At 38.5% G+C, this 144179-nt stretch overlaps 1 protein-coding gene across 5 annotated transcripts; it reads left to right on the top strand.

The window, feature by feature from the left end:
- The first annotated feature begins 44350 nt into the window (after positions 1-44350).
- On the top strand, positions 44351-107364 carry LOC145978034 (uncharacterized). 5 transcript variants are annotated; one of them, XM_083110427.1, is made up of 4 exons: positions 44351-44482; positions 97870-97953; positions 101971-102132; positions 106993-107364. In XM_083110427.1, exons 2-4 carry the CDS (start codon positions 97891-97893, stop codon positions 107173-107175), a joined length of 408 nt encoding a protein of 135 aa, XP_082966553.1. In that variant the 5' UTR covers positions 44351-44482; positions 97870-97890; the 3' UTR covers positions 107176-107364. The 5 variants fall into 5 exon arrangements, with proteins under 5 accessions (XP_082966553.1, XP_082966554.1, XP_082966549.1 ...); XM_083110428.1 differs by lacking the exon at positions 44351-44482 and adding an exon at positions 44502-44643; XM_083110423.1 differs by lacking the exon at positions 44351-44482 and adding an exon at positions 58365-58474.
- The last annotated feature ends 36815 nt before the right edge of the window (positions 107365-144179 follow it).

The following is a 144179-nucleotide window of genomic DNA, read 5'->3' as shown; positions in this document are numbered from 1 at the left end:
AAATCATCTTTAGTATTATCATCTTTATCTTCCGTTGGTGCATGTATGTTTATGAAAATAATTTTACACCACCTACCCTGTAAAATTGCATATGATATCCTATCATTAATAAATTCTACTGTTTTAAGAGCAGAGATAATTCTATTATTTATGAAAAAGCCTGTTCCAAAATTATGATTTTCAGTACCCCCATAGAAAAAAGTATAATTTTTAGTTTTACAATTCCCTTCTCCTGGCCACCTAACTTCCTGGACAGCTACTACATCTAATTTATACTTAATTATGACATACACAATTATATAATTATAGGTATACGTCATGTTCAGATTTTATTGGAACATTAAACTATAAATTGTACAAGAAAAAATATTAACATTATTTTCTAAAATCAATCAATTAGTTTTCAAATGTTTAATTCAATAATATATTTTCTGATGTTTAGGAAACCTCTCTGTTCTAGGTAGCATTATCTGTTAGTTGACTGAGTTGCACTTTTCACTAGACATGACTTTTTTTCAGAAATGGTTTGTATGTTTTAATAACATCATAAAATTCACAACATGAAACTTCTGAATTAATTTTAACATTCAGCAGATGTTTAACAGTGGATACTAGAAGTCTACCTCTTTCTGCAGACCAAATATTCCCCATAATTGAAAAAACTCTCTCAACTGGAGCAGATATTCCAGGCAAAGACATAGCAAACTCAACCATTTTAGAAATGTTGGTACATGAAATATCAGTCTTTTGAAACACCTTAAATATTGGTCGTGAATATTCAATACCGGTATACGTCATGTTCAGATTCTTAAAACCCCGGACATCACTAAAAAACCAGGACTGTCCGGGCTAATCCCGGACGTATGGTAAGCCTACTTATAGTGATCTGGTAATCCTAACCTCAATACCCGGTGGAGGCACACAGTAGTTAGGATCCCACTTTAAACTGTAGGTTCAGTCCTGATCAGCCTAACTGTGCATAAAGTGGACTTAAAACCATAGGCATAGCTAGAACTTTATATTTGGGTGTACACAAAGGAAAAAATGAGGTCTTGTATCTTTCTAATAGCATATTTTGCAACACAATCACTTGGCTCTTTAACTGCACTGATGTTTGTAAAGGAATATAAATTCACAAAATGACAGCGTTGAAAATTTCTGAATATATGTAGTAGAAAAAAAATCAAATTGCATAGAAATTACACACACACAAAATGTTCATAAATGTTACAAACAAATACATCAAAATACACGTCATCTATAGCAAGAGACGTCTGTCAAAAGGTACAATGTTCTTAAACTCATCAATAACTTCATTTACATCAATAGACTAAGCTTTTTCCTGTTCCACAAATAGCAAGAGCAGGACTTCCAATCTATCCTGTTTCTGAGTTGCTCTTAATTTAATTTTAACTTGGGTAAGCTTGGCGCTCTCTCACACGTGCAGCTTGTGACAGGTATAGAAGAAAAGCGCTGCAGTATAGAGTAGAATGCAGTAAATACGAGGACTCGTATCTTCTTTCTCCAATGACATCGAAAATCTATAGACACTAGTTTCATCAGCGATAATGCACACGTTTGTGCCAAGTAATGACATTTTCAACTTCTTACAAACTGTCGCTTATTTTCTCTCTTATTGAAATATCTGTCTTTAATTCTCTTTGATAAAGCAGCCCATTAGGGTGTGCCTAGGCACACCCAGCACACCCCGTAGCTACACCTATGCTTAAAACTCCAACTCAAACCAAAATTAGCATGAACAAGGCCTTTATAGAAAATTTTAAGGAGAGTGTTGGATCATTGGCCTCAAGGTGCTTGGTTTCTCAGTAAATGGGGAATCCATAGACAATTCTCAGAAAATGGGCACAACAGCAACAAGAAGAAGCACAATAGAGGTAGTCAAAGCAGTTTGAAGGGCAGGGGCAAGCTGAAAATTCCTGTCCCCCTATCATCACCAGTGCCCAAAGTGTTGGGGGGATTCTATCCCATCCCAGTTACTAAAATTTTTCAAAGCACCCTTCAGTTAATTCATTGTCACCGTGTTAGCGCATAGAAGCATCTTCAAGACAACATTTTCCACTTCATGCAGACTATCATAGGTATTTTCTTATTAGTCATCAATTATTTTCAGTAATCGAAAAAATGTCTGAATGTTAGTGACAACGAGGGTGGGGACTGAACCTACGGCAGACCAACCTGTGGAGTACTTAGACAGCACACACAGGACAGTTAAATCACAGGTATGTAGCAGGTTCAATCCTCACCACCGGCAAAAATAAATTTGCACAGTCACATAACAGTGTCATCAGGCTAAGATCTTTACAGAGGGATTGGAGGAATACGACAATGATTTCTCCATATTGCCTTGGCCTCCAAACTCACCTGACTGTAACCCCACTGGAAATGGCTGGGAAGGACTGCTCCCACTCCCCTGCAAAATAAGTGCCAACTAACGGAGCAGCTGCATTGGGCATGTTTCGAGTTGAATACGGAGGATGGTTGCCACCTTGTGAAATCTATTTCCCAACATCTGCAAGCCGTTATTATCCCAAATGATGGACCAACATGTTATTAGGTAGGTGTTCCTAATGCAGTGACCGTTCTTTGTATGTTTAAAGGAATCAAAAGAGGAAAAAAATACAATTTCCAGCTTATTCATGTATTTTTCTAAGAATGTGACTATATTTAAAGCAATAAAATATGAAAATAATCCAGAGTATTTGATAATATTAGTAAAAATTGTATGAAGAATGAAAATAGTACATGATAAAGTTAACAGAGTTATTAACACAAACAAGACTTGACAAAACACATGTATTACATCACATAATACAAACTAAAAATACATGAATGCAAACAATATAAATTTTACAAATTACAATGAAGTAAGGAATCAGTGGAGGGGACACATTCTCCAATCTCTAACTTTTGACCATTTGGAGGAAAGATAATACACATATAATTTATACTAGTATGCCTAGGAACAGTTTAGTACAAAATCTATATTTCATGTAAAAATCCTTGAAGATAACATGTACTGTACAGAAATATTGTTACATTGTAACACACACCTTTTAGCTGAACAGTACCAGGAACGGCAGAGCAGCCCTTGGCTGAACCTCGCCCGCTGAATAAAGAAAAATTATTATTATTATTATCCCACCCACCCCCCAAAAGACCTATGATGCACTCCCTCAAAAGGTATATTATTTCCTAGCCCCCTTTATGCCAAATTATTGACTCAAATTATTCTCATCAGACAAAATTTGTGGAACAATATAATGCAAACATATTTAAACAATATAAAACATACAAAACTGTTCAGGCTCACTGCCATTGTTAGTGTACTGAACCTTATTCTTAACAGTTTGTCTGCTTGACTAACCTTGTATTAATGCGAACAGCACATCCCCCCCCCCTTTCCAAACCGATTCTAAAGGCTTAAGAGGTGGTGTTTCATTTCAAACCCATCGCTGCGATCACCCACAGGTAGGTAGAGAAACTGTACATAATAACCATAACTAAAAATATTAATAACAAATCAACGATCCCCCCATTTTTGTGTCAAGAAATATGGAATTCGTATAAACTTTTGCACCCCCCCCCAAAAAAAAAAATCCAGAACATCACCTTTAGGACTCAAGAGAATCAGAATGCCCTACAAAAATATTATCAAAATAAAAAGCGAAACATATATAATAAAAAAAATAATTATTATGGATGAGGTGCAAAGCTAAGCAGGTTTGTTTGTATATTTATGTGGGTAATAGGAACATGTATACACTTAAGGGTAGGCTAGATCCTTGGCAGACGCCAGTGAGGCCGCTTCTTGAAATTTCCTCTCCTTTTGAAAAACCGCTATGATATTCCAAAACTTGAAAATTACATCTGCTTGGAATTCCTTCCAGAGTATTCACATGAATCTTCGTGTGGTTTGTTTTCACTGTTGCCTAGATATTTGCAATAGTTTTGTGGCTACATAAGCCTATATAACTATTGTGAATATCTAGTAAGTAAAGTTCCCCGTGCATAGAGCACTGTACCATGAAGCCACATTTAGGGAATGTGGGGGTAGGATCCCACATATTCTCGATTTCTGCCATTTTGGAAGTGATGTGATCAGCACCACACTCTGGCACGTCACCTTTACCCTCCCAGGGTTGCCCCCAAGATACACATTGATTTGAGGTCGGGTAGGCCAGGGAGCCACTTTATGATGGGACAGGGGTATAAAAATCCCAACCTGGGTCTCCCAGGTGGCAGTCATACATCCTACCAACTAGATCCACTGTGGTTCTTTTGAAAATATCTAAAAATAACAAAAGCAAACCCATGAAGATTCACGTGAATCCTCTAGAAGGAATTCCAAGCAGATATAATTTTTCAAGTTCTGAAATGTCATGGTAGTTATTCAAAAGAAGAGAAAATTATAAAAATTGATTTGCTGCCATTGGCCAAATGTCCACCCAAACCATAAGTAAAGCAAATCAATTGCACTAGATTAGAGGGACAGTTAGGGTTGTCAGGCATCCCGTATATACGGGATTGTCCCTTTTTTAAAGAAATGTCCAGGTATCCCGGAAAATGTTCTCGGGATGCCCATTTGTCCCGTATTTAGCTAAAGAAATAACGAATTCAAATTATATTCTATGTTAAATAAAACCATGTTTATACATTTTAAAATGAAGAATAAAACTCCAATATAAGGAAAATAAACAAAATAATGTTCAAGAATCATCATTTTGTTTTCATGATGTAGAGGTTGTGTTCCTCTACATCATGAAAAACAGTTGTGTTCCTATTAAATTAGGCCTGGGGCATTTCATTGTACAGTTAATGAGATAGTTAAGTATAAATTAGATGTAGTAGCTGTCCAGGAAGTTAGGTGACCAGGAGAAGGGAATTGTAAAACTAAAAATTATACTTTTTTCTATGGGGATACTGAAAATCATAATTTTGGAACAGGCTTTTTATAAATAATAGAATTATCTCGGCTCTTAAAACAGTAGAATTTATTAATGATATGATTTGATATGCAGTTTTACAGGGTAGGTGGTGTAAAATTATTTTCATAAACATACATGCACCAACGGAAGATAAAGATGATAATACTAAAGATGATTTTTATGCAGAGTTAGAACAAGTCTTTGATAAATTTTCTCAGTATGATATGAAAATTCTGTTAGGTGACTGTAATGCACAGATTGGCAAAGAAGAGGCATTTAAACCCACGATTGGTAAAGAAAGTCTTCATGAATTAAGTAATGATAATGGTATAAGATTGATTACTTTTGCAACCTCAAAGAATTTAATTGTGAAAAGTACCACTTTTAAACATAAAGATATCCATAAATATACCTGGTCTTCTCTAGATGGTAAAACTCATAATCAGATAGATCATATTCTCATTGATAAGAGAAGGCATACTAGTATAATTGACGTTCGTACACATAGAGGTGCTGACTGTGCCAGTGACCATTATTTAGTAATTGCTAAATTAAGAGAAAGACTCTCAGTGATAAATCATAAGCAACAAAATCTAAAAGTTATAAAATTTGATACAGGAAAGTTTACTGATGAAAGAATTAAGAAAGATTACCAAATTAAACTGTCAAATAGATTTGATGTTTTGCAGGATTTAAATGATGATGAAAATAGAAATGAAACAGACGTAAATAAGAATTGGGAGCACATACGTAATGCAATAGAATCAGCAGCTAAAGAAAGTATAGGATACCATAAACCGAGAAAAAGTAAGCCATGGTTTGATAATGAATGTCATATTCTAATAGAAATAAGAAATCAGGCCAGACTTAGGTGGTTAAATAACTCTGATGATACAAATCTAAGCAATTATAATAGAATAAAGCGAGAAGTTAACCGCACGTTTAGAAGTAAAAAAAGAGATTACTTGAAAAGCAAAATTAACGAAATTGAAACAAACAGCAAAAACAAAAATATCAGAGATTTATATAAAGGTGTAAATGAATTTAGAAAGGGGTGGCAATCTAAAGTAAACTTGATAAAAGATAAAGATGGTGATTTTCTAGCTGACCCAAGCGATATTCTAAATAGATGGAAGAACTACTTTAATGACCTTTTAAATGTTCATGTATGAGATAAATCAGAAGTAAATGAAGTACACACAGCAGAACCTTTAGTTCCAGAACCTAACTTGACTGAAGTTAAAGATGCTATTAAAAGGCTAAAGAATAACAAAGCACCTGGCATTGATTTAATACCAGCTGAGTTAATTAAATATGGTGGAAATTCGTTAATATGTCAAATTCATAAATTAATTTGTTTAATATGGAATAAAGAAGAAATCCCTCAACAGTGGAAAGAATCCATAATTGTTCCTGTGTTTAAAAAAGGTGATAAAATGAACTGCAATAATTACCGTGGAATTTCTCTACTCTCAACAACATATAAAATATTATCTAACATTCTTTTAACAAGACTAACCCCATATGCTAATGAAATTATAGGTGATTATCAATGTGGATTTAAACGTAACAGATCAATTACAGATCAAATTTTTCACATCAGACAGACACTTGAAAAAAAGTGGGAATATAATCAAAATGTCCATCAGCTATTCATTGATTTCAAAAAAGCATATGATTCGGTCAAAAGAGATAAATTATATAATATATTAGTAGAGTTTGGAATACCTAAGAAGCTTGTTAGTATGATAAAAGTATGCACCAGTGAAACAGAAATTAAAAGTCGTGTGGGTATTAATGTGTCTGACAAATTTACAATTCATGATGGGTTAAAACAAGGAGATGCATTATCTCCATTGCTCTTTAATTTTGCCTTAGAATATGCTGTTAGGAAGGTAAAAGAAACTAACGAAGGACTAAAATTAAATGGTGTGACTCAGTTGTTAGCATATGCAGATGATGTAGACTTATTAGGGGATGATATAAATGCAATTAAGAATAATGCTAAAATATTTTTCAAAACTGCTAAAGAGATAGGTTTGGAAGTTAACAAAGAGAAAACTAAATATATGCTTACAGGCCGAAACCAAGTGTTAGGTAATAATCAAAATATAATTATTGATAACAACTCGTTTGAACCAGTTTCCAAATTCAAATACTTAGGAGTAATATTAACAAACGAAAATGATATTAAAGAGGAAATAAAAAGTAGGCTTAATTCAGGAAATGCATGTTACTTCTCTCTTCAAAAACTTTTGTCTTCTCGTTTAATATCTAAGAAACTAAAAGTTAAAATATACAAAACAGTAATTTTGTCTGTAGTATTATATGGGTGTGAAACTTGGTCCCTTACATTGAAAGAGGAACATAAATTGAGAGTATTTGAAAATAAGATCCTTAGGAAAATCTTTGGACCTAAAAGGGATGAGGAGACAGGTGAGTGGAGAAGGTTACATAATTTGTATTCATGTCCAGATATTATTAGAATGATTAAATCAAGAAGACTTAGGTAGGCAGGCCATGTGGCACGAATGGGAGAGGAAAGAGGAGTTCACAGGATTCTTGTTGGGAAACCTGATGGTAAGAGACCTGTAGGAAGGCCAAGACGAAGATGGAGGGACAACGTTGAGATGGACCTAAAGGAAATCGGTAGAGATGGAAAAGAGTATATAGATCTTGCTCAGGATAGGGACAGATGGAAGGCCTGTGTTACTGCAGCCATGAACCTTCGGGTTTAAGAAGGCTAGAGAGTTAGGTAGTTATATCCATGCTTATATACCGGTAATCTGTGTGTCCCATTTTTTTATTTTAGAAATCTGGCAACCGTAGGCACAGTCCTTACTGGGATAAGGACCCACAAAATGTTCCACATCGAATTTATACTTGGACCACTGACAATATTTGTAACATATTTCGTGCACTCTAGAAACAGTCTTGATGACAAGTATTTTTTCAGTCAATACTAAATGTCAAATTTGATTCAAGGCTACCTAAAAAATTCAGAACAGAAACACATTGAGCACACTATGAAGTAGAGGCTAAAGCTGATTAAGCGTTAAGTAATTTCATCCTCGTGATGATTGTTGTTTACTTAAATGGTGAACCTTTCTGTGCAGAGAACGTGCACTAGCCTGCCTAAACAGCATGCCACAGAAGTCACAAGGCAGGGGTTTCTCATTCGTGTGAACTCTGATGTGGTTTTTTAAACGCTCCATAACAAGAAAAAGTTGTCCACATATGTGGCAAAGAAGTTGTTTATCATCCAAGTGCATTTGCATGTGACGGGTTAACTGGTTTCTACCATGAAAGTTTTTGCCACATGTTTCACAGTTATATAATTTGGCTGCGCCGGTGTGCGTTTGCCTATGATTAAAATATATATTCTTTGAGGAAAATGCTTTGCCACAGTCGCATACCCAGGGTTGTTTCTGATGTGCGACTGACAAGTGGGAGAAGAATTCATCTCTTGAACCACTCATGTTGCCACACATTTCACAACAATACCACAAGAAAGATATATTGTGTTGCAATCTCATATGGTTTCTGTACTGTAACCTTGAATAAAGATGACCTCCGCATTCTCTACACTTAAAATGTTTCTTCTTGACTGTTTTTTTTTCCTTGCTTTCGTCTGGCATTTTCCTATCTTCCACATGGGACCGTAAATGTCGTTTAAAACTGACATATAACTGCCAATTCAAATCGCAATCTTTACATTTATATAATATCTTTCCTTTTCCCAGTTTGGCTCTTAATTTCTCATTGATGAACTGACTCACAGTTTGCATGTGACTAACTTTTCCCCCATCGCTTATCTCAATTGGAAGGCTCATGGAGCTATCATACTGAATTGTCCAGACAATGCTCACCCTTGTACTGATATCCTGTTGTCCAGGATTTAATGCCATTTTTATCTGCTTGTTACTTTTACGTTGCTTTCCAGAAGTAAATTGGCATTTCCTCCTCCGTTTCTTCCGACATCGAGTAGAAAAACCAGCCATCTTTAAACGATCAGTCTGGGAACACTGAGTCATATCAGGTATGATGTCTTTCGTGTTTGGGTTTGGAACAACTCTTTCGATGTCAGTTACATCACTTGAAGCACTTGCAAAGTGCTCAGCACAACCATTCTGCACAACAGTGCATTCTATTTCTGGAATTTCGTCTCCTTCAGTGTGGTTTCTTTCTCTAAGATTACAAACAGACTGGAATTTATCTTTTATCTTTTTCTGCCAATTACAAATTGAACTTGACATCTCTAAATCACCTCCATTATTACAATCCTCTTGCGTTCCGCGTGCATTTTGACAAACACTCGTCTTTGAATCAACGTCTTTCCCTTCTACATCCACTGGAAGATCAACAGGGTCGTCATACTGTATTTCCCTGATATCAATACTCCTGTTCAGATTTATACCCTGTGGTGCATTGTTTTTTCTAACTTGTGCACGTGTCTTAACATCTGTCTGACTACAGAGAAATGAAGTGGCATCCTCAAAATCATTACCATCGCAAACCTTTTTGATCCCAGGATTCGTGCCATTAACTTGCCTTGCTGTTCCACTGTGTTTATGTTTGTATGTTTTAACTTGTCCACTGCTGTGTAAGGCTGACAATGGTAATTCATTAGAGTGCGATTCCTGTAAATCATGTTGAAATTCATCCACACATGTCCGTTCTTGAGATTTTTTCAATGATGATCTGAAAGGAATAAAAGAAATATGTAACCACTACTAATGAAACACGCAATTTAAACACTACTACAATTATATAATCTGCTCTTACGCCTACAAACAGTTAATTATTTCAATATTGCAATGTAAAGAGTCACTGCTATTTTTAATTAATTGCTACTGTGTTTTAAACTATTACACTAATATTCAAATACAAACTAATTCTAGTTGTCAGGCTTATATTTTGCCATCTTTCCCTGAATTTGATGTTCTTTTTGAGGGGCGGATGCAGGGCCAAAGAAGGGGGATTATGATCTCAATTATCTCCTCTCCCCTGGGCATGCTGCTGCATGAGAACTAATGTTACCAGTAAGCCACTGATTACCAAAAGTCAAACTCATCCAGTCAATCATAAACTTCCTTCAAAAGACTTGATTATAATAATAATAATACCCATGGCTCGACAATCCTCGAAGGGCCTTGGCCTATCTCCCGACTGCCAGTCTCCCTCCCACAATCCTACCTAGAGGCGTGGAGTTCTTCAACCAGTAATGGAATGACATGGGGTCAACACGTTGAACCTCCAGTCATTATAAGAAATTTCCGATACTGGGTTACGCTACTCACTCATAGCTCCCCAATTTCCTCAGGATGGTGGGTTGCCACCAGTACTATACACAGGCCGAGAACCCAGGCAGACTCGAACCCTGCCGTCTTGCAGTCGGAGCCAAAAGCACAGCACCTTAGACTGCACGGTGACGGAGGAGGACGAAAGACCTGATTATTAGCAGGGTTCGAAAAATCCCGGTCGCCAAGTCGCCATGACGACTAAAAATTTCAGCCTGGCGACTGTGATCTTTTGCTGTAATATGCACGAAATTTTGATGATTCTAAGTTCAAATTGCAGTACAGCGTAAGTAAGTAAATGATTTATTTTATCAACGTTGTGAACATTCCAGAGAGTCCGTAACAATTTCTTACACTTTGTCCCCCAACACACCATTTCCTGCTTTCTCAAATAATTTAGCGATGTTTCAAATACCGTGATGCTCAGCATCTTATACAGAGTGTTTCAAAGTTGCACAACCCAAACTTTGGAAATGTATATCATAAAAACCGTAAGAGATATTTACACCGTGTTTTCTGCATTATAAAACCTCATACATTGAGATATTTTTCAATGTTTAAAATTGTCAGTTCACTCCGTACAGAAAATTATATAAATTAATAACTGACGGAAAGCAGCATTCAAATTTTTCCAGAAATGAACTTCCGAGTAAGAAAAGTATGTAAGAAATTAACGAAGGGTCATAATTAGACATTTGATGACTGATGCCATGTCAGTCTGTCATTTGCGACAATCTATCCAATCTTGTTATTGTTTTTATCTTTTGTTATCTTTGTTTCTACTTTGTTGTTTTAGTGTAAAATGGCCAAATAAGACTATCTGAAACTCTGAGTAAATAAATAAATATTGGTCATGTGCAACATTTGATGAATTTTTGACTGGCGATTTTATGGGTTAAGTGAAAAGTGCCATTTTTGGGACATATCTTTGTATATGGCAACACTAGCAGGTCGAAATATTGCCAACAGTCGCATGCAAGATGTGTCTAAGTATTGGCTGTACATTTACGTGAAAAATCGTAAATCAAGATTTTGTGCTGAAATTGGACTCTTGAGAGAATCCTAGGCTGCCCCTGGTTACATTAAATTCTCTCCGCTCACTTTTGCCGTTACTGTGCCTGTTTTTTAATTGATTCAGCATGGCGTATTCATTGGAGCAATGTGTGTGCATTGCTGAAGAGTATTTTACTACTCATTCTTACACTCATGTGGAAGAGGTTTTCCAATAAAAATTCCCTGCTTCTGCTGTACCTCACAAAGCAACTGTTTTACAACCAGTCAAAACACCAACAAATGATCCCACAAATTGTTTTAAGAGTTAGTATTTATTGTTGAAAATCAGTTTTCAGATGTTTTCAGCAAATTAACAATGTTTTTTTTTTAAATAATGTAATTGCTTTTATTTAGATAAATACTAACATAAATTTATGAACCCAATGATAGCCTAAAGGATTAGTTTAGTGCAAAAAACCTGGTGAAAATATCTCTTATGATTTTCAATATATACATTTTCAAAGTTTGGATTGCGCGACTTTTGAAATATACTGTAGTATGCACAATTGCTAGTAGGTGGTTTCCTGGTGTCCAGCTTTGAAGACAATTTTTCGAGCACTGATTTATTAGTTTAAATTAATCTTAAAGAGAAAAGAAAACAGTAAACCTATGCATTCCTAAAAAGTGTGCAAAATATCTCCTTACCTGTCAATGACCTAAAAAAATATTTATGTGCAGGCAATAAGCAATATGAAAAGTTTCTCAAATGCTTCTGTTCATTTGAACTCCATGGATCTCGTTTGTTTGAAATACAGCCTATTCATTTACATACGTATTTGTCATTTATAAAAGTTAAGAATTATGCAATAATTCACATTTCAAATTAGTTCCTATTTTCTCAAAATATCCATGCCTTATCAATGCACAGTCATTTGACTACTGAAGAAACCCTCATCTATCAAATACTAAATGGAAAATAAATCTATGTCTATATTATTTCACTGCAGTTATGCAGAATAGTCCCGCACAGTGGCCATGCAGTCTAAGGTGTCATGCTTTGGACTCCGGCTACAGGACACATGCAGGTTTGAGTCTCCTGGGGGGAAGCATAACAATTTTTCTTCTGAGATCTCGCCCTGTGTGTGGGACCAGTGACCATTCACCATCGTGAGGAAATTGTGGAGCTACGGATGAGTAGCGTAATTTGGTTATGGAAACCTACAACAATGATTTGGGGTTCGTGATGTTGACCACACCTCACCCTGTAACTGGTTGGGTGATCTCCCACCTCAAAGTAGGATCAGGTATGAGTGAGGTCGGCAGTCAGCAGATAGATAGTCCCAGGTCCTCATTGTGCTGTTGCACCATGGGTTATGTTATGCATAATATAAAAATATTCCACGGAAGACTTGATGGACAAGGTAGTAAGGTGTCTGACTGGCATGTGGATAATCCAGGTTCAATTTCCAGGGCTTGTGATCTCAGGTAGAAAGCTTTCTAGTATTTTCCCTGTGTCGATAGGCTCCAGGGTTCACCTAGCCTCCACAATGAATATGTATGGGTGATAAATGCAGCTGGACCATAGCGATGATCACAACACCTCCAAAAAATAGCCAAATTCGTGAATGTGTGGGGCCCAACCTTCACATTCCAGTGTGCTTTATGGCACCATGCACTTTACCTCTCACTATGACATACAGAAGCCACATTGTGCTCAAGAAAAGAAACTTAGCATTGACAATTCCATTATGTGAATAGAATTATTACATTCTGATGGAAAAGCATTGAAGGAAAGTTGATGAAGAATCTAGATGCATTTGTAATTTGATCCAACAAATTACCTCTATGTTCAGAAAGGCACACCACTTAATTCTTAAGAGAAGCACCAAACACAGATCTTGGAATATGACACATCTCACAGATAATGAAAATTCCCACCAGTCAGTGGAGAATGGAAACCCAGTCTGTTAATGTATATACAAATTTTTAAGTAATGTCAGAAGACTGTTTACGATATAAACATTCATATACTTCATGAAAGTAAGAAAAGTTGATACACTCACCTAGAAGAAAGGCTTAGTTTGGTTCAAAGAACATCTGTTTGAAACATCTTCTGCAGAAGTATAAATGCATACAAAACAGAAAATTACAAGCTGATGTAAAACAAATGAACTGGAACTTAAAATGTAGACAAGAGGGGACGTGAGCACAAAATTGTCAGTTCAGACATTTCAGGGTTATTAGTTCAATAGATTATAATTCACTTTCAGATTTCATTTCTTTTCAAATTCGCATGTACAGTGTGTTAAAAGGAATTTTAGTGCTTCACATAACATCAATTCACACACACACATGCTCACAATTTAAAACAACTAAACTGATCGCAGGCCCAACTGGTGGCTGGCATACTAACTATCCATCCACCGCAGTGTGTGCCTCGATGAGTGTCAACAACCTGTAACATCACTCTCCCATTACAATGTTGCCAAGCATACATCTTTTTTCAGTTGTTTTTACAGTGTTTGGGTGTTTTGTGTACTAATTCTCTGTTCTTTGTGTACTATTCTAGAATTTTCATTCACTAACAGTGCTGATCAAATAACTCCCCCCCCCTCAGTTTTACAGTACATTTGGCAACATGCTGTGTATATAACATTCATTTGTTTTGTTCTGCCAGCAACTTTCAGTGCCTTTTGACTTGAAAATGCCCAATGTCAGTTTAAGAGAATTCAACTGATCGCTGATTCATTGTTTTCCAGCCGTAAGCTGAAAATGCAAGCAGTGTACCAAAATATTCCCTTCAATGACAGCAATCATCCACCCCTTACCCCAATCCATCAACACCCCAGTATGAAAAAGATGGGGAGAGGGCCTGCATATAAGCCACGAGTGCCACCACACCCCTTGACCTGATCAAGGCCACACAGTAACCTTCCCAATTCCCACCACTCTCATCCAACACATTCTACTCCCTCCCACATCATAACATAGTACTCACAGTTTTAGACAAGCCTGGTGAGAGAACCATGTTTCTTCTGCACCATCTATAACTTCAATCTGTACCTGGCAACTATGCAAGTCGCACTCACACTTCTGTCTCTGCCAAATTTATATTGTCTACAGCTGAATATGCAGCTCACAGCTAGGAAAATCTAAAATTTTTCCAGTGTCTAACGAGTTTCCTTATACTGAACAAGCCTCCCAGTAACATTTGATTATGTAATAAAACGTATATGTGCTTATTAACAGTGCTGCAGGAGTGGGGAGGGGGGTAAAGGGTACATTGTACCCCTTAAATTTTTGAAGGGAGTACTGTACTCCTTAAATCCAATTACATTTGACAGGCGCAAGGTGCTAGTTAAAAGAACCTATTTTCAATTTGCTCAATAAAAAAAGTTTCTATTGTTTAGAACGTATAAGTATTATCTTCCTTACGACAGAAATTCAAACCATTGTAAACTTATTCTACTACATTGTGCTTTCTGCTAGTTAGTTCATTGACCTATGTTCTTGGACACCTCTTTAAGGAGATGAAAATTGTTCAAAATGTGTGTGGAACGATGGAATCAGGTAAAGTTTACTCTCAGAAAATCACGGTCCAGACGAATGCTCTTTTATGTAAGGGGGGTTTGCATGACTGGTGCCGCAGATGGGAGAATGAACATTCAGAGGGTTGATTGACCAGAAACGACAGCAGCACAATAAGCAGAAAATTATCGAATTTTCAAAACTTGTGAGAACTGGTCTTTCGTCAAATTCTTGTCTTTTTTGTCGCAAAATTATGTAATTTCTATGGTAAATATTGTGAAAATGCTTGGGTTTATCTATATAAAGTCATGACAGTATAATTCACAATTAATTAAACTCTTCAAACGCCCCATTTAAAGCTGCATTTCACACCCCCTAAATGCTATTATTACTATTGTTTGTATGCCAAATCAGAACCCCAAATTAAATTTTCATAAATTACATCACTTCGTGTATCCTTCTAGAAAAGTCCTGCAGAATATCACAGAAATTGGAAGCATATGTTAGGAGATTTTTTCAATTGAAGGAGGAACTGTTTTCAGCTGTTCAGAGAAAGGTACAGCCAGGCTTAACTCTGCCATTTAAAATGAAGATAAATAATTAAGAGGCCACAGGGGGGGGGGGGCTGGAAGGGGGGAACAGCCCTCATCCCCCTAATCACTGCCACTGTGTAGAAAAGTAAAAGTTACAAGGAGAACCCAAGATGGGTCAATGAAGAAAATATGATAAAAATGGAGGAGACCACTGTGAATAATTGCAGACATATTGTGCATTAAATAACTAACTACAGTAGAAGCAGGTTCTATAGAGACACTAGCATGAAAAACTACATGTGAAAAATCTGGAGTATGGTACTTACCTTGCTTCTTCAGTAGTACAACTCTTACCAGCGGACAATGATGTTGAATCTTGAACACTTTCACTAAACTCACTCACATGTGTATCATCAGCTTCATGCCTTTGTTTGCTTGTTTCACCACCGCACAACAAAACACTATCACTATCATCATATAAATCCCGAACATCGCCACTATCTTCATAATTACCAGCTGACAAACCATTTGTTTTCTCATGATCCTGTCTAGCCGATGGCACAAAAACGTCTGCATTCTGTTCAGCCAGGGTTCCACGGAGTGATGTGCAGCTAACTTGCACATGTGATGCTTCAAAACTGTTGGTCATTTCTCCCGTTTCCACAGAAGTTGTGTTAGATGAGTCGGTGAAAGGAAATCCATGTTTGTTATTAATGCTTTTCTTGGTTCCAGTTTCCATTTGCGCTTCTGAATTTCTTGCAGGATCCATATTAGTGTTTATCTTCCTGCATTGATCAGATTCTACTTCCCTAAAATTAAAAATAAATATTGTGCAATCTCACTCGGAAAATATGAGCTTTAATCAGAGAATAAGTTAGGAATGATGTCCATATATGGAGCAGCAATGTTCGAGTCAGTAGGTTGTCTGACTGTCATGTGAGAGACCAGGTTTGACTCCACATGTAGGCGATCTAAGATTGGAATTCTTCTGGCCTTGTAATACAATTACTCTATGTGATCAGAAGTATCCGGACACCCACCTGAAAATAAAGTACAAGTTTGGGCAACCCTCCATCGACAGTCAATACAGTGTTGGCCCACCCTTAGCCTTGATGACAGTGTTCACTCTCACAGGCATACTTTCAACCAGGTGGCGGAACGTTTCCCCGAGGAATGGCAGCCCATTCCTCGAAGAGTGCCAAAATGAGAAGAGGTATTGATGTGGATCTGTGTGGTCTAGCACGAAGTCGGCATTCCAAAACATCCCAGAGATGTTCTATGGGTTTCAAATCAGGACTATGCTCAGGCCAGTCCATTAGTGGGACGTTGTTGCCGTCAAACCACTCCCCCACAAGCCCTGCAGTATGGACGGGTGCTCAGTCGTGTTGAAAGACACAATGGTCATCCCTGAACTAGTCTTTGATGGTAGGCAGCATGAAAGCTGTTAAAATGTCAACGTACGCTTGTGCCGTGACATTGCCATGTAAAGCAATAAGGGGCCAAACCCCCACCAGGAGAAACATGACCACACTGTAAACCTGCCACCTCCAAATTTCACTGTCGGCACTATACAGGCTGGTAGATGTCGTTCACCAGGCATTTGCCACATCCACACCCTACCATCGGGTCGCCACATTGTGTACTGTGATTCATCACTCCACACAACGGTTTTCCACTCTTCTATGGTCCAGTTTCGATGCTCCTTGCACCACACGAGGCGGCGTTTGGTATTTGTCTGTGTGATGTTTGACTTATGGGCAGCTGCTCGGCCATGGAAACCAAGTTGGTGCACCTTGCACCAAACAGTAATGGTGCTTGGAGTAGATCCTGATGCAGTTCGGAATTCCTGTGTGATGGTGGCGATGGATGATTGACGACAATGCTGTACGACCCTCTTCAACACTCGATGGTCTCTGGAGGTCAACATGGGAGGTTGGCCTGCATGCTTTTTGGGTTGTACACATCCCTTCACCATAACATCAGAAACAGTGGACAGAGGGATGTTTAGGAGGGTGGAAATCTCACACACAGACTTCCTACACAAGTAGCACCCAACCAATTGACCACATTGAAAGTCTGTGAGTTCCTCAGACCATCCCATACTGCTGTCTCACACTGTCTGCAGACTACTGAGTTCACTGACTATGTGTTCCATGCGGTAGATGGCAGTACTGTGTCGCCCTCTATGATAAACACACGTTTTGAGGTGTGTCCGGATACTTTTGATCACATAGAGTATGTCCCGCACCGTAGCCATGCGGTCGAAGGAGTCATGCTTTGGGCTCTGGCTACAAGACACACGCAGGTTCGAGTCTCCTGGAGGAAGCGTAACAAACTTTTCTCCTGAGATTTCAGTCCGTGTATGGCTCCGGTGACCACCCACAATCATGAGTAAATTGAGGAGCTACCAGCGAGTAGTGTAACATGATCATGAAAACCTACAACAATACTGGGAGTTCATCATGCTTACCACATGTCACCCCATAACTGGTTCGATGATCTCTCTCACCTTAGGTGGGGTGTAAGGATGACACTTCCACATAGTACACCCAATTGTCAACCTCACTTCCACATAGTACACCCTGGACTGCATTTTGCAGACTAACTAGGCTCTGGCATCTGGTCCAACAGCCACTATAATCCTCGTAGGGCTGTGTGTGTTTTGTCCTTATGTGTGCTGTGTGCCCCTTTACAGCCTCAGCTTTTAACCCAAGTAAGAATATTTTAGTCTCTTGACATTTCAATTTCAAATAGTTTTTCTTGTATGTACGCATTGCTTGCATTGTAGAATTATTTTCCTGTAGTTTACATTCAACATAGAGTTGAATGTCTGGGAAGCTTCGTTCATTGCAGAAGAACACTGGAATAAATTAAATAATGAAAATGGTAACATAGATCCAGTATGGAGTTTTCTTTTTCACAAATGGAGTAAGCCACCATCTTTAAAATTTAATGTAACAGAAAACATCAAGAGACTTTGTGAAAACAATGATGGCTTTGAATTACCTGATGATATTTGCGATTCATAATTTTAAATAAAAAAATAATGTGATCAATTTCTTTTTTAATCTGAAATAAAAATAAAACAGACTGCTTCTTTTCACAGTTAGTTTGCTATATTACAACAATGTAACATTAACAATATCCATTATATAATGGATTCATTTTGTTTAAAAAATTGCTAACCATTGTTATAACTGTATCTTTAGTCAAAATGAAAATAAATGTCTGACGAAGGGAGCGTGTGTTCTCCTGAAATGTCGCAACGAAAAACTGATTTCTTATGCTTGTAATAACCGTAAACTACGGGAAAATAAAATATTTCAATTTCATTAGTGTTTAATTAGTTATATTTTAGTTATGGCAAGGGACTGGACCCCATATAATGTGACAGGTGCAAAATAGCCTAAGTGCTGATGTACCCAAAAATTTCAAATAGTAGAATCAGGCAAGAGCTAGGCACAGGCCCTCAATGGGGTGTTGCACTATGGATCATTATTATTATTATTTCATGGTGCAAAAGCCTGTAAGGGCCAGTACCTATGTGCCGACTGCCGGCCTCAATCCCACCAGAGATAGGAATCCAACCAGCGACGTGTGTTTTCCACGACGAACCCCAAGTCATCGTTGTAGGTTTACGCAACCAAGTTACGCTACTAATTCGTAGCTTCTCAATTTACCCACGATGGTGGGTAGCCACCGGTCCCATACACAGGGCGAAATCTCAGGAGAAACGTTGTTAGATTCCCCCAGGAGACTCGAACCTGCACGTGTCTCATAGCCATAGCCCAAAGCCTGACACCTTTGACCATACAGCCACGGAGCAGGACTTGGTGGCCTTGTTCTTGCATCTGGGTTTCACCCAGCCTCAAATGAATGAATAACCCTGGCTGTTAAAGGAAGCCGGTGTTGATCACGTTACTTCCAAAAATTGCCAAGATTAAGAATACCTCCACAACCCCCTATACGTGCTTTCATGGCATGGTGCAAAGTGCATGGGGAACTTTACCTTTCATTACCTTAATGCCCATGTAACAACCACAAATTGCTATTTGGCATTAATAAAAATGTTAAGTTTCTTAATATACTTCTACCATCTTTAATCTTCTAGATAAAGAATGCAGAATATAAACATTGTAAATAATAATGCTGCAAGTGTGCAAAAATTTATCTGAACTTCATACACTTCTTTTGCCCTCAGCAGAGCTAAGCTAGAAAACTTTAATTTCTAAATGAACATAGAAAGCCTGAACTTCATAGCATCTAACTACATTTTTCAATCTGGTTCATCTGGGAAAAAAAAATTGTAGCACTTAACTTGACAATCTGTAAATAGATAAACATTTACATTCAACAACTACAATTATTTTTATGTCCATGCCTGCCTACCATGAAGCGAAAAAACAGTATTTCTTTTTTTGTTTAAATGGGAATTTTGTCAATTTTGTGAGGCTATTGATATATTGTGAAGTGAAAGCAAAGCATACAAAAGATTCACATGAATGTTCTAGAATGATTTCTAAGCAAGCATAATACTTCAGATTATGGAATACCAAGGAGTTTTTTTCAAAAAAAGGGAATTTTGAAAACTACTACACTGGCATTGGCGAAAGGTCCAGCCAAGCATTAAGCCCTGTACAGGGGCTTGCAAGAACTTACCTTGCTCCGCCATCTGTGGTACAACTCTTTTCAGCTGATGATGATAGTGATTGCTTTTCACATCCGGTTGTAATTGGTACAAAGTTAACTTCCGATTGCAATAAGGGCGTCATATCAGAATCCTTCTCGACATTTTCTACCATTCTTACACATGTCACAAGTGTGAATGCCCTAAAAAATAAAAATAAGAGAACAATTACACTGGCATAAAAATACTACATGCATACACAGGGTGGCATGCGATTTTTTGGAATAAGTTGCATAAATTGCATTAAGCTTTTTAGTATTAAGCCTTGTACAGAAGCTAGCATGAAGAAAAAACAATTCAGTGTACTTACCTTGCACTTTCTTCTGAGGTGTAGCCCTTGTCTATTGATGGTAGTTCACTACAGTCATGCACATCTGTTTCTTGTAAATCACACTCTTGTTCAAAGTTTTCACCATCACAAACGGAAATGGTACTAGAGCTGTCACTTATATACTCATCCCGATCATCAGTGTCATCGTAACATTTCCCAGATTATAAACAGTTCGTTTCCTGATGACCTTGTACAGCCGGTGATAAAGAATCATCTGATTCTGATAGTGCATCCCCAACATTCACGCGTGACACTTTAGAATTGTTACACATTTCTCTTGTTTCTATGGGAGTAAGTTTAAATGAGTCGCTGTTAATGAACTCACGTTTATCATTAATACTTTTTAGACATTGATCCTCAGGATTAGTTGCCATTTGAGTACCTGAAATTATCTTGGAATGCATTTTCATGGGATGAAATCCTTCTTTCCTGAAATAAAAGACAGTAAATAAAATATATTTTGGAAATTATGAGCTTCGCATGAGCAGAAAATGTAATGACCATTCAATAAAGATTGACATGTTTCTGAACTGGTGCTACCAGTAAAGAGTATTTTCTGTTACCAAGTTCCTTATGGTGGAATGTGAGCCCGGGAATGTGCAAAGTCTTTATGTGCATTGGGCTGGGGAGGGTTTTAAAATGTCAGAGGTGATGTACAAAAACACATGTGCATATCTATTTTTCACCCTTTACGTTGGGCACACTCCTGAGCTGGGCAGATAAAAAATCATGATTTTTTTTATTTAAATCGATATTTTTGTTAATTTTCTTTAAAAACCACGCTTAAAATTGCTTATATGGTTTTTGGCACCATACACAGAGGTATATGTTTTTTATATAAAGGCTTTTTCTAGTAAACGGCCCTGTAAAATATTTGAACAGTATGTAAATACACATTTTTCTGTTTATCGCACTGCATATATGAACCTACTATGGAAATGATTGTTGAATGTTTTAGTGAAACTATAATAATTTCAGAAACTTTTCTTCTAATGAAAATAAAACATTCTGGATGTACTCTATAATTGTAGTTTTTGTAGCTGAACTTTGGGAATGTCTTTAATGATCATTTGCGAAATATCAGCTGCCCTGCTTATTTACACTTTAATGAAAATGACATTATTAACATGATTAATATTTTGTATATTTCTCTACACAAAATGGTTGATATTTTTGCCCATAAAAATTATTGTAATTTATTTCAAGAGAAACTTATGTGTGTTTATAGTTTACATATTACATTTCCTTTCGTATGAGCTTCACACCATCCATACATATATTTGGTATCCTTTATTTTCCTTTCTTACAGCCTAATAAACACCATTAGATGATTACGAGATTAATGTAGTTTCACCAAAAGTGATTCTGATATCTACAGAATGCTTATGTACATTATTCTATAAATTATTTATTTAAAGTGATTTAAATCAATGCACTGGCTCCTGAGTAATAAACAAATTCATCAATATTATTTTCACTTTGCAATATGTGTATTTCTTTCATGTTTTATTTTTTCAGTTTTAATTTTGGCAGTATTTCTAATACTTTTCAAGTAATATATTTGACCATCTTCTGATGTAAATCCTTCAGATCCAAATGACAAGTGAAACACTTGAAACATGACATTATAATTCTTTTGTTGTGTACAGTGCTCAAAGTAGAGGGAGATGAAAGGAATTGTTAATTTCCCCAGGCAGGAAAAAATAAGCAAAGTATCCTCCCAGTTGTCCCCATGTAAAAACACAGCAGCATCCCCTCAACTACCTCCAATGCTCAAGCTAATATCCCTCCAGCTAGCAATTTCCATTTAGAACATTGGCTGTGTATATCAATATTATACACAAAATAATATTCACTCCTTACATAAATAAAATATATATTAATTCCATGTTACTTTCAAAAATAATTTTCATTTGACCATTGATCACTGAGGTGGTGTATTTTCCATGTTACTTCATTTAGCACCTGTAAACCAACTTTTTCATATATTTAGCTATAATACATGGGTATTTCCATTTTATGGAAACTATTAAAAGAAGTAAATTATTTCAAGAATTTAAAGACTGGCTTATGTATGCCACTGATCAATCTCATTGCATCCTTTGACGACCAGGAATCCTCCGCTATTGTATGTGGAAAGGGCGACGGAGCTGAAGCAAGTGGCTATTTAAAAACACATGACCTGCATGCTCAGTTCCACTGCTGCAAATATGGGGAGAACACTGCTTGTACCTTCCTGCTTTCTGTGCAGTGATTGGCAGAGGTAGTGTTGCTACATGAAAGGAAATTTCACTTGGTGCAGGGAAAGCTAGGCTCTATTTAGGTAACAAGAGAGATTTTATGAAAAATATAGAAATAGCCAGAAAATTTGAAGTTGTACAATTTCTTATTTTGTGTTACTTGCATGCCTGTGGTAAACCAGGTCAAATTCTCACTACTGTATCACTGAAATTGATTGATTGAGTTGGTGTTTTAAGTCCACTTTATGCATAGTAAGGCTAATTGTGACTGGACCTACAGTTTAAAGTGGGATCCGAACCACTATGTGCCTCCACCGGGTAGCAAACCCGGGACCCCTTCATTACCAGGCAGCAACGCAACCACTGCACCATCAGAGAGGCCCGTATCACTGAAATTGATACACAAATTAATTATATCTGCAAGTAACATTCACAGAATTTATATTTTTACATGAGTGAATTTTTATGTGATATTTGTTACTTAGTGTCACGTTTCAGCCACCTTTGTCTGCGATCACAAGGATGAGTGATGATCAGATGAAATTGATGAATGGATACTCATTGAGAACATGCATGCCTAAGCTTGGATTCAAACCTGGGAACTTTGGTGGCAAAGTCAAAAGTCAACCATTTGGGGAGCTACAAATGAGTAGCGTTTCTTTCATCATGAAGCTTGGTTCTGGATGAACTGGCACAGACAGAATGCTTTTATTACCTTCACAGGAACCACTGTAAGCATAGATGTTACTTTGGACGGAAGAATCAAACTTTGGGCTTAACTTTGGGGAAGATGGGCAGAATCAAAAAGTTTTCTATCCCATGAAAGTACTACTTTGCTAAATAATTGTTACATTTAGGAATTGCAGCTTTTCTGGTGACATGATTGATATATGATATGATTTATTTGCATCCAAGGACTACAATTTTGTACAAGTAGGTACATCTGTAGTATAGGACATGTGAAATAGAAATACATGATAATAAAGTTTGGTAATTTTAACATAAGATACACACATATATATTGGTGTATTATAACCCTTGCATATAAAGATATTATACTTGATAATTTCAGTTTGATGTACAACAGCAAGCTCTGCATTTATGGTAACTAACCATACCTTTTAACATTTATTCTGATTACACATACACAAGACCTTGAGTTCTTCACACTCTGTCCAATAGACATGTCTGTATGCATTCAAAAGATGAGTGTTGCCTCTGCATATTCTTGTATGAGTTCTTGGGTTATTGGCCAGATTAAATTAGCATTAGCATCAACATTTCGAGTGTATACACTGCTCTTGTCATCAGGGGTGAGATGAGATGAAATGTTGCGCCGATTTAACCCGGCTGATAACTCGAGAACACCTGTTCGAATTGTTACATTTGTTTGACTAGTTGGTTGGTTTATTGTACCTTGCTTTTCTGCCACTTTTGGCTAATCGCAAAGATGAGGATGATTAATTATGTGATGAAATTGGTGAAAGGGCACTCACAAAGAACACCCATCCCCAGACGGGAATTCGATCCCATGAACCCTAGCTGTTAACATTTTTGAAATCACAAAAATTACTCATTACTAGAGCTCGGAAGTTGTAGACCTATAAATTGCCAAAAAAAGACCTATAAAAAGTCCTAAAATATAAAAAATGACCTAAAAATGGAAAAAAGGACATATAAATGTGAGCCAAATTAATTAATAGCTTCAGTTTTAATTAGGCTACACATTTAATGAATAAAAAAAATACAAAATTCTGGTGGTGTGGAACACACAGTGCAAGAAAACTATATGAATGAAATGCATCTTCTTTCAGACATTACATATTTTTTAGATTAACATAATTTGAAAAATCATACTTGAAGAATCATATTTGGCCTAACGAAATATATTTCTTTTTTATTCCTTTACTACAGAAAGGATGTTTCAGAGGTGATGAAGTGATGACGATTTCGAATTGAGAATGGGCAGTAAGAACGTAGTTGAAAGAAGGTGAAGTTGCAAAAAAAAAGCCGTTAAGACCTTAAAAAGGCTAAAAAAGGACCAATAAGCCAAAAAAAATGCCAAAAAGGACAAATAAAACCCACCTTTTTCTGACCTACAATGACCCGAAATGAACATATATTATGTTGGGCCTCGTCTTTGGACACTAGGGAAAAAAAGGATTTTTCCTCAACTTTCAAGCCCTACTCATTATTTTATTCCTCAGGTTCCAGGAGGCTAACAAGAGCATCATTAACTTTTTAAATTTTAAAAATCCTGAAAAGTTTGGGGGACAAGTGGCCCCGTGACCCATCTAAGTTACACCGAACGCTGTAAGGATACTAGCTCTCACTCTGTTCTCCAGTTTTGTGAAAGGACCGAAACGCTCACATTTTTCTGCATTATACATTCAAACTCCATGGTCTGATAAAGCCACATATTAACATACTTTGCCAGATTTTATTTTTACTGCATTTGTTTTTTTTTTTCATTGTGACCTACTGCAGAAACATAAAATCGAGATTAAACTGTACTTCTCTTAAATTTTCGAACAAGCAACAGCCTAATTGGCACAAGCCGAAAAGAAGCATTTAACTTACCTATTATATTCTTCATTGACTACATTAGACTCCACAATTGTCTTGTTTGTAGCAGTTGACGTAGATGTTTGGAACTGAAAATGTTCACAAGAGTCTTGCAGAACTGTGTCTTCTACCTGGCACTTCTCCTCTATAATGTCCTCACTCTTGTACACAGAAGCATCACGAGAGGGAGAACGTCCAGGAACATTCCAACACTCACTGTGAAAATAATCCCCATAAGATCCTCTCAAACCATTTCCTTCCCCATATGTAACTTGAGGAACAGGGACATAACCATTTTGATTCTGTTGCATGCCAGAAACAGAACTCGACTGACAATTTTCTGCAGGATATGCACCACAATTTTCATGATCAACTAGAGAAAGTTTTGGCATGACCCTTCCTCTTTTGTTTGTCCTGCCAGACAATGGTTTAACCTTCACAACGTCTTCCAAATACTTTCTTCTCGCTCCAGCCACATCTGGAATGGACAATATTGTATTCTTTGCTTGTGGCAAAGACATTTCATTAGCATGTTGATTGGAAGTGTGACCTAACTCTCCAAACTGTTGCAGCTCCAATTTTCTGAAAGAGGGAGATTACAAACGTATTGTACAACTGTTTATGATACTTTTGCTGGTACAGTGGGATCCATGAGTATTACCATGCAAATTGTCCATGAATATTTTAATTAATTTTTCTCTTACATCCTGTGTGTTGTTTTCTTTTAATTCTTGAAGCTCTCATTGGGTCAAATAAAGTGCACGAACATGGTGATGGAAAATTTGCATGGTAATACCCATGGATCCCACTGTACCAGGCATTTTAATCAGAAGCAATAGAATATGTAAAACTTTACCCAAGCCACAAAGCAGAACACATGGGCCTCCTGAATGTTAAGAATAAAAAAAAAAAAATTTTTAACTGACGTGTGATAGTTTAGTTCCTGTTGTAGTAGATTACAGGATTATTGGTATTATTTAATACCTTTGTCACCTTCATTATAATGTCTAAGAAACAAAGTTAAAATATACAAAACAGCAATTTTGCCTGCAGTATTATATGGATGTGAAACTTGGTCTCTTATATCAAAAAAGGAACATAGCGTATTTGAAAATAAAATGCTTAGAAAAATATTTGTATCTAAAGGTAAAGGCGACAGGTGAGTGGAGAAGGTTACATAATTTAGAACTGCATAATATGTATTCATGTCCAGATATTATTAGAATAATTAAATCAAGAAGACTTAGGTGGGCAGGCCATGTGGCACGAATGGGAGAAGAGAAGAGATTACAGGGTTCTTGATGGTAAGAGACCTGTGGGAAGGCCAAGACGAAGATGGAGAGATAATGTTGAGATGGACCTAAAGGGAATCGGTAAGGATGGAAAAGATTGGATCCCAGGATAGGGACAGATGGAAGGCTTGTGTTGCTGCAGGCATAATCCTTCGGGTTTAAGAACGCTAGACAGTTAGCTACCTTTATTACAAAGATGGCGGGTGAGACGAGGTAGGGAGAGAGAGGAGAGAGAGAGAGAGAGAGACTGACTGGCAAATGACAGTTGACACTACATTTACATTTCATATGCATGATTGAAATATATATCTATTAATTAATTGGACACAAGTTGAAACATGGATAGTACTTGTGTGGCCAATGTTGTGATCTCGTTCTGAAATTTGATCTTCGGTAACGAAAAAGTACATGAAAAAGTTTGAGGCAGTGAGTGCAAAAGCTTTTTGTTAGACTGCTACGTAATAAATTGTATTTGCCTCACTTTGAACAGTTATAACTATTGTCTATTGATGATGAGCTTATGAATAATAATAATACTATGATATTCCAAATTCTGAACAATGACATCTACTTAGAATTTCTGTCAGAGAATTGTGTTGTTTGCTTTCAGTGTTGTCTGTGTCAGTGTTTGTCAACTGCTGGGCCACTGCCCCATACTTGGCCCTGTCATCAGTTATACTGGGCTGCGAAAGCATCTCTTGAAATTTTTAATTTTTGTTTGCACAGAAATTTTCATTAATTGTCAACAAACCTAGGCATAATCCAACTGTTACTCTCCAGGATTATAATAATAATAATAATAATAATAATCAGGGCCTGGATTTTGATGCCATGTCATCTTTCTTCCTCATGTAGCATGCATTGTTCCCTTGCATTAAAATCCTGAATACGAACCTCTGGTTGGAAATATGTGAATTTTACTGTGCATTTTTCATCATATTGTCTATTTTTAAAGTTTTACGTCATTTATTGATCTTTTTTTTCTTCTTTCCATAATTACAAAAATACATAATGCAATTGAATTAAGTTTCACTCACTCATTTTTAGCCGGGAACTGACGTATCGTCTTGATGTCAGCAACAATGAAAACAAAAATTCTATCGTCATTCGATTGTAGCAACATGCCACTTGACATTACCTACTGCAATAAATCTGAATAAGGTAAGATTTTTATACCTAAAATTCGCATACACTTGTAATTTCAATTGTAACGTTACACAAGTAAGAACTGTGCCATCATACCCTGAAATAAAAACAACATTTTTAAGTCATTGTTATTGATATTTTTAGGTTATTTATAGATCATTAGTCATCAAAATCCGAGCCCTGATAATAACCCATGATGCAATAGCCCATGAGGGCCAGGTCCTACCTACTGACTGTCGGTCACTCCCATTGGCTCAGTAGAGGTGGACAATCATTTAACCAGTTACAGGGTGACATGTGGTCAGCACAACGAACCCCCAATCGTCGTCGTAGGTTTCCATGATCGGGTTACGCTACTCATCCCTATCTTCTCAATTACCTCACAATGGTGGGTGGCCACCAGTCCAATACACAGGCCAAAATTGTAGGAGAAACGTTGTTACGCTTCCCCCCACTTGAACGAATGCACATCTCGTAGCCCAAGCCCAAAGCCTGACGCCTTAGACCACATGACCATGGTTTATGCTATAATTTAATACCTTTTTATGAGTAGAATTGTTGGAATTGGGGCATCGGTTTTCAGAAAGGGAATTTACAGGGCCATGCTCTCGTGAAGGTTGAGAAGCACTGGTCTAGGCATTTGCAATAGTTTTGTGGCTACATTAAGTTCATCCATTTATCTATATACACACACACATATGTAAAATTGTATTCCAAAATTATTTCTTTGCATTGATTGGTTTTGGGGTAGCTGGGATGTAAAGGCTGGAGCATGTGCTTATCATATCACCTCCACATATGTCCCTTCATGGCATGTTTCAGTGTGCAGGGTGTGGAAGGAGATAGAGTGAGTGAGTGTGTGCAGGCAGGCATGCATAATAGGTAGGGACATTGAATTTTCGCGATGCGCGAAATCGGGTTATGTGAAAAAAAGATGCAATTTTGAACATTCTACACCCCCAATGATGAAATATGCAAGAGTTTTAATCGCGAAGTGTGCTTTTCCACGAAATGAATGCTTTTTCACGAAATAACCGTGACATATCATCAAATTAAGTAGAAAACGCAAAAACCGGCAATTCAGGTTGTGTGCGCAAACTGTCAATTTGTAACGAAACATTTGCCTAAAGTTTCCTACCACTTGCAGCTGAAGAACGTTTTATCTTCGATCACATCAGAAAGATGCTGCAAATTGGGATTTCCCATGCACATTATCTCAGTTCGAAAACTTCCCTCCCTGTCAAGCTGCATTCCTTTCTTCCCCCGAATGTCTACTCAACTTCCAGTTTCATTGAACTTGCTAGCTGTAGCAGCTATAAGATTAGTCTGTTCCTGCACATCAAGGGAAACAATGGTGTCATTTGTGTTCAGTCATGAATGAATTTTGTTTATCATCATGTGATTTTCAACATGTGTTTGTGTAGTATTGATTATTTTATTTGTTGGACAGCAAGGATATCCTTTAAATACATAGAATGAATAAATCACTTGAGATATGCAATTTAGAAATGAAGTGATTTTGTGTTGATGTTTTCTTTTTGGTTGGACAGTTAAGTACTTGTGTGTGTGTACAGTATATAAAAATGAAGTAGTTTATCAATTTATAGCTCTTTTGTATGTTGTTTCCTCTCATGATGAAAACGTGTGTGCATTTTTTTTCCACCGCTGGTATATACTGCTGATCTATCATTTTATTTACCGCTCTCCTCAGTTTTTAATTACCATAAATTTGTCTCCCTAATAATAGGGATGGCCAAATCCGGATATTGGAAAATTTTCTATCCAGATTTCAATTGTATGTATGAATATTTCAATGAGCACATTATCTGGACACTTTTATCATTTACAGTGTGGCTACTTTAGAACAATGATAAAATTCCTGGTTTTAAAGGCGAACTTTCCAAAAATATAAGAAGACTATTTCAACATTGTGTATTACCGCCTCTTACCAGTTCCCCCCCCCCCCACCCAAATACTTTGTGTATTAACAACATAAATTGTCTTTGTGATTCCAATGTACCAAAAATTCTGATTTGGGGTCCCGGGTTTGAATCACAGCCTGGGCATGGGTGTTTGTCAGTGTCCCTTCATCAATTCCATCACTCACCCTCATATTCGCTATTAGGCAAAAGTGGCACAAAAGCAAAGTAACTAAACAAAATGAATCTAAGTGAATCAATCAATCAAAAATTCTGATTCAATTCAATTAAACAGTATATGTATTTAATTTAAGGTTAGGATTCTACATTTGCCATTTCACGTATTCAGACTCGAAATACATCTACAAACAGAAGTCACAAATTTCACGGGATAAACTAATCTACCAAAAATTGTAAATTATACAAGAATTTCGAATTTACTTTTACCTAATCAAATTCAAGATATCTTATCTTTCAATAAACTTCCATCAGTCAGATAGATTCTTCTGCAAAGGACCCCAACAAAATAAACAAATCGAGAGAATCCTGTTATTTTCCATGTAGCTTTTTTCTCTTCCTTTATAAAAATAGAACCTAAACTGGGAAATACCAGCTTCACAGCATTTATGAATATGAATAAACTCAATTGGATTTGGATTAATAAATGTTGCAATTTTTAACGTCTACGAAGGAAAATTCATGCAGGATTCATGCATAATTCCCGGAGCCAAAAATTCACGTATAATTCCTGGAATTCCCTGTGAGTAGCCACCCTGATTTATCCATTTTTATGGGCTATCCATATAGTCTTTTATTTATCATATATTCCAAAACTCCTTCATCAAATCTATGTATGGATATTCAGATTATCCAGATATATGAATTATTTTCATTAGATATTCAAATTATCCAGATTATACTGGATATCCAAAATGGATATTGGATAATTGGAAATTCGAATATCCGTTTGCCAGATTTTGTGTGTGTGTGTGGTTATTATTATTATTTATTATCTCCATAGGGTTACAATTAAGCCATACAAAATTTCATTTTGAACAAAATTAATACAAATAATGACTTGATGCCCTATATAGTAAAAAAAAAAATGCAAAAGCTGCATATAAGGAAAATATGATGAATTTACATTAGTATATATAGTGTTCTATAGTAACAATGAAATAAAGAAAGTTTGAGAGTTATACACATTTAGAAGAAAAGTGTAAAGTTGTGTGGGTTTGATGATAGTGTAACATTACTTACCTTGATTCCTCTTCGACATGTCTATTCTCCCTGATGCCTTCACATGGAGTCATAACTTGGAAACTTCCAGTAGAGTCTTGTAACGCAGCATCTTCTGCTTCACATCTCTCCTCTATATCATCTCCAATCTTGCACTCGGAAGCACTGGACAAGTTAGAACATCCCGGAACTTGCTGCATCTCATAAGAAAAATAATTCTCCTTTCCATTTGAAACAAAATTCCCTTTCTCGTGCACTGACTGCGGTACTGGCATGTAACTGCTTTCAAGAAGTCCCATATGAGATACTACATTATGCTGGTGGTTTACACCAAGTGGAACAGAATTCAAATGCCGGTGGTCTATAGGGATGCCAACGCTTGTAGCACTGACTTGAAGCATATCTGCTGTTTTATTTGTTCTCTCGTTACCAGAAGATGGCCTTTCTTCAACAGCATGATTTGTGTATTTCTCCCTCACGCTATCGAAATTTGGAATTGGTACTCCTCCCGACCTTATTTGAGACACAGAGTCTTGATGGTTATGAAAATAAGGACTCATATTTGCAAACGTACTTATATCCAATTTCCTGAAAGAAAGGTTAGATTTTTTATTATATTCATGAAGTGTTAACTTTATTTTCACCAAGTTCATTGTAAGTCATGGGCAGTGTTTAAAGTAGTTTCAGTCAATAGCTTGAACGCCAATCACAAATGAATAGACACAACTATTATTACTACTACTACTAATAATAATAATGTGTATTTTAAAATAACAATGGTGTTTATTATTATTATTAGTGCATTCAAAGTAAATATATAAACACAAGATCTGTCATCAGGAAATTAGGTTCTCATTTACATCTTAAATGAATAGCCCTTACCAAAATATATATATATATATATATATATCTAAATTTTCAGGAATACTGAATAATAACAACTTGCAATAAGTGAATTCCAACCCGAAATAACATATCAGGAATTGAAATGAATAAAATTATGTAGGAACAATTACTTATTTAAACTTTAAAGCTTTCTATAATTACAGAGAAACTTAGTACTCATGTTTTCCATGAAGCTAAAATCAGCAAAAGTAAAAACAAAAGTGCTCCCCTGTGCTTTGCACCACGCCATGAAGACATATACGGGGTGTGGAGTTAGGGCCCTGCACTTTCTTGATCATGGCTGAAGGTGGGGGTGATGTGATCTCCCTTGCCGGGGATCGAACCCGGGTCTCTTGCATGGTAGTCAGCATCTTCACGGAAAGTGTGAGTACTAAGTTTCTCTGTAACTTCCAAGTTCCCCCCACCCACATGCAAAAGAACCTGGGAACACCGGCGACTTCTGTGCATCGTACTCCCGCATGGAGGAGAGTAGCCGAGTTGAGCATGCTTTCTGATGCCCCAAGTTGAATGATTTTGGCTGAAGGTTCTTGCTTATGGTCTGTCTATAAGCCTTGTTCCCCCTTCGTTTTGGCACCCAATTGACATTACTGTTGCTTGCAAATTAATTGATTAATAATAATGATATGATAATTAAGTTAGAGCAGCAAATTAATTGATTAATAATAATAATATGAAATGTAATTTAATTGCACAATGATACAGATACACACACACACACACACAAACAGGCCCATGCCCAGGATTTTCTTGAGGGGGCCAGATCCAAAATACTGTTGGATTGTTTTAATTAGGTTATTTAATGTCGTTATTCTGCCACTTTTGGCTAATCGCTACACTGAATATTTATGATGTTCGGCAGAGAATGTTATGTGACCACCAATGCTGTGGTAGAGCATTGGTGCTAAAAGTAGAGCTAAAAGTTAATTGCAGATTTACAATATTACTGCCCAAAGTAATTGAAAAACTTCAACTGACCGATAGACTCTCCCCTGCCTCCGACTCGAAAATCAGCAACACAGTTCTTTACAGACAAAGGTTGTTACACGGAGTACATCTTCATGCTTATTGTTTACATTCAAAAGAGAGATTTTCGCTTCCCAACTGCCGTTCTAAAAGACGGATAAAAAAGAATGGACTGTCCGAACAAAATCGGACGTTCGGTAGCCTTACATCAATAGTTACAAAACTTACATTACAAAATATTGTACACTGCACAATTCTGGAGCCTGCCTCTCTTCAAAACAAACCCATTAATTTATGCAAGAATGAAATTTATATTCTTGCAAAATTTCAAAAAATTGTAAATGTTATTTTCGTACGTTTTTATGGGTTCACATTAAAAAAATCATAGCTCGAGGGGAGGTGGGGGCTTCCATGGCAAACAAACATATAGAGATAAATTTAAACATTACTTACTTCATTTGGTCTCTAGCTAGAAACGAATTCTCATTTGGCACAGAGCTTTCTGTACCTCCCACCTCTGTCTCTTTCCATTTTTCTTGAACAACGTCTTCATTTACATTGGCTGCAATTGTATTTGTGCCTGCACGGATAGCCTGCAGCCTATTCAAAACAAGCCTGTTTTGTGGAAGGGATAAGAAGTAACTTTGCAACTGGCCTAGAACAGATGCTGCCATATAGTTGTGTCTTAGCTCACTGAATAGAACATCGTAATATCCACCATGTGTTTGAGGGTTAACTCTGCCAACCATGGTTGGTGGACCACTATCATGCGTTGGGTAAACAGGTGCAGGTGTGGAACTGCACGTTCCAGACCCGTTTAAGTTACTAGAGAATTGTCTATCCATGGTGTTGCTGAGAGAATTACTTTTCAGTTCCATCTGCTCTCTCTTTGCTTGTGACGATGGCCCACTGCAATTGCTTGCTGTATCATACTTCTTTTCTTCCCACTGTGCTAAACCAGGTTTTCTGAAATATAAAAGAGTCACATCACAATTATAATCTACTTGAAACATTGTGTGTACACACTGTGCAAATTAAGCTCTTTGCATTGGGGAGGGTATGCCCACTTAGTGGCATATTTGTGATTCCATTTCAGAGAGAAGTTGTTTTTTTTTGTATGCAAATTTGTATATGTTACCAGTTAGTAAACTACACTAGACATTGCTTCTAACCTACATCTTACGATAGTAACAGTATACGGAGGTTGTTCACTTTATATCCATCCATTTTCGATTCGGTGCTGCCACCTGGCGTATCATGCTGGAACTATGGGTCTGCTGGCGGGAGTAGTGTTGTGTCTGACCTTGTAGGTGCGTGAGTGTTGGTAGTGAATGTTATCAAATGGCGCCGAAAATCAACCGGTATTGGGAGGGTTACGTAATGGCCCTTTTCCATGCTAAGTTTTCATACGTACGCATTGTGAAACAGTGTCGGGAGAATGGGTTAACACTCGGGGTGACTAGTGCCATAGCTATGGTGGCCCGTTACACACAACAGGTTCTACTTGCGAAACATTCACCCACGAAAACCACCAGGAGAAGGGCTGCAAGCCGTGTACACCACCTTCTACCACGTCACATTGCCGAACGTAAGACGAACTGCAGGAAACTGTATAAAAAGTACCTGGCGGGTTCCAAATGGAAGAAAGTTGTCACAATGGATGGATCATATGTCCATCTCACTGCTGGTGGTCACATTCGGGCGATCACATACCATGACATTGACGGCAAGCAACTTTGTTCGTCAGTGCAGGGAAAGTTTCCCTCGTGGCTTTATGGTTGTGACGGGATTCGGATATGAGGGTAAGTTGATGATACGCAAGGTGGACAAAAACATGAAGGTGAATGCCAGATACTTCCAATACTCCATTCTGACACCTATCTATCGGAGAGACATCCCACAATTGTATGGAACGGACGCGAACCAGGTGATGATCCATACGGACAAGGCTTCGAGTCATACCGCCAGAACATCACTACGTTTTTATCAGGAAATGGCAGAGGAATTAGGAATTCGTGTCATTCCGTTTGAAGACATTCCTGTGAAAAGCCCAGATGCCAGTCCAATGGATTTTTGCGCATTTGGACTGTTGAAACGACGTCTTCAACATCGCTGCCCGCGCACCCTGGATGGTCTATGGAAAGCTTGCAGTGAGGAGTGGGACAGAATTCCCATGCCTGTCCTGCGCCGGAGCTTGCTGCAATGGAAACTGCGATGTCGGGCGATAGTCCACAATGCTGGGGGTCCAACAGAACATGATCGGTGGTGGCGGCGCGGTATCTCTTAAGGTGAGTACCGTCAAAAATGGTCGGATATAAAGCGAACAACCTCTGTATTTGCATCCTAAGTAAAAACCCACTTTTACGCAAAATGAGCTACTGAACCAGTAACAACGAAAACGACCAAATTTCTGTTGCCAAGTTTAAACTTAATGCCATCTAACCCAGGGCCGCATTTACGCACAGGCTCCCTAGGCTGCAGCCTATGGGCCCGCACCACAAAAAAAAAAAACTGTTTACAAATTTTAATTTTAAATAGACTAAAATAAAAAATGACTTTGTTCTAATACTGTGGTGAGAGCACTCTACTAATCATAAAAGACGTTGACGCAGTTATTTTGTGTGTTGTGTGGGCTAATTTGGCTGAACTCTTCAGTGGACAGTTGATATGAGTTGAGTCAGCATTGAGGAATCTCGATCGCTTGGCGTGACGTGGGAACACTGGCGCTGTCACACAAACTATCTATCATCAATGATTTGCGAGGAAGTTGTGCAACTAATTGGCAGGCGAATTTTCAATGAAGCTATCTCTCGAATCAAGCAGTCAAAGTACGATTCCATATCATTAGACTCAACTCCAGACCAAAGTCACACTGATCAGCTTACTTTGATTTTCAGATATTTAGAGGAACACATTCCTGTTGAAAGATTTGTAACATTCATGCCTAACCAAGGCCACAAAGATAAAGATATGTTTCAAGGCTTGAGCAAGTTTTTGAAAGAGAATGACATAGACATTCAGAACTGCCGTGGTCAGTCTTATGATAACGCTTCTTCAATGAGCAGAAATTACAATGGGCTTCAAGCGTTGGTGCTGGCAGAAAATAATTTAGCAGTATGGGTACCTTGCGCTGGGCATTCACTCAGTCTTGCAGTGCAGGTTTCTGCCGAGTGCTGTAAGCTTTTTTGACTTTTTGGAAGCACTTTATGTATATTTTACAGCTTCAACTAACAGATATAAACTTCTAACCGATTGTTGAAAAAAGCAGAAACTGACAAACCCATTCTTGTGCCAAAAAGGACAACAAGAACACATTGGTCATGCCGAGCAGATGCTACAAGAGCCCTCTTGCGAGGCTATGAAGAAATAAAAAATGCACTTTTTGAAATTTCAGAGGACAAAGAAGATTCAGGACAATCACGTGTTACTGCTCTAAGTTTGCATAACAAAATGTCAAAGATGGAAACGGGGCTCTACACAACATTTTGGAATGATATCTTGGGACAGGTAAACAAAACTAGTGAAATTCTGCAGAACCCCAGATTGGACGTGAACACAGCCGCCTCAGCACTGACATCGCTAACAAGCTTCATAGGAACAAAACGGAATAGCTTTGAAGAATATGAGGTGAAAGCTACCGAGTTAGCTGATTGCACTGAGTATGAGAGTGAAAGTGAAACACAGAGCAAGCACAAAAAAAAAAATACAAAAAAAAAAACGTGCGTTTGGCACTTCTTGACTGTGTCCAAGCACCAGAAGTTGAGCTGACCCCATCAGAAAAATTTAGAACCCAGAGTTTCCTTCCTGTCATAGATCAATTTGAATCTTCATTGCGGCAGAGGCTTGAGGCATACAAACTAGTTGATACCGGTTTTGGGTTTCTCAACAAGTTGGATACACTTACTAATGAAGAGATAATTGCAGCAGCTCAAAACTTAGTAGAAACATATAACAATGGCTTAGACGATCAATTGGGAAATGAACTGATTCAGTTCAAGGCTTTTTACCACGAGTTTCAAAAAGATGATGAGGAAAATGAAAAAGTCATTAGTCAGGAGAGGTGGATGTATAATCTCTTCCAAGAAAAAAACGTCAAAGATTTTTTTCCTAATATCGAGGTCGCTTTAAGAATGTACCTGTCACTTATGGTCACAAACAGCAGTGGAGAAAGGTCATTTTCAAAATTGAAGTTGATCAAAAACAGCCTTCGAACCTCCATGTTAGAAGACAGGCTCAATGTTTTGGCTTTGCTCAGCATTAAAAGTGTTATTTTAAGACAACTAAGTTATGAAGATATGATAAGTAGCTTCATTAGTATGAAATGTAGGCGCAAACTAATTAGCCACTAAGATTATTTGACACTTTCATTTTAAGTCTGGTTGTTTGGGAAAGTACTGTATTTGAATTAAATATAAGTAAAATTTGCTTGCTTGTTGCATTCCTTTTTTCATCTTGCATTTGCCTAACATGTTTACTTAAAATTACAATATATATGTTTTTTAAATTAAAATGTTATTTTCAATTGAAATATTATTTTCACAAAAAATACCTAATATCTTTACTTAAAATTACAATGTTATCTTTAAAATTAAAATATTACTTTCAATCGAAATATTATTTTCAAAAAGTCCCCCCCCCCTCTGGTAGGGCCCGCACCACAGGTTCAGCCTAGGGTCTACAGATCCTAAATATGGCCCTGATCTAACCCACCTACAAGTTTCTTGTGAACATTTTAAACACGTAATATCAGCACTGTGCCATAAACACTTATATGGAGAACAGTCTCCTGCAATGCGATGAACTCTCTGTTGTGATTTTTCAATTGTGTTTGAATCATAGTTAAGAAATGGTACAATACTGTGTAATGGTTTCAATCTCATTTTCTTTGAGGGGAATAAAACATCCCCGGCAAGGATAGAAATAATTTTATCTTGCTAGGGATAACTTTTTTTGTGTGGGGAAATACCCACCACCCCCTTTTAATTCGCACACTGTGTGAACAGTATTTCCTACTTCTTTTGGTTAACTGCATAAACAATAACAAAGAACAACCACACTTTATTGCAATTCATCATTTCCCATTGAGCACCATTGAACTATATATACAGAGCATTCCCCGACATTCGCTACGAGACTCAGCGGCAAGCGGCCCGGCATCAGCGCTTGTCTTTCCCGGTGAAAGGGTCCGCGACAGTCGCACGCTACAGTCTGTTTTTTTCGCTCTCCCTGCCTTCGCTCTCTTTCCCTTTCTGTTGACGTTGCAGACTGACGCCAGTATAATCCTCCCTCGGAAGTTGTGTTGTGTCGTGTCCGTGTGTTGAAGATTGTTGCTTCATATGGCACCACAAAAGTTTACATTACAACAAAGGATTTATCTTGTCGAGTGTTACTTCGGAAACAGAAATTGTGGAGAAGTGCGACGACGTTTTGCAATGACATTTCCTGGTGTTCCCGTTCCACATAGGACCACTATATTAAACCTCGTAAAAAAGTTTAGAGTAACAGGGTCAGTTCTGAATAAAAAGTGGAAAGAAAAACCCACGTGTACTTACTGAGGAAAAACTCTATGAGATAGGACAAAGTTTAGAACAGTCTCCTCGGAAATCTATCCGCCGCCTCTCACAAAAACGGGTGTTTCAAAAACCCTGTACGTCCCCCGATTTGGCAATCCGCACACCATCCGTGAGTTAAAATAGAGTATTGTACGAGAAATCGGGAGAATTACAGTAGACGAACTTGCACGTGTAAATGCCAATTTCCTTCGGAGATGCCAGGAATGTGTTGCAGCAGAGGGACATAATTTTCAACACCTTTTTTAGTCAAGGTTAGTACACAATATGAAAACAATAATATTAATAGCCGACTCTAGCGACTGTCGCGGACCCGTTCACCGGGAAAGACAAGCTCTGATGCCGGGCCGCTTGCCACAGTCTCGTAGCGAATGGCAGGGAATGCTCTTATTATGTTCCCATTAAATATTTGAAATGGATGAAATTATTTAACTTCTAGAAAAAATGTAATTGGTTTTAAAGTAAACTTAGTCACAATATTTAAAAATCATATAAACTGATGTATGCGAAACACAACCATATTTTCAGATGATGGCCCAGTCTGAAAGCAGGTGAATGACTTATACAGAAAAACCTTTGTGGTGCATTTTATGTAACCTTCAAGTAAAATGGAAACTACCCATAATATGACTCTTACTGAGCATATTTCTTGCATTACCCAGAATGCCTACAGGAATCTTGGATTTCTAATAAGAAATGCTAAAAGTTTAAATGATATATGCTCTTTGTGTATGCTCAACAAATGTTTAGTTAGAAGCAAATTAGAATATGCTTGTTCCGTATGGGCACCAAACTGTGACTCCCAGAAAAATATGATTGAACGTATACAGAAGAAATTTCTCAGATTTTTATATTTATAAGAAGTATCGAATATCGCCAATAATTCTTAAAATACCATACAACGATTTATTAAATGAATTTGATTTTGTAAGCCTGTCAAATAGACGTGCAATTTCTCAACAAATGTTTCTGTATAAAATAATAAATGGACATATTGATAGTAGTTCTATACTAGAGAGAATATGGTTTAATGTAAGGCAGGGTCATTTGCGTAATAGACGTTTACTCTCATACAAAATCCCAAGAACAGAAATGTATAAAGGTTCGCCAATACAAAAAATGACACTTCAATATAACAAGATCTCAAATCATTTGGTGGACTTGGATTTCGACATGACACGAACCAAATTTATGAATATGTTAAAGTGGTATCTCTCTTAATAATGTATTTATTATGAGAATTGGATTTGTCATATTGAAGTTTGTTGTAATGATATATTGTACCAGTGTTTGTGATACTTGTTTTGTGTAATTCAGATGAAATGTGTAAATATAGGATATGATCATTTCTGTTGTCACAGTTAAGCAGTAAACCTGATCTGTCACCAAGATGTCTGTGTATATATATATATTATGTATTATCTGTCTATGTTTGTGAATATGTGTGTGTGTGTGTGTGTGTAAAGGAGGAAAGAGGGAGAATGTGTACGTGTGCACATACAAGTTGTAAATGAAAATGTAATATTTTGATATTACCTTTCTGTAATTGGAGACTTGTCTCTGTTGATGGGAAATAAATAAATAAATCATTACTTAACTACTTTTATCTCTTTGCTTCATTAGTTCAGTAGTTTAAACCACCTAACAGTGGGTTTTATCAAATTATTTAACTACTCCCTTCTAATTTATGAAAATCAAGCTTTCATTTTCAGAGCAAAAACTTATTTTTGGTTATCTTTTAAAATTTTACGTCATTTTTAAATAATTTTAAGGTCATTCTACAGGCGTACGCAGAATTTCATCAAGGGGAGTTGTTATTTCTAAAACTTTCTCCAAATTCACGTTACCATTGTTTTATTACACTTTAATTAAATAATAATACTCATAATTGATTAATAATACTTATGATTAATTACTTAGTTGAATTCCTACTAACAATACTACTAATACCACTACCACTATTAAGTAGTAGAGATCTACATAAATATGGTGTTTATGAAAGCAATACGAGGGTCACTATTTATATTTTGAGCCTAACAATGAAAAAAACAGGAATTTGGAATTGAAAACTGCTTTATTGTTTTTCGAAGTATTCTCCTTTATAATCAATACATTTTTGCATTCGTTCGAACCATTTGTCAAAGCAGTTTTTTCAATCTTCTTGAGACACCTCCATAATATGGTTTTTGAACGCATCAACGGCGTCTTCCGCCGACGAAAATCTTTGTCCACGCAATTTATTCTTGACATTCGGGAACAAGAAGTCATTGGGTGCCAAATCAGGACTGTATGGCGGATGACCCATCAATTCGATTTTTTGACTCTTCAAAAAGTCGGTTGTTAGACGAGATGTGTGACAGCTGGCATTGTCTTGATGAAGAATGATCCGACGGCGTTTGTTTGTTTTCCGTATTTGACCGAAGACCTCTGGCAAACAAATTGTTGTGTAACATTCAGAGTTGACCGTTCTACGTTCCTCTAAAGGCACAGTTGCCACGTGACCAGTTTTCCCTAAAAAACAGGCGACCATTTGTTTCCATGTGCTTCGAGCGCGAACAACTTTTGTTGGATTGGGTTCATCTTGAAACACCCATACAGTCGACTGCTGTTTACGTTCCGGCTCATATGCATATATCCATGATTCGTCACCTGTTACAATCTTATGTACGTCTTTTGAAGCACCTCGATTGTATTTATTGAGCATTTGTTTGCACCAATTGACGCGAGCGTCTTTTTGAGTTTTTGTCAAATTGTGTGGGATCCAACGAGAACATACCTTACTCACAGCTAAATGATCATGCAATATTTTATATATGCTCGTGGAACTAATGCCTATGGTTGCCTCAATCTCACAGTATGTCACATGACGATCTTGCAGTATTAGATTTTGCACAGCATCAATGTTTTCTTGAACACCAACTGATTTTGGACGACCTTCGCGAATCTCGTCGGTGAGCGAATGGCGGCCACGATTAAATTCGTTATACCAGCGTTTCACAGTGGCAAAGGATGGGGCTTCATCGCCAAATGTGGAAGTAAGTTGATCGATGCACTCTCGTCTTGATAATACACGTCGAAAATCGTAAAAAATCATCGCACGAAAATGTTCACGAGTTAATTCCATTTTATTGTTGTCGCGCAAGCTCCAAGGCAACATAAACAACACAAATGAAGCTAATGACAAAACATTTGAAGTACGTTATGGTCAATAATGCCAGACGATTCCGTGCAAACGTCAAATCGCGCCTAACTTCAATCAGTGTTGCCAAGGCTCAAAATATAAATAGTGACCCTCGTAGACCGAAATTAGTTTCTAGTCATTCGATTCTTGACAAATTCTAGGAGCATTTTTTTGTTTCTTTGTTACGAAATAATTGTCTACAGGTCAGTTTTGAGATTGTTAAGGTCATCAACTTCCGAGGCCTAATGCCCCATACTTGGCACAAAAAGAGGTTTAGCAAAGGTATTCTTAAAATAAACAAAATATGAAACAAGTATTTTAATGATGCCATTTAAACATAAAAAGCTGCAGTAATCTAAAGTACAGGGTGGCTCAAAAAGTCACTTAACACCCTCGGTACAAGGCCACTGCAGTGCGCAACGTAGAAGTGATGATCTATCGTTGCCAGGCCAAGGGGGGACCACATTGACGCCACCCGCACGGTCGGCAGCCATCTTGATGTCCGCCATCTTGATGTCCGCCATCTTGATGTCCGCCATCTTGAATTCAACTTCAGAATTTTAAATGCGAAGGGGGTGATATGATATATCAAATCAGGCTATAATTTCACGAGAAATGCAATGGTGAAGGTTTCTTTTGATGTATATTTAACCAGTAAAATGTTATGACTGAATTTTTGTACCAATTTGCTCCTTTTCGAGGTGTTAGAAAAATGCCTTAAAATTTGTTTAGCGCATCGGTAACGCATCCAGATCAAAGTGACGTCTAGGGAGAGAAGTTTGCATGCCATTCCACAAGATTTTAATCGGATACATCCAGGAAGAGCTGCGCATTATGAATGGTTGTCGCGAACAATTACCAGTGTGACGCTATCATTAAATGAAAAGTCCTTCACAGTGACAAGGCTATCACCCCCTTCCCATTTAAAATTCTCAGGTTGAATTCAAGATGGCGGAGATCAAGATGGCCTCCGAACGTGCCTGTGGCGTCAATGTGGCCTGATAACGATTGGTCATCACCATTTCCATGTTGCGCACTGCAGTGGCCTTGTACCGGAGGTGTTAAGTGACTTTTTGACCCACCCTGTAGAAGCTACATATGCATCGAAGCAGAAGGTACATGGTATTGAGTAAGGTTGAGAGGGCATAACAAGATGAATGATCATTGAAGCAAAACTGACTCCCTATTCCATCATTTCATTTCTAAATATATTATAACAATAAAGCTGGTATATTGTCACATTTAGATTTGTGATGGTTAGGCTAATGTCATAGTTTCACCTTTTGCAATCAAAATGAATAGTTTTGGTCATATGATCACTCAAAATTTATTAATTTCATATAATTTGTCCTAGTATACAGATTTGCTGGTTCAAATTGCAAATCCAGATACGTTTAATTATATTAAATGAATAAATTTTAAATGATCACATGACCAAAACTATTCAATTGATTCCAAAGGTGAAACTATGACATTAGCCTAACCATTTCAAATCTAAATATGACAATATACCAGCTTTATTGCCATATGAAGATGTATTATTTACCAGAATCATATAAGACACATGTAAGTCTTCATATAATTTGTATTGTATGTAATGGGTCCTAGTCAAATCATTGTAACATTTGAAATCATTTTGAAATATAACTTACAATTAATGGTGTACAATAATTTTATTTTATTATCTTCAGAATAACTTTAATAGTATCCATTACGTTAAAAAAAACTGTAGAAGAGCAAAATTCTCGAAAAATTATTGAAAACTCACGTAGATATTTTGATATACAATTTGCAATTAAAGATCTCAATGCACATAATGAAAGAAAAATATTGTATTTCACCATTAGTGCACGTCTATATGTACAGTGAGATATTTAGAAATATTAATTGAATTGGTATGACTTAAGATGACTGGAACCCTCTTCGATTTTCTTCATATTTGACATACTTACTAATTGAGGTCTGCTATAGATCGACCACAAGGAAAAAAACCTTGGGACGAGAAGTCCCCGCGCAACTTTCCCTTCTTCCCTCCACCTCGGGCCATAAGGAAGCATGGTCAACTCTCCCCCCCCCCTACTCGCGGGGGTACGGTGCACATGACTCGCGGGTCTGCGCAGGTTGTTTTGCTCGTGGTTCCACTATAATGACGAATCTGAAGTTAAAATTTGTCGGAAACGTCCAGAAATTGCAAAATAATTGCGAACCATTGATGCTAGTCCCACGAACCATTGACGTGTGGTTAGGTTAGGCAAACATAGTTAAAATTTGGTGTCGTGGTAGTATCACGAATATATAGGATTTCCTTGTGAAACAAAAGAATTCGCGAAAATCGACGGTTTCCATTCCGAAAACTAACGACTTATTTTCGCTTATTTTGCAATTTCTAGACGTTTCCGACAACTTTTAACTTCAGATTCGTGATTAGGCCACCTCAATTAGTGAGTATGCCAAATATGAAGAAAATCGGAGAGGGGTCCGATCATCTCAAGTCGTTCCTTGAAAACTGTTTAAATTCAATAATAATGTAATTATTAACCAGTTTACCATTAGTAAATAATATCCATGATCAATAGTTATTAGTTATAATACAGGTATTTTAATTTTACTATTCTCCGACTACTGAAAGCTGAACCCTTCCCATGTTTTGATTAAATAATTATGTTACGGATTACAAATAATACTTCGTCGCGGAGTTATATATTTAAGCTATACGATAATGTTTTCATATGAGCCTGAAAAACGTTAGTAAGGATGATCACCCACAGTTAAGGTCAAGCTGCTGCAATAAGCCAATAACCCTTCCGGTTTAGGAATGCCAGAGCGTTAGCGTCACTACGGCTTATCATAATCCTGGCACTGGGACATGTTTGAATTGGGATTCATCATGGTATTTCCGATTTCATTTTCGGCTTCGTAAAGATTAGAGTGTCATATCCGTATTATCCGTCCTTATCTTTATGTTCCCGATTACAGGTATCTGAACAGTTTGCCTCGGCGGCTCTTTTAATGGCCTCTTAGGTGGATAGCGTATCGAGGTTTATCCTAGGCGTTTTCATCATCACACATTTTGCACTGTGCTCATTCGTAAATGACACATTTTCTGCGTACACGATTCCCATTCCAGCTTCTCACTATTCCAGGTAACGTTCAATTGTTTAAAGGTTATCTAGTTTCACGCAAAACGAGACCCGTTTCATGTGTGTGGAGGTGCTGGGTGTGAGTGAACAGCATCAGAGATAGAGAGTTTTGGAGGCCGAGGTGATTCGATTATACTCGCCGAAGCAATTACTGGTAACCACAAGTAAGTACTAGATCACTTTTAGATCATGAGCAGATTCGTTGATTCAATTAAGATATCTAACGTCGCTTTTCCGGCACTTTGACTAATCGTGCCGATGAAACTGAACACCTAAACAACACTCTTGCCCAGGCCGGGATTCGAACCCGGGAGCCCTGGCGCCATAGTGTGCTGTGATAACCACTCCCCCCTGGAGGTCGGTATATATAGCGACCTGCGTAACAAATACAAGTATTTTGTGGTTAAAATGTCGATAAGAAATCAGTTATCTCGTTTGCCTATTTAGGTAACTACGAAAAAATACTAGAAATATAAAATTTGGTGTAAAGAAATTCAGATGTTAATTATATAAATTGTCATCATCACATCACTAGCAGTTTGTTAAAAATGTGTGCCCAATAAACCGGGGCTATCACTAACGTACGCAGGTTATTTTTATGAAAGGGGGTTGCAATTATTAAGATAGTTACGTACGTAGCTGCGTTCTGGGGGGGGCGTAATTACCTTAGTTTTAAAATTTGTTGAAAGGCATAAATTGTAATCGGGATCATATTATAGGGAAGTGTGCATTTACCACTTTCCCCGAGTTCTTTAATGATTTCATTTGAAAATTTTTATTTTATCAGAATTTCGGGAAAAGCTGCAGCCCCATCAGCTCCCCTCCCTGCATACGCCAGTTGTACTGATTGATATAGGTGGACCATATCGCAGTTTCGTAATAAATGCATGTTAAACTTTGTTTCACTACTGGAACAAATCAACAATGAAACATTTTGACAGCTCTCATACATTAAAAAACTGTGACATCTTCATTAAAGTTGTTAAATAACTTATCAAAAACTAAAAGCAAATCTTAATAGTGTAGAAGAAGTAAATTGCCCACGTCTTAATGACCGGTACAGTAGGATCCATGAGTATTACCGTGCAAATTGTCAATCACCATGTTCGTGCACTTTATTTCACCCAATAAGAGCTTCAAGAATGAAAAGAAAACTCAAAACAAGCTGTTAAAAACTTCTGCACCAGCATATATAAAAATCCATTGCTTAAAAACACATTGGATGTAAGAGAAAAATTAATGAAAAATAGTCATGGACAATTTGCACGGTAATACTCATGGATCCCACTTTACACGCATGACCCTGTTAGCCTGCCATGCGAGAAACTAAACAGCGGAATGAAACTTCAAAACTTTTACAATTACAGATAACTGTCAAGTTTCAGGTAAAAGTACAAAACTTACTTGCAAATTTCCGTTGATTTTTCTGTACTTATCTCTACTGACAACGGCCGTATTCTCGCACTTCGTTGAAATCACGAGCGCACATTATCCTCCACACCACACCACAGGTCACGAAACAAAATGCGCGGCACATTAGCAAAACTGCTTTGCTTTCCTTCCCTGATTTTGTCTTGTCCCCTGCGACTGCGAGTTGACCAAAGCATACATAGTTGCCACGTCGTTCCGAACACTAACGGTACCAGTTTTATCTCTGTCTCTCCACTTGCCATGTACCCTACTCGTATGCAACAAAATATGAATATGTATCTGTTGCATCCTTGCGGTTCGTGTGCGGTTGATGTTCCTGTCAGATTCGCTTTTGTTGCTTGCAAGTTGGCAACATGTCGGCAGTGGAGTCGAGTGACCGAGGGGAAAGCACGGAATTTCTACGGACCCTTCGAAAGGAACCATGTGTCTTCCATACTAGTGATGGGTCATGGCAGTTCCTTTTCGGGAGGCAGTTCACCGGAGCTCGCTCACCGAAAGGAGTCGTTCACCAGGAGTCGTTCAAAGGAACGACGAGGCAGTTCCTTTTAGAAAGGCAGTTCATTGGAGCTTGCTCGTTGAAAGAGTCGTTCACAGGAGCTACCATACCAACACAGCTCCAAGTTGGTTTCGTTGGGCGGGGGAGGGGATGGAAAGAATTAGAGGGGAGGAATCCGCCTTCGCGCAAGGATGGAAGAACACAAAACAGCTACTAAAGTGACTCCGGCTAGAGTTTGGACTTGAGGAACCCCAGACTTTTCGTCTCCACTTGTGCTAGTGTGAAAGGGGGGGGGGGTGCGAAAGCGGTGTTGCCAAACGTCTGAGAGTCTGATTATTCTTTTTTGTCCAGTCGTACAGGACATCTTTTCCTGTCAACATGCACCCTTCGCTCGCTCGCATTTCAGGCAGAGGCAGGGAGGCGGAGACCCACGCTTTCGCTTGCTACCCCTAGGCAACCGGCTTCGCCGTGCTTGGCCTTTTTGGGAGTGGATTCTCTCGAGGGGGGGGGGGACGATGAGCTACGTCGAGTTCCGATTACTCAATATTATTATCCATCCTTTATAGTTTATATTAATTTCATTGTTGTCTACACAGCGATATCAAATAGTGAATTATATATTGATTGGAAGTGAACGAACATTATGTGTTTTACTGATATCCTCACAAGAGTATCTACAGAATGTTTAGTAAGATCCTGAAATTTAGGTTGAATTCAGAATTTATGTAATATTGAATGGGTGATTGGGTCGAGGGGGACTCATGGGGCTGCAGTTCCCTCCCGAAATTTTGAGAAATTCAAAAGTTTCAACTAAAAGTATTTTTTAAAAAATCAGGAAAACCAAATTGGTAACTGAAGAACCTCTTAAATCATCATCCCTCCCTCATTGTTGAACTACTGCAGCATTGCTGTTGTAAACAGAGTTGCACGCATAACTAAGCGGAAAACCGCCACTATCAACAACTAGCAACAAAAGACGGGACCTCGCTCGCTCTCGCGCTCTCTCTTTCTCTCCCTCTCTCGCGCAGGTTCGTAGGAGGTAGGAGTGAGTCATCGACTGGGAGCGTTGGCAGCATACAAGCAAAGCTCACGACTCCTGAGGAACTACCACTTGTCATGGCAGTTCCTTTTCGGGAGGCAGTTCACCGGAGCTCGCTCACTCAAGCAGCCATTCAAAGGAACGATCAACTCCTCTCCATGTTGGTTTCGTGCAGCTGAAGTGAGGGGGGGTGGGGGAGGACTTGCTGGAGTTAGCTTGAGTGAAAAGAATTAGGAGAGAGGGAACTCCGCCTACTACTCCACCTACCACAAGAAAACCAGAGCACGTACACAGCAGAAACAAAACAAAACACCGTCGCTCTCTCTCGCAGTCATGAGTCATCGACGGAGCTGGAACTGCATGAGCGGTTGACAACGTACACTCAAAGCTCACGACTCCGAGGAACGACCACAGAGGAACTGCTCGTTCACTCCGAAGGAGCGAGCAGTTCACAGTTCCCAAGAGGGAGTCGTTCAAAAGGAACGACTCGTTCACGAACGACCCATCACTATTCCATACAGCCCATTCGACCCCACCCCCAGACCACCCGCGGATCAGTGTTGCTGCCTGCTATTTTCCAAGCGAAATCCCAGTCCCGACTACCGATTTCCTCAGAATTGCATCCAATCTCATCGGCTATTTTATCTATGGTTGCAGTCACATGCATTGGCGTAGGTCAGTGTCCTCCCGTCATGGCTTTTTATATTGCGATCTTATTTAGAAGCCTGCCCCTCCCCCATGGCCGTAGGCAAGAAAAAATTTCGGGGGGGGGTTCATTCATAATTGTTCCCATGGCCGTCACCAGAAATTTGAATAATAGAAATAATAACAATAATTATACAATAATAATTAAAATTTCATAATAATAAAACAATTTTATTCCAAAATAATAATAATAATAATAATTATTATTATTATTATTATTATTATATCCTTAAGGGGGCTTACTCAATTCAGCAGATGAGTGAATATCGAGCACAAGTTTTTTTTGTTTGTTTTTTTACGTTTCGTACAGTGTGTACTGAAATGCACAATTATTATACTTTGTTATTAAATTTTAAGACACCTTCAAGAAAAAGCTCTAAAATTTAGATAGAAATTTTAGTCATAAAGTTTTTGTTGTTTGACCTTATAACTTAATTTTTGGAATTTTGAAAAGTGTGGAACCAGTTACTCTCTTTAAAAACTTAGCCTGGTGCATGGATTGTAACCTCAATCGCGAATGCGCTACGAAACTGGAGATCCTAGGTTTGAACTCCTATCAGGGGGAATTTCAACTTTATCGGACAGGGAATTTAAAAGTTGGAAAGGGAATTTTGGGACAATCATAAGGGAATTTTCAGTGTATATTCCTTGTGACGCAGGAACTAAACTGGAAAGAGGACAGCAGAAATGAAAATGGAGGGGTCACGGGGTGGGCTGTGATTCCGAGAATAAATCCTGTTTCACTCAACTTTCAGAATTCCAAATATATGAAAATTCTAGCTCGATCCTTTCAACATTGTCTCCTTGTATTTTTGTGATGCTTCGAAAAAAAAATTTGAAAATAGTTACAGATTTTGGTTTCGGAACTTCCATTAATCCAACATGTCAGATGTTTCGGGGGGGGGGGGGTTTGAACCCTAGAAACCCCCCTCTAAATACGGCCATGCCCTCCCCCCTCTCTATCTATCTATCTATCTATCTATATATATATATATATATATATATATATATATATATATATATATATATAGTATATATATTTTCAGGCATTGACTTTGGTGTAAATATAATGCAATACAGAGAGAGACCCTGCTATGGGCGGAGTTTGAGCTTTTGCTTTAAGGGGGGGGGCAGATTCTGGGAGAAACATATGATGTACCTGAGGGGTATTGAATATCCCCTAGTTTATAAGGGGTTCGGAGGCCTTCCCCCGGGAAAAAAAAACAACAATTTAAAAACACTTAGTTTTAGGCCTTTTACATTTGAAAATGTTAAATTTCCTCGCTTAAGTAAACAAATATTAATTAGTATATTGGTTGTTGAAAAGTTGTTTTGATGCCCCAGCAGTAACTGTTGACTCAACAGAAAGTCATTTTACGTTTTTCTTTCTTCAAACTGTACACATCAATCAAATCGTCTAACACCCGCTATTGCGGCGCAATTACCGCACATGCCATCATGCCAAACGTCAAGATTTGCGGTATGGCTTCATAACAAAAATGTAGTAACTGAACTTAATCATATGTTATCTTTTTAGTATTTTTTAAGATGGGGGGCAGGCCCCCGGCCCCTCCAGAACTCCGCCTATGGACCCTGCATAGAAAAAAATTGGGCACCCTTGGCCTACCGAGTCCGAGCCTTTCCCAAAATTTGCTCTACAAAGCAATTTATTTCATTTATGTTTATTTATTTATTGATAAGAGCCCAACAGGCTGAGCCCAATTATAGCGCTCTCATTAAATAATGACATGACAGTACAATAGATTTCCTCCAGTGTTTCAGTAATGGATTTTTTAAGCTTGTACAAACTCATTGCAAAAATATAAATTGTGTTATTTACACTTGAAATTGTGTTGAAAGAGTTGCACGACAGATAAAGATATTGTTATGTCCCATCCTCGTCGCCATTTGTTATGTCCTATTATTTATGACATAAATAGAAATAAACATCTCAAGATTGGAACTTCATAATTAAATATATTGAAACTTGTAACAAGGTGGATTACATTATTAAAACTTAAATCATCCATAAGACACATAAACAAGATGCATAATCGTTGCTATGCACAGACTATATACATTGGCCATAACTGCTAGTTCACCACATACAATAACGTATTTTATAATATATATCAGATATTCTGCACGCTCTCCACACCAGAGAGGCAGAAAGAATTGACGTTTTCGCTCTCTGACAATGAAAGATTTTATGTTTGGAACGTGTTTTGGAAACGAGAACATTAAATGTTACGGTTGATAACATGTTGGAATCGTCTATTAAACCTTTAATTACTTTATACAGAAAGAGCAGGTCACTTGCTTGTCGTTGGAGTGCTAATTTGCAGAAATTGTTCTCTGAAAGTAGATTATCGTATGAAATGAATGTTGGATATTCTCCACAGGCTTTGAATTCGGGGTAACTAAGGAACTTTGACTGAATACGTTCTAGCAGCGGCGGCTCTAAGGGGAGAGCCGCCGTGCCATGGCTCTACCCTCAGAAAAAGAAATAGCACTTGCTTTGCCAAAATATAGTTAAATTTATACATTTACGAACGAGGAGATTCGAATCTCGTAAGCGTTCGAGCTTACGGCCGCCTCAATTCCTGCGCCGCATCCCCAGCTGTTCTCTCATTTGCTCTGGGCTAGCATAGTCTGGCCTAAGCGCAGAGGCATGCGCGGAGGCATGAAAAAGTCTCCACAGTCAACGAGCGAGGAGGTGGGGTGGTAGCCCAGTGGCAGCCATGAGACAATCAACCGAGCCAGGTCGCGTCGTGGCACGACGCGAAAGCTTTCGCATTGTGTTGACATAGTTGCAAACTTCACAGAGAAGTGACTAATACTGACCGATTTGTAATACTCGTTGGAGAAGTAATTCGCGAGAAAGATACTTTCCTGCATACTTGGCAAGAACGAACGTAATGATAGATGCGTCTAAAGAGCCATCCAGACTTTTTTGTTATCGATTTCTTCCTTAAGCAAAGATATATCCCTTGCTCTCACGCACACAGACACTCATGTGTTGCAACTGACGTTGACAACATTGAAGACATTTACTGTACAAAAAAATTGCCTAAATATCAAAGGGAATTCGCATCACCAGGGGATTTTTTACTTTAATATTATTAAAAAAGCACACGGAAAATCTATCAGTATAAGAATTTCACTTGGAGATATAATTCAATTTCTTGCATTGAATTTTAAAAATTGTAGATCTACAGTTCATTTAGCAGATAATCATATTTCAGTTGTTAGTACCACCGATCGTTGATGTACCGTCTGTCGTGCCGGGGTTGCAAATTATAAACAAAGCAAGGCGGGAATACCGTGATCGACTCGGTGTCTCTAATTGTCCAGTGTTTTTCTTTTTAGTGAAGTGAAAGTGTCCGATGGTTTGTGAAAGGAAGGCTAGTTAGTAAAGATGAGTCAGATTAGAGCACTATTACATACACCGTTTTCCAAGGAACTATACGATATTAAATTAAAAGTTAAACAACTTGGCTGTCCCACGCCAGATTTAAACATAAATTCTATTTAAAAATATCAAAAAAATGGTAAAGGTGACAGGCGTCGAAATTTTAATAGTCGCATTTATTGCTTAGAAACTCTGGCCGACCTCCGCACAGCATGCTTCGACGACAGGGATTGCGGGTTCGAATCTCGGCCTGGGCATCGGTGTTCTTTGTGAGTGTTCACTCATCCTTATCTTCGCGATTAGCCAAAAGTAGTACAAATGCGAAGTAAAATAAACCAATCTTAGGAAGTCTGAATTTTTGTCTACAATTTTAGTAAACAAAGTTCCATTAAAATTACCTCTTTCATTAGATTTCTATGACATATGCTAGCGAAAATTTTTCGATTTCTTGATCACGTTGGCACTACCCATCATACTAGCTGCCAGCCCGCCACTGCGTTCTAGTCTATGAATTATTCTGGGTAGGATTCCAGATTACTGACGCATATTCTAGTTTTGACCGTACGAGGGAATAGCACTGGTTCTATTTTCGTGAAGACGTGGCTTGATCGGATTATAAAACTTAAGTCTCTGACAGCGTCGTTAGTAACAGTTTCAATATGCTTATTAAATCTGAGCTTGGAGTCGAAGGTCACTCCGAGGTCTTTAATTTCACTTTTGCGTGCGATTTGTATGTCATTAATGCTGTATAGAAAAACACAAGGTGCTTTGCGTTTTGAGTAAGTGACTACGCTGCATTTTGTTGGGTTAAGATCTAATCTTTTATTTTTACATCAAGAGATCACTCTGTCTACATCTTCCTGTAGTTTCAAACAGTCTTCAGAAGTTGTTATTTCGTGGAAAAGCTTAAGATCGTCGGCGAAAAGCAGCTTTTGAGATTTTTGAATGCAATTAGGTAAGTTGTTGATAAGTATTATAATAAAAACAAGAGCGGTCCAAGATTGGACCCTTGCGGAACACGAGCGACTTCTCGTAATTTTTCTTCATACTACAGTTTGCGTTCGATCGGCCAAATATGAAGCAAAGAAATTTTAAGTATTAAGTGAAATATTCAATGAGGCCATTTTCTGCAGTGATATATAATGGTTAATTTTGTCAAATGCCTTAGTAAAATCGGTGTATATTACATAAAGAGCAGTCAATTTGAAATACATTTTGGGGTTCTGAATTCGAAAAATGCTTGATTTTCCCCCTTTCTTTAATGTTATGCAGCATCTGAAACAAAACCTATATGTAAGACCATTTTCGTGAAGTTTAGTGGCGGGGGTGTTGGTGGTGGGTCATAACACATCTTATTTAATTTATTTATTTATTCAAAGTTTCAGATACAGCACTTTTAAGGCCATTTTACACTGAAAACTCTAACAAATAACAAGAACAATTCAAGATGGTTTTAGGTAAAAACAAGAAAGGTTAAATATAAACATAAGACATAAACAAGGAAAGAAACAAAGATTTACATAAACATTTTTAGGGAAGATCGGAAAATGCTTTCAGGGGCAAAAATGTCTATGTTTGTGGGTAGTTTATTGTAGAACTGGGGCAGCCTGTGGAATAGAGCGCGCTTCATAAGGGAAAGCCTAGCTGTGGAACAATTCAGTGTTTAGGGTCGATCGAGAGGGAACTCTGAAGTTGAATTCTGTAAGAAGAAATTCAGATCTTAATTTCCCATTGATGATTTTATAGAAAAATTTCATATCGGCCATATCGCGTCGGGTCTGCAGTAACTGAATGTTCAAAGTAGTCAGGATGTGAGGTTCCTAGAAAAAGAACGTCAAAGGCAGGAAAAGATGACAAAATTCGGGCTGATGTTTACCACTAAAAAAGTATGCGTAACCCCCCCCCCCCTTCCTTTAAACGAAAATCCGTCTTTATTCATGCCCACTTTCGCCTCCGCGATTTTACGCAACTCAACCATGCACTCCATTTGTGTTTTCTGCTGTCAGCTGGATGTAAACATGGCAATCCCATACTTGCAAAGCAAAATGCTAATGGCAAGTCCCTCTCAGTCCTACTTTACGCGCGGTAAACAAACGTGATGTGTTGATAAGCGAACCCCCTCCCTCATCCATCTAGCTATACAGGAAGAACGGGGTCACAAGTCACGAGGGTGAAGCTTTGTCCACGCAGTGACCAACTGGTGGCTGCGTTGTAGCGACGACCTTGAATTTGTGTTGTCTTCCATCGAGTTTGCGAGGGCGGCTGTTCCTTCTTCCTCCTGGCAGCGTTGCCATCTGCGACGAAATTCGTCTAAACTTTCCATGCCCACATTAGCGTTCGCAATTACGACGCAAAATCGATCGTAATCTTTACTTTGAAGCTTAACAAATCTCTATGGTCACCATTTTTCGGCGACTATGTAATTTTAATCCTTATAAACGTCCTAGAATAAAGGCGGGAGCAATAAAACATTACTTGTTTCATACGCAAGCATTTCACCAGCGGAAAAGTCGAAACTTCCATTTGATTAGCCGTAACTTGATTTTGAAGCTGATTCCCCATAAGGAATACATGGGATTTCGAAAATTCTGATCACATTTTTCAAACATCGCGTCCAGCTTAATAATCAACATAAGGAAACGCTTCCACTTGCAACATGGAGAGAAATTCATACTCATGGATACATCCAGGTTCTTTTTTTTTAGTAGCAGTGCCCATTTGGGAGATATTGAAATAAATGCACAATTGGTGCGTAATTGTAACGCCTCCCCTTAACGTCCATTTTCCAGGGATCAATGCCTGCCTGTTGCATACAAAAACAGCGGTCTCACTTTAGTACCTAACATTCGGCACTCAATATGCCGACGACATAATATGAAGGGTGACCATGCAGTGCAGTCGCCGTACTAACAGGTGTGCAATCACAGCGCACAACGGTTATTTTGACAAAATCCTGTTTCCCTTATGGCTGCTTTGTGGAGGGGGAATTTTAACGTTGTCTTCGCTTCTTCGCAGGCCCCCGTACTAAGGCCTCTTGATATATGTACACACACAAACACAGTGGCGGGCTATTTTGACACTTTTGCCCCCGTACTATGGCCTCTAAATGCTTGCCTACCAAGAGAAAATAACTGCCCTTGCTCCCTCCTCATCCCCAGTTTTGGCACCCAATCGCTGATACTGGCCAGAAGTATTCGGGTAGTTCTGAGTTTCGCAAATTAAGAATGTTTTCAAATTTCCTTTTTTTTTTTTTATACCAGAACCATTGAACAGTCACGATAATTCTATGTTTTGGAAATAATATATTTCAAAATTAAATTATACGCGTTAGCAATTATTATTACAATAAAGAATTCTAAATGTGAGTTAACCCATAGCCCGCTACGAAGGATCGTAGCAGTCTATGGTTTACCGAGAGAGAGAGAGATTTTCACCTGGTAGCCAGTAGCGGCGATTGGGTGCGAAAACCGGGGGGCAAGGACAATTTACTTTCTCTTAGTAGACACAAGTTGAGTATGGATTTTCGTTTCAGGTCCACTTTTATGCACAGATAGACTAATTGGGACTGGACCTACAGTTTAAAGTGGGATCCGAAGTACTATGTGGTTCCACCGGGTCTGGGTACACAAGGCTTAGCATTAAGAGGCCATAGAGCAGGAGCAACAGTGGAAATAGTGAGAGGGGGCAATTGCCCCCCATGATCCATCCATTCACCGCCACTGCTGGTAGCCATGCATCAATGGCTATATAACTAAACGTACCCAATATCGCAGACTGCAGACTTCTGGAAACTGCCTCTCTACACAACAAACACATTCATATATGCAAGGACTAAATTGAAATTTTTACAAGTTTAAAAAATCTTCGATGTTTTTTTCGTAGCTTTTTATGGGTTCACATTTAAAAATTTCACGGCTCGAGGGGGGGGGGGATGGCCCCCATGGCCCTTCTCCTGGGTACGGGCCTGCGCGGGTTTCTGGCGCGGCGGAACTTTAGGTTTAAAAAAAGGGGGTTCACCCCTTCGCACCGGCCTGGCGCTGCCCCTGTTCATAAGCAAACTCGTTTCGCTTGGCACTCGTGATCCTGAAGGGTCATAGAGTGGATAACATGTTTCTTTTATTTTTGTCTGACCAGGAAGGCTAAACCCTTGTTAAACAACCGTGATATATTTAATATGTTTTTACTTGTTTATGTCACTTTGTTTCATTTTGACTGACAGGGGCAAGGCAAGGGGGAGCAGAGGGGGCAAATGCCCTGGGAAAAGTTCGTGCAATAGCATCCCCTTATGCAGAGGCGCAACCAGGATTTTTTGTCTGGGGGGGGCAAGTACCAGGACAAACGTACCAATAATAATAATGATAGTAATAATAACAACAATAATATTATTACTACTACTACTACCAGCAGTAGTAGTAGTATCAAAGACGTGATTATCCTCATAAATTACGCCAAAAGGGGGTAGATGTCGGTGCTAAAGCATTTGTTTAGAACAAATGGTTTGAAATACAACACGTTCAATTTCACATTAGCTAATAATGGAAAACAAACACACAAATTGCATTTTTGAATGGCAGAATATGTATGGTAAATGTATTCCGAAGATAATTCCTTTTGCACATAACATATATAATTGGCAGCTCGACGGTGAGGCGTATACGAGAATTGTCGTGCCTACGGTTGTAAAAATATACGTCGCACTCGTTCGTCCAGTACTGGAATGCTGCATTCCCATATGGAATCAACAGTACAAAACACGGCAAGAGGAAGTGGAGAGTGTCCAAAGGCAGTTTGTGAAATGTCTGTGCTTCAAGGTGAACATTGAATATCACAAAAAGAACTAGCCCATGCAAGCATTTCGGTCTGGAAACTTTGTTCAACAGAAGAGTCGTCAGTGATGTCATTTTTTACAGAAACTGATTAATCATGGCTGTGAGTGTTCTGCACTGTTAGAAAGTATAAACTTTAATGTAGGCCGACACAGCGCAAGAAACCGGAAATTATTCTACACGGAGAGGTCAAGGCTCAACACGCATAGGTTTTCACCCTCAGGACACGGTGAATGAACTATTAAAAACTGTAGAGTTCGACATGTTCACAGACTCACGTAGTGTGCTGAAAAAAAAGATAATCACAACAATAAGTTCATAAATTGATGTAAATATTGCGTACATAGACCAGTGATGTGCGTCTACGTGTAAACAGCGATAGTCTACATTCTACATGTAGACTATTTTATACACGTAGATTACGTAATCTATGTAAACAACATGGCAAAAGGTTTTAACTTGGCAAAGGGCGCCGTGGAATTAAGAGAAAATTATGCTGCGTATCAGTTGCTGATGTGTGAGGAGAACTTTTCATACTCTTTCTTCCAAATTCGAACAATTTCTCACCAAGGAAGAGACCTAATATAGGAAATATTCTAGTGTTTTATGGGAAGAAGACCACTCTTGCCTCACGACTGCCATCTGTTGTTGTTTTTTTACACTATTTATCTTCTTCCATTGTTGATAATAAAAGAGAAGAGAAATTTTGTTGTAAATGGGGTTCTTTTCATTTCGTTAGGAACCAATATAGTTGAAAATGTCACTTTCCTTTCATGAAAGCCTTGAAAATTATTTTTAATGCACTTTAGATTGTCTACGTATTCTATGTATACTAAAACCCAATGTAATCTACGCGTAGATTACGTGTAGACAACGCATGTAGACGTAAACTTATAGTCTACGGCACATCACTGACATAGACGCTCATACTTTCATCTATTCTTTTTTCTCTTCTCTCTTGTTATTTATTCACAGTATATTATGTTCAACATAATTGGGAAATATATCCTGTGCTGAACAAATAAATAATAATAATAATAACTTTCATGTACAAGATATGTTTTACACATATGCAACGTGGAGCGACATAAAATAAGAAAATACATAACCTATGCGACATGCAAACACTAAATTGTGTACGTATTCAAATCATATTATTGATTCATTTGGTGCTTTTAAATCTACTTTATGCACAGTATGGCTAATCGGGACTGGACCTACAGTTTAAAGTGGAATCCGAACCACTATGTGCCTCCACCGGGTATGGAACCCGGGATCCTTTGATTACAAGGCGACAACGCTACCACTGCGCCATCGAGGAGGCCAACACATATAATTTAAATGCATTACAGAAAACAATCAAATTGCGAGCGAAGCGAGAAAGAATATTTTTAAACCCAGTTCCTGCAACTGAAAACAATATTGATTTTATAGGGCGCAAATATTTTCACGGCCGAGTCCCACCGGCCCCTAGATACGGTTCTGAATTTGACGAAACTGATAAACGCAGGCAGGTACTGCGAGCAAAGCGAGCAATAAAATTTTACGAAATGTATTTTTATTTGCATAAAATTTGAAATCGAGGGGGGCAATTACTTATATGTGCCCCCCGCAGGTGCCCTTGGCCGTCGACGTTTGCCTCCCCCCCGGAATTGACTTCCGTCGAAGGTTGGAAGAGCAATGAGCCCCTGCTCCCCTGTGGTTGCGCCACTGCCCTTATTCCCCCCCGGCCCAAACTTTCAGTTTGAACACTGCTGTACTCCTCCAAGAGAAAAAATTCTACGGGAGGCCTTGCCAGTGACTCACCCAAACAAGAAAGACTGCCACCACTACTGTATACATAACATTAACTTTTCTACATTAGTTTTTGAACATACTGTAGTGAACTGCACTGGTTTATGCGAAAAGGTGCGGTCTGGTGAAATTCGGCAGTGTAATAGGATATTTCGTCTTAACAAGATGGCAACCCTGCATGTCAGTCGCTCCAGAGGGGAGTGGTGCTGCAGGGAGCGTAGTGGCGCCATTTTTCAGAACGTAGTGATATTTGTAGCTTCCTGGTGGTGGGAAAACTCGACGCAACGACAAGGTGAGACAGTTTTGCCTTCTCTCGTGAATGACCGTCACGCTGTGTTGCACGGCGCGTGTTGGGCTATCATCGATATGTAGCCAAAACGGGGAAATTTTGGGCGTAGAGGCTTGCAACTGCTTCCGTGTTCTTTTTCTGGAAGAGGTGTGACTGGGAGATTCCATTGGGCAGTTCCAGTGCGTGACGTTGCGTTTTAGCTCCTGCTCGCCCAAATGTTACACAAGAAACGAAGCTATTGTTCCGTTCAGGGACGTTGCCAGTCGGTTTAGTGTGTGTGGGCTCACTAGAGCAAGAAAAATTTTCAGGTGGGTTCTGAATCTTGTTCCATTTTCACTACAAGCATCTACCCTGTCTCTTTCCTTGTAATTGTATCATTTTTCTATTTCGCTCTCGCTTCCCGTACTATCATCCCCTTCTCAAAGTATTTTCGTCGGGAGGGAGTTGAACGACTCAAGCCCCCCCCCCCCCGCCCATTGAAAATTTGCCTCGTCCATTTCAAGTTACAAAAAAGCAGAAAGTTTGTCATTTTTATTGATAATAACAAATAAAAGCTCAGTTAGCGTTCGATTAGAATAACCAAAGTAAGAACTGAGGTTGAAAAAATTGAATCCGGTCTAGTGTTTTAGTGAAATGTATTCTAAACTAGGGAGGTCGAGATAAGCACCGGTATAGATTTTCATCTTTAGTTAAGGTGACCAGATTTGTAAAACAAGAAAACAGGACAGTTTTCATATTTTCCTCAAGGAAAACTGGGAGACGACAAAATGTACCAATTTGGTATGAATGAAGATGACCGGACCCCTCTCAGATTTTCTTCATATTTGGCATACTTACTAATTGAGGCCTGCTAATGACGAATCTGAAGTTAAAATTTGTCGGAAACGTCTAGAAATTGCGAACTATTGACGTGTGGTTAGGTTAGTTCGATTACACAGAGAAAAATGTTTGTTTTGATTAACCAAAAAAAAATGGTAGTGGTGAACAAATCGTTTGTTTAAATAGGCATCAACCAAACAATTGTTCACCATTACCAAAAGAATTGGTCAAGTTCTATTTGTTTGTCGTAAACAATTTTTTGGTTACCAAAACCAAATATTATTTTGGTAATCTAAGAAAATGTAGCCCATTTGTTTAGGAAAACCAAATAATTTAGTCAAAATTACCAAACGATTTGTTAAATAATTTATTAATAATTACTTATGTTGCAATGTGGCTAATTTGAGCTAGGGTTCTCAAAATACACATTCAGAATAGAGAATTCACATGAACTACCCGCTTTCCTAGCATGTTTGTTTTTCTGCGGCACACTTACCTTCTACTTATATACTCCAGAATCAAAAGGTTGCTCATGGGAGATTCACTTTTATTCAATGCAGTACATTTTCTTCTTTAATTTGCAGCTTTGATGTTTACATATCTTTCGAAGAATGTTAAAGCACAATTTTTTACTATGATTATAATCAAACGTAGCATTATTTGTTGTACAAAAACGTATGTTTCTTGTACACATTTTGACAGAACCATCTAGCGGCCGGTGTAGGAAACTCAGTATAAAGTAAGTATATTCTGAGCTTTTTTTTTTTCAGAATATTAGGTTACACAGCAACATAAGACTCACTTCGAGTAATTATCTATATACATGAGTTTCAATTTTCGACAAAATATTTTTATACTACACTCGACGAAACTGGACAATCGTTATTTCAAATTCGAAAGCACGCTCACGCACATATAGTAAATTTAACCAAACGTTTTGTTTCTCTTTACTTACATTATGTATAATTTTGTTTACGAGTACCATATTTTGTCGGACCAAATTTTCTGGTATTCTTAAACAAAATTAATTAGTAATTACAAGCAATATTTGGTTATCGGAAACAAAAAGCATAACCAAACAGCTCAACCAAACTTTTTTGGTAATTCCAAACAAAACAGTTTTTTCTGTGTAGGTTAGGCAAACATAGTTAAAATTTGGTGTCGTGGTAGTATCAGGAATATACATATTTGCTTGTGAAACAAAAAAATTTCGCAAAAATCGACTGTTTCCATTCCGAAAACTGACGCTTTATTTTCGCTTATTTTGCAATTTCTACACGTTTCCGACAACTTTTAACTTCAGATTCGTGATTAGGAGGCCTCAATTAGTGAGTATGCCAAATATGAAGAAAATCGGAGAGAGGTCCGGTCATGTTCAGTCGTTCCTTAGATCCTCTTAATCAAAATTAATATTATCGATAATATTGGGGGGCTCGAGCCCCCCCCCAAGCCCCATGGAGTCTGCGCCTATGCTTACATAATATAGTGATATGCGCTGCACAGGGGTTCTATTGAGTTCCGTAATAAGACCGGAACCATTTTTCTAGCACAATTTGAGTTCGGTCATTTCAATGCGGTACTTTGACCCTATTTAAATTGATCTGGAGAAAAAGTTCCTGGACCGAATTTAAATACATTCAGAAAGAAATGTTCCTGGACCGAATTGAAATATTTTAGATGTATGATTCTTCTTCAGTACATCTTTTTTTTAAATAATGACCTAGAACCACTGTTCTAAAATAAGACACTGTGCGAATTAAGCATTTTGATTTGGGGGAGGGGGCGATGCCCACTCAGTGCTAAATTTTGCCATTTCATTTTTGTGTTTTCTTGGTTATGTGTATGCAAATTTGTTTATGTTACGAGTCGCAAACTAACCTATTTCCTTGTGGTTCTAAGTTTTCTAAAGTACAAAACAGTTTTCTGAAAATCTTTAAAGTCTTGAATTTCCGCAACTTTTGTTGCAAAAACGCTTCAGGCTACAAGGCAGTGTCTTCCTTTTCCTTCACGTCTTGAAAATCGTTTCTGAAATGCCTTTACTATCATACGAATTCTATTGGAGTTTAAGTGTTACTAATAATTATACCCACTACTTTGTTGAGCCAGGCTCTCCCTACCAGGTTTCCTGTCAGCGGCGTCCCGGATTTCCCAGATTTGCGTTTATGAAATATAGAAACCCTACTCTGTGTGAAACCTCCTGTCGCCTGGTCCGAAAGCAGTGTTGCTACAGGTCCAGGAATTTTAAATAAATTCAATTCCGGTCCAGACGTATATGGGTCCTGGACCGTAAATAACCTTTTTATCTAAATTATTTCCATTCGGTCCAGGAACCTTTTTTCCGGATCAATCTGAATATGGTCCAGGAACATTTTTTTCCGGATCAAATCAATTTAAATCCCGTCAAGGAACCTTTCTTCCAGATGAATTTCAATACGGTCCAAGTTCCGCATGGGAATGAAACAATACCAAACTTGGACCGAATTTAAATTGTGCGAGAAGAAAGGTTCTGGTCAGGCACGTATCCAGGAATTCCTTTCCGGGGGGGGGGCTCAACACCATTTTTGTAAGGGGTATAGTAAGAACCTCACAATTGTGTGTTGAAGACCACTGGTGGCAATTGGGTTCCAAAACGGGGGGGGGGGGGGGTGCGGAGGGCGTTGCAAGGAAAGTTTGCTTTCTCTTGGTAGCCAAGGCTTAACATTAAGAGGTCATAATGTTGAGGCAAAAAAATAGAAAATGGGGAGCAACTATCCCTTAAATCGTTGCCACTGTAAGGCTATCATTTTAATCAGAACGTGAAATCGGAACATTTTTTACCACTCGACTCCTCTGTGCCGGAACCATCTCAGTATGTGTGTTTGTCCATTTCATCTCATCAGACATAAAAACATCTATGGTGTCTTTGAGTGTTTTTACGAAGCTGTTGCACATGCATGGGATGGACAATCCACTCGACAACGCGAGATTCAAATTGTGGGCTGCGAACTGGACGCAGAAAGTTCTCGAATATTTCTATCTGATTCGAGCCTGAACACCTCTAACGTGTCTTGTCCTCCCATTTTTTCAGCTCTTATAAAAGCCGAAACCCACCAAATTGTTCAAGATTCAGGCCTTAGCACTCACGAGTGTTCAAAAATGCCTGTCACAGCTTCCGCTGTCTTGTCATATATCGGCACGAAACAAAGGAAGTCTTCTCGAATACAGGTGGATCACAAAACAATTAATGCACAGTGAAAACCCTTCCGTTCCCAACACATCTAATGTCTCGTCTCCCAGTATTATCAAATGCTTACTCATTTATCCCCAGTGACGTGCCCAAGGAAGGTTTGGTGAGGTAATAACCCCATTTGACCCAGTATTCCTAAATATATATATATATATAAAATAGGAACGTCAAAGACAGGGAAGAAATGGCAAAATCAAGACTGACCACCCACCAAAATGGTATGCGTAACCCCTCTCCCTTCCGAAAATCCTGGGCACGCCTATCTTTATCTTGGATACTTTTTTTTAAAATCAACTCACCAGAAGTTTTTATCATCGTATTGGAGATTGAAGTAAGATGCGTTCTTCCTGCAGGTTTGGATATGATCCTTTAGGGTGCTGTCGTCTGCCTGCATTCACACCTAACCTTAACAAGGCCCTAATTTTCCATCCTTGTGACATGGATTTTCAAGGTTTCAGACCGAAGGGACACGCGATACATGTTGATTGGAATGGGCCAATCAACAGCAACGTTTCACACCGTAGCGACACAAAAGGCCGCACAAACCTAATCTTCAGGCGATACGGTGTGAAATCTCCCTTATTAGGCCACTGTCATTGTCGCCTCGAAGTAGTAGCTCTTGTTGAAGAAACAGAAAAAATTATCCTCAACCGGTGGGAATGCTCCTCAGTTTTCTTCTCTCTCCTATATTTTCTGTGCTTGTTCACTATACAGGAACACCTTACGATTTGATATACACAGGACATGTACTATGTAGACATTTTAACGAAAAAATGGTTGAAGTCAAGGATGGCTAGGTGGCTCAGTTGGTAGAGCCCTGATTTGGGTCCTGGTAGAGCCTGCAATTTCAGCCTAAAATGTCTACATATGCAACATCTTCTTGCTTTCTCTTCTCGACATTCGTAAAATTTTCGGCTGTCTCTTTATGGTAGTTAAGTGTTTGAATGTGTTTCGAACCCAGTAAGCTTAAACAAAAGTATTTTTTTATACCATGAAATTCTCGGACTGCATATACGAAATTTAGTTCTGGCACAGTTGATCTATGCAGCTTATTTCTGTTTTAATAAACCACTCCAATATCCGGTACTGCTGAAATATTCACTTTAGAGAGAGACCTTTCATCTCTTCGGCCCTTGAACCGAACTAGCACCACACCGAGGCCCCGGAAGTTCTGCTGTCGTCAATGTCTTCATTTTCGAATCACTATATCTTATAAAGCAACCAGAGGACGCTGACTGATCTGATCACCAATCGACTGTATGAATTGTCACACTTACCTCTGAAATCTCATTAACAGATTCTTTGTACAGATGAACCGAAAAATTGAATCCGCGTATTTATATCCTTATTATATTCCAGAACGTTCCGCAGATAAAACGATTCGTTAATATCGCCAGTAGTTGACTCCTACCCTCTCCCGCCTTCCTGGGATTAGAAATTACAACGAATCGCCCTACGTGTGGCGCTACCTTTGTTGTGCAGCTTCCAAATGCTGACAAGTTTCTACATAGTGCTCAAGTGCGCTGCGACAACACCGAAAGCGCAAGAAAAGTGTACGAGCAATATTATCAACAACAGGGTTATAGAACATTCTCCGTCTTGCCTCGATAATTGTCTATCTCCTTAAATCATCGTCACATTATTCAAAAAGCCAAAAAACTGATTTTATCTAGTGTAAAATAAAAAAAAACCTGGGGGGCTCGAGTCACCTCAACCCCAGCTTGGATACGTGCTATTAACAATAACAGGGTTATAGAACATTCTCCATCTTGTCTCGATAATTATTTCTCCCAAATTATCTTCATATTATTCAAGACGCCAAAAATCTAATTTTATCTAGTGTAAATTGGAAAATTTACGGAGGGACGGGGACTCGAGCCATTAACAATAACAGGGGTATAAAACATGCTCCGTCTTGCCTCGATAATTATTTCTCTCCTTACATTATTTTCACATTATTTAAGATGCAAAAAACTTAATTTTATCTAACTAAACTGCAAAATTTCCTGGGGAGAGGGTCGAGCCCCCTGTGCCCCATCTTGGATACGTGCTATTATCAATAACACGATTACAGAACATTCTCCGTATTGCCTCGATAATTATTTCTCTCCTTAAATTATTGTCACATTATTTTATTTCACACCACAAGAAATAAAAAACCTCATTTTATCTATTGTAAACCTAAAACTTTCGGGGCCTCGAGCCCTCCCTCTGGATACGTGCCTGGTTCTGGTCCTGTTGCCGAACCCTTTAGAATTTATAGGTCCCTATCCGAAAGCTCACATCGAAGCGACACGTCTTACTGGAATACTTGACCAATCGAATGCAGGCTTGCGCAGCGTATCACCTGTCATTTTGGTGTGAAATCTCCCTACTTTCACAAAGCAAATTTACGAAGACTGCCCATTTCCAATACGCAAAGCAACTCGTCCTGCGAGTAATCGTAGCAAGGAAGTCGAGCAAGAACAGCCAACGAGAGCGAAGATTAAAAATACCGTGAAGAAGACGTCAAAACAACCAAACTGGAGCAGGGTGGCAGACATGGAGAGAAGCAGTGTTGCCAAGTGGCACGTAATTTGTTCAATTAGTTCCAACTAGAGATTGATCGATTGGCTTTATTTTACTTCGCTTCTTGTGCAACTTTAAGCTAATTTGCGAAGATTGGGATGAGTAATGATATTGATGAATGGACACTCACAAACATCCATGCTCAGGCTGGGATTCGAACCCGGGACCCCTTGTTCAATTAGAACCTTGGTGGTCTAGTCTCCGTGGTGGAGTGGTCAGCACAGCGCGCTACGACGCCAGGGGTTCCGGGTTCGAATCCCGGTTAGGGCGTAGATGTTTGCTTGATTGATTGAATCGGTGTTTTAAGTCCACTTTATGCACAGTGAAGCTAATCGGGACTGGACCTACATTTTAAAGTGGGGTCCGAACCACTATGTCCCTCCACCGGGTATCGAACCCGGGGCCCCTTGATTACAAGACGACGACGCTACCACTGCGCCATCGGGGAGGCCACTTGGATGTTTGCGTTTGTCCGCAATGAGAGAACGGAGAATTTAGTAACAATTGACAAATGTTAAAAACTGAGAAAAAGTTAATAATGGGAATACTACCGCTTAGGGATACTACTGTGAAAAAATAAAGTCGGTATGGCGTCTGACTACCACGCGGAAGACCCGGGTTCGATTCCCGGGATGGGCGATCTAAGATCGTGGGAATATTTTCCGGTCTTGGCCCCCCATAAAGTGTCTCCCAGCCTCAAATCAATGGGCACCTGGTGGCAACCCTGGGGGTAAAGGCGACCGGAGCGTGGTGCTGATCACATCACCTCCGAAATGACCTAGATCGAGAATGTTTGGGCCCTACCCACCACATCCTCTAAATTTGCGTGCTTTACCTTTAGCTCAACTTGGAACTTGATCGAAATCACACCCGCCGCCATGCTTCTGCCAAAACGTTTCCCAGCGTGCTGTAAACACACCTGATAAGCATTGCGCTTACCGCCTTTGTGGCAGTCATAGACAACCCTTACATACAGGGAGCGGAAGTTGATGAAATGTCATCTTTTTCCTGCCCATTAAATATACACAATATTACACTTCGTCAAAAAGGTAATTTTAAAGTGCAATTTTTTTGGCCAGTTTTAAGGCCATTGTCCCCGATTTTCGGCATTTTTCCGTCATTTTCCGCAATATTCGGTGTATTGTTTCGTCATATTTTGTCACTTCTTTCATTTTGGTAATATTCTTGAGTCTATTCACCAAGGTGAAATATATATCTCACAGGATTGCAATTTACGAGCGAAAGAAATGCTGAACTGGGGACAGTCTTTGTTGTGTCGGGGGAAACCACCACGTTGTTGAATTGGTGTTTTAAGTCCACTTTATGCACAAGCTAATCGGGACTGGACATACAGTTTAAAGTGGGATCCGAACAACTATGTGCCTCCACTGGGTATCGAACCCGGGACCCCTTGATTACAAGGCGGCGACGCTACCACTGCGCCGTCGGGGAGGCCCTGAAACCACCAGGTGTCCGTCTGAGGCAAACTGGGAAATTAATACATTTTACACCAATTCATTTAGTGTGTACGACTTTTTCATTAAATTATTTTGAATTTATTCTGTTGTTTCCATTGGAAATCCTCGTTGCATATTTTAATTGAATGTGCATGTGGTATCATTTGGTGCCTTTTTTTTTAAAGCAAGATTGCATTTTGTTTAATTTCCTTTTCATTTCAATTTTTAACCTGAAACTAACAAATTTAATGGTCATTTTTTGCATTTTTACGTCATTTTTTCCCATTTTTTAGTACATTCTATAGGTCATATGCCTATTTTTTTTAGGTCATCAACTTCCGCTCCCTACTTATATACATAGGCATGCGCAAGGTGGACAATTGCCCCCTAATCTATTCACTTAGAAATTCAGTGTGGAGTGATTTTATCGCTGTTAATAAACAATATCATACTCTTACAAAAGATGATGCAATTTCAAGCCGATGAAAGTTGAGGTGGGGGGATTTGTTATGTAAAAGGCTGTGCCAGTTACAAAGTGGAGATGTTTAAAACTCTTGTACCAACGATTGAAGACTAAAATTATACAAGAAACAGAGAAATTAGACATCAAGCATTGCGCAAGTGCTTGTTTCTGACTCACGGTTGCTATAGTTATTCTTTTTTTCAGAGTAGTATAAGCGCCTGAAATATCGTATTTCGTTTCTATCTGCAATCAGCTGATTAATTGTAATAAGAAGTGGAAGAACTTTCAAGTTATAAGTTTAAATAATAGCAAAAACTCAAGGTAAAGTAAATTTTTAAATATAATGTCTAATAAAAAGGAAATTAATTACGTACAAGATTTATCCACCCCCAATTAACATACCCAATGTATGTGACACACACCCACAAAAGTGTCACAAGTCCCTAATTCGAAGCTAAATTAGCCTTCGAACTCCCTAAAATCGTTCGTGCACCCTTCTAGATCGGAATATCTGAATAAACCCTCAATAAGGGATCTTTTTAAATGTATTGTTTGTGAAACTAAATTTTAAGGTCGAAGAGGGAAATTTTTGGACAGAACATTTCCCTTCGCGTGGCAACACTAGCGGAATATTATGGCGTATCTATCTTCCGACCTGCTTACGCCGACTTCCCTTTAGTTGGCAATCTTCTGTAGGCAGAATGATGTCACGATAAATTGCAGTGTTCTAATATGTGACTCATATGCAAGAAAGATAACGCCATTGGTCGACCCACTTCCACAACTCGTGTAAAGGCCACCCAGAGGTCGGTAAGTTAACACATACGAGTAAGGTACAGTGTTCAGAGAGTTAATTTTTAAAAATAACCGACTTACAGTCACTCATTTTAACCTTAGAATGTATACGCTAAAATTACGATCACAAACGTATACGTGGGGTTCAGGAAACCCCATATGTTATTTCGACATAAAATGTACTTAAAAGGAATTTCAATATTTTTTAACAACAATAAATTAAGTACAAAATGATAACTTATCTGAATATTCAGCAATGTTCGTTATTGTTCAAACTGTCGCAGTCAATACACATAATGGCACGGAGGTCTGGATACATTGGTTTCTTGCACATTTTACACTCTAAGGTACTTCTAGGACAGATGGCACATCTTTTCTTTGAAGTAGTTTCTTTAGTTCCTTTGTTTGCCCTATGAATCTGTTCTCTGCATAGGCGCAGACTCCATGGGGCTTGGGGGAGCTTGAGCCCTCCCAATGTTATCGATGTGCGGACAGAGGAACCCCCCCCCCCACCCCAAATAATTTTGCTTAAGAGAATCTAATGTATTATTTTGCTTCTCTTGTAAAGTTTACTCTGAATTGTGCCACATGAACGTAACTTTAAATACACATTTGAAATGTTCTAGACCATCAACTTTGGGGGGGGGGGGGTCTATGACCAGAGACAGCAAAACACATGACTAATTACTATATTCTAAGTATATAATTATGAGTATTGTTAACATTTTTTACTAAAAAGAGTTTCAAAAGACGATGTGCATGAGCTAGGGGAGTGAATGGGACGTTCGGGCTACAAATGGCTCTCACATGACATTCAGATCGAGATTTTTGATATCTGTTTTGCGCTCCGTGGTAGCAGATATTAAAAGTCGGGAATATTTTGCTATTATGGTTGACGAAACTTGTGAGTAGTATAATTGATGATACTATTGGCGCGATAAAGTATGAACCCCCCTCAGGCAGATTTGGCTACACTTAAAACAAGCTCAACATGCCCATATGAGTTTTTTGCTCAAGTGTGGAACCCTGTCTAATCCAAGATTTTTGTAAAAATGCCCTCGGGAATTTCCTGTGAAAGTATGACCCCCCCTCAGATTGATTTGCCTACACTTATAAAAGGCACTTCTGTGAGATTGTTGTCCATAAATTTGTTAAAAATATGCCCCTCTTGATATTTTTTTTTGGCTACACTTAAAAGTAAGCCCCCCTCACACACACACACACACACACACACACCCACACCCACCCACACCCACACCCACCCACACCCACACATATTTACTTCTGGTTTAAGTTCAATTGGACACCAGCCTCATCTCATATATCTAGTACTAAGACAATGTAATTCTTCTAGAATTGCTCTGTGACTCTTTCATTTCTTACATCATAAACACATGATTTTTCACCTATGAGAATAACACTACATATAGTGTCATCAGGGAGTGTATTGTGGAATTCACAGATAATTTTAATGTTTGTTCTGTCATTAACCACAACTTGTTTTCTTTTTGAAGTGTTGATGACAAACATGGGTCTCTGTGCTTTGAATTCATCTGGTGTGTAATACATGTCAGTATTGCCAGTAGTGACCCTTTTGTATGCCGTAAATGCTTCATATAATTTAAGAAAATCATCCTTGGACATGTCTAAATTATAATTTTCTCTAGGAAATACCTCATTTCTGCCATTTTTAAGATATATGTTCTTGATGTTGCAGTTATCAAATCTACTTGAATTTTTTTCCTGATTATTGTGTCTTCCAGTCTGAAACAGTACCACCACAAAATCCGGCATGTCATATTGTATACTGGAGAATGAATTTGTAGCATCAAACTCATAATAAGTACCAGCGGCAGGCTTCTGTACACATTGATATGTATAAAATTGTAAAGGTACTTGTGGATTTTTTATTATATCTGCTTTGTATTTAAGAGCATAACTGGCTTCATATTCAACAACTGGGATTCTTAGCTCCATAGTCTGAATAATGCAATTGCCTTCATCAGGTAGGGTATTAGGCAGAGCTTCCCCTGTAGAGTTTAATGTACTGTACCTCATCAAAGCATTATTATCATTGGCAGCTCTTCTAAATGTGATTCTTAAACCACCCTTCCACATAATATCTTTGTAATCTGAGAAGAATCCTGGCAACAGACGCATTGCGAACAGCACTGTGTGGCTTTTGGATATAATTTTATCACCAGCCTCAAATCCACCTATTTTGTAGTAAGAAGCCTCGGTTGTGGATAATTTTAGTGTGGCCAAAGCTGTGGAGGTAATGCCGGGATAATCCACTCTGTTTATAACAACACCATGCTTTCTGATCTCAATTTCAGAGAACAGATGCGGCACAAAATTATCTACCAATCTTATATTTGAATTTGCCGGATAATCTGTTCCATCGAGCTTTACAACATCAAATTTGATGTATAGATCTGCTCTGTGGGGGTGTATAAAGCCATCCCCTACATCAAGATCAACCTCAATTTCTGTGTTGGGTTGATTTAAATTTGCAAATGTCCTCCTGTTTGGGGGGAATGATTGTAGCTCATAACTCTCAATATTTTCCATTTTTTTTTGTATGTATTTTTATTTAAATATTAATCTCTATGATAGCAGTTGTTGTGGCTCCAGCAAAATCAACTAATTCTTCTTTTTCATTAGTGACCATCAATTCAATGTTATCTATTCTATTATGGCACACAGGAAAATATAATGTTGGGGATGGAGTGTAGATGATTGGCTCCATAAATTCAGAATTAGGTTTAAATGTTGCAATGATGCCAGTTTGTTTGTGAGTGCCTATGCCATTTGATTTGGTGATCATACCCTCGGCCACATTACAGTGAATATTCAGAGTCTCTATGGCTAAGAATTTAGGTATATTAATAGCAGTGTGTTTGATGGCTGGTTCAAGTTTTGTGTTGTTCTCAAAGCCTAACAGCTCTCCTATAGTACCCAGATCCACTGTTTCTGTAGCAGATACAATCTCTACTCTGTGAGTGACAGAATTTTGAGTTAATACTATACCTCTGGGTAATTGAGCATTTAGAGTGGACAGATTATCTTGCCCTGGAGTGATGACAATTTTTTGATCCCCTACTGCAATTTTGTTGTTGTGGTGTGTAATATTAGGGATCAAGTACATGCCATAAAATGCTCTGAGAGCTATTGTTTTGGGATACACTATATCATCATGTAATTTGAGTTTCAATATTGAATTTTGGCTGGTGAGATGGAATACCCCCATGATGTTTTAAATACCACAAGGCCTTTTGAAAATTTTCAATTGATGGTTTATTTATTTGAGACATATATCTGAGAACAGATAAACACAAATGTCCACAATTAACATCTTTGAAGTTTTGAACACGGGCATTATTGTAATAAAGATTAGCTGATTTTAGATATTTTACTAAATTTTCAGGTGGAACACCTCCAAATGAATCAAACACAAATGCCTCATTGTTTAAATATTTAAGATAACAAATCCAGTGAGTGCCCTGATTTTTGTACTTATCCAAATTAACAATGCCACACTCTTTGTTGAGTGGTTGCTCTGGCAAAGAATCAGACATGTACACACCTCTAAAATTTTTGATGCCCAGTGGCTTGATTAAAGCTTCAATATCTTGGTTTGTAAGGGGCTCTTGTTTTTTTTAAACTTATTTATGGCTCTCTTAACACCTTTGCCTTGTTTCTCCATGGCCAGGTTATGGCGCTTCAATTCATCTAATTCTGCCCTATTTTTCTTGGCATCTATTACTGTTTTTGCTATGGCAGCTGATCCCCCAGCCAAGCTCCCAACAGCCCCAAGTGCTGCTAAGATGGCAGGGATAGTAAATATGAAACCCCCTGTATGCAATTTTTTCCTGGATTGCTGTATTTTTTTTAATTGGGGGGTACTAAGTAATAATTTCATACCATGGCCCTTGGCAATACAAGAGCTTTTTTTCTTGCGCTGCTTTTTGGTTAAAAGACTATCAATAGTTTTAAGAGATTTAAGACCTGCATAAGGTATTTGATACATAACACCCTTGGCCTTCTTTCTAGGTTTAATATATACATATTCACAGCCCCCACCCCAGTTTTTGTTTGGTGTTCATAGCTATGGTGGTCCCCAATGCTGCTATTCTTTCACTCAAAGAAGCATCTTTGCTTACAAATCTACCAAATGCAGCCTCTTCTAATTTCTTGTCTGCAACATGTCTCTTGTCAAGATCAGAATGTGTGTTGTATGCTATGTCATGGTCTCTACAAGCAGCATCTAGGGGATTAACACCAGGATCACCTCTGTTTAATCTATGGTCCAATTTTGTACCGGGACCACAATACTGATAGCCTGGAATATGTAGTTCAAATGGCAGCTTGTTTATAATGTCATTAACCAACCCCCGACCCTCAGAAATATTCCAAAATTTAGGTGGTAGAGTATTAATAATTTTTATAAGATATCCAATCCCCTTAGTGTCATTCACTATAAAATTAGACAATTTTGTGCTTATCATGTCCATAATTCCAACCTTTTCATTGTAAAAATTGTGGTTGCCAGCATTTTCCTCCCCAGCTATCACCAATAACCTATCTACAAGTTTCCTGACATCATCAACCCACACAAATTCTTTAGGCAGGGTGTTGTATTGTTTGATTCCACTGCCAGTCTTGATCTGTGACCATATGGGCTTGATTAAGTTGTTATATTTTGCTCCACTGCTAGACTTGACTCTTTTTTGTGTGGGATCATTGTTCTGGTATAGAGCATCTGATTTTATTAATATTTCTTTGTAGTGCTCATAATCTTGATCTGTATAGCTGCCAGGTCTCTTCCTAGTCATCAGTTCCCACAACCCAGGTGTGCCGGGATATTTAACAAAACCACCCTTTTCTCCAAGATGAGATTCTGAATATACAATAAGATCATCTCCCATAAATGTTACTCTGAAATTGCCAATTCTATGTATGATGCTACCATCACGCTCTGTGTCAGCATATAAGCCAAAGACCTCATCTTTGTTGTCTTTAGGTGTGCTTAAATATTTTTGAGCAAGAAGACCCAATTCAATAGGATCCAGAGTAGCTTCAATTCTTCGAGGAGCAACAGGACTAGGTGTATGAATACTGGAAAGTGGGGTGATTGGATAATCTAATATGTTCCTTGCAGCTACAGGTACAAGCTCTGTGATCAAATTTTGATTTTGCTCTGTAACAGTTTTGATATTTTTACCTAATTCACTAATAGCATCAATAATAGGCTGTTCTGTTTGTTTGTGTTGTTCATAAATTCCTCGGTTCTCTGATTTCCATCCCTTAAATCTTTTTACAAGATAATCTCTTAATTTAAGATCATCAATGATTGGCCTTTTCATGGTTATTTATATATGTTTCAATGTCTAGAAAATTGTTGATTTTATTTCTGTATTTGCCACTATTGGGTTTTCTTGTCATATCAATTGTGACAAACCCATAACTGTCCTGGTTCCAGCACCTACTGCAAATCTTAGAAAAATCATTGTAGCTCAAGTCCCCATCTACATATTCATCATGTATGTGTTTGAGGTTGGTATGATCTTGATGAAACACACATATAAAATTGCTGTTGTCTCGGATCAGCTGCTTCGGTATTTTAGAAAAACACTGTGCCAGGTAGAAGCAATCAATGTTTTTGTGTCGGCCCTGTGTAAAGAAATTTCTAACCTTGTTTTGATTATCCAGTATAATGTCATCAAACACAACAACAGAATTATCGAGACATTCATGAAGTGGCTTAACATCTGATTCAAAAGTGGCAATATCCAGTCCATCATATAGCTTCATCAGCTGCTGATATTTTAATTGTTCCAAGCTCTTAGAGAAAACATACAAGTGCCTGTTTTTCCAGTCTAACCAGTTGGGTGCCAATAAAAAATTATCAATCATTAGTGTAGTTTTACCACAAGCTGATGGCCCAACAATAAGACATCTAATATTATCAGGCAGCAACTTGCCATTTCTCTTAATCTGCTGTTCAGGTTCTGGCAGCCTTTTTATAACATCCCAGGTGCTCATATTATCACTTTGTCTGCATCGATCCAGCTGTGTTCTGGAAGTCCTAGCCATTTGACAAATAACTTGTTGCCTTTTCTGCGGATGATTTTTTCTATGAGATATGTGTCAGGCTGTTTAGTTTTGTTGAGTTCTTCTTCATAGAATCTGCCTTTGAGAATTTCTCCTCGGTGATCTTTTATTATATATGTGTTAAGGGTCCCAGGTTTAACTTGAACCACTGTAAATAATTCAGTGCTCCAGTTTCTTGTAAAGCCTCTTTTGAATAAGTGCTTATATTTGCTGATTCTTACTTGATCACCCACCTTGTATTTGGCTTTTCTTGTTGTTGGCTGGTATCTAGGATAATAAACAGTCCTGATCAATTTTTGCTCATCAGATGAAGTTACTTCAGAGGGTTTCATGTTGATTGTGGAATGGACCGAGTTGTTATATTTATGTAGAAGTTCTGGAAGAATATTAAGCCATTTATAATTACCTTGAAGTGTAAATTGTTTATACATAAGATTTTTTAGGGTTTTGTTGAATCTCTCTACAATTGAGGCTTTGAGATCACTGTAACTCGAATAATGTTGTATTGACTGGCTTTTAATAAATTGTTGGAACACAGAATTATAAAATTCTTTGCCATTATCTGTTTGCAAATAGCGCGGTGATCTTCCACTCTGATGATTGTCCTGAAGGCTTCTGTAACACATTTTCCAGTCTTGGATTTGAGTGGCACAGCCCAGGCAAATTTTGAAAATGTATCTATGACAGTGAGTAGATACTTGTAGCCCTTGTTGATTTTGTCTAAGTTTTTCAGCTGTCCACTTGCCATCTCAACCAAGTCACACTGCCATAAATCATCTATGCCTTTTGTGACCACTGACAGTCTCTTATAATTATGTCTGGCTTGTCTGTGTAATTCATCAACAATAATTTGTCTAGACATAATATGAAAACAAGAATATTGCAACTATGGGGTGTTCAGCAGCTGATACTACAGGATTTTCTAAATATAATTTGTCTCCTATTTGTATATGAAATTCCAGAGAGCCATCATCTTCAGCAAAAGATGTTTCTAATGTATTGGGATCTGTAAAATCCTCTAACTCTACACTGGTGATTTTTGGTTTGTTGTCAGCATTTGTTATTGATAAGATGGGGTAGTGGTGTGCCTGTGGTTGAAGCCAATATTTGATCTTGATTGGTCTCAGTGTGCCCCCAACAAAAACCTGGTAATAAAATTGTGCAGGGGACAGCATATATATTTTGCCACCTGGTGTAAATGGTGAATCATATTCTTTGTTGGGGATGCTGTACAATTCAAGAATTACTGTATGTTTAGGATTCTCGATTATGCCTGTTATTTTTTTTTCTGCTGTAAGCAATCTGCTTGTTACAGATTCAAGGTGCTCATTGATGGTCCCAACAACATCATCATGGCCTGGCTTGATTTTTATGTCCACAACAAGTTTCTTGTATTGTTGCACAATCTCTTGAAAAAAAAAGGTAAAGTGCTCCCCTGTGCATAGCACTACGCCATGAAGGCGTATAGGGGGTGTGGGGGTAACGCCCCACACTTGCTTGATCCGGTCGTGAGTGGGGGTGATGTGATCAGCATCACGCCCCTGACCGCCTTTACCCCCCAGGGTTTTCCCCAGGTACCCATGTTATTCGACGCTGGGTGGGCGCCGCGGCCGCTTCCATCGTTAGAAAAGTTCCTGAAGCTGGGTGGCAAAAACAGACAGAGCATTTGCTTGATTGGATTCCATGGTCCCTAGCTGTTGCTTGATATTAGCTACAATTTGTTGCAAATTTTCAATAACTGCCAATTTTGAATTTTGAGCAGTAAGATCATGGACCTGTCTTCTGATATCCTCAAACAGGGCATGTAGTTCATTAATATGTTGATTGGTTGGTAGAGTGGCCACTGTCTGAGTAAGTTGTTTGATCTCTGTCTGGATATTCTTGATATCTTCTGATTTCAATATGCGATTCACAGCTCTCTTAATATTTTTAAGTTCCTGTGAAGTAGGCAGATTTGTTACAGTATTTTGCAAAGATTCAAGTGCCAATTTCACATTATTTAATTCAGAAGCATCAGCCACATTTTGCATAGCATTTTGGAGCAGGGCTATATCTGCCTGAGTGGGTGTTGATTGTTGTAAAATTTCAAGTTTTGTTTGGATATCATCGATCAAGTGATGAAAATGAGATAGCTCAGATTCAGTGTTGAGGTTTTCAAGCTTTGTGATCTGTTGCTGGACACTGACAAGTGTGTCTACAATACCAGGCAGGCGGGATTCTAGAGATTCTTGTACATTTGTCAAATCACTTTGCACTGCTGCTATTGTACCCTCAAGATGGGTTATGGTACTTTGAATTTTTCCAAAATCTTGATATGTTTCAAGTTGCAGCTTAATGTTGGCAACACTCCGAGTTATTGCACTCAAAGCATCAGAAGATGGCAAGTTGTTCATAAAATTTTCAAGTGTCTCAATTTTTTCTTTAACCTCGGCTATGGCATTGTTCAAGGGGTCCAGATTAGGTATCTGGAGTGATTGAATCTGTTCCTTTAGAGTGGAAATCACTAGATCAAAATCTTCTTGTGATTTTATGCTTTTGACAATTGTTTGGAGCTGTGTCTGGACATTATTTATCTGCTCTTCCAATTGCTGTTTCAATTGCTCAGAGTTGGTGGCCTGGGTCTTAAATTTGGCTTGAAGAGCTGCTACAGCTTCTTCTAAACTTTGAAAATTATCTAATGTGGCCAAGTCAGTATATTTTTGAAGCAGCAATTTGAGTTCAGAATCAATTTTAAGAAGAGGGTCCATGCATTGTGATTGCAAATTTGTAATTTCTAGTTGAAGACTGGCATTCAGTGTGGTTTGTAAAGCTTGTAAATCACTTCTTAATTTCTTGACTCTTACATCAAGCATCAGAATCTCATCACTGTGATCTTCATGCCTTGTATGGCCAAATATATCATTAGGCATTTTGCTTTAGTGGTTATTTATTATTGAATATCTAATTCTTAATTCTATAAAAAAAGGTATTAGCTTGTCATAGGATCCAGGGACCTCAATATATAAGCAGTCACCAGCAGAAACAGTATATACAGTGCCAGAAATCATGTTTGAGTGCTTAATTCTATAAATATTTCTCCCTACTGAAATCTTGACATTACCCTCAGGGGTTGTAATAAATTGCAATTGACCACCTACAGGTAATTGGTAATGATTTAAATTATTGTTAAATATGTACAATGTTTTACCTGTTTCATCATCAACATCTGTAAGTATGCTGTTCAGATGAATAATTAACAAAGCACTTAGTTTAGATATCATATCAGAAGAGGGTTGTGGTGTTGGCAGGTCCATAATAGCCTGTTTTTTGAACCCAAATAAGTTCATAGGCATGTTTATTTATTTCAAATCATGCTCTGTAATTGGTCATTGATTAACACTTTTCAAATCACAATGACCCCATGGTAGAGTATGTATGCCACATGATAAAATGCATCTCTTATCATCATGTGGATCCAGAGCCACTTTTCTTACAATATTGCTAGTCAACAAGTGATCCACACTCTGAATTCTGGATTCTGATGTTCTGATTGTGCTACATGATTTGAGGCAATTTTTGTAATCTTCAAATTCAAGCTCTTTGTCCACAGTCACTCTTCCAATGCCCTTGCCCTTTTTGGCAATAGCGCCACTACATGTTTCAAAGCTGTACATCTTGGCTCTTAACCCAGCAAATGCCACAATAACATCACCAAGTGTCTCATCTTTTAACTTGCCAGGCACCTTTTTGTTGTGGTGTTTAATTTTTGAATGTTCATTGGTATCAAAATATTTAAACAATTCAGGCTGTGTTATATCTTGATGAACATCTTCTGTTTGAATATCAAGAACAAAACTATCTGTGTCCATGTACATCAGTTTTACACGATCCTTATAAAAAGGCTTCAACACATCATAATACAATTTTAACATGTGTAATTTGGCCAATTCCAATATCACAGCCCCTACATAAATAGGCTTATCAAACTTAATCTTTGTTTTTTTTCATGTTGAAAAGTGCCATATTCTCATCATAAATTCTTCTGTAATTGAAGTTGGGCTTTGCAATCAATTTTTTGCTCCGGCTGGGGTCAGTAATTATTTTAACATCAATATGTTTTCTGACATTTTCAATTGTTTTGCCATACACTGAATTGACCATCAATTTAAACAAAGTTTTATCAAATTGGCTCAATGCAGATGTTCGAAGCTCTGTGTTTGTATCAATATATGGCTTCAACCATCTTGAGTGCCTGAACCTGAAAACTTTTCCAATTTTGGTCACTTGAACACCATGTTTCATCAGGAACTGGAGGTTTTTGTAATATATGACATAATCCTGTTTCGGCTCTAGAGTCATCATCAATTTCTTCTGTTTAGAGCCAGGTGAACACTTAACCTCAGGAATTGGGGGCAGATCAGAAAATGTGTTGTGTAAATTATCTGGAATAGTCAGATCAACCTCTAAGAACAGGCCATAGTTACTGTCATCAAAATCCTTAAGATCTTCAATATTGAAATCTTCAACCCACTCAAGCCCTGCATATGGCAGTTTTTTCATCATAGCATAACCGTAGAGGCTATTGGCATCTACATACAGTATATAATTTGATGGCAGTGCTGGATCATAATCAGGAATATATTTGTTATTTGCTCTGGCATATCTCTGAGAACATTGCACCATGCCTCCTCTTATACATTGTTCCATAAACGGATACATGTCTTGATCCTGGATCAGATCCAATTGCATTTTAGTGTTTAAAAACATTGCAGACCATGCTAGGCCCGGAGCACTGTAAAAATACATTGGATCCAGCTTATAATTTTGCATGGAAGATTTTCTGAATGCCTGCAGTATATCAGCTAAGAGGGTCACATCAAGTTTTAAATAAGCCTTGTGATAATCACCAAATGTCTGGCATTTTAAATTGTTCCACATCAACTGGGCATGGTGATAATCTTCATCAGTGATTCCAGATCCTCTGATTTTGCTGTAAAACTCTTGTTGTGGTGGCAGAGAACACTCATCAAATTTAGAAAAATCTGTAACATAATCATATGGATATACACCCTTCCGCCTAATTAATTTCAGGTCCTGATTTGGAAACAAAGCACATGTGATTTTGAATTGATCATCAGATAATTGAGTGGCCAGTGTAGCCAGGCTAGCAGACAGAATTCTGTATGAATCAAGAAATCTTAAGTGAATAGGAACACCATTAACTTTAATTATTTTGCTAATGGCAATATATTTTTCATTATTTTCAGCTAAAATATTTAAATTCTGCTTGTCAAACCCCTCGTACCTGATCAAATTATGGAAATCATAATTGGATGCTCCATGGCAAAATATAGGGACAAATTTTGGTCTCTGGATCTTAATATTACAGCTATTACAAAGGGGCATTAAGAATTTACCATCTGTATGGGAATGGTGATGAACCTTGATATTTGCATCTGAAAATTCAGAATCACATACCGGGCATTTTTCTGCATTGTTGAAATCTTCAATCTGTTCCTCTGTTAAAGGCAACATGGGTTTTGATTTTAATAAGACATTAGATGCTATGCAACGGCACTCATTTTCTATTCTATCTGCAAATTCTTTGATGGCATCTGCTCCCATGTATAAATCTTCTTTACTAACAACACCATCCTGTACAATCACATAACAAAAACTAGAAGGTTCATGTAACTGGTATGGTGTAATTGAAGATTCATCAGGATCTGGGCTACATAATGCAAGGGGTTTGAGGTTTGATTCAAAATCACAGACTATATATGCTGGGTGTTCCAACAAGGCTTCAGATTTTTTGAATTTGGCATTTTCACTTGGATTAGGCATCACCATATGAACAGGTTTATGGTTGCCACAGTATTTCAGATGCTCAATTAACTTGTTTTTAGCAATTTCTGCATTCTCTTCCCGAACCCCATTCACCATTTTTTGACCATCAAATACAGACAAACATCTTCTGCACAACTTGAATATTCTATGAGTTTTGTCTAGTTGTGTTCTGACTAAAGCTTCAAGATTATGTATCAGAGTATAATGGCGTGTATCATCCCCTTCAATTAAGAGCAGATCAATCGGAACAGCAGAATCATCATCAAATGTACTGATTCTGAGAGGTGCTATCAAGCAATTGCCACGGCCAGTAGAACAAATAAAAACATTAATAGATAATTGTTTACCATTAATATCCCGGGCCTTTTTTTCAAATTTATCAATATTCTGAACAGACATTGGATATTCTAAACCCTCCATTGCTTCATCAAAATCATTTTCATGTTGTTTATAATAACTTATTCTCTCAGGATCCCTTGAAACTGGATACAAAGCAGCTAAAATACACCACAAAAAGCATTTCTCATCATTATTTTCTATGTTAACCACGGCTCTTTTGTTTTTAATATTGGCAGGTAAAGGCAAATATGTAGATCCTTGTAATGGGTTGAATTCAGAAATATTAATATATAACTTGTGTGAAGATCCGCATAGGCTCCATCCAGACTCTTTTGCAGCAAATTCAGAGTGTTTAATATTCAATTGATCTATCAAACTGCTTATTATTTTGTCTGAATTTGCATTTGAATATACCTGGACAGTTTCTGTTATGTGGGGCTGTGTAAATTTTGTGCCATTTGGCTTCTTATATTGTGTAAACAATTTGAGGGACAGCTTATAAGAGCCATTTTGTGCATTTAGAATTGCCTGCACATCTGGATTTATACTGTTCAAAAAATTCTTAATGTCACATCTTGGCTCTGATACAAAACGGTGATCCCTTAATTGGCCGTTAAAACTGCTATGGATGGGTTCATAGCGTGGCTGCTTTGGTGCTCTAGCATTAACAGGTGTTTCATGCTTCCTTTTCAAACCAGATGTAGATGGTTGTGGGGGCAATGTTGATGACTGTGCAGAACAAGTACCTTTATGTTTATATGTGAAATATTCCATGCTATATTTTCTATGGCATTTAGGGCATATTTTTGTGGGAGTTCTGCATTTGTCTGGATTACAATTCTTTTGATGCTTAGCCCAATTAGGGCTGGATATATTCTTTTTGCATTGATTACAATGTTTTTGATTTGGCATTTTTATTATTGGTTTATTATATAAAATTTCTTGGGATTCAAATCAAAATTCTATGCTTAATAAAAAAATATCAGTTGGGTTCAGCAGTGTGCTTTGTATATTTAGTGTGTGTGTGTGTGTATGTGTGTGAATATTTTTGGCTTTGGTATTTATATAAAATTTCTTGGGGTTCAAATCAAAACTCTATACTTAATAAAAAAATATCAGTTGGGTTCAACAATGTGCTTTGTGTGGGTGTGTGTGTGTGTGTGTGTGTGTGTGTGTGTGTGTGTGTGTGTGTGTGTTAATACGTTTGGCCTAGTTTTAAGTGTAGCCAAAAAAAAAATATCAAGAGGGGCATATTTTTAACAAATTTATGGACAACAATCTCACAGAAGTGCCTTTTATAAGTGTAGGCAAATCAATCTGAGGGGGGTCATACTTTCACAGGAAATTCCCGAGGGCATTTTTACAAAAATCTTGGATTAGACAGGGTTCCACACTTGAGCAAAAAACTCATATGGGCATGTTGAGCTTGTTTTAAGTGTAGCCAAATTTGCCTGAGGGGGGTTCATACTTTATCGCGCCAATAGTATCATCAATTATACTACTCTTGTGACATATCCATCAGTGAACAAGTGACATTTTGCATTCGAACTGTGAAAGAAAATTTTGATATTTTTGAGGAATTCATGGACTTTTACGAGATTCCGAACACTGAGGCCAAAACTTTAAAAAGGAAGGGAGTGAGTCATTCATTAATTTATTTCAGTGATCAGAGCCCCCCCAATAATTTTGACAAGTCGGCGCCCGTGGTTCTCTGCTTTATACTTTTGTCGATTGCCGAGCGATTTCTTCGTTTGTGTGCACGGTAATTTTCTGAATTATATCGTCGGAAAAAAGCAGTGCCCATGCATCCAGAATGGATTTGCAATATTCTGCAGCAAGCTTGTTCCCAGCAGTAAATTTGACAATATTCCTTGCAGGAGTCCTATCATTACTTGTCAGCTTTTCAGTGCTCCGCAGGTCTCTGTTGCGACCTTTCACCTGCTTCTTCCACTGAGAGGTGACCCGCTGATCATCGACATTACTGTCCGAGCCATCACTATCACTTGATGTGTCTTGGTCAGGGGCGCCGACTTATCAAAATTATTGGGGGGGGAGGCTCTGATCACTGAAATAAATGAATGAATGACTCACTCCCTCCCTTTTTTAAAAATAAAAATTACATCTTCGTACAGCAGTTCTTAAGCAGCTATATATTCCTCATGCAAATGAAATGTAACATGAGAAACGTTTAGAAAATGTTTCAAACTCTCTTTGTCTTCTGTGTCTGTTCATTTTTTTTAGATAATAATTAACATATTTATTTAAAAGTAGGCTATGTATTTACATTAAGAGGACAACATAACAGTTTTATGCCGGCCTCGGTAGCCGAACGTGTTGGGTGGTCGGGTCAAGTCGCTATGATCCGGAGGTGCCGGGTTCGAGTCCCGGCGAGGGCATGGGTGTGTTTTAATGTCCGCAAGAGACTTGTAAAGAAAGGACATGTGACGGAAGCAAATAACCTTAGTGTTGACGTACCCATAAAAATAGCGAATATTTACAATATTTAACAGTTTTATTTAAATATTTACATAAATGCTAACACAAATTGCAGGATAATTAGTTTTTACTTTTTTGTTCTTGCTACAATATTTTACTTTTTAAATTTAATTTTGCAATAAAAAATAAACACATAGCACGCTGTGCTTTAGCAATAATGCCTTTGATCATAGCCGTTCCCGCTTTCGCAGTACAGACTTTTCATAAGCTTTCCTTGCGTACTTTACTGCAAGCAAGTGTTAAATAAACTCAAAGACTTTAGAATTATTTTCCCCTTATTCTTTGGACTAGAGGAAGAGATTTCGAGGATAACTAAACATCGTACATATCAATATTGCCTGAAAGTCGTGTTTACGACCTCAAATTGTTCAGAATTCACTAAACAACATACTGGTACATATCACCTCGTTATTTTGAAACTCTTTTTAGTAAAAATATTAACAATACTCATAATTACATACTTAGTATATAGTAATAAATCATGTGTTTTGCTGTCTCTGGTCGTAGCCCCCCCCCCCAAGTTGATGGTTTAGCGGTGTCGCCCCCCAAAGTTGATGGTCTAGAACATTTCAAATGTGTATTTAAAGTTAAGTTCATGTGGCACAATTCAGAGTAAACTTTACAAGAGAAGCAAAATAATAAATTAGATCCTCTTAAGCAAAATTATTTGAGGGGCTCTGCCCCCACATCATTAACATTGGGGGGGCTCGACCCCCCCCCCCCAAGCCCCATGGAGTCGGCGCCTATGGTCTTGGTGTGTTTCTTCCAACACGAAATCCTCGTCTAAGGGCCCGGAATCGTCACTTTGGGTGTCCCTCATCAATACATCGCAAAGTTCAGAATCCAATATGAATGCTGCGCCGCATTCTTAAAAAAAAAACAATATCGATGATTCCACTTTGTTTAAAAAAAACTACAGTTTAACAGTATACGTGCGGTTTCTGGTACCCCAAACGCCGTATATCACGTGACTGGACAGCAAGAGAAATTTGCGCGTATGTTCACAGAGAGAGCTAGTACTATAATGAAAAGTCATAGAGCATGCGCCCCCTAGCGGCCAAACTACGCAAGCGCGGAGCAATGACGTCATCCTTGGGGTACAGTATAACCCACGTATGCATTCTAGGGTTAAAGAGTAACCCAGTTAACGTTAGTGATCCTTGAAAAGTAATTGCAAGTTGTATTTAAGAGTTACGTTCTGATGGATTTTTTTTGCAAACAAATTTCACAAAATCTATTGTCATTAATAGTAATACACAGTGGCGTCTCGTGGCTTCAAATTTGGCCGGGGCTTATTTTTTAAATAATTTAAAATGTAATGACAAATTACATGAATTACAAAAAAACGGGTATTTATCTTCTAAACTACAAAACTGGACTTATTTTTTTAAAGAATTTAAAATATAATGACAATTCACATGATTACAAAAGAAACAGGTATTGTTGTGAAACATACCTTTCTACGAACGTTGACTCCTGTTCTTCTGCTCAGCAAATTTTGTTATTATTTTTTCGTTGAAGCCCTCTATGTTTGAAATGTATTCTATCTCTATTGTAAGCAAGTGCCAAGGCATTTGGTCTGTCTTGTCCCATTGCATTTCTTAAGCAGGTTTTAATACGCTTCATGTGCTGAAACATCGTTCAGATTCAGCTGTTGCCACTGGAGTTATTAAAACTATGTTTGTCATTTTTACTGTTTCTGAAAAGGTACCCTCTAAATAAAAAAATGAATGCAATCTACTGATAGAGTTTATGTTTTTCAACTCTTCACTACAATAAAGAACACGAAGTTCCCTCTTTAGTTTTCCCTCTTCTATGAAGGGATAATAAATCTGGGAAGATGCCTCTGTTTAAGGATTGTTCTCTTTCATTATGTCCTCGTAGAGCAAGTTCATGTCGACCACAGAATTTTAAGCAATCGATAATTCTATTTAATATATGCCTATTTTTCCGGACAAATTCATTGTGTCTTGTAATTGACAGCCTATGTCCTTCATCAATTTGTGTTCGAACATCAGCCCTGCCAAACTCGCTCAAACATAGCAAATGAAAGCCACCAAAACACTACAGAACATCACGCGAGATCGAACGCGACGCAACGGAAGTAGCCCCGAATCAGCACTCAAGTCCATTGCACTCTCCCCTCCTCTCTCTGCTAGCATGTGACCTTCACTGTAGCGTAGGTGGGTGTAGGCCACGCCTTCCTTTGCGACGTGCCCCGGAAAACGATAATTGACATCAATGCCACTAGGAGCGCTGTCGTATCCATTCCAACAGACGATGAATTTACGTGGGTAAAAATCGCCTTTTAAAAGACTGTGTGATAGTTATGAGTTATGGTGATTGATAATTGCGTGAATACGTCCGTTTTTCTTTAGGGGCTAAGCCCCGGAAGCCCGAAGGTACGAGACGCCACTGGTAATACAGTGCCTTTCAGGGCCGAGTCTTCTGTAAAGCGGCTGCTAACACGCCGGCCAGTGGGAGGGCGTCTGCCGGCATTTAGACTCATAGCTGTACGGTGACTTGCCAATGGACGTGTCAGTGCTTCAGTATCCAGATAGCTGGTGTCCAGTTTGTAAGTGTTTGCAGTGGCGGCGATTAGGTTCCAAAACCGGGGTGGTAAGGTACCAAACTGTGGGTGCAAAGACAGTATATTTTCTTTTATAGATAAGATTTAGCATAGTGCGGGGTAGCCCACCCTTCGCCCCCTCTAATCGCCGGCACTGCGTGTTTGTGAAGTGTTTAAGAATGTTTTGTTTTATTTTACGTATTACTGGTGTTTTTCTGCAGTCTAATAATGTCACGCTGTGCGTACAATTGAAAAAAAAAATGCCTTTTAATGCACGACTCTTACGTGATTACGAATTCTTGTAAGAAAGTCATAATACGTTTTGCAGCAGAATTCCCAGATGTTCCTGTTTCACACAGAACAAAACGGAGTGTGCTTAATGAGGAGAAACTATAGACGACGCTGAAGTAAGATGAAACATCCCTCCGGCGCCTTGCACAACAAACAGACATTTTCATTACGTCTGCGTGACGAGCTACCCAAGCTTTTAAACCTGAAACCATAGGCTCTGTCCGAAAGGTACAAAGTACAGACTTGAAGTATGATATTGGTGGAAGTGACGTCATCTAGTACACTTCGAAAGCACCAAGAACAGAAGTACAGAAGTGCACAGTTCGCAGTGCAGATGGTTGGTAACTAGGTCACGTGGTTTCCGCACTCGTTGTTCATTTGTTTAAAATCACGGAGGTAGAAAGCCAGCGTTATGGGCCAGCAAGTTGTTGGTTATAGTTCTTCTAATGTGTGGAAATCTATGTGTACGAACATTTGAAAATGCTATGTGATTTCTATGGTGAAAAATAAGTGTTTAAAACGCGAGGAAAACAACGAGTACTGATCTTATTTGGCGCTTCTGTCGAAGTGCAATTCGAAAGACTTCCAGTACACGACTTGAGAAGACCATACTCGGAGGATGCTCGCTTCAAGTACGGTCTTGCACCTTTCGGACACGGCCTTTCATTAGAAGAATTGAAAGAAAATATCAGGAGAAATGTAAGCAATTTCGGAAGAGGAACTGATACGTGTTAAACGACGCACAGTTTTGGAAGCGATATGGGCGGAGCTACGGAGACCGTGTACTTGGCGACCAGCCAATAGCAGGAGTGCAACGTTGTACAGTTAGGAAACTGCGGCGCGAAAGTTAAACGCTGTGTTCTGTATTTTTTTTTCGCGCAAGATTTTTTTTATAAAACTCGGCACTTTAAGGTTCATCATTACATGGGACACGACATTATGAACCTGACTCAGGCCCGTAGCTAAAACTGACCTCCAGGGGGGGCTCACGGGTTGTCAGGGGGGGGGGGCTTCGTAAACCAAGTCAATTTTTCAAAAGTGTAATAGTATTAAATTAAGGTAAATTATGCGTGTCGGTGGTCATTAAATTAATTTCAAATATAAAATTTAGAAATATCATACAAATACTATAGTTTCTTTTTCTACAGGGTGGCTCAATAAGTCACTTAACACCCTCAGTACAAGGCCACTGCGGCATGGAATTTGAAATTGGCGATGACCAATCGTTATCAGGCCAAGGGGGAACCACATTGACGCCACCCACACGGTCGGCGGCCATCTTGATGTCCGCCATCTTGAATTCAACTTCAGAATTTTAAATGAGAAGGGGGTCGTGCGACATATCAAAATGGGCTAGAATTTCACGAGAAATGCAATGGTGAAGGTTTTGTCGACGTATCTTTAACCAGTAAAAAAGTTATGACTGAATTCTTGTACCAATTTGCTCCTTTTCGAGGTGTTAGAAAAATGCCTTAAAATTTGTTTAGCGCTTCGGTAATGCATCGAGATCAAAGTGACGTCTATGGAGAGACGTTCGCATGCCATTGCACATTATTTTAATCGGATACATCCATGAAGAGCTGTGCATTATGAATGGTTGTCGCGAACAATTTACAGTGTGACGCTTCCATTGAATTAAAAGTCCTTCACAGTGACAAGGCTAATGTTTATGTTCATAAGGAAGTTCATAAACAGAATATTCGATGATTTTTATCTGATAACCCATTTTCGACAGATCAAAGCTGAATGGTTAGTATTGGTAAGTTAATGGTGTGGCGTGCTGTGTGGAACACGATTGGTTAGTCAATTTTCCATCAACGGAATCTTAAATGCTTAGGGCTACTTGGATTTGTTAAATAAACAGTTTTTTTCATCCTTGCTTATGGAAGAAGCAGGCGCGTCGCGTGATAATGTTCGCATGAGCACGTGAACACTCATGTATATGTTTTAAATTACGTACATATTAAATGCACACACACACACACACACACACATATTTAATTGAAAAAAATACTTTTTTGATGTTCGAAAATATACACACAATTTACTCGGAGTTGACGTCTTTCACGTCTGATAACTTTTTTAGATAGTTGGTAACACTGACTCCTGTGTTGCACGGTTGCGATGAACACAATTGCTGTGTTGTGTTTTGTGAACTGGCAGCTAACGGGCTGTTGGCCACTATACCGCGGAAGTGTTCACTGGGCTGTGCGAACATATGGTGCTGGGAGCCCGGATTCAAGCGGCAATACTTCTTGCATTCGGCACCAGAGTGCAGCATATACAAGGCATGCCTAGGGGGACTCGAGACGGTCTGCACTACATAGTTGCAAACTTTAGTGTGAAGTCGCTAAACCTGGCGGATTTTAAATTCCAGTGGGCTCTAAAGTTCACGGAATAGTGACGAGCGACTTTTCTTTAGAAACTAGTCTGCAGAGTTACATATCTTTCAAGGTTTATATGATTTGCGCATGTGCGGCTAAGGGCCATTCAGACTGTGCAACTTTTGTTTAGTAATCGACGTTTTTAATGCAAAAAAAAAAGAAGAACTCTCACCGAATTAAATTGCAAAGGAAAGTGCCGACTACATTTACATCAATTGAACGCGCATTTTTCTGGTAACTATACTCAGAATAGTATGGAGTCCTAGGCCTAAATAGCTGTTACCGTAAAAAAATTTAATTGATGTTAGTAAATTATTTTTACTATTCTCTACGTTATTGGAATATGCTTATTGTGAAGAACAAAATATAACTTTCAGAATACTAGAGATGCATTTTTGCTACACATAATATTTTCTTCTTTGAAGTTAGAAAGTTAAAATGAAATATGCATAAATTCTCATTTGAAATTAAGTATTTTTTTAATGTACATATAAACGCACAAACATTGAAATTTAATTTATTGGTTGGAATAAACCTGATGTAAGTTGTTCTTTACAGCACTTTTTAAAAATATATTTTGCATTTTTCACCAGTAAATTTGATTCAGCAACTTTTAGCGCATGTTGAAGATTTAGCAACTTCTGCGTTTCAGTTGTTGGCAACACTGTTGCTGTGGGAGACCTGCAAGGGACACGTTAATTTTGGAAAGGTCAAGTTCCCTTCCTTTTGCGGGGCAATAAAAAAGCCTATGCTCTTTGGCGGCAACCGGCAAAACGCGATTAGAGTGGTGTCGACTGTTGGAGAGCGCGATATCTATTGGCAAGCGGTTGGGTGACCTTATGTGCATTGGCTTTCAGACGTGCGTGCGTGTGTGTGTGTGTGTTGTGCCGTGTGTGTGTGTGTGTGTGTGTAGTGTTGTGTTTTGTACACTATGAATACTGTTAAGAGTTTGAAAGAAACTCCATTTTCGCGAATGAGCGAAGCAGAACGAACTGAAGTAAAAAGGATGGGCCCTCACCAGCCGGACCTCTACATTGTACAAGAGGTAGAACACAAGTAAAATTCACCACAGTGGTTGCAACAGAAATTACTAAAGGAACTGTATCCTCTATAAAGGTAAGTGCCAGCATAATGTAGAATTTAGTTTCTCTTGATATCATTATTAAGTGCATTGTGCGTCGGTGTGTGGCGTTCAATTACTCGACCCACAGCGAGAATTTTATTTTTTTCTGTGTAATATCTAGAGCTCAATTATAGGCTTCGGCCGGTTATCCTTCAGGAGGGAGTTCATGTGCAAATGTATAATTGAAAGTGCATATTTAGAGTGTGTTCTTTAGCCACTTATTCGGACAAATCAGTAAGTAGTCTTGTTTGTAATAGATACATTTAAAAAATATTTTAATATATCTAAAAGACAATTGTTATTCTTTTTTCATCGGACAGTTCTTGTAATTGAACAATTCACTCGAAGCATGGATGGGCAAAGGACACCTTCTGGGCGTTTGTTACCATTTGCACATAGCTATACAAAAAGACTGCCTCTGGAACGATTAGTTTCGTGCAATGCATAAGATCAAGGATGGTAAATATGTTTGATTGATTTTTTTGGTGTTTTAAGTCCAATTTATGCTCAGTAAGACTAATCGGGACTGGACCTACAGTTTTAAGTGGGATTCGAATAACTAAGTTCCTCCACGGGTATCGAACCGAGGATCCCTCGATTAGAAGGCAACGACGGGTAAATATGTTAATAAGAGTGTGCCGCGGCATCCTGAGGGGCGCAGGGGCGCTGCGAAATGTTCCAATAGTTTCACTGAATTGTTAGTCAGTGCTATGGATGTTTCAAATATGTGCTTATTTAGTACATTTTTACATATGAAATGTTTCTGAATTTGAAATACGTGTTTAATTTTTAACTTAAGGCATGCAATCTTACAAGTAACTGACTGATGCAAGTGTTAGAGAGGGCTACATTCTTGGCGCCACGGAAAAATCTTGAAACGCTAAGGGCGCCGTGAAGCAAAGAAATTTGAGAACCCTTGCATTAAATGGTCAAAAATCAATCTCTCTGAACCATGGCAAAATGATGCTAGGAGGGAAAATACGAAACACGAGGGAAGAAGGAACATATGCAATGTCACATTGATCATAAGCATCCCAACCGAGTTATTGTGGGCGGGGCGAGGTCATTCTGTATAATTCCCAAATATCTTACATACAAAATATTTCTTTTCTGGATTGGACGCGTCCTCCCCTCTGTCCCGCTAACGATGCTGAATGAATGTTGTTGGTTAACATATGGTCGGTGTAATAGAAAGTAGATTGCGAAGTATGGTAGTCTTGCATTGTACATACCTGAGATTGCATGTTATACTAATTAGTTTGCACTAGCCATTACTAATTGTAAATTGCATAATTAAAAGGGTGTTAATTGAATAAGGAAATGTATTACTTCAAATATAGCGTGATTTTTGTGGGAAATAGTTGAAAATAAGTTGAACTGTTATTCTTACTTTTTCAATTGAAGATGAAGTTACAAGGGAGAGGAGTAAATCTCCATTCAGTATAAAAAAATATTGTGAACACCCGTATGTGAACCGCACGCGACGCCACTGGGAAGAAGGTACTTTTTACAGAGTTTTTTCAATAGGGAAGAACACCAGAACACTTATGGGAACGTTATGAACCAGTTTTTGTCCAAAGTTAGTTATCAGATGACAAGGGTCACATATTCCGTTTATAAACTTCCTTATGAACATAAACATTAGCCTTGTCACTGTGAAGGACTTTTAATTCAATGGAAGCGTCACACTGTAAATTGTTCGCGACAACCATTCATAATGCACAGCTCTTCATGCACAGCTCTTCATGGATGTATCCGATTAAAATAATGTGCAATGGCATGCGAACGTCTCTCCATAGACGTCACTATGATCTCGATGCATTACCGAAGCGCTAAACAAATTTTAAGGCATTTTTCTAACACCTCGAAAAGGAGCAAATTGGTACAAGAATTCAGTCATAACGTTTTACTGGTTAAAGATACGTCGACAAAACCTTCACCATTGCATTTCTCGTGAAATTCTAGCTCATTTTGATATGTCGCACGACCCCCTTCTCATTTAAAATTCTGAAGTTGAATTCAAGATGGCGGACATCAAGATGGCCGCCGACCGTGTGGGTGGCGTCAATGTGATTCCCCCTTGGCCTGATAACGATTGGTCATCACCATTTCCATGTTGCGCGCTGCAGTGGCCTTGTACTGAGGGTGTTAAGTGACTTATTGAGCCACCCTGTATATCTTCTGAAACATCTCTTGAATGCTACTGACACCATCTCTTAATACACACTCCATACTATTTTTGATGATATAGATATTTAAGTTAAAATGTACAATATTCACTTCAATCACAGTGCCTGCCGTACATTCCACCCCCCGGCCAAAGGAATAAAACTTGGGATCTGTTGACATTTGACACAGATGCGGAAGGAATGTGGATAATGACGTCAAAGTCACAGATTTCTGTCAAACGAGAGGCTGCAACAGGGGGCAGGGAAGGTACAGATAAAGGAGGCTTCATATGAAATAACTTTCTAAAGTCTAGAGAATCTTCTAAACACTTGTCGCTGCTTAGACTTCTGCTGAAAAACAAGATGAACGAACGAAGTTGTGAACAAATTAATATATTGTGTCTACATTTTCACTCTTCACCTCAAACAAATTAGTGCCAGGGGAGGGTGAGCCCCCTCTGGCCCCTGCCTGGCTACGGGCCTGAGTAAGTCCCATGAATTCCGTCGCCTACAGCCGGAGTTATCGTGTCTCGAAGAAGCACGGGAAACAACACGTCTCTGCACACACACAATGACACTTTCGTTTTCCTTTTTTTCTCGTTGACCCCGCTGAGTTGTAGTGTCTTGGTAAAGCTATGGGTGTCAAATTCGGCTGAATATACACAACGGCACTTAATTGTCTTGGGCGTTCACGAACGTAGCGAGTCTGAGTCACTTGCAGTATTCAGCGTTTTCATAACAAGGGCGGTAAGATAATTTTACTCTTACGCCACGAAGAACAGTTGTGCGACGATCCTGATTGATTAATTAAATGATTTGATTTATTTTACTTCGTTTTTCTGCTACTTTTGGCTAATCGCCAAGATGATAATGGCATGATGAAGTCATAGCCGTAGGCAGCAAACATTTTCGGCGGGGTTCACTCATAATTGTTCTCATGAGCGTCGCAAGAAATTTGAATAATATAAATAATAACAATAATTATTAAATAATAATAATAATTAAAATTTCATAAACTAATTGATTACAAACGTATTATTATTGCTGTTCTTATATCTTTGAGGAGACTTTTCCACTCTACCAATCAGAAGTGTGAATATGCAGCACTACTGTTGTGTTCTGAAATGCACAGTTATTATATTTTTTTATTAAATTTTAGATACCGCAAGAATAAGATTTAAAAGTAAGAGAGAGAAATTTTAGTCATAAAATATATGTTGTTTGGCCATTCACATTAAACTTAATTTTTGGAATTTTGAAAACTGTGGAACCAGTTATTCTTTGGATTAAATGGTAAAACATAACCTGCTGCCTGTATTGGCACCTCAATTTTTCGATCTAACGCCGTTTTTCTTTGGTTGTTGTGTTCGAATACTAACTAACTGGACCAGTAGCGTACGCAGGATTTTATCAAGGGGGGGGGGATTATTTCTAAAACTTTCTCCAAATTTACATTACCGTTGTTCTTTATACTTTAATTAAATAATAATACTCGTAATTAATTAATAATACTTATAATTAATTAATTAGCTAAATTTCTAATAATAATCCTACTAATACCACTACTACTATTACGTAGTAGAGATCTACATAAATATAGTATTTATGAAAGCAATAGACCGAAATTACTTTCTCGTCATTCGATTTTTATGAAATTCTGGGAGCATTTCTTTGTATCTTTCTTACGAAATAATTGCGTGGTCAACGAGGTGAGACATTTTAAGTGTGAAGAAAATCCAAAAAAAAAAGAAAATATATTAAAATAAATTGAAATAATCAAGGTATGGAACTCATCCAAGGAGCTGCGATGGTCTGGTCGGTAGAGCATCTGACAACCACGCGGGAGATCCTGGTTCGATTCCTAGAATACGTTGGAATTTTCCCGCTTCTTCCCCGCATAAATGTTCCCGATCATTCACATCTGGATTGTCTCGCTGTTCTTACCAACAAAACATTTTGCAATATTAAGCATATTGTCGTTTGAATAATTGTCTAGTCAACAAGGTGAGACATTTTAAAGAGAGACATTCAAACGTGCTGCGGTAAACAATGGGAAGGCGGACTGGTGACTTTATTCTTCTCCGCCTAGCAATTGTCTATACATTAGCCGCTTACAACGAACCAAGAACTTTCTTTAGTTAATTCTCATTGTTCACACAAAAAAAATACATGTTCATTGAACACTGGCGTACGTAGAGGGATGGCTGATGGGGTTACAGCCGGTACCGAAATTTTGAGAAAATCAAAATTTTCAAATAAAAATCCGTTAAGAACTTTAAAAAATCAAAATGTGTAAATGCGAAACCTAATTTAAAGTGAGTCCCGATTACCATTTTTTATCTTTGAATACAATTTTAATAGATTGAAAAGCTCAAAAAATACGAAATATTTTATTATGCGTCCTGCCCTCCAAAACGAAACCATGTGCTTTCCATATTTACTATTCCAGCCCGAAAAATAAAATCCTGTGTACGCCAGTGTATTGAAGATTGTTGCAACTGAGATACAAAACAACTTTTCTCTCTTTTAAATCATAGTTGCCCTCATATTTTACTTCCAAGAATTCGTGTTAATTTTCAAACCATTCACTCTGCATGAAAGACGAGTGTGTTTGGAATGCTGTGCTTTTCTCCGTGCTGCATGGAAATAATAATTCAAATTATTATTATTATTATTATTATTATTATTAGTAGTAGTAGTAGTAGTAGTAGCCCACCCAGCGTCGAATAACATGGGTACCTGGGGGAAACCCTGGGGGGTAAAGGCGGTCAGGGGCGTGATGCTGATCACATCACCCCCACTCACGACCGGATCAAGAAAGTGTGGGGTGTTACCCCCACACCCCCTATACGCCTTCATGGCGTGGTGCTATGCACAGGGGAACACTTTACCTTTGTTTTAACCTTTTAGTAGTAGTAGTAATAATAGTAATAGTATTGTCCCAGATCTTTTTCTGTGATAAATTGGCCATTTATTTTTTTCCCCACAGCATTTTTCATAATATTTCACAAGCTCAAGGGGGGGGTTAAACCCCGTAACCCCCCCTTGCGTACGCCACTGAACTGGACATTATTTCCGTTATTAACAATAAAACTAACAAACGTTCTGCTATTTTGTAACTTGCAATAAACGATATCAATTCGGGGCGAGGGGTTCTATAGGTCAGTTCGATCCCACTTTCCGACGCTCATATTGTTCCTATACTTACCAAACAGCATTATATACAATCATTATGCACTACACAAGTACTATGTGCTTTATAGGACCGCATATGGGTTAAATGTATGTACTGTATCGACCACTGGGTGAATGTAATGTACTATGAAGCTGGATATCCTAGGATTGAACTCTAATAAAGGGGGATTTAAACCCTTATCGAACAGGGAATTTAAAAGTTGGAACGGGAATTATGAGACAATCACAAGGGAATTTTCAGTCTGATCCAGGAACAACACTGGAAAGAGGACAGCAGAAGTGAAAATGAAGGGGTCGCGGGTGGGCTGCGATTCTGAGAATTAAACCCGTTTCGCTCAAATTTCAGAATTCAAAATGTTTGAAAATTCTAGCTCGATCATTTCAGGATTGTCTTGCTGTTGCATTTTTGTGAAACTGCGAATATTTTTTTGAAAATGTATTAACAAAGTTTGGTTTCTGAACTGTCATTAATCCAACATGGCAGAAGTTTCGGGGGGGGGGGGTTGAACCCTAAACCCCCCTCTAAATACGGCCATGGATGAAGTTGATGAAGGGACACAAACACCTATGGCAGGGCCGGGATTCGAACCCGGGACCCCTGGCGTCGTAGCTCTCTGTGCAATACAGTCCTTATGATCGATGGTTGTGCAATAGTGTGTGTTCCACGAGTGTTGTTTAATAATGTTAGCATATCGCGCTACATCGCCAGGGGTCCCGGATTCGAATCCCGGCCTGGACATGGATGTTTATGAATGTCCATTCATCAGTTTCATTATATCATCACTCATTCCCATCTTCGCAATTAGCCAAATGACAGAAAAGCGAAGTAAAATAAATCAAATCAAATTAATAATGTCGCTAGTAGAGGAAAAGGTCTAAATATGGGCCCCTCTTTTTATGTTGTCATTTTCGGAGGAAAAAAATTAATATATCAAGCACCTGCCTTTAAAATGTATAGGCTATCTATGAAATATATATACTTAAATGTAATAGCATGCTAAAGTATAGAAGGTCTCCATTTTTTTTTAAAAAAATAAAGCAATTTCCAAAAAATGGTAAAATAATGTATTTCAAAATTGTGGTCTAAATATGGGCTACTAGTGGCAATATCACAAAAAGCAATTAAAATTTAAACAAATGGTCATTTATCGCTAAAACATTATAAAAGTCATATTTATGAATAATCTGTTGTTTTGAAAATGACGCGGAATGGAATAAATCGAAATTAAGAAAAACATCCAAATATTTGTTGAAAATGTGATCTCAACATTAGACATCATGTCATGGCCCATATTTAGACCATCATCCTGTTTTTCTTCAATTTATTTTCGCTCCCTGTTTTACATATTTCTGAAACAAATCATGGCATTATAAAAACCCACATTTGTTTTATGTACCGCTAATATCATAACCTATACAAAGCAGATGAGAATTCAGAAAACGCCGAGTTAAAACATACCTGCAAAAAGTTTTCGGAGGTCGCAATTCTTTAACAGTGTCCAAGGCCGAAACTAACCAGCACTTTCTCTTGCGAATTGGCGCCGCAACCTTTGTCCTTGACAGATAACCAGTTCCAGTAACCTCTGCCTGGCTGCAGCACCTGGGAGCGCTGATAACTCCAAAACCCATATTTAAACCTTCGCCCATATTTAGACCTACTCCTCTACTAGTAGTACAGGCACCAAGGGTAAAATATTACGTTCACAAGACAGACTTCTAATTTTTTATAGTGTATTCTTACTTCAAGGAATTTGCGTCGGAAAAAGTTTGGGCTGAAACAGTGTTTTCTCATAGTCGAGAACTTACGGCTAAAGCATGTGGTTTATGTGTGCATACTGTGTTGCGTATTATAAAACAGGGTAAAATATCTACCACATAAATAGGTGAACCCCTATTCAAATCTCTTGGGAAACATGCCAGAAAACAGAAACGAGGGCGATGATAATGGCCTTGCAGTTCCTCTACAATAAATACCTTCTCTTACGTATATTAATCCTGTGTAGAATTCTTTACATTGTACTCAAATATCACATGCATGCATTATATTTAAAAGGTTAAATATTGGACACAACGAAATCTCTGCGTTTTCCTTCCGCTAGCAGTTGGTTTGACAACAGCACTGGCTGCGTATTGGCTGAACTCATGTTCCTTCTAAAAGCGTACGCCGTATAGGGAAAAATTCCTTAAAAAATGCCGTAAATGTGTGAAAGCAGAAGGACATCATTTCCAACACCTCTTGTAACAAGGCACGTGCTAATTTTTAATTGTAACTGTTGGTGTAATTGTACGAGCTTATTTCATTACATAGCTATCGGTTCCATTTACGGGGATGTAACATCCAGTTTGCCGGCAGACGCACTCTCGCTGCCCGGTGTAATAGCCCCCGCTCCGCGGAAGCCTCGACCGTGAAAGGAACAGTAAATATTAATGTTTCATTTATGTTTCTGAAGCATAATATGTCTTGACATGTTTACATGGAATGATTATTCACTTTATATGTATGCACACCTTAAACACTTCCTCTTATTAAACAATGACTTCTGTTGAGCTGTTAAAACAATCCGAATTTTAAGCGAAACTCGATTTAAAACATCAAATGATTGATTGGGCGTTTTAAGCAGGGTTGCTGAAGGTCCAGGTATTTTAAATAAATTGAATTCCGGTCCAGGAGAGAAAATCAGCAAGCGTAAATGGGTTCTGGACCGTAAAGAACCTTTTTATCTGTAAAGTATTTCAATTCGGTCCAGGAACCTTTTTTCCCGATCAATTTAAATACAGTCCAGGAGCCTTCTTTTCCGAATCAGTTTAACTAGGGTCCAAGTTCCGTATTGAAATGAAACATTACGCAACTTGGATCGAATACGGACCTGACGATAAACAATTATCAACTTGTGAGCATGAAAAACTAATCCAGGTGCTGGCTGTCTCGAGAATCTAAGGTACAAGATAGAAATGGGCGAAACGCAAACGCTGCAGTCACGTTGCCCCTCTCCATGTAGCCCCATTCTCTCGTGCGCGTTCCATCACTTGGTTGTAGCGGCACTGCCCTTCCCTGTTGTAATATCTGCTGGGAACACAGCAGCCTCACGTTACTTCATCGACGGCTCCTATTGACTGTGGTTCCTGGATCGGATGCTGGAGCAACACGTGACAGGTTTGTTTGTAAATAATATTATTCATATCAGTGAGATCATGATGATGCTGATTCTGGAGTTGGAAACCTGATTTCTTAGGAGTTGGTAACCAATTTCGTATTGGTACAGCACTGCTCAATAAGCCCCCTATCAAGGTAAATGATCCTTTGGAAGCATAAGTTATATATTCTCCTGGTAAACGTAAATTGGAGTATCGGATCCTGGATCCACCCTAGGAATGCCTCTGTTTTATATGCAGCTATGCATTGGCAAAACATCAAGATGGAATGTATCCCCCCCCCCAACTTTAATCATGGCTTTTGCCCCCCCCCTTCCCCTTTCACGCATCTGGTTCCATTTATATCAGTGCTAAATCTTAGCTTGGTAAATATGGTAATATGTGTGATTCACATTTATTTATTTTCTTCTAGATTCTTCCAATTTCTATCAAAATGGCTGTCAACTATGGGCAACTTTTCAGCAGACGGACCTTCCTTACTAAGTTGGTGGAATTTGTAAGTACCTGCACATGACATTGTATTTACTGTATTCATGTATTCCCACCAGCTAGTACTATTGTTGTAAGATTACCTGATCACTTCCATATTTCTCTTAATATTTCACAAGCGTTATTTCATTCAGACAATATTTTCTAACAGTTCTACTTTTCATTACCAGCAACTAAAGTAAATACTGCTGTAATGTCACAAATCTCAGTTATTCATTTAATGTTTAAAAGGATGCTAAAAAAAGGTAATGTGTTAAATTTTATTTCAAACAGAAATAATATGTGTTACTGTTAAAATTACTTTGTCATACAATATTGAGGTACAACTCTAACATAATATATACATACATGTCCATCACACAAGGACGTAGTTAGGGTGGGTCCAGGGGTCCGGACCCCCCCCCCTCCCGAAATATTTATGAAGTACTAGAATTAAACAATGAAAGAGATATTTGTTTAGCCATTGTTGTATAATTTCCTCTGAACTTATTGGAATACAAGGATTATATTGGAATCATACAGCTTTGAAGAACAGGAAGGACGTATTTAGGGGGTCCGAACCCCCCCCACACAAACACCCGAAAGACTTATTAGGTACGAAAGTTAAATAATTAAAATATACTCGTTTATCATTTGTTGTATAATTTCCTCTGAACTTATTGGAAGACAAGGATTAGGTGGGATCGTACTGCTTTCAAGGACAGGAAGGACATATTTAGGGGGGGGGGGGGGTCCGGACCATCGAAAGGCTCTACTAAAAGTAAGTAATGAAAATAGTAGTATTTGTTGCATAATCGATGGTTATTAATTTCCTCTGAACTGTTTAGAAGGCAAGGATTATATTGAGATCATAGGGCTTTGAATGACATTACAAAGAAGATTTATGTACACTACTTCTCAAAATAATATGCATAAAATTTTAATCAGAAACTTACTTTTCTCCAACTACATGTAACATCATTTTTTATTATTCGATAAATATTCAATTATTCATCTACTCCCTGTCCCATAATTATAGTCCGGTGTGCCAAAATGGTAGTACAGAAATGACAGACGAAGAGGCAGATGGAAAGCACAATTTGTACTGATTCTTGAGTAGTAAAGTTGTATGACTCATTCCCTTGTTTCATGTATACACCAATGTCACAGTTTGAATATCGGGCAATTATTATGAGACAACAAACAAAGGTGTACCGGACAACAATTATGGGACAGAGGGAGTATTTGACATTAATTTTATTTGCCAGGGCACTTGTTCTTATGTAAATTATTCCGATCTTAACTACAGATAAGCTACGTAATGAATATGCGCTGTTATATCTCTATTCTTATACAGTATTTTTCCCTAATCGTGTAATAATAATATAATATTAGTTTATGTATTGTAATTAGTATTAATTTCATTTATAATTACTTTAATGTAAACATTATTATTATTCCTGAGACACTTGGTTCTAACCCCCCCCCCCAATCATATTTCTATGTAAATACGTGCCTGCCATCACACACAAGTAATTGTTAGTCACAATACTAATCGTTTGTGAGAACAGTAAAACCACCATTTTTCATGTGTAAGAATCATGTGTTGTTCTATGAAAAAAAAAATGCCAGTAAAGGTAATACAAGAAAGTGACGATCATTGCCTTTTCAAATGATTCAAATTAAACCTATGACCTCCTTGGGGGGAAAACGTGTGGGCATGCCCATGCATCAGATTAGTCTTGTTAAACAAAGGAGGGAAATTTCCTTTATAGTTGTGACAATTATTTTATCACCTTTTTAAACTAGTTTATGAGAAATGAAACATTGTACTGCTGAGTCCATGTGCAAAAGCTTCCGTTATGTCTTATCATTTTCTTATAATGAGAGAGAGAGAGAGAGAGAGAAGTAATAATTAGTATAGTAAATGGTCAAGTTTTCGAACTTGACAGGAAAACACTTGTGTTTTTACATAACAGCACAAATAGCACTCCATGGGTATAAGGTGTGGAGACCGTGGGGTCCAGGCAATCCATCCTCCTTGTCCGACCCATCGCTGAGGAAATGTTTCGTTAAAAGAATCCCGCACAATTTTAGAAAAATGTTTAGGAGCACCATCTAACTGGAAAATGGAATTCTCCAGTATTTGGGGCATTGTACGTATACCTTGTAACATTATTGTTTGTTCAGCAAAAAAGAAGGGTCCAATAACGCACCACACATTCACTTTTTCACTGTCACGCTCATGTTCCATAATGGCATGTGGAGGTTCACTACCCCATATACGAACATTATTTTGATGTACCCATCCCGAAACATGAAACGTTGCTTCATCACTGAAAATTAAACTTGTTGAAAAACTCCTCATCCTGCTCTAACCTCTCCAGAATGTCTTTAGCAAAATCACATCTTTTAACTTTGTCCTGTGGATAAAGTTTTTGTAGGTTTCAGCACGTAAGCTTTCGCATACATAAACTTAGAGAGTTTCTCTTTGCTTTGACGTATCGTTCATCTCTCTACCATGCTTCGTTCCAAAACTATGACTGTTTAGAACCCCACCATTATTTTACGGACACACTGTATAAAAACTACTGCAAAAATCATATCCTAAAAAAAAAGTACTACCTACAGAAAACTATGTTGAAATAGTTCAATCAAAAGTAGTTAATATGCACTGGTTGTTTAATTACAGAATGAAATCACGATGTTAATTATTTTATGTAAAACATTGTAAGTTCACTAAAGCATCAGAATTCAATGAAAAGTAAACAAAATAGAATTATGATAGAGAATGTTGTTGGATAATATTAAAAATTGCCACTTTGATACATACGATAATAATTTGACATTCAATGCACCCAATTTTGTAATTAAATATAAATGAACATCATATCAATGGTCCTTTGGAAATGAAAAGAAACTATTCTAGAAACTTTTAGTAGCCTCCCATAATTCTCTGTTTAACCTTTAACATGTTCTGCTATCTCTATTAGTAATAATGTTTATATTATGATTATGTAGCACACCTGTAATTCAGAATTATGACTAGAGCCCGGATTTATAACCGAAATGCATATTCTTTTCCAGACTTCTAATGGTAAGAAGAAAGGTTATACGTCCTATTACATACCTTGATGAGCTATTTAAATAAGGTTGAAAGTGCTTATAAATGCTTATTTATGCAGGAAACTGTTATGCTTGCTTATTTTATGAGTTTGGTTTAAAAAAGCATATTTTACTCAAATCTGTCATATTTCAATCCTATTTCAATCACATCGGGATGACGAGATCAATGCTTCTAAATAGCTGCACGAGAGAAACGGCATCCTAGAAAAGATACAGTGCATCCATAATCATTTTTCCAAATTACCTGATATTATAACACAGTTGAAAGCTCGAAATAATACATTGCAACATTCGCTTTCTCCGGTTGATGAAATTTAATTAACGTTGTCTTCAGAAACCCAGGGTGTTGGTAAAATTGTGTACGACAAGCTCAGTCAGGAATTACTGAAAAATCCCGGTTACAAAACACTGTGCCAAAATTATAAAAAGATTTCTGGTGAACAAACAGACATTGAAGAGGAATTTACCGAAAAAGAACTGTGGTGTTTTGCACATGCGCCTGTGATGTCATGCTACTTGGAAAGAACATTTTCACTACAAATCATTCTTCACTGACAGACGCAGGAGCTTCACACAAGAAAATCTCAGGATGACCTTCCTTACATACTTTAACAGCTTTGAATAAGTTAAGAGATCTAATAAACAAATATTTTTTCAGATTTTTCTGTATGTGTTTATGCTTATTTTTTTCATTTTTTGTGCTTATTAACTTGCTTATTTTACTGTTTGATTGTGCTTATAAATCCGGGCTCTAATTATGACAAAAATCGAATTCTGTCAGACTTCTGAAAAATTTTGGTTATAGACTCTGCGATAATTGTATGTCCACGCACCTAGGGCCGGCCCGGATTTCAAAGATACATGATTTTTAAGTCTTGATTAGTGTAAATCTAAACAATCCCTTTGTTTTCAATTCCAGATTCTCTCCCTGGTGTGCACAGCTATCTACTATGATCTCACCATCTACATTGTGTTTTCTGGAAAAGGTGCCATACCTTATGGTACCTTCCTCGGATTTTTGTTCATCAATACAGCTTTCCTACTTGGAATGATAATAGGGGAAGAGGTACCTAAGAAAGTGGTAAGTTCTATTTAAAACAGTAGAAATACACCTAAGAAATCGCTAGCTGTGCCGAGAGGATATACATGCAAATGCATTTTTTTAAATTGAAAAGATGTATTTCAATGTAACCACAATTAAAGGTGCCCTACTTAGAGCCCTCAGGAGCCTATTCGAAGCAAGGGATTGTGCTGAAACTTGGCAAGAGACAATGGGAAAGGGAATGTTAATGAAGAATATAGTTCAAATTTTCACCACCAGCTTGAAATGTGGCAATGAAATTTGGTGCACATTGAACATCATCCCAGGAAACACTGTGTGCAACCACTGATGATTAGAGGCACATATTTTTGGTAAATAAAGAAAGCAAAAGTTTGGTCAGTCAATTTTAGGTTAAAAAGCGGTAAATAAAATTAAATATTAATTGAATAATTAGCAGTGAAAAATCGGATCAAAGAAGTATATAAAATGATATTTTGGTTTTAAAATTGTGAATTTAATGCTAAATTTGATTTAAAAACTGCATTTATCACACAAAATAAACATATCCCTTCTAATAGCACATTTATATAGTTACCAGAATATATTAAGTTTATTCCTATATAAAGGGGTCCATTTTTGCTTCTTAAATATTTACACCAGAATTAATCAATTTTCCTTGAATTGCATAACTCTCAGAATAATTCAAACTTCAGAAAATGCCGCATCGGTAAATAAACTCTAAATTTCATGTTTAAGAGTCTATTTTGCATTTTGCAGTTCATTTCGTGACAAAACAGTAGGAAAATGAACCTCACACCTTTCAGAAACATGAAAAATTAAAATTACAATGTGTTATTTCACATTTTGCGTTTACGGCAAAAATGACACATGCATGCATCTACTGATCACACTGTCTTATGCTTCCAAAAGGGTCATTTACCTTGATAGGGGGCTTATTGAGCACTGCTGTACCATATAAACCCAAATAACTGGTTCTTACTTACGCCACATCTACACCTGGTGGTGAAAATTTGAATTATATTTTTTTCCCCTCTGTACCAAGTTTCAGTACAATCCGTTGCTTCAAACAGGCTCCAGAGGGCTCAAAATAGGATAAATTTAATTGTGGGCACCCGGTATTATTATTTGTTCTGATAAAAATGCAAGTGAATGAAACTAAATGATGTTGCATAATTTGTCGATTTTTACTATAAAATGCATGATTTTGAAAATTTGTCAGTATTGTTGCTTCTTTTAGGCACATGTAAGATTGTTCAAATGGATGATATTCAGCTAAGAAGACCCCCCCCCCACAATTCATTTTGCGAAATCGCGTCTGCTGCCCATTGTGTGCGTGCTCTTTGCCAAAGTAATTCAAGGTTTGATTATCATGATCATACAAGGAATGTGTACATACGAAGTATCACAAATTTTCTCGCTGTAAAAAGGCTTCTCGTATGCTTTCCTTAACACTGTTTGCCAGACTTATGGCATATTAAACTGTTTCTTCCCAAAATGCACTGTGTGATGATGTGAATATCATCCATTCAAAACTAGTTTCTTTCAAATCTACTGTACGATCAGGCAGGCTAATTGGGACTGCACCCATAGTTTAAAGTGGGATCCGAACCACTGTGCAATGTGCTTCCATGAGGATTGAACTGGGAAAAAAACTTCTACTCTGTGTGAAGTGGCATTGCCATAAATTTCGTAAAAAAAAAATTTAAAAAAAGACAGGAGAGTTGTCAATTTGTTTACTTGAAATTCAGAAATCAGCTCTTCCACAAAATTTGAACGACTCTAAAATGTTTATGTTGTTATTTATCATCGCTTTTCTGCCACTTTTGGCTAACGCAACAATGGGGATGAGTGATGATTAGGTGAAACTGATTAAGGGACACTCACTACTGTCCAAACAATAGTGTCTGGATTTGTCTTTTCTGTAATAATGGGAATGAGGTTTTAGTTTTACCTGTAATAATTGTATTGTAATTGTGGTTCTAGATGTAACTCTGTACCTTCAGTACATTAATTGTTTACATTATAAGTATGAATGTGTTATTTTTTTTTATTCTTTCTAATGCATCAATGATTTTCAAGAAGTGTAAGTGTCAATTGTAATATGTTTTTTTTTAAGGGTTTGTTGTAAGAACGGCCCACAAGGCCGAAACACGCCCTCTCAATAAAGGCAATATTATTATTATTATTTTTATTATTATTACTCACAAAGAACATCCATGCCAAAGTTGGGGTTTGAACCACGGAACTTCTGTGTTGAGATCAAAAGTCAAACCTGTCGATGACTTAATGATCTCAACCACCAAGTCTGTGTACTAACTTTTCTCCTATGCGTAAGATACTGTGGATTTTGTACTTGCACTCTTAGTAATAAACATGACACAAGATTACAGCAAGAACTAACTACGTCTTTTGGGGCCTAAGTCAAGTTTTTTTTAAAATCCTCTCATGTTTTTTTTCTAAAAGTAAAGAATGGCCAAAGGAGATTATAACACAAGCAACCTCCTCCCCAAGCCATTGTCCATATGTAAGGAATAAATGAGTTTATATGCACCTGTGGATACACCATGGGCTGCTTTATCAAGGAGAATTAAATACAGATATTTCAATAAGAGAGAAAATAAGCGGCAGTTTGTAAGAAGTTGAAAATGTCATCACTTGGTACCAACATGTGCATTATCGCTGATGAAACGAGTGTCTGTAGTTTTTCGATTTTTTTGATGTCATTGGAGAAAGAAGATATTTAGTGCATTCTACTCTGTGCTACAGCTCTTTTCTTCTATACCTGTCACAAGCTGCACGTGTGAGAGAGCTTTCTCCAAGCTTACCCAAGTTAAAACTAAATTAAGAGCAACTCAGATGCAGGATAGATTGGAAGCCCTGCTCTTGCTATTTGTGGAACAGGAAAAAGCTTCGTCTATTGATGTAAATGAAGTTGTTGTTGAGTTAAAGAACATTGTACCTTTTGACAGACGTCTCTTGTTATAGATGATAGATGACTTGTATTTTGATGTATTTGTTTGTAACATTTATGAACATTTTTTGAGTGTGTAATTTCCATGCAATTTGATTTTTTTCAACTACATATATTCAGAAATTTTCAACACTGTCATTTAGTGAATTTATATTCGTTTACAAACATCAGTGCAGTTAAAGAGCCAAGTGATTGTGTTGCAAAATATGCTATTAAAAAGGTACAATACCTCATTTTTTTTTCTTTGTGCACACCCAAATATAAAGGTCTAGCTACGCCTATGGGATACACACACACACCTATGTAACACAAGCACTTGTTTGAGCACATTTTTCTGTACCTAACTGTACAATTATTCATTGTCCTGACCTTTTGAAGCATTGTATATATCAGGTGCGGTTGGCCCTATAGCGCACAGGATCAGTGAACCCCCAGTAATATATGATAATCACCTCAAGAATGAACAATAAACCATGTCTTTGCCTTTTCACATTATTTCGCTAAAATTTGTACACAATAAGTCATGTATTTGTGTCCATAACACAGCAAACTCTTTTGCTGAGAAAGAAAAACCAGGAGATGGCCGCCCTGGTGCAGACCCTCAGCTGAACCCCCGCAGGACAGCTGGTGCCATTGTGAAAGCTTCGTGCGGGAGCATACACATGGAAGAGGATACGGCCAAGCCCTTATCTCCAACAAACGGTCATGCACAGTTCGTTCTCTCGCAGAAGCTGCGACCCACGAAGGCACTGTTCTTGCTGCTTCCTCCCTTCCAGTTTTGCCCTGTGGGGTTCAAGTGTGAAGCGCACACATTGCATATTCAATCTTCTCTTTGTATCATTTTTTGCACCAAACTTCTTGGAATAATGCAAGATTGTGGCAGAGATGGATGAGTAGAAACTAATAAAATCTGGAATTAGATGCGATGAATTAAAATAAAAGACATACGCTACCAAAATAGCTCATGTATGCATTCAGAGATTTTTCCTTAAAGGTGGAAACACTTCAGGTTCGTGAAAGAGAAAGAATGGCACAAAGACATGACTCGGTCAATGTCTCAAGTTTGTTAGTTTTTGAAGTGCTTGGACACTTGTTGGAAAGTATTAAATGATGATGCAAATGAAGTGCGGGATTAGACTTTACCTAAGTTTATTCATTTGATGCAGTGTAGGTGCTGCTGTCTGCGCAGATAAGAAATGACCGCTGGAAATGCACATAATTAACGTAAACAAACTTCCTTGTCCGCTAAAAGAAAGCGTGTGCTGGTCGACCAACCTCAAATTTGAACAGAGCTGTCACATATTAATGAAAGGGTCTAAAGTTTGATTTCTAGTATGCACATGCCATTAGTTGCCATTTCCCTTTAATAAATGTAGGACCAGTTCTGATTAGTCGGCATGGACGTCCAGAAGGGGAAAATGGGGGTGTTCCCCCCTGGAAATTGAATGTCAACCAAAAATTATATATTACATGGATATAATTTAATTGTCACAGTAATTTATGGTAATTATTATAAAAGCGTTACAGTAACTTCAGACTGAAGGAGTGTTTTCTGCCCCTTCCTGAGGACGTCCATGATTTTCCAATAAAACCCCACATTTTTCATAAAGACACAATTTATTGTAGTTTCAGGCCTAAATTTTTTTGCACACCCCTACTATGAAACCTTATATACCCAGATCAAAAAAAATCTGGAGAAACCTTTAAGCCCTCCCCCCATCCTTTTGTTTGGCGTAGAAAGTTTATTTGTGAAAACTGAATGTGTCACATGACTTCGGTGAACCCCCAGGTGAATAATGCACGAGCCATGCCTGGTACACATTATTTTCTGAACATCCTTCTACTATGTCACAGGAAATAGTAATATTATTTTTACCTCTTTATAATTCATCTTCTAATGTTTTCAGACATTGTTCCTGTTGCTGGTAGGTGCTATTTTCTACATTACAAGTGGCGCTGTTATAGTGGAGTTTTGGCGAAACATCAATGGCAGCAACTCCATTACAGACAAGATGATAGCGACGGCTATTATTGCATTTGTAAATGCTGTTGTGTTCTTGGTGGATTCCTTCTTAACATACAGTGAGTGAATGCGTAACCAAAGATCTTGTATAACTTTTCATTTCCTTGCAAACTGTCGTTTTGTAATAAAATAATGCATTTTCATAATAAATTTGTATTTTCGTTAACAGTTTTTGTAATAATGATTCAACAAGTGATTTTTTTTAAAGAATAATTTTGTATTTACTCAGTGATAAATAAATTCTTTATTAAAATAATGTGTTTTAAAATTGATCGCTGCAAGATGCCAACCTGCATTTTTGTTCTTTATTTCTTTAAGTATATATTTTATACACACACATACATAAGGCCATATATCCTAAGCTAGAGTGCACGTCAAATCTCCTGCATATGACCTTGAACGGCTGAACAGCACCAGCGAATCCCAGACATGCGGCGTTGCCTAGTTCCGTGACAAGGCGTTTCACTCAACCGCGCTGCTATTGGCTATTGCCATATGCAGGAGATTTGAAGCACACTCAAGCTAGGCTGTCTGTGAAGCTCGAAGCTCAGAGATTAAAATTCAAAAGAAAAAATCAATTATAAATTATAAAAGTGCATAAAATTGTTCATTTCAAAGATGATATGGTGTTTCAAGTGTAGCAGAATGAAGAATTGTGGAAGCTTGTCACAAGGCTAATCTTTTCCCTCCCAACATTTTGATATAATTTAATACATATTAAACATTTAGGAGAAACTTTTGAACACAAGAAAAGACAGTGTGTATGTAAATATTAACAAAAGGGACATTATTAGGGGCAAAGTCATTAATTTTGTGATCACAATAAGTGTAGCAACTGATATTCATGTATCGTATCTTCCAGATACCTCGAATGATCTGGGACAGTATTTGAGTAATATTGGTCAAAACATTTAATTTTTTTCATTTCGAACATTTCAAATTATTCTAATCTTTTCAAATCTGTCTTTAGCAGTAGTTAGCCATTTTACCCACATTTCTGGAACAGGCCCAACATAGGTAAAAGTGGGATTTATTTTATTTCCAATTTTATATAAATATATGTATATTTATATGAAATATCAATGTACCTGAATAATCCATGTACCAGCTGGCTGTAATGTACCTGAACATTTAGTTGAATGATTGATTGATTTGGTTTATTTTACTTAACTTTTCTGTCACTTTAGGCTAATCACGAAGTTGAGGATGAGTGATAATATGATGAAATTGATGAAGGGTCACTCACAAAGATAAAGAACACCCACAATGGGATTTGAACCCAGAAAGAAATATATTGAGTGCTTTTTAATGAACTCTGGAGGATGCATTCAGACATGACATTCATAGGATTTATTCGTTAGAAAATAAGATTTTATTCAACTAAATGTGCCAAACATTTAATATTCTGGTAATAATAAAGCTTTCATTATCAGCTAATCACATCTGTTGTGCACTAATGAGCAGCGAACAAAAAAATTGCACAACCCGCACTCAAAAAAACAGCTGTGTGTTGTCAAACTCTCAGATTATATGAGTATATTGGTTGTCACCACATCATCTAGCAGAGAAGCAAGTGGTAATTAGAAAATGGTCTAGTCATCATAACCAGTTTAGCAGACAGCCTTGCATCCAAAATTCAGAGGAACCATAATTTTGTACTAGACGTGAGAATCCTAAGGATGAGAGAAAGAAGTTTCTGTACGGATTCTATTTGAGGAGTGGAATCACAGGAACCGAATCCAGGAAGTGGAAATGAACCACTTGTTCATTTTGCAACTTTTCCTGGGTAATTTTACAACAAAAAATCCACTACTTGTGCAACTCTGGTAACTTATAATTTTTCTACATACATATATTTTCAATATCTGAAACTAATAAAAATAATAACAGCATCTAATAGCATTACATGCTAACAAGTCTATTGTTGACTTCAATTTTTGTACTTCGTATTTGGTTATTTAATGTCACGTTTCTATCTCTTGTGGATGAGCATGAATGATGATTAGGTGAAAGTGTAAATATGCGTTCAGTTCTCTGACCGGAACTACAACACAGAAGCTTGACATGTTTTTTTTTTATGTTTGGTATGTTCAAACAGCAATTTGTAGAAAAAATATATAATATAATAGGGTGTCTACAAGTCAAGAATGCCAAGAAATCAACAGCTAGGCAGTGATGTGCAGTAGACTATAAGTTTACGTCTACATGCATTGTCTACACGTAATCTACGCGTAGATTACATTGGGTTGTAGTTTACATAGACTACGTAGACAATCTAAAGTACATGAAAATTAATTTTCAAGGGTTTCATGAAGGGAAAGTGACATTTTCAAGTATATTGGTTCCTAATGAAATGAAAAGAATGCTATTTACAACAAAATTCCTCTTCTCTTCTATTATCAACTATGGAAGAAGATAAATAGTATGCAAAAACAACAACAGATGACAGTCGTGAGGCAAGAGTGGTCTTTTTCCCATAAAACACTAGAATATTTCTTATATTAGGTTTCTTCCTAGGTGAGAAATGGTTCGAATTTGGAAGAAAAGAGTATGAAAAGTTCTCTTCACACATCAGCAACTGATACATAGTATAATTTTCTCTTAATTCCATGGCACTCTTTGCTAAGTTATCACCTTTCGCCATGTTTACATAGATTACATAATTTACGTGGCTCCGGTACCCTTTTCTACACCATCGATTTTTCGCACATTTCAAATATTCTTGTTACAAAAATTAGTTCTTCATAATACCCGACCCCAATTTTTTTACAGTGTAGTAGTTTACATTGTTACATGCCTGTACTGTGATTTGATAACATTGAATATTTGGAAATCTAAAATTGTATTGAGTTCTGGTTAAGATATTTGCACTTTGTTTCTTAAGAATTACATTCTTGTATGCGTGAAGTTTTGCAAAAATATTAAATAAAGTAATGTGGCCATTACCCATCGTGGATGAAGTCTGAAGCATTAATTCTTACATGTCAAGTCTAAATCTCTTGTTAAAAGTACAGCTTCAGTTTTCATTTTAACCTGCCATATGGTAGGGGTTTATCATTGAATAAAATTTTTTTTCTTCTTAATTTTCACCATAAGAATTTATTCTGTAGTTAAAATAACGATATACAACCTTAGGAAATCAAAGACAATGTTTAGCATATCCTGAAGTATCAGTTAACAACGGTTTTTGTTGTGATCTCATTCATTATCACTCTTTGCATGGAAATTTCAATTCAATAACTCTCAGTGTCCACACGAACTTATCTTTCCACTTGATCCACAAAACACTGTTGCCAGGTTTTATTGTATAGTCCAAGAACGTTTCGGCCAATTCAACGATTTACAAGAAAGTCCAATTCAACCCTCTTAGTTGACGGTGGAGAGAAAATCGTCCGTTCTGAGTGGCTCGACCTTCCTACTGATGGTCACACGGCGCGGGGTTTTTCTATCAGATCGAAGGTCGTGCTTCTTGGATATTACTTGCACCGTTAGGGTCGTTTCGGGTTTGGGGTCCCTTCTAATTGTATAAAACAAGGGTAATTTGTTTGGCCCATCTTCAAGGGTTTGTGTGGTTGACCGGATCAGCGTCAACCGTCCCTCACTGTCATCTGGAGTTTTCCTTCTCGCCAACAGGAATGAAAACTTTTCTTCCACCTTTCCCCTTCTAATTGTGAAAAACATGGGTAATTTGTTTGGCCCATCTTCAAGGGTTTGTGTGGTTGATCGGATCAGCGTCAACCGTCCCTCACTGTCATCTGGAGTTTTCCTTGTCGCCAACAGGAATGGAAACTTTTCTTCCATCTTTCCGGAATTTTAAAGTCAAAATATGCGACTTGTTCTATTTTCTATTAACACTTTTAATTTAACGTCAAGTGTCGCAGCAAGAGCTTTGTTTGGAAACTATTATATGCGGTCAATTCTTGTTACATTGTCAGAATCAAGGAAGGTGGATAAAGGTTAGTCAACAACGGATAATGAACGTTCATTTGCTAACGAAAAATGACGTGAAATGTGTATTTTCGAAAAGAGGAGTAAACAACATCATGCTAATCCTACTATACATTTCTCTTCCGTTAAGAAGAATTCACAAAATTCAAATGCCACGACTTAATTAAGTAAAATCACAGTTTAATTATAAAAAGGACAAGATGGGTGTGTGCATAGCGTCAGCCAATCATTAAATGGAACAAGGAATAGTAATTTTAAAAAAAGCAAATTAAACAACAAAACTTGAGCAGTGCAACGGTGACCATCTCTCTCTCTCTCTCTCTCTCTCTCTCTCTAAAAAAAAATAATTGAAGAATTAGATCATTTCTAGTAGCTACCTAGCCACGTTTCATAGGCGTGCGCACGGGGGTGGGGAGGAATTGTCCCCCCCCCTAATCATGGATGTAAGCAGCTTTTTTCCACAAAGGAGCAGCCAGGTATTTCTTCTTCCAGGGGGTAGACGAGGCATATTACCCCGATAATAGCGTTGCTCCCTCAAAAACAACACCACTTGAATTTTAAATTACCGCGTTCCTGCATCCCTATTACAATAATTAATGTTAATTACTGTAAATGAAGTGTGAATTATGTACTTCTAGGTTTGATACGTTCTAAACTAACTTATGTATGTACGCGTCGTATTATTATACTATTAATATTAACTTAATAATACTCAGCGGTGAACGATGAGACTCGGTGAAGTACACAGACTCCTCTCAGGTACAGGGATAGTGTTAGGCAAAGACAATATTCACAGCACAGAGAAATAAAACCACATTACTGCCGTATGTATAAACTGAAAAGTTTTATTCTTTATTTATTGCAATTATAATGCAACTATACTTGAGACGAGGGCGAGGATTTCGCTTTGTCGATGAATTGACTCAATTAAAACGCATAAAACTCAATGCGTGGCTATCGGCAAGCCTATGATCACATAGACCTAGCTTGCGCCCCGAACTACCACACCAAGAGATATGCAATGATAACCGAGCCAATATTTGCTCTTTAGCCTTTTATTTCCAAATTAATCTTTAGGCTAACTTTATTATTTTACGTAGAATGGTTGCAGTATTGTGCATATCATCAATGCATGGCTATCGGCGTACCTATGTTCACATAGGCCTAGCTTGCGCCCCGAACTACCATACCAGGATGTATGCACAACACCAAGAAGTTCTTTTTAAGTTTAAAAGCTTCGACGATCCGTGGCGAAAGTGTGATATTTCTTACGCGATATCCTCGCTTTTATACTATTTTCGAGAACACAGATTAAAGTACAGATGAATCATTCACTATCTACAAAAGGATACTATCAACAAAATTGACATCTATACATCTTTAGAAATACAAATTCGTAGAGTGCACTCTTGCAAACATGAAGATACATTAAACTACTTATAACAAAGCATAAAATACAATAAACATTAAATAAAAGTTATACATTACTAATAAGGCGCAATATTACATAGAATAACAAGGAAGTTACGCTTTCTTTCACAAAATAAATATATTAGTGACACATTTTCTACTGATGACGTCACATAAAAATATGGATCATATCATCTGCCCCTTCCTTTTGAAAACTAAGTTTCAGGAAGGAAGTTATCTACCTGGAGGAAACTTAGTTTTAAAGTACAAAGTCTTTCTTTTTATCCTCCGAAAAACGCACTAGTTTTAGGTTATCCAAGTTAACCTTATCATATAATTCTTTAGTCCTTGGAATGAGCAATGTCACAACATTATTTTCCACTTTGTCCACTATATAAGGTCCAATCCACAACATAAATAACTTTTGAATGGTCCTATCTAGTGAGGAGCTTAAGGAATGGTTTTTAACCATCACGAAGTCTCCAACTGTCACTGTCTTGGCGTTTCCCTTCTGTTTTAAATCCTTCGACAGCTTCTTCTTCTCCCTGACTTGGGCTAAGAACAATTTGGACTTCCAATCAGGTTGGGCTTCTTCCCGTTCGGGCCAATTGAAATGTGTTAGGATCTCTCTGGGTATAGGATGATTGAAGAATAGTTCAGCAGGCGAATATCCAGTAGTTTCGGAAATAGAATAATTAATTAACCAAACAACTTTTGATATGTATCGCGACCAAGTCTGATGTTCTCGATAACAAAATAAACGAAGTAATCTTACTATCTCTTGATTTGCTCGTTCTACCATGTTCCCCTTTGGATTGTAAGCTGTTGTGCAAACATGATGGATACCACGGCTTTTGGTAAATTCTTTCCACTGCTTAGAGGTAAACTGAGCTCCTCTGTCGCTCAGGGTAAACGTAACGTTTGGATAGTGAGCAAAATATCCTCTCTGAAGCGTATTTATAATTTCTGTGGTGCTGGCAGTCCGTAAAGCATATGCGGAGACAAAACGTGTACCCACATCAATAAGGCTCAAGATGTACTGGTATCCATTAGAACGAGGAAGCTTCCCAATCAAGTCCAGAGAAAGCATCTCATGAGGTTGCTTGGGACTGATATGAAGGGTCTCCTTGAGTATCCCCAATTTGTCTGGTTTACTCTGGGCACAAATTTCACAATCTCGGATGTACTGTATCACGTCATCCTTCATGCCTTTCCAGAAGTATCGTACCGCAAGTCGCTTCAATGTCTTGGATACTCCAAAATGTCCAGCTTCATCATGAATTACTTTCAAGAGAGGTTGTTTCATTACCACCGGAACACATAATTTCCAAAGGGACTGATTATCCGATCCTTTCTTAAATAAAATCCCTTCCTGAATGCGATAGGAACGATGCAATCTGAGGTTAGGTTCCTGAGAATTTAGAGATTGGAGTAAATTTTTGCAGAATTCATCTTCAGATTGTGCCTCTCTCCACTTGTCGATGTCATCTATTTCTCCTCTTTCGGCCCACAGGCTGAATGTCTGCTGGCTATTTTCAGGATGAATCTGGGGTATATCATCAGCAGGATACCGAGATAAAATATCTGCGAGATCGTTTTGGCGACCAGAGACGTATACTATTTTATACTGGTACTGTTGGAGTTTTAGAGACCAGCGAGTCAAACGACTGTTCCAGTTACGGGCGTCTTGTAACCATACCAACCCTCTATGATCACTGTAGATAGTGAAGGGCCTACCTTTCAAATAAACTGCATACTTCTCAACTCCAAAGATTATGGCCAAACATTCTAACTCATGGATGGAGTAATGGCGTTCGTTCTCCTTCAGTTTTCGGCTTGCATACTGAATGACTTTTCTCTCTTCACCATCCATCTGGAAAAGAATACTACTCAATCCTTTCCAGAAGCATCACATTGGATACAGAAATCCTTTTCAAAATCAGGCTGTTCCAATTCAGCATCTCTTACAAGTTCATTCTTCAGTAGCTGGAAACTTTGTTCTTCCTCATCTCCCCAAATCCAACGTTGATTTTTACCTAACAGCTTGGTGAGCGGTTCAGATTTAGCTGCAAAATTTTCAATGAACTTCCGCCTCCAGTTGGCGAGGCCAAGAAATTTCCGAACATCCTTTCTAGTTTTAGGTTTAGGAAATAACTTAACGGCTGAATTTTTGTCTGGTTGGATTTTAATAGCATCTCCAGAAACAATGTGACCCAAGTAGGTAATTTCCTTTTTGACAAATTCACACTTTCGCAGCTTTACAGTCATCCCCACTTCCTGGAGTCGCTGCAACACTTCGTCCAGATGTTCGAGATGCTTGGAGAGTTCTTTGTCGAAAATCAGCAAGTCATCCATATATTGAGTTAGATACTCTTCGGTTTCAGGACCAAATACAGCATGCATGGCAGCTATGAAAATTGACACAGCACTAGATATACCAAAAGGCATTCGAGCAAACATCCACTGACGTCCTTTATAGGAGAAGGCAGTACATGGTTGGCAGTCAGTTTTTACAGGGATCTGCAAATACCCAGAAGCCAGATCCAGATTTGTAAAATAACGAGCACCTTTAAATTTTTGTAAGGCATCCGAAATGGGCTCTACTGAATTCCGTGGAACACGTACAATTTTATTCAAATTTCTGAAGTCAATGCATGGGCGTACTGTACCGTCAGGCTTGTCGACTACAATTAAAGGGTTCAAGTAAGGGGAATTACAAGGCATTATAACACCCCATTGTCTCCACTTTTCTAATTCTTCCTCCAGGAGTTTTCTTTTTGCTATAGGTATGGGATATGGAGATCGATACACAGGTTCTGTGGTGGTGAGTTCAATCTCACACTGGAGGTTTTTAATAGTACCTGGTCTCTCGGAAAATACATTTCTATGCTTCAATAAGACTTCTTTCAATTGGCTTCTACCCCTGTCGCATAAAATCTCATTCGCATTGACCTTCTGAAGAATGTTGTCAGGACTAGCCGTCCACTGATCGACATGGGAATCTTCACGGACTTTTCTTACATACGTCCCTGTCGAAGATCCATGATTCACGAGGTCCTGCTCTACCGGAACTCCATCTACGGTGAGGGATAACTTCTCGCGCTGTAGGTCAATTCCTGCTTCATATTTCCTGAGGAATGGGTAGCCCAAAATAAAGTCAGCTTCGAGACCTTTCAAGACAAACATGTCCTCCAATAAATTTCTTCCAGCAATCTCTAGATATACTTGTCTACATCCCACAACTCTAGTTTTGTTTCTCCCAGTGAAATCAGTCAGCCTAACATCTGGACATGGTTGTAACTGCAATGACGGCAGCTTCTCTTTAATCTTCTTCCAAATGGTGTAGCTCATGAGATTACATTCGCTGCCAGTGTCCAGAACACAAATAAAATCGACGCCTGTTACAGTTGCTTTAATTAACGGAGCCCTGGGCAAATTTTCCTTTCTAACTGCCTGTTGTAGTGCTCTATCTAAACTTTGTTCTCCTTCATTGAGAGTCAGCACAACAAAAAGATGATTGTCTTCACTATTTATAACGCTGTCATCTGTTCCCAGAGAAGTCCAAGATTTTAGCCCAACCATGATCGGGAACGAAGAATTCACGTTGGGCGACTGGCTAAATCCGACTGCATACCACTCGGATTAGCACTAGTCGAGGGTGCCCAACAAAAGTCTCTTGTTATGTCGACGCTTTGACGTTGCTCGTTCGTCAAACGTGAAGCAGAAGGTTCAAACGGAGGCGCCGTCGCTCTGAAATTACTGGGTTCAGAGGCGTTACGTGAAGAGTCACGGGAATGGTCTTCTGGATCAGATCTGGAATGACGCGGTCCACGTGCGTAGTTGTTCCTGCCTTCCCTTCTAGGAGGATTACGTCGTCTGTTGTAATTGGAATATCCATTCCTCTGGTTCTGCATAACTTGTCTGACTCGGGGGTTTTGGTTTTCAATTCTATTTTGTCTAGGAACATTTCCCTGGCCAGCACCTTCTCTATTCCACGAAGGCTTCCAACTGTCTTGTTCCTCAAGCACCTCGAACCTTTTCAGAAAGTCGGCTAGTTGGCGTACAGTTTGAGGAGAATTAGCTAGACTCAGACTGCGAGCTCTATATGGAAGCTGGGAGATGATTAAATTCACAATCTCAGGTTCTATGTAACGGGTAGACAGATTGCGGTAGGCTGAGTAAATAGACCAGGCATATTCCTCCATGCTCATACCGGACTGCTTTAAGTATCGGCGAGATCTCACTGCTGTCAGCTGCCTCTCTTTGGCCTCTTCTGAAGCATATTGTTTGCGAAAACGACGGCAGAAATCAGAATAGGACTTGAACTCTAACTGGTTTGCTCGAAACCAATGCTCAGCCTGGCCCTTGAAAAGCCGAGGAATAATTTCCAATCGGTATTCGTATGGAATCTGCATTAAATCAAAATTGATATTAAGTTCTTTTAAGTACTGCTCAGCATTCTGGGCTTCCAGGTCTCCCTTGAACTTCGACAAGGAATTAAGGTCTGCCATCCTTGGAGTTCCAGTCATTGCTGATCGCTGAGTTGTTGACGGCGACTCATCTGGCCCGCTCCTTGAATTTCCATGCCTTCGTGTTCGCTTCATGATTTTTGCTTGATACTGAGAGTCAGAGCTGGTGCTGGAAGAGGAGGAACTGCGATCTTTCTTCCTTTCTAGACGTTTCCTCTTAGCCCCTTCTTCATAATGACGATACCGTGCTCTGCGAGATTCACGCTCTCTGTAACCTCGGTCATCGCCCGAAAGACTAAAGGTAGGTGGAACAGCAGACGCCACTTCATTAGCTCTTGAACCAGCAGTAACTTGTGGGCGACAGACTTGTTTGTCTTCTCTAGTTCTCTCTCTACCGGCTCTGTCCATCGCTTCATTTAGTTCAACGTTAATGGTTGGCAACGCTGCACTCTCAGCAACTGCAGACGGATGACCAGCTGTTCGAGATCCAGTTTCTGTTTCTGTTTGCCGGGTGACGTGCATGGTCTCTAACTGATTCGTAAGCTGTTCTACTTGAGTCTTTATTTCCTCAATATCCTTGCTTCTCTGAGATACAACAACGGAAATCTGACCAATATCTTCTTGAACCTCAGATCGGAATCGTATTTTGTCAGTCTCGGCCTCGGTCAATATCTGTTCCATTGTCAGCTGTTTTTCAATGATCTTATTGCACTCCGCAGTGAATCTCGAATTTATATCCTCTACATCGATGCGAACACTTTCCGTGGCTTTATTTACATCGGCTGCCAAGCTACGCCGGAAGTCATCAAAGTCTATCTCTCTAGCCTGCCGGATTTCTTCAGAGAATCGCGCCCTAGTTTCCTCATTCTCAGACTTCAGTTGTTGAATCTCACAGGCCATCTCGCCTATTTCAGCTCTTAATACTTTTATAGATTCATCGTGCTGCTTACCGATATCATCCTTTAGCAACGCACATTGTCTGAGGATATCTTCTTTTAATATGTCAGATTGTCTACAGATATCAGCTTTCAAGCTGGTAATGGAATCAGCTTGTTGTTTAATATCAGCCTGTAAGGTTTCAGACTGTTTGCAGATATCAGCTTTCAAACTGGTAATGGAATCAGCTTGTTGTTTAATATCAGCCTGTAAGGTTTCAGACTGTTTGCAGATATCAGCTTTCAGTGCTTCAGACTGTTTGCTAATATCAGCCTGTAATGTTTCCATACTTTCAACTTGCTGCTTGCTAATTCCTTCAATCATGGTTTTTAAAGCTTCAAACATATTTAATGGATCAGATGTAATAGTTGTGGACAATGATTCACAGTCTTTACAAACGAAATCGGTAGCTTCGTGGCTTTCAGATCGAACATCTAAGGCACAACATTCATAATGTAGAAGCTTTGTACATTTCTTGCACACAAATGTGGTTTTATCTTTATCAAAGTTCCGACAACAATCGGGAACATTAAGCTCCGAATTTGAAGCAAGATTTTTATTTGCGCTACGCAAATGTTTTCTTTCCATTTCGAACGAAGTAGTTCTGTGCTTTTCTATAAATATGAAAGTTCAGTGCTCTTGCACAATTAATCTCAACTTTAAACAATTGTCTTGCCCTTGTACAGTACAAAATCGAGCCAACACGTTGAGCTGCCACTTGATACGTTCTAAACTAACTTATGTATGTACGCGTCGTATTATTATACTATTAATATTAACTTAATAATACTCAGCGGTGAACGATGAGACTCGGTGAAGTACACAGACTCCTCTCAGGTACAGGGATAGTGTTAGGCAAAGACAATATTCACAGCACAGAGAAATAAAACCACATTACTGCCGTATGTATAAACTGAAAAGTTTTATTCTTTATTTATTGCAATTATAATGCAACTATACTTGAGACGAGGGCGAGGATTTCGCTTTGTCGATGAATTGACTCAATTAAAACGCATAAAACTCAATGCGTGGCTATCGGCAAGCCTATGATCACATAGACCTAGCTTGCGCCCCGAACTACCACACCAAGAGATATGCAATGATAACCGAGCCAATATTTACTCTTTAGCCTTTTATTTCCAAATTAATCTTTAGGCTAACTTTATTATTTTACGTAGAATGGTTGCAGTATTGTGCATATCATCAATGCATGGCTATCGGCGTACCTATGTTCACATAGGCCTAGCTTGCGCCCCGAACTACCATACCAGGATGTATGCACAACACCAAGAAGTTCTTTTTAAGTTTAAAAGCTTCGACGATCCGTGGCGAAAGTGTGATATTTCTTACGCGATATCCTCGCTTTTATACTATTTTCGAGAACACAGATTAAAGTACAGATGAATCATTCACTATCTACAAAAGGATACTATCAACAAAATTGACATCTATACATCTTTAGAAATACAAATTCGTAGAGTGCACTCTTGCAAACATGAAGATACATTAAACTACTTATAACAAAGCATAAAATACAATAAACATTAAATAAAAGTTATACATTACTAATAAGGCGCAATATTACATAGAATAACAAGGAAGTTACGCTTTCTTTCACAAAATAAATATATTAGTGACACATTTTCTACTGATGACGTCACATAAAAATATGGATCATATCAGGTTGACATTCGTTTTCCAGGAGGTGAGCCCCCCCCCCCCCCGCTATGGACGTCCATGCCACTATATTATTATACTTTTACCAAGAAATTTAGTGTAGAGGAATCTTATTGCCGTTATAAACGATATTATATTCTTAATGAAAATGAAGTATTTTCAAGCCGATGAAATTTCTAAGCAATTACGGGAGAAGGGGGTGCATTATTTCCTATATAATTGAACTATCTCACTTCGTTTCCTATCAAATTTCTTGTTATTCACAGTCTCACATGCTTTATTCGTGGGTTATGCTGCCTCTAAATATAACACCCATCAGTAAAAAAAAACAACTAAAACAATGAGTATGAGGTTTTTCTTTCCCGACTGAACTTTGATCAGGCTTTTGCCCTTTTGCCCCCTCCTAATTAGAGGGTGTGCGCACGCCTATGCCAAGTTTAACATGTAAGAAAACCCTACTCCATATGTAAAATATCATGTGCTCACTTTGTTCGACAGTTGTGCAAAATGAATAACTGTGCCAAAACAATGAAAAAAAGACATTACATGAGTAAAGGCATGGCAACAAATCTTGCCGAAACTTCAAAATGTAAAGAAAACCCCAAGATTGCAGATGAGATGAGACAACTAAGCCTTAATTATTAGTTCTTTATGCATTTCGGTTTCTTCTAACAAACGGGGTGTTATGATAATAATGCAAAGTAGCAAGATGGGAGCACATCCTTTCATGTATCAGATAAGCAATGTGGGGATATATATATACCCTACACAGTGGCGTGCCCAGGATTTTCCCATCATTTTGCCATCTGTTCCTTCTTTCTTAGTAATGCTGGGCCAATGGACTGAGGGTTACGACCTCCTCCTCCCCACCAACGGGTACGCCACTGACCCTTACCCATCAACATCTCTTCGGGCATCTTTTACGAGCAATTATCCCCCAATTTCAAAGGGGAAAAACCTTCCAACACAAATTTAAATTCATATCATGGGTTCATAAAGCAAAAACACACTCATTCGAGAATCCCGACAATTATAGGTGGGTTTCATGTGACGTCAGGATTCGCACCGTCGCCATGTTTGCGGCGAAGATGCTTGTCGTCTGCAAGGAAATACCCATCACGTAGCGTTCGTTACACCTGCGCCAACTGTACGTTTGTTGTTAGTACTGTGTAAAATGTCGGTAACATTGCATAAAATTTAATGACAATGTTGTGAAATCTGGAAATAGCGGTAATCTTTCATATGTACAAACTCTTTGCTGCGCAGTCGACAGAGAAAGATACGGAGAAAACGCAAAGTTTTGCGGTGTAGATCCATATGAACTGGGCGATAACGAAATGAAAAGAGGCCTAAATCTTTGGCCAACTGCAGTTCACGTGTGTTTATTTACTTGACCCAGCTACCTGGAATCAATTTGTTTTTGTATTTATTAGCGGTTCGGATTCTTCTTGAAATATTTACATCCAGTACAGATTAACTGTAAATTCCAAGGCTCAGCCATTATCGCCTGTTTCCTTTTAAGGTTTTTTACAAGCGCTGATCGAATAACAATTAATAACAGTTTGTGTTAACGAACGAAATATAAGTAATCAAGTACAAACGGGCAATTAAACGGACATAACCCCTTTTTAGCCCAGCATTACCTAACAAAGAAAAGAACGTGACAGGCAGGAGTGCTCCCCTGTGCATAGCACCACGCCATGAAGGCGTATAGGGGGTGTGGGGGTAACGCCCCACACTTTCTTGATCCGGTCGTGAGGGGGGGTGATGTGATCAGCATCACGCCCCTGACCGCCTTTACCCCCTAGGGTTTCCCCCAGGTACCCATGTTATTCGACGCTGGGTGGGCGCCGGGGCCGCTTCCATCGTTAGAAAAGTTCCCGGATTTGAACCGTCCGGGGATCGAACCCGGGACCTTTAGCATGGTAGTCAGACGCGTTACCGACTGAGCCACCGCGGCCACAGTTGTTGCTGCAGGAGGACAGGTAGGAGATGATGGCAAAATAAGGTCTGTGTATTAAAGAAAAGAAGTAAACGAAACCTCCCTTTCGAAAATCCTTGCCACGCCACTGACATTATTTTAACAGTATTACACAATAAATTACTAACGTATGAGTTCGTCAACTATTCGTTGAAGCCTATTAGAAATCCTATCAAGAACTCTCGTGTCTTGAGTGACTATTTAAAAAGGAAATCGTTTTAGACAAAGGCATCTCGTGAACGCATGCAGTGCATGCTGCGCATGCGTCAATTGTGGGGAAAAAAGACAACTTGCTCTGCGACGACATTAATGAGCAATTCTACATTCTAATATCTTCATATGGGAGAAGTATTTATCTTACACGAGAGCGCTGAACTAAGCTTATATTACATTTCTTGGATCTGAAGTGAAAGAAAGTAATAATTATTTTCCACACAATTGATGCATGCGTCACTTCAGATCCAAGAAATGTAATATAAGCTTAGTTCAGCGCTCTCGTGTAAGATAAATACTTCTCCCATATGAATATATTAGAATGTAGAAATGCTCATTAATGTCGTCGCAGAGCAAGCTGTCTTTTTTTCCCACAATTGACGCATGCGCAGCATGCACCGCATGCGTTCAGGAGACGCCTCTGGAATGTCACATTCAGCAGGAAGCTTTGTGTAAACGGAACTATGGAAGTAAGAGTGAGGAGATAATTGGAAAATCACTGTGAATGACGAATGTCGGGCTGCTATTGTACTAATATCCACTGTTAAGACACCAAGGATTGAATTCTTCGTCAAGGTTGACTCTTGCTGACAAACTGGGTAAAGCCTATTATTCGTTCTAAAATCTTGCTTTCGTTATATTACGATTGCCAGAACAACGACAAATGGGCAAATAAGAGTCTGCAGCTGTAGGAATTCCGAACACTAATTCACCTCCAAATGTATTGTAATAGAAGTATTATGGAACGTAAGGCAGTGTTGCCACATGAAGGAAAATTTTCCCTTTTGCAGGGACTTTCAAACAGAATTTTAAGCGGAAAGGAAAATCGATAAATACCAAAATTTCATTGAAATTAGAAGACGTCATAACTCAATATTAGTAAATATTATGTATTACAGTTCATATACATAATCCTTTTCAGTTATGGTACATCCAATTTTCACTTTGAGTACGTCTTTTTTGTTTATCTCACATTTCGGGTTAGTACAGGGCGCTACGACGCCAAGGGCCCGGGTTCGAATCTCGGCCTGGGCATTGGTGTTTTGTCAGTGTCCCTTCACAGGGGGCGAAATCACTTAACACTGGTGGAGGGGAGAAAGATTTTAATCAACAACCCCCCCCCCCTCCAAACAAAAATACATATAAATTATACGATATACAGGGTGTATCAGAAGTCCCTTACCACCCCTTGTACAATCCGCAGTTATGTATTTTCATGGAATTTGATATGGGCGATACATAATAGGCCTAGGGGGACACCTTGTAAAGTATGCCACGCAAACGGCCGCCATCTTGGTTTCGCCATCTTGAATTCAACTCTTTTATTTAAAATGATACGTGGGTCATGTGACACATGACCATAGGCTAGAATTTCGTCACGATGTCAACTCTAAAATCAGATTTCATGTAACTTCATTTGGTGAAAAGTTATAGGCCCATATCAAATTCCATGAAAATACATCACTGCGGATTTTACAAGGGATGGTAGGGGACTTTTGATACACCCTGTACATAGTCATAATGTTACTAAAAATAAAAATAAATTACTAAATTAAATTACTAAATTAAAAATATATTATTATTATTAATTACCCAAAAATTAATAAATTTGATACTTTTAAATATATCAACTACGAACTGGTCAAAGATGTTAATAAATTATGAAATACTTGAAGTGGTTTTATTATGTGTAAGTTTTTGCTTTATGTTAATATATTCATAGTTATTATTGTTTTGCATTCTTGTTTTACTTTTTTTGTGCGCATTGATGTAGATTTGTTAATGATCTCTTGAGAGATAAGAAGCATTGAACACTCACAACTACATTAATTTGTGTACGTATTCTATATTCTTAGCACAATATAGTTGAAATTAAAAGTAATTGTTTATATTTGGTTTGTTGTAATAAAAACTCTCCCCCCAGAAAATGTTTGGTGGGGGGGGGTTGCATCATGTCGTGACTGATCATCATCTTCGTGATTAGCCAAAAGTGGTCACATTTCTATATCTTCGGTACAGTGACTATGAGGATGAATGATGAACTTATGAAATGGATGCTGTAACGAACATGATTGTACATTCCTGCTTGGCCAGGGTTCGAACCCGGGACATTTGGTCCGACATAGAGGAGGCTGGCGATAAGCATGTGTGTCATTATGATACGAACATGGGCGAACTAAAATACTGCTACTATTACTAATAATAATAATAATAATAATCCGTTGCGCAACAGCCCATGAAGGGCCTAGGCATACCTACTACTGCTCCTAATACTTCTATTATTATATGATCAGTTGCGTGCCCGAGGGAGGGTTGGTGGAGGTCCACCCCTCCACACCTCTTTGGTCCAGTATTCCTAAAATAAAAAGAACGTAAAGGGCAGGAAAAGATAGGAAAACGAAGACTGACTTAGGCACTGTATGCGATTTCTGAAGATTTTGATGAAGGTAAAAATGTAGCGAAAGGGAAAACAGTGTCTTTAGATGTGGCAACACTGTCGTAAGGAGGAAGTTGAAATTATTTTCCAACTAAGGCACCCACTTCCCATCAAGCGGATCTTCAATAAGTCTTTCTGTGGCGACTGTAATGAATCCACTTACACATAATCCTCTCGCAATTTGAAGCGCTGGCAAGTGAACAATTGAAAATCGTAGATTTCGCGCCTTTCAGTGTTCGCAGCTGCTACGGGCTCTCACATTCTAGATTGAGAACTTGGAGTGAAGGATGCATTATCTTGTGGTTCTTTTGGCGTACCTCGCGCCTTCAGAATGCACATCGGATTCTCACGTGACGCTACTGCAAGTGTTGTCCAGCGGGCCTATGTTTCAATACGATCTTTCAAGCAGGCGCACCAGGATTGTGTTGGAATTCGGCTTTCAAGAAGGTACCCATACAGCTCAAATCTCCAAGGGATATCCACTAAGTCCAGATCAGATCCATGGATATCCATTGAGCATTACATATCCAGTTTTGGATATCAAATCCTGGATATCCAAATATCCCTTGGATATCAAATTCTGGATATCCATTGGATATCTGAAACGAAACGAATTCTAGATATCCAATAGGTAGCCTAATTCTGAATATCCAATACGTTGCCAGGTAGTATTGTTAATTGATTGAGTTGGTGTTTTAAGTCCACTTTATGCACAGTAAGGATAATCGGGACTGGACCTACAGTTTAAAGTGGGTCCGAACCACTATGTGCCTCCACCGGGAATCGAACCCAGAACCCCTTCATTACAAGGCGACGATGATACCACTGCGCCTTCGGGGAAGATATTGTGGTAACAGTTCGTTATATCGGAGACACATTTCTTCATTTTTACAGAAGAAACTACAAACGGAAATGAGTTTCTCCAAGCTTTCCAACGTTCGTGGAGGTATTTTCTTTCATCGTGAAATATATTTGACCGGGAAATCATATATTTTTCGAGAGAAATGGATCCCACCGACGCACAATTGCCATTCTTCCCGTACGTGAACTGCATGCTCCGCACGTTCGATGACGTAACCCACTGTCAGTGTTTCAAACTCCTTTTTTTTTTTAACTATGCTTGCCTAACCTAACCAAACCTAACCTAACCTTATGGAAATGGTTCATGGAGCTATCCGTCAATGGTCCGTGGGGCTATCCGTCAATGGTTCGTGGGGCTATCCGTCAGCTACGCGGGCTACCGTCAGCTACCCGTGCATAATGTACAATTACCACCGGTGACGAACATGATGGTAGGTATTTTTCGGTGAAGAAGGTTGAAACACTGCATACCCACAACGTGAGTCAAGATGTGCCCGCCATATTGTGTGTTCCGGAAGCGAAGAAAGGAATAAAAAAAATCACTCTGTATGTGAAAAATTGTGTTCGTTTTCGTGTAAAAAGCATAATGGCACCTTGAACTATGTTCCGCAATACACAATTGGTAAGTACGAACCATGCGAAACACAAAATATCCGATTTTAATGTGTCTCCGATATAAGGAACTGTTACCGATATTGTTAATTGACTGATTCATTTGGTTTATTTTACTTCGCTTTTCTGCTAATTTTGGGTAATCGCGATGACGACGATGAATGATGAAATTGATGAAGTGACACTCACAAAGAAAACCCATGTCCAGTCCTGGATTCAAACCCGGGTCCGTGGCGTCATAGCGCGCTATGCTAACCATTCCACCAGCCGACTCTAAGGTCGACACCAGAGATTGTTCACACGAAAAACCACTCCGCACGAAGGTCGGTACACTACAAGTTCAGTCCCGATTAGCCTATATGAGCATAAGGTGAATAGAAAACAAACTGCGCGTGTGTGAAGAAAATATATCCCTTGTGCATTGCGTTATGAAGGTACAGTCCAGCAGAATTAACTTGAGAGAAATGGCCGCTCTGTGAGTGATGCAACTGCGCTCGAATTGGCTAGAGTGGGGGACTTAATTTCAGGCAAACCTCACCAGGACATTGGACTCAGACTTAGCTGGGTAAGCACTTCTTTATACGGTGAGGGGAGTATAACACTGTTACAAACAGTATTTGTTTTTCGTTTCTTTTTTGTGTTTGTGTATGATTCTGTATGCTTGGGTTTCTTCCATGGTTCTGTGTAGTTTAAAAGAGCCAATAAGGTTTGAACTTTCAGCCCTCCCCCATGCGACGAGGGAGGAAGTATAAACATGGCCTGTGTCAGAGAACAGAGAGAGTGTGTTTTTGAACTGGATAGCAGAAGGGAGAGTGATCTTCGGTCTCCAGTGGACTCCCATGAGTAAGAGCATCCCGAGGCAGTTCTGCCGATGCTTAGCTTCCATTGGCAGTTCTGCCGTGGGGCTCAAGTTAGAGGAATGTAAATTATTGGAAGAATCCGAGCCTTGTTTTGTTAAATTGTGAATAAATGTATAAAGCCCATTTCTGCAAGTTTTCAGCAATCACCCTGCAACATTAATTCAGTAAGTTCTTGCCTGTGGTTGATTCTTTGGTTCCGATCGCTCTGGTGAGGAACGGGATGGGAACCCAGGACTAACGAGCGTATTTAGTTGTTTATTTGGGGTTTTCCTGCCAGAAGCGGCCCGGTAAGGGCGGAGTGTTGCGGAACAAACACCGGAGACTTTCAGTGGATGTGAAAACTCCGCTCACACGGGATTCCAGAGAAAATCAGTTGAAATAACGCAACGTCAGCCTGATGCAAAAAGAACTGTCTCAACGGCTTTAACGATCGGAAATTTGAATCCCCCTTAAATAGATCGCTAGAACATTTCTCAGCCCAGTTGTAATCAGAAAATTATCGACTGAACAGGTGTTGCCTCCAATTCATGGTCTGATTATCAAAAGAGTTACCGCGATGAGTGGTGCGCTATCGAAGTTTCATTTCAGGGACCGTGCCTGAACATCCAAATCAGTGGAGACGATCTTCACAGCTAGGGGGACTTCCCGCTCTAGCCAATTCGAGCGAAGTTGCATCACTCACAGAGCGGCCATTTCTCTCAAGTTAATTCTGCTGGACGATATATGCAGCACCACGCTCCAACCGCCTCCGTCCGAGTTACCTCTTCCTCGATTCGGACAGGTGATTCCTGGAACCACATGTGGAGGAACATCACAGAAAAAAAAACTGACCATCAAAGGATTGGAACCAGCCACCCTCTTAGCAGTCAAACTCCCCATGAACTGGACGCATGTTGCGTCATCATAATTGCCGATAATTTCTCCACGCTATCTTGTTCACAGATTGGAAGTTGCCAGAGCTACTGTCGCGAGAACTAAAGTACGGGATAGCCAAGAGGCTCCAAGTGGGGTTCCTCGACTACGGGAGAAGGAAATACGTCTACACGAAGCCCTCCCAGATGGAAACCATCTACGCCGTTGGGACGGAGTGGCTGAAGCAAGTCATTCAGGAGGAGGAGATGGGTATTTTTGTAAGTAAACAGCACACAAAACCCAAAACGTACGAACTGACACAAAAATGTCCAAATTTCACAAGAGACGGTTACATAATTTAGAACTACACAATTTGTATTCATGTCCAAATATCATTAGAACAATTAAGTCAAGAAGACTTAGGTGGACAGGCCATGTGGCACGAATGGGAGAGGAAAGAAGAGTTTACAGGATTGTTCTTGGGAAACCTAATGGCAGAGGCGTCTCGTGAACGCATGCGGTGCATGTTGCGCATGCGTCAATTGTGGGGAAAAGGACAGCTTGCTCTGCGACGACATTAATGAGCATTTCTACATTGTAATTTCTTCATATATGAGAACTATTTATTTTACACGAGAGCGCTGAACTATGCTTATATTACATTTCTTGGATCTGAAGTGAAAGAAAGTAATAATCGTATTTTCCCACAATTGACGCATGCGTCACTTCAGATCCAAGAAATGTAATATAAGCATAGTTCAGCGCTCTCGTGTAAAATAAATAGTTCTCATATATGAAGAAATTAGAATGTAGAAATGCTCATTAATGTCGTCGCATAGCAAGCTGTCCTTTTTCCCACAATTGACGCATGCGTTCAGGAGACGCCTCTGCCTAATGGTAAGAGCAGGGTGCGAAATCATTGAAAACTGATGGGGGGGAGAAAGTTCGTCATCTACAAACCCCCCTCCCCCACAAACATATGTGTAAATTATACGAAACATATTTGTAATGTTATTAAAAGAAAAAAAATACTCAATTAGAAATATATTACTATTATTACTATTATTATTAATTACATAAAGGAAATTAATTTGTTACTTTTATACATATCCGATATTGCAAAGCAGCTAATTAATTCCTTTACTAACCGGTTAAAGATGTTAATAAATTATGAAATAGTTCAAGTGGTTTTATTATGTGCAAGTTTATGTTTAGTTTGTGCTTTATGTTAATATAAATAAATTAGGTTTCATAGTTACTATTGTTTTGCATTCTTGTTTTACTATTATTGTGCGTACTGATGTAGATTTGTTAATGATCTCTTGAGAGAGGAAGCATTCAATACTCAAAACTACACTACTTTGTGTGTGTTTCGATATTATTCTTAGTAAAGTATATTTGAAATTAAAAGCAATTGTTTATCTTTGGTTTGTTATAACAAAAACTCTCCCCCCGGAAATTTTTGGTGGGGGGATTTTTGAGGCCAAGATTGTTGGTGGGGGAAATCCCCTGTCCCCCCAGGATTTCGCACCCTGGGTAAGACAGCTGTAGGAAGGCCAAGACGAAGATGGAGGGATAACGTTGAGATGGACCTAAAGGAAATAGAGATTGGATTGATCCTGCCCAGGACATCCTTCGGGTTTAAGAAGGCTAGAGAGTTAGTTGTGCCAAATTTCTATTACCAAGTTCAAACTTAATGTCCACCTAACCTTAACCTACCTACAAGTTTCTTGTGAACACTAATATAATATGTAAGACATTATGCTACGAACACTTAAGTGGAAAAGAGCCTGCGGTTGTTTCGTCTCAGTAATGTTGATCAGTTGTAGAGTGGTGTCCTTTGATCCAATAGGCTGCATACTTTTCGGAACTGAAATCTTTGATGACTGGACCGTTAATGGACAGGAATGATTTTTTAGTTGTGTTTGCCACATAGTCAAGCAATAGTACAGTGGGATCCATGAGTATTGCCTTGCAAATTGTCCATCACCATGTTCATGCACTTTATTTGACCCAATAAGAGCTTCAATCATTGAAACAAAACTCCAAGCTGTTCGCAACTTCTGCACCAGCATACATACAAATCCATCACTTAAGATGTAAGAGAAAAATTAATGAAAATAGTCATGGACAATTTGCACGGTAATACTCATGGATCCCACTGTACGCCTTCAATTCTATTTTCTTTGAGGAGGATAAAAGACATCCTGGCAGGGATAAAAATAATTTTATTTTGGGGGGGATCCTCAGCACCCCCGATTAATTCGCACACTGTAAATAGTACTTTTGATTACTTAGAGGTGATCAGTGGCGTGTTATGCAATATCGCTGATAGTGCACCGCTTCCTCAGTCAAGGCCATGCCTTCCCAATTCGGCCCTACAACCGATCGAGTTATGAGCTTGTTGCCTTCAACACCCCATCTCATTTCAGGTGAACTCGAAGAGCAACTGGGTGTTCCTGTTGTTGAATCAAAATCCAGAGGAGTACTTCAAGAATATGATCTTGCCGACGGACTGCATGGTCTTCTGCATGCACCACACTTCCCCTGAGCAGAACTCCTCCCTCACCGTTTCTGAGGTGTACGCGACGAGCTACAGGGACAAAACTCCTCTGGTCGTCAACGACATTGGCAGCTGGGACGAGGACAGCGGTTGGCGGACGAGCAACGACAGGGTGTGGGACAGGAGATCCAACCTCAGCGGAACATCTATTATATATGTGGCCTATGAGGTAATCGTTAAGCATTTCTTTATCTATTGTGGTCGACCTTCAGCCTCACTGTGTGAATTAAGCTTTTTGCTTTGTTAGGGGGGGGGGAGGAAGGTCACTCTTTACGATTCTAAGTACGGTGTTGGGATGGAACTTAGGCTGTGCCAGCCTAAAGCAACTCGCTTATACGACAGGTACCTTTTACATGTAAGGGGACTCGTCTCTGAGAAATAAGGAGAACACTTTAACATTCAATATTTAACTCGATCGACTGGCCTGGCAGGATCAAGATGTACATAATAGAAAAGGATGTTCGTTTACCTGTAGTTCTAGATGTGAAGATGTGAAGACCGATAAGGCACAGTCCCTGAAATGAAACTTCGATAGCGCCCCACTCGATAATTTTCTGATTACAACTGGGCTGAGAAATGTTCTAGCGATCTATTTAAGGGGGATTATAATTTCCGATCGTTAAAGCCGTTGAGGCAGTTCCCTCCTGTCGTTAACTGTGCTTTTGCATAAGGCTGACGTTGCGTTATTTCAACTGATTTCCTGTGGAATCCTGTGTCAGTGGAGTCAGATCCACTGAAAGTCGCGGGTGTGATATGCTTGTAAGAAGCTACTTCCAGCGCTTCAGCCGGGCCCCTTGGCGAAGAGATTAGTCTACCCAGTTCTGATGTCGGGGGGGTCTAGGGTTCGAGTCACGCCTTAGAAAATTGGTTCTAAACTAGGTTATAAAATCTTATGATTACATTTACACGTAATTTGGAAATAATTATATTAACGTTCTAAGAAAAGCCAAACTCATGCACAAAAAGAGCTTTTCAAATAGTAACACAGAAAACTTGACCAAATTTCTCTTACTAAGCTTCCTGGCCCTCACGGGCTGTTGCGCAACGGATTATTTTTCATTTATTAAGTTAAAACGTAATGTTCATTTAATCTACCTACAAGAAGTTTCTTGTGTGTGCTTTAATACATACTTGTAAAATATGTGCACTATGCCATGTAAACTTATGTGGAAAACAGGCTGCTGTTGTCTCGACTCTGTGAGGTTGGTCCGTTGTAGAATGGTGTCCTTCAACCCACAAGGCTGCATACTTTTCGGCAGGGAATGTATGATGACTGGACCGTTAACGGATACGAAGGATTTTGTTTCTTTGTTTGTTGTATAGCCTAGTTAAGAAATGGTATACTATACGCTTTCAATCCCATTTTCTTTGAGGAGGATAAAACATACCTGGCAGCAATACAAATAATTATATTTTGCCGGAAATAAAATTTTCTGGGGGTCCCTGGCATCCCAGCTAGAGACCTGCACAAGACCCGGAAAAAACCCGTCTGCGAGGAGGCGCGCCTACAATAATATGCAACACGCACGTCAAGCCCAGGTGTTCGAAATCGCGCAAGCGAGCTTCACGTCACAGTTGTGCACAGGCATCGATGCCTGCTAGGCTTTCTATTACCCGGGTCTTAATAAGACCCGTGAGACTCGATGTAGTTCTTGCAAATAGATGCGAGCACTGCTGTCAGTGTTGCCAACGGTCATTATATTTCACTACGCATGGAAATATTTGAATTTCTGCTAGGCGCAGGTGCCTTGAGGTTTTGCACCACGCTAACCTCATGTATCAAGGGAAATTATACTGTCCTTGCCCCCCCCCACTTTTGCACCTTGGCCCCCTAGTTTTGGAACCAAATCGCCGCCTCTGGGTGTGAGTGATACAAATGTTTTCTAGCAAGGAACTGCAATTTCAAATTGATAAAAGTGTTGAACATTTTAAGTGCTCCTAGAACAGTTTAGAATCTAAAAGTTGGCAACGGTGACTGCGTGACTCATGTATCTGGAGATGGTGCAAAACCGGAATGAGCGTTCGCTGAAGATAAGCGAGCTTCGTCTTGCAAGGCCTTCCAGTTATCCGTGGGCTTTCGATGCTTGACGGGTCAAAACTCATATATATAATTTTACTCGCCCGCCCGACCAGCCAGGCGGGCCTAGTAAGCGGTTCTGACCGATATGCAGCCCTCTGATCCGAACTCCCGCTAATTAGCACACTGCTTAGCCTACTCAACATCCTCGTAACGATGTTTATAGCAGCCAATCCTTTAAGTGGAAAGAATCTAGTAGCAGTATGATATTTGAATAATTTCCAGTGTGTGTGTTCCAGTAACCACTCTTCAAGCATCAATATATATATATTCCAACTTTTCTACGGAGCCATATTGAAGAAATTACCGCGGTCACTCGAAGGCACAGATGAAAACACCAACACGCAGAACGTTCATCAATATCAGTCGAGATTTACAGCTTCGTAGATATCGGCAAGTTTTTCATTCGAGATACGAAGCAAAGTGCTTCTGACGTCATCTTTGGTGAGTAGGCACTGTTGCCAGGCTCTTTTATAACTCTTTTCTCTTGCCTTTAAAAAAGAGCTTCCGCGGGGAGCGCTATTCTCACAAGTATCACCAAAGCTCCAGAAATTGAAACAAAACGCCAAACAAGCTGCTGACAACCTCTGCATCAGTATACGTAAAAATCCATTCCTTACAAACATGTAGGAAACAAGAATAACATTAAAATAGTCGTGGACAATTTGCTGAGCAATACTTGTGCTTCCCACTGATTAGGGTCCTCGCCTTTGGTTGCGAGCGGTTCCAACTCGAGACGAGAACGAGTCACGCTTCCTCGTTCACAAAACGAGGTTGTGTCAAGTCTCGGTACAGTGGAATACACAAGTATTGGTGAGTAAATTGTCCAGGCCTATTTCCTATTTTCTTCTCTTGCATCCTGCTTGCTTATACATCAACGTTTTGGCTTTTTGTTTCAATTAGTGGTGACGTCAACAGCAGACAATTGAGCACGGTTGAGCCAAAGCAAAGTTGTTGCGTGGTTTTGTCCTATTCTATAGCTTTGATTTTTCATCGCAAGAGTTCAGCAGTTACGAAATTGTGATCTTTATCAGAGCAAAAGGTAAAGAATAACAAATAATGACGTCACGTACTGCTCAAGCTGGAAGTGAATTGAGTTTTTTTCTCCACCCGGGAACACAGTTCGTGAAAAGTGCAATTGAAATTTCAGTATTATACTATAACGATAAAATCTTGCTAATTATCAGGTAAATCAATTAATCATCGTAATAAGCAATAATATGCATTGGATTGTGACTGTTCACCGGGAGTTGGACGGCGGAGGGCGAAGGACTAGCCTGTTTCCCGAGAGAAGAGGCCGAGCCTCGGGTAAAGAAATATAAAAATACAACTTTATTACCAATGGTCAGATTCAACTGAAATTAAAGACAGCCCAGCAGCAGATTATCATCGACGAAATCCCCAAAGCAGAATTTGATAGGAGATAAATTAAGCCCGATATTAAAGGTTAAACAGCTAGACTGGATAACAATAGTTACAGACTCCCTGGCACTGTCTTCGGAACGATCGTGCAGGTTACAATAGGCCCAGTCTTAGGGTAACCTCTACTCGAGGTGCTGCTCGAGAAAGGTCAAAGAACTCCAAATATACGGGCGAAGATAGCAGGACAAGAGCCTACGACTTGAGGACAATTTAGCAACGCTTGGACAGAGAGGGTACCGTAACGAACCTTTTGAATAGCAAATAAATAGACGCGCAGAGAAGCGGAAGACACCAGTTTTACTCAGATTTTCTTCGACGTGTTATCATACGCAATCTTTCGCGAACCACCCGCTTAAAGTATCCGCTTTGTGTGTCGCACCGTTCCGTGTTGTGTTATTTCGCACGTGTCTGTGTACTATCAATATGGAGTAGAGACAGAGAAAGGCCCTGCTGGGGGGCGTCCGACCCAGTTGCCAATCCTTGAAGATGCGGAGATTCTATCTTATCACCCGGAAGCCATCTATTGACCACGCCGCAAACATCCACGACTTCACCACGAGGACTTCAGTCAGAGCCGACAAAGGTAAGCCGGAATGGACGTGAAAATGGATAAACTTCGTTCGCCCCGTCGTGACATCCAATGAACTCGCTAATTACGTAAACATTATCAAGACATTGCTTATTACGGTGATTAAATTGCATCAACTATCATTTTAACATGTAAAACCGTACAGCGTTCAATTATCCATTCATCCAAAGTATTTAACATTCAGATTGTACGACGCTATAAATTGTCAATATAATTATATATCAGTGATCCTTGTTAACCTCAAAATTAACAATATATAGATTAACATTCATTCAACAATAACAACTTAAAAGGAGTAGTGTTTTGTCGTACAGGTGAAGCTCCGACCGGAACATGTTTTCCCGGAAATGCAAAAGTATATGTCAAATTAAGAACAGTTTAAATTAATGTAGCTAACTTTAAACATGCCGCCGAACTATTATTGTATTAATTACTCATGTCTATTGGATTGCCGAGAAATGAATGCGAGTGTGACTGTGAGAATGAAAGGGGCAATGATGTAATGTTTATGCATGTGCTCTTTTATAGAAATTACAGTATATATATATATAGAACTAACCCTGTGGTGTGATTTGATCTACCCTATGTAATCTCTTGGGCTCCAACTGATGGCACTTACCCTGGGACAAAAGGTAAATAGGTTCTTAATGATTGCCTTTTGTTTATTTGTTTAATTGTTTTTGTGGGTTTGACATTACCCTCGTAACGTAGAATCAGAATGACGTCAGGCACGTTAAATAAGTAGACGTCGCGTTACGTAAAAAGATGGCGCCCGAACATGGTACAAGTAGGTTCGACGAGTAATTCCGAACATGTGACATGTAGGTTCGACGAGTAATTCCGAACAAGTGACATGTATATTCGATGTGTAATCCCGAACAAGCGACATGTAGGTTCGATGAGTAATCCCGAACATTCGACGTGTAGGTCCGAGTAGGCCCGAATATGCGATAATTAGGCCCGAGTAGGCCCGAAGTTTAAATAAGTGTCGATAGTTGGAAGGAAGTTATTAATAGTCGCAAAAATGAGTTTAGTGTGCCATTATTATTCAGTTATAGAGCTATGTGCCTACATGCCTTCGACAGGAACCAAGAGATTGATAGAGGTAGAAAATCAAATATTAATCACTTATTGCAGTTAAAAAAAAAAATACCACGCAGGACGCCTAGAGTATGAAGCGTTTAGTTCTTTGTGTTGCTATAATCAGTAATTTTCTAGTTTAGAGTATTTAAGTGTATTTACGCATAGTTAGCATGTGAATTGAGTATTTAATTGTTTGTGCAATATATATAGTGGGCGTGAAGTAACAATGGTTAAAGTAATTTACATAGCGAGAGATTTTGGATTTTTTATGCGGCGATAAGGATAAAGCATCGATCGAGGATGGTAAGGGGGAAGACGCAAAACCCCGTAGGGTCTATTTATGAAAAAGAAAAGAGAAATTTATATCTCGCTGCGAGAACGCATCGAATCCAAGGAAGAAGAGAGAGAGAATAACGACCGAGGAGAAGGGTGATGGAGAGAATAACTCGACAAAGGAAGAAGATTGAAGAAATGGACAATCCAAAGGAAGGAGAGGAAGTGACGTTACTGGAAGGCGACCAGGGAGGAGAAAGCAACCGTGCTCCGGAGAATACCGTTATCCCTGAAAGTGAGCAGCCAACGGCAGTGTTACCAACCCAAGGCACCATGGATGTTCAGGCGATAATGGCGCTCTTCACTACGATGATGAAGCAACATGAAGAAGGGAAAGAACGTCGAAAAGAGGAGAAAGAAAGCAAGAGAAAATTGGAAGAAGAAGAGAAGGAGAAGAAGAGAAAATTGGAAGAAGAAGAGAAGGCGAAGAAGAGAAAATTGGAAGAAGAAGAGAAGGAGAAAAAGAGAAAATTGGAAGAAGAAGAGAAGGAGAAGAAGAGAAAATTGGAAGAAGAAGAGAAGGAGAAGAAGAGAAAATTGGAAGAAGAAGAGAAGGAGAAGAAGAGAAAATTGGAAGAAGAAGAGAAGGAGAAGAAGAGAAAATTGGAAGAAGAAGAGAAGGAGAAGAAGAGAAAATTGGAAGAAGAAGAGAAGGAGAAGAAGAGAAAATTGGAAGGGGAAGAGAAGGAAAGGCAAAAAGAATTGCGAAGAAGAGAGAAAGAACAACAACACCGAGAGATGATGGATCAGTTTCTACAAGCATTAAAAAAGAATGATGAGAAAATAGAAAAAGCCCAAGAAGAGTGTGTTGAAAGACATCGTGATAACTCGAAAGACATTGAGAACCTGGAAAAAACAGTGGAAACTGAAGTCAGGCAGATCCATGAACACCTGGCACACATGGGAGAGAAGATAGAAGAAAAGAAGAATGACGTGGAAAAGAGAATGGAAGAGGAATTCCGAATAGTTGATCGTCGACTTGCAGCGGATTCCAGAATGGTGGAAGAAAGATTTGGACAAATCGAAACAAAGATGACCTCAGAAGAACAGCAATGGAGGAAGATAAAAAACATGACGCAAGACTTACGCCAAGACGTCACACGAATCAAAGAAACGCTGCAGAGAGAGACTTCTTCAATCGTCATTACGTCACCACGAACAAGGAACGAGGAAGACCAGCGAGAAACAACGCCCCTGGCGACATTAGCGCAGAAACCATCTCGATCGGGGAGTCAGTCCACAGGCGATGACGTCATGGAGCAGGATAGCAGTTGCTCGCGTGTTCACTCTGTGGTACAGACCAGTGTAGCCACCTCGGAAATAGGCAGGCGTGCCATCTTCTCGAAGTTTTCACTGGACAACTTTATGATTTTCGACCAAGAGAAGACAGAAACTTTGCCATCCACGTTTCTTCAAGAATTCAAAAGAGATTGCATTTTATATGGGATTCACGAAGAGGATCACCTGAAACTCATCCAGAAACTTCTTCGCGGTTCCGCACGCATTTGGTTAGACCACCAGGTACCAGCGTTCAAGACCTTTAGCACCTTCGAAAAAGCTTTCATTGAACAATTTCAGTGCAGATCATTGGTAGAGAGGAAGGTTACCCAGTTAAGAAACAAGCGGTACGACGTCAACGGAAAGCTCACATACAAACAGTTTTTCTGGCAGAGGGTGAATGAATTCCGTTCGCTTAAGCCCGGAACCGAAGTGATAGAAATCCTCACGGCCATCAGAGCTATGTACCCGAGCTACGTACAGAGACAGCTTACAGGAGATGTGTTAGAAAATTTTGACCGCATGTCGCTCATCCTTGAAGACATGGATTTGCTGAAGGAGAACGAAAAACATCGATGGGAAGATCAATCAAGCAGAAGAGGGAATAATAATTTTGATAGGAAGAGAGGAGAAAATTTTCCACGAGTGCAAATGGCGACTACACGCAATACATACAATGGACGTCGACAACAATTCAATCGACAAGAACAATCGCAGTACAGTCCTCCAAGACAGCGAGACAGGGATACCAAACGCTCGAATCGAGGAAACTACCGTGGAGGCGGACAGAACACAAGCGCAGGTTACCGAGGGCGTGGCGACATACGATTTTCACGCGGGGAGGAAGACAATCGTATGGAAGAAGGCAGAACACAAGCTATTCATTTAGTAAGAACCGCCTACAACAATGAGAAGCAAGAAACTGAAGATCAATGGCCTCAACCATCAACGAGTAGGGGACTCAATCCCAACGCGCCAGATTACCAGTCGAGCCTTTAAACTTGTAAATTATTCCGCATACTAGTGTATACAATTTAACACAATTATGATATTATTATTATTATTAATATTCAAAAAACTGAGAACTTATATATATACATATCAATATCTGAGCATATATCATGTTATGTTAATGCCAACATTAATAACATATTATTTATATTCTTATTACCCAGAATAGATATTATTTAGTAAAGAAACATGTATTTTAAATGGTTTGAATTGATGATAAGAAATATTTTATGTAATAACTCAATAATTCTGAACTATATCTCAAAGAGTGAATTTTCATCATAACTTAGTGTGAATGTAGTAAGTTTACATAGGTATATGCATACATAATAGGATAATTCTCATAAGTGTTAGCAAGGTGTTTGTTTAAATGATCAATGTTACAGAGTCAAGAACTGCAAATGAATGTTGAGTAATCCTGCAATTTTATGTTCGGTTAATATTAAATGTAATGATGTAAAATTAATTGAAAAGTGCAATTTAGTCTGTAGAGAAAGGCAACTATATATTCCAGGGTTCGAGTCCCTATTCGAGCGCCTATGTGTAATAATTAGGCAAGATTTAACGTTAATTATTAATTGTGTTTTGATGAATTTCCCCTTCGCATATAGTCTTAAGCTCAGAAAAAATTCATGTGTAAGGAGAGGGGAATGTTATAACGATAAAATCTTGCTAATTATCAGGTAAATCAATTAATCATCGTAATAAGCAATAATATGCATTGGATTGTGACTGTTCACCGGGAGTTGGACGGCGGAGGGCGAAGGACTAGCCTGTTTCCCGAGAGAAGAGGCCGAGCCTCGGGTAAAGAAATATAAAAATACAACTTTATTACCAATGGTCAGATTCAACTGAAATTAAAGACAGCCCAGCAGCAGATTATCATCGACGAAATCCCCAAAGCAGAATTTGATAGGAGATAAATTAAGCCCGATATTAAAGGTTAAACAGCTAGACTGGATAACAATAGTTACAGACTCCCTGGCACTGTCTTCGGAACGATCGTGCAGGTTACAATAGGCCCAGTCTTAGGGTAACCTCTACTCGAGGTGCTGCTCGAGAAAGGTCAAAGAACTCCAAATATACGGGCGAAGATAGCAGGACAAGAGCCTACGACTTGAGGACAATTTAGCAACGCTTGGACAGAGAGGGTACCGTAACGAACCTTTTGAATAGCAAATAAATAGACGCGCAGAGAAGCGGAAGACACCAGTTTTACTCAGATTTTCTTCGACGTGTTATCATACGCAATCTTTCGCGAACCACCCGCTTAAAGTATCCGCTTTGTGTGTCGCACCGTTCCGTGTTGTGTTATTTCGCACGTGTCTGTGTACTATCAATATGGAGTAGAGACAGAGAAAGGCCCTGCTGGGGGGCGTCCGACCCAGTTGCCAATCCTTGAAGATGCGGAGATCCTATCTTATCACCCGGAAGCCATCTATTGACCACGCCGCAAACATCCACGACTTCACCACGAGGACTTCAGTCAGAGCCGACAAAGGTAAGCCGGAATGGACGTGAAAATGGATAAACTTCGTTCGCCCCGTCGTGACATCCAATGAACTCGCTAATTACGTAAACATTATCAAGACATTGCTTATTACGGTGATTAAATTGCATCAACTATCATTTTAACATGTAAAACCGTACAGCGTTCAATTATCCATTCATCCAAAGTATTTAACATTCAGATTGTACGACGCTATAAATTGTCAATATAATTATATATCAGTGATCCTTGTTAACCTCAAAATTAACAATATATAGATTAACATTCATTCAACAATAACAACTTAAAAGGAGTAGTGTTTTGTCGTACAGGTGAAGCTCCGACCGGAACATGTTTTCCCGGAAATGCAAAAGTATATGTCAAATTAAGAACAGTTTAAATTAATGTAGCTAACTTTAAACATGCCGCCGAACTATTATTGTATTAATTACTCATGTCTATTGGATTGCCGAGAAATGAATGCGAGTGTGACTGTGAGAATGAAAGGGGCAATGATGTAATGTTTATGCATGTGCTCTTTTATAGAAATTACAGTATATATATATATAGAACTAACCCTGTGGTGTGATTTGATCTACCCTATGTAATCTCTTGGGCTCCAACTGATGGCACTTACCCTGGGACAAAAGGTAAATAGGTTCTTAATGATTGCCTTTTGTTTATTTGTTTAATTGTTTTTGTGGGTTTGACATTACCCTCGTAACGTAGAATCAGAATGACGTCAGGCACGTTAAATAAGTAGACGTCGCGTTACGTAAAAATACGAATATTAGGGAGCTTTCGAACCAAAGCGACCAGTCAAAGAAAAAAAACCACACTGCGCATGCGCGACTGCCAGAGTGAGCAGATACGATGTATGATATTGAGAAATCGACGTGCGCAGCTTGCTGTGTCATGTCGGTACGAGAGGGTGCATATATTTCTTAAAGTTTCGGTCTGAAAGTCCCTCTCAAAGTCGTAAAAACTTACACACTTATTATTGTAAAACCTGCTTTTCTGACACTTTTACAGATGCGTCCATATACAATTCTAGAGTTCAACCTGATCGACTTCGAAATGAAGGGTTACTTTGCGGATGTGTGGAAGACTTTAGAAGAGAGGCTGAAATTCAGGTAAACCCTTGAAAAAGTTGTCCAACACGTTTACCTAGAAAACAACTGAATGTCTAGTAAATGCAATTAATATTCCTTATTCTATCCTTTCGAAAACGAAGGAAAAAATATATAAATCCGTGTCATTATATTACATAAACCATATTTATAGAAATTTTCCCTCTTCTAGGCAGGCACGCATCTACAGGGTGGCCCGCAAGTCCCTACCCATTCACATATTTTATGTGTCCAGTGTATCTGTGTGCTGTCCTTCATTATCGCTGCATAATATTATGCGACTCCGTGTTCTGTGAGACATTTTTCGCAACATAGCAGGGGTTATTGTTCCAAATGCGGCTGTAAAAAAATAAACAAAATTTTACATACATGCATAATTGAATAACATAACATAGCATAATAACATATGGATGTGACCCCTGCTATGTTGCGGAAAATGTCTCACAGAACATGGCATCGCATAATATTATGCACAACAGCACACAGAAAACTCTATACACTACATACATAAGATATATGAATGGGTAGGGAGTTACGGGCCACCCTGTAGAAGTAAATTCCGGGGGGGGGGGTCCAAACCAAGTGTCTCAAATTAATACTACTACTAATATTATTATTAATAACAATAATGTTTAATTTATTATAATTATATTTAATTAAAATTGTATTGATATTCAAATGATCATATTTTTATTACATGAATAGGTAAAAAAAGCATAAAGATAGTGATATAACAGCAGGTATTAATTATCCAAGGTCGGCAAGCTTTCTAAAAAGATAAGAAAAATGCCGTGGAAAGGAAATTTATGTCAAATAGATAAATAATTGAATATTTATTGAATATCAAAAAGGATGTTAGATCCAGTTGACGAAAAGTAATGTTCCTGGTAGTATTTTATGCATATTATTATAAGTAGTAATAGATTCTTGCCTTTGTAATGACCCCGAGTTGTCCCTTACTTCGCTGTGTCATATTATTATTTAACAAACATTATTATATTATGGTTAGTATATTGTCTCATGTTTATTATAGTTTTACTTATTTTTACAGTTAATAATTCATATATATGTTCGTAAATATTTGATTAATGCCTTCAGCCAATTTTCCAATATGGCCGCCTTTATAATCGTTAACCTTATAATTAGTATATCTAAATGTATAAATAGTGGCAAGCTTAAGTAAATTTAATATACTCAACAGCAATAGTTGATTCGTTTCAAATTGTTCTAAGGATTGTCATAAGTTTCATTTTGATCAGTGAATTGAAGCCTAAGTTATTAACATTTAAGTTAAATTCCTTATATTTATTTGTAGTTCATGTTTTTAGCAGACGCTATTCTATACCGCATTATTTAAAATTGCATTGTTGATTTGTTTAAATTCTTTTGTCGAGTAGAAGATCACACGTTCCTGCTTGCATTGTTGCCACATCGTATAAAATTTCACTGTGCCAGATGAAGGTATATTTCTAATACTCTACTGTTAAAACATATCCAATTTCTGGTAATGAATAATTATTGTGTCTGGTACCACTGTGTCAGTGGGAAGGTATAACCGATCTCGCGAAGGAAGAGCTGCTTCGCGTCGCGGAAGAGTTTCGCGTACGTATCTCGCACTGAAAACGGTCGGAATTGTCAGTTTTAGGTTGTATTATGTGATGTACGAGCATGTTTGTAATTCTAATAAACCCACATTAGAATAGACTGCGACTTTTTATTTCAAAAGTCGTAATACTTAGTACAAAGCTGGAACAGGAGAAACATCCACGAGGCCGTCAAGGAACATCACTAATGGATCAAAGGGGAAGGAACATAGTATCTCAGCCCGAACCCGAAGATGTCCATATCATGTTCTGCTGAGCTTACAAGGTAAGTGTACTTGTGACGTGCATCGCTACGGGACGTAGCACCTTCCAATAAGTTCAGTGGAAATAAATAATCCTCGATTAAAAAAACAAGTACATTTTCATTAATGAATTTTAGTTATTTTATTATTTCATAATTTTCATTATTTATTTTTTGAACGTAGTAAGTCTCTTGGGGGGGGGGAAGGTTCCTGACCCCCTAAATACGTCCTTGGTTCTAGCTTCTATTAAGTCAAGAACCGTTAAAATCGACTCACTGGTTCTCGAGATACTGAGCATTGAAGAGATTTGTGCAAAAACATCCAATATCGCCATATTCAAGTCAGGTAGGACAGGTCTACATCGGGTGGACATATACGTAGCTGGTCTACATTCAGTATATGTAACGACTTCTTCCTTACGAGACCCTACTACAATTAGACTATAATTTTCCCCTTCCCTTGCTTTTTCACATACCTCACAATTGCTTTTTTTCAGGACCGTTGCATTAATCCATGAAGTGGGCAAGGAGCAACCATACTGGGATGTGCTGATGGCTGCCTATGTCTCCTACGATGTAAGAACCAGTGCGAACAGGCTTATGAGAACTTGGTACGTACCGTCCGCATTCTTGCATGCAAAACTTTAAGAGCCATATGTACCTTGCAATGAGTTGTAACATAATTTTTTAAAATGTAAGAAGTCCGACATGAAGTCAAGAAAAGTACGCAAGTACACGGTAAAGAGGTAATCTAAAAAGCACACCCACACAAATGCTTGTTCAAGCGTGATCCAGGTTTTTCTGAAAGCGTTAACAAGGCAACGAACCCATCACGAACGGCCAGTGCGGCACGGCACAGCACAGCATCGCTCAGATTGATTTTTTTAAAAAATAGGAACTAACGCATTACGAGCACCCGGCTCGCTTCAGTAACTTCGGATCAGATCGACACATGAGTCGAACAGCCCCAAAGGCCAGCTATTTGCCTTGAATGGTCAACCCTATTATACGATAATTCAGCAGTGGGTAATGGGTTAGGTGCGGACTTTAGGCACTAAAAAGTTGAAGAACAGGCAGGCACATAGGCATCATCATCTGGTGTCGAACTTATGTTAAATTTCTTATACCAGTTACACTTACCGACGATTTTTGTATTCTGTTGTATTTATGTATTTGTTTGTATTTTGACTAACGACACAATGCACTGTTGAGAGAGCCAAATTAACAAAAGAGAAAGGAAATAAAGTGAAAACAACCAATAAATGCAACTTTAGGCAATATTGGTCAAAATAGGCATTTCCCGACTCTAAACAGCACGAGAGGAAAAGAAAACATGAAAGTCCATGAACAGAGAACAACTATTTGTGGGAACTTGGGATATATCAACCTTAACAGCAATTTAGAGTGCAGAATAAATATACGTATTTGTAAATAAAAGTTAGGTGGAATACAGAATCATTAATACGCCACCTTACAACGCAGATGCCATGTTGTTACGTTCAATTGACCAGAATAGATGTGTTACCTTGAACCGCCAATTTTAGAGAAAGAGACTTTAGTTTGTTGGTGCATAAATTAATGCGCCCTAAGAAATTTCTGAGGTTGTCGAATCTGAAATAGTTTCCTACAAACACTGTACATGTCTTTAATCTCTTTTGTATTTTCTGCAGGCACGAGCTGTTCCTCAGAGCCCCTGAGTTTCAGCCATCAGCGTCCTCCTTCCTGCACGCGTTCTCGGCGCCCCTCTGGTTCTCAGTGTCCATGATGGCCGCCGCTATGATTCTATTCGTGCGCCTGGCCTGCGTGTCGAATGACGTCTCGTTGTCGACCAGCGTCCTAGTCATCTGCGCTGCGCTGTGCAACAGGGGTAAGATTTTGTTCATCTGCGAATTATTTCTTGTCTCCTAACCACTGATGTGCCGTAGACTATAAGTTTACGTCTACATGCGTTGTCTACACGTAATCTAGCGTAGATTACATTGGGTTGTACGTTGT

This window comes from Lepisma saccharinum, chromosome 24, assembly GCF_977018435.1.
Source record: "Lepisma saccharinum chromosome 24, izLepSacc3.1, whole genome shotgun sequence".
NCBI lineage: Eukaryota > Metazoa > Arthropoda > Insecta > Zygentoma > Lepismatidae > Lepisma > Lepisma saccharinum.
The sequence above is the reverse complement of the archived record's forward strand: the minus strand, read 5'-3'. Positions and strand labels throughout refer to the sequence as shown.

Bases quoted from the DNA above. Each gene is read 5' to 3' on its own strand.
- LOC145978034 (XM_083110427.1), top strand. From the start codon at position 97,891: ATGGCTGTCAACTATGGGCAACTTTTCAGCAGACGGACCTTCCTTACT. The intron at 97,954-101,970 runs GTAAGTACCTGC...TTTCAATTCCAG, and splicing joins TTACTAAGTTGGTGGAATTT to ATTCTCTCCCTGGTGTGCAC. The intron at 102,133-106,992 runs GTAAGTTCTATT...TAATGTTTTCAG, and splicing joins AAGAGGTACCTAAGAAAGTG to ACATTGTTCCTGTTGCTGGT.